We start from the raw sequence: 122,500 nt of genomic DNA, 5'->3' as shown, positions 1-122,500 counted from the left end.
CCACTGGCACATTCTCCTCATTGGTGTGTATCAGGCTGGCAGGCTGGTCTTGTCTGTCTCTGCGGCTGAAACGTGTGTGTGTGTGTGTGTGTGTGTGCAGTCAGAAACGCTCTTCAGAGATGTATGGAGGTATCCGTGTGTCTGCTGTCAGATGGATATGTCATATGACATTACGCCCGCCAGCGGCTTGCGCTCATAAAATGACAGATGCTGTTTTTTGCCTCACAGAGTTTTGCCTTCCCACCAATCTTTCCTCATCCGCTTCTTCAGCTCCGCGCTGACCTTCGCCAAATTCACCACATTCCACGTGCAAAGCAATGTGATCATGTGTGTCAGTGTGTTTGTGTAGATTTCAGTGTGTTTGTGTAGATTTCAGTGTGTTTGTGTAGTTGTTAGCGTGTCAGTGTGTTTGTGTAGATTTCAGTGTGTTTGTGTAGTTGTTAGTGTGTTTGTGTAGTTGTTAGCGTGTCAGTGTGTTTGTGTAATTGGAAAGTGTCCAGATATCAAATGGCTTCCCCCCTAAATAGTGCACTATTTAAGAGTATAGGGGGTGATTTCAGACACAGCTCTTATTCTCTCTCTCTGAACATGCAGGCACCTTTTTCATTCCCTCTTTTCTTTTTATCACTTTAATTTTTTAAAGTTTTCTCTGGCCATCTTTGTTTTGTGTCCTTTATGCTGCACTTGCCAAAACATTATGTCTAAAATTAATAATAATAATAATAATAATAATAATAATAATAATAATAATAATAATAATAATAATAATAATAATACATTCATTCATTTTCTTTTCGGCTTAGTCCCTTTATTGATCCGGGGTCGCCACAGCGGAATGAACCACCAACTTATCCAGCATATGCCCTTCCAGCTGCAACCCATCACTAGGAAACACCCATACACTCTCATTCACACTCATACACTACGGACAATTTAGCTTACCTACAGGGATGCTATAGGGAGAACATGTTCCACACAGAAATGCCAACTGACCGAGGCTCGAACCAGCGACCTTTTTGCAGTGAGGCGATCGTGCTACCCACTGCGCCCTTAATTTAATTTCATTTCATTTCATTTCATTTAATACAAATGTAACAATCATGCTGTCTGCAACATTTATTCATTGTTTTTAATTATATTTAAACCAAGATTTGTTGACTAATACAAAGTAAAAATAAATAAATAATTTTAATATACTTAATTTAAATATACTACTATTAGCCATATTCAAACAAAATTTTATTAAAATTAAAAATGTATTAAATTAAATTTTATAACACAGGGAGAACATGCAAACTCCACACAGAAACGCCAACTGACCCAGCCAAGGCTCGAACCAGTGACCTTCTTGCTGTGAGGCGAGAGCGCTAACCACTGCACCACCGTACAACCCTAATAATAATAATAATAATAATAATAATATACTATACACACACAAACACATACACATTTTTTTTCTTAAGCTCACTTAATTCTAGAACTTCTTTTTCAGAAAACAACACTTATCTAAAATACACTACTTGACAAAAGTCTTGTGGTGGATCCCAGCTGTAAGAGCAACTAATAGTAACTTCACTTCTAGAAGTTCTAGAAGGTGGATTTTCCTGCTGAATCATCTGTTGAACTGCATCCCAATCCTCACAAATACTGCAGAAGATCTACTGGAACCCGCATGGAGCCAAGATTCACATATAAATCAGTCAAGTTTGGTGAAGGAAAAATCATGGTTTGGGGTTACATTCAGTATGGGGGTGTGCGAGAGATCTGCAGAGTGGATGATCAACATCAACAGCCTGAGGTATCAAGACATTTGTGCTGCCCATTACATTACAAACCACAGGAGAGGGTAAATTCTCCAGCAGGATAGCGCTCCTCATACTTCAGCCTCCACATCAAAGCTCCTGAAAGCAAAGAAGGTCAAGGTGCTACAGGATTGGCCAGCCCAATCACCAGACATAAACGTTATTGAGCATGACTGGGGTAAAATGAAGGAGGAGGCATTGAAGGTGAATCCAAAGACTCTTGATGAACTCTGGGAGTCCTGCAAGAACGCTTTCTTTGCCATTCCAGATGACTTTATTAATCAGTGATTTGAGTCATTGCAGAGATGTATGGATGCAGTCCTCCAAGCTCATGATGGAGTCAGACACAATATTCATTCTGTTTCCACTGCAGCATGACCACATATTCTAGACTGGACATTATTTCTGTTCAAGACTTTTGTCTGAGCAAAGTCAGATCTTACTGTCCTAATGAAATCATTAATAATCAAGGCATGATCATATGTTATTGTGGTCAAATAAGTGTAATCTAGAGGCCTTTGCCTTTCATCTGAGCCACTTCTGATACCAAATGATCAACTAGAAGTCAAGTTATTATTTGCTGTTTGTAAAACTCAGATAGACCACAAGACTTTTGTCAGACTTTTATATCTTTTTAGATAATTATACTTGAAAACAAGACATGACCAGTCAGTCCTACAGAACTCAGATTTTCCAGTGTGTGTGATGTTGGGATGTGCAGAGCTGTCTGTAGTTCTCCTGACACACAATCAGGTTTATTCTCTCAGTCTCGCTGCACTTCCTGTTTTCCAGCATAAACTGAAGCAGAAGTCAAATAAACACACAGATTCTTACACAGCTGAGTCAGACCTCCATCTTTTATCAATAGCAGAGGAAAAATCTCCACCAAACACAAACAACCACGCCCGGGAACACACCAGGCCTATTATAGCTCAGCATTTATTTATTTATTTTTTACATTTGCTGCAAATTTCAGTTCAGTTTTAGTTTTATTAATGTTTTATTTAGTTTAACTTCTATTTAGGGGCAACACGGTGGCTCAGTGGTTAGCACTGTCACCTCACTGCAAGAAGATCACTGGTTCGAGTCCCAGCTGGGCCAGTTGGCATTTCTGTGTGGAGTTTGCATGTTCTCCCTGTGTTGGCGTGGGTTTCCTCCGGTTTCCCTCACTGTCCGAACACATGCGCTATAAGGGAATTGATGAACTAAATTGACCGTAGTGTTTTGAATGTGTAAATGAGTGTGTATGGGTGTTTCCCAGTACTTAAGCTGAAAGTGCATCCGCTGAGTAAAACATATGCTGGAATAGTTGGCAGTACATTCCGCTGTGGCAACCCCTGATAAATAAAGGACTAAGCTGAAGGAAAGTTAATGAATGAGTTTTGAGTTCAGTGCGCAATGACGTTAACTCTTGTAAGAAACTCATAGTGATAAAATAAAATAATAGTTTGAACAAACACTGAAGCCAAAACCACACAAATGCCACGAATAAAGAAAAGTAAAAATTATAAAGAATTAAAGGGCACCAATGGTGAAAAATCTACTTTTCAAACTGTTTGGACAGACATATGTGCAGGCAGGGGCGTTGCTAGACATAAAGCTCTACTGGGGCACGTACCCCCTTCCCCCATCTCCATTATTATATATATATATATACACTTTTATTCACTATTATTTTGAAGAATAATTATATAATAATAAGAATACTTTTATTTATAATAAATATAATATACATATGTATATTATATTTATTATAAATAAAAGTATTCTTATTATTATACAATTATTCTTCAAAATAATCTTAAATGTAACTGGAAAACAATGTTAAGACAACTGGAGTGATATGCTAAGATAATTTAAGAAATTACTTTTGCATAAATATTACTTTCATTTGAATGAAATTCTATAGACAATTCAATAAAATATATATATAAAAAAAAATGTGTTATAGGATTATCTTTTGTAGACTTGACACATGGCAGATAATTAAGTTTGTTGAGTCTTTACCTCCCTGACTCCTCATCCCTCCATTTTGCTTCATACAAAATAAATCTATCAGGAGGCATGCTTAGTAAGGTCACCATCATATTGTTTAAACTTTAGTTTTGCCCACTTGCAAAACAAAAAAGGCGGTTATGCTGATTTTACAACGCATGAGCGGCGCGTAACAAGCAGCGCGTGCAAGAGGCGCGCGTGTTCTCTGCGCACACGCGGGGACGCGTCAGTTTGCTTTTTTGATTACACTGCTTTCACCAGCGTTGGTTCGCACATAGAGAATAGCGTCTTTATTTCGGAATTACTCTTAATAAATACACTTGCATATGAAGTAAATCATCTTTATAATTGATGTAAATTATGTAAATCATTTACTGGGGCACTGGAGATTTTCACTGGGGCACGTGCCCCAGTGAATTGGGTCTAGCGACGCCCCTGTGTGCAGGTATGGTGTATAGACTGTCATATTGGGGTGATATAAACACACCCAGTCCTTTTTTTTCAATTTAGCAACATAAAAAAACGGTGGACCAATTGGAACGGTTTTCAGACCGACGGCAACTTTACGTAGGAGTGCGGTCCCCCTGCCCACCGAATTGATTGACAGCTGCGCGTATTAACATGTCCCAGTAGTCTCGTGTATAATCATATCAACAAGACCAGACGTGGTTTATTTTTACGTTAAGTTCTGTCTGTTGTCTGACGCAGCCGAGGGAGGAGATTAAGGCATGCAGAAAGCATGTAGAAACAGTGGGTGGGGAGGACTAGCCTTAAAGGCGCAGTACCACAAAACAGCCCCCTAGTGAAAAAATGTATAAATAGAATCTTGCAAAGGGTATAATGAAAATTCTGATGGGTGTTTTGAGCTGAAACTATACAGACACATTCTGGAGACGCAAAACACTTATAAAAAAGGGCTAACCTAGGTGCCCTTTAAGACAAACTTCTTTATATTAAAGCTCAAGGCTGTGCTTAAACCTGCCTAGTTTACATTGTTTGGCAAATTATGCAAATGTGTTTGTCTGTAAAAGCAGCCGATTCGAATATCACCGCTTGATTGAATGGGCATTATCAGTGGTTATCAGCTGATAGATATGGGCCAGTGGGGGCCTCCTGCACCTACTGGTATGCTCAGAAGGTATTATCATCCATCCACATGGTTAATCAGCTATAGATCACAGGTGGCTGTGGCCAGAAATTAACAAGAGTTATTTATATTATTTATTAAACTTCACGTTATTTTATTAATACCTACCCCATCCCTAAATCCAACCATCACTGTAATGTAAAAACAGATCTGGAGTCTTCTCTATTAGCATAGCTGATTAACCATGTGAATAATAACGGACTTCTGAGCCTACCAGTAGGCGCAGGAGGCCCCTACTGGCCCATATCTATCAGCTGAGAACCACTGATAATGCCCATTCAATCGACTGATAACATTTAAAGCGGGTAGTATAGCGTTTAAGATTTTCCACCACAGATTGTGTGCTTATTAATTCTGGAAACCATTATTATTTTTGCTAATTATTCTTTAATTTCAGTGTGTTTTTAGGGACTGTTGTTAGTTTCAGTTAGGGATTTTTTTTTAACATTTGATTTCAGTTAATGAAAATGTTTTTGACCAAAAGTTTGATGCTGCGTTCACAACAGACGTGGATGAAGCATCAAGCGCGAGTGATTAACATGTTAAGTGCTTTCAGTAGTATGGCAATAAGTGAAGTTTATTTATGAACTAATTTCGAGAAGATCACATGCTTATGATTCACCAATCAGACAATTCCTATAAATTTGAGTTCCTATAAATACCCTAAGTTTCATATAACAGCCATCTTTGTTTTGAAGAATCCCCGCTTCCACCTCTACTCCTCCTCTTTTCCTAGATGGGTGGCACAGTGACCAAGTGGTTAGCACTGTTGCCTCACAGCAAGAACATCACTGGTTTTAGTCCTTACTAAGCCAGCTGACGTTTCTGTGAGGAGTTTACATGTTCTCCCCGTGCTCACGTGGGTTTCCCCCGGATTCCCCGGTTTCCTCCCACCATCCAAAAACATTCAACTTAACTTAATTGACTAATCCAAATCAGCATCATAGACATGTTCCTAGTAAGTAGTTACCTATTAAGAGCAATCAATATCTGTTCATTAGCTCCTACAGCCGGAGAGTTCTCGAGACTTACCTGAGCTCAAACTCCCCTGCCCTGCAATGGGAGGGAGCCCCGGGCTCGAGGATCTTATGAGCTCAGGGCTCTCTCCCTGGACAGCATGCCAAAGTAGCTTATAATCAATCATCAGCTAAGTGTGAACTCTTGAAAATGGTGTTTAAACTCACATTGGCTGCATTTAAGAATGAATAACGCCCATAATCAGTACCTGAGGTGATCTTTGTCATAGTAGTTTATGCTGTTGTTCTGCTGCGACGTTGCGGAAATAGAAAATAGAGATTTCACACATTGCAGTAGCTGATTGTTAGGAGAAAAACTCCTTTTAACATGGAAAAGATACATTTATTGCATGTTGCGTTGCCACGTTTCATGTAGTTAGGACATGGTGTAAGTTTTAACTGTGGTTTACTAGCTGCAAGCAGCATTGAGGGGGCCAAGCCCTTGTGGAACCGCTCCCTCGGTGGCTTCAGGAACATTGCATCGTGGACATTCAACCCGCCAGTAATCTCTGTTTATAAGCAGCCAAAAGTGTTTGTTTTTATTTATTTTTTATTTGATAGACTTTTGTTGTCTATCAGAATACCATGAGTAAATATCTCACTATGGGTGAGACCATTCAAGATCCTGAATGTCTTTGCATCATGCTGACATAATTTGATGGGAATTACATATTTTTTAGTAAGTAGTAGTTGATCACATTTGTAAAAATCTTCAACATTTACATTAAATTAGCCCTCCTCCTGTATGTCAGAGCAAATAATTGTAAATAAGAAGGCAACTTACAGCTACTTTTCTGGTGACAGACGTGCCACCATCAGGCGGATCTTGTTGGTAAAGAGCACTGGAGTAATGGAAAGCATGAGCAGAAGTGTGTGAAGGGTGATTTCAGGACGCCGCTGCCTCCAGACCTCCACACTCATCAGACCAATCACAGCTGACCTCATGTGAAAGGCGGGCCTTCATGCCTTCTGTTATGTCAATTAATGCCAATCACAGCCTGGACCAATCAAACGCATCCATCTACCTGGACACAGTGACGGCCTGCGGCGGGTCTGAGCGCTGAAGACCACACGCATGCAGAAACATATTACAGAAAATATTGACATGCATGGAGCAGGAAAACAGTTCAGGAAAGAGACGAAAGAAAAGAGCTGCGTTACTCAAATATCATTTTGAAGTCTTTTCCTAATTTTCCTGTGAAGTGCGTTGTAACTATTTCAGTAAATGAAAACGATAAATGCAATTGGGTCACACCTCTACAGTTCTACAAGGTACAATTCTTGCTAATAATAAAAATGAACAAATACTTTAAGCTCAATAAACTACTAATTTGCTGCTTATTATTAGCTATTAAGATAGTAGTTGGGTTTAAAGGTTCAAGAGTATTTTTTCTTATATAACAGATGTGTGTGTGTTGAGCATCAGTTAAGACAATGTTAGCACACATTAGCTTTAATTGTGGGGAAAACTGGATCATTTTGAGCTTTTGTCAGCTAATTTCATCTTCTGGGTTTACATTATTATTTGAACGGGATCAAAATCAGTGATGAAGCGCGAGTCTGCTAGTGGAGTGATGACGCGTTGGTTTCTCATGTTTATTCATAGCTGAGTTTTCTTATCCTATGAGAAGACCCTGCTTCTTAATTATTCATGAGAGCACATGCTTTCCTAACCCTTTTCAAAGGCAAGCCAGACCTGTCAAGCTGTGAGAACCAATGACGGGGTGAGGACGCATACGCATACGGCAAGCAGTTTTAAGCTGTCCGTGAAGGGTCGTAACATTATGTGTTTGTTTCAACCCAGGCTCAATCTGAAAACTACCTCTACAGACGTTTCTGGAGGCCGCGAAATACATCCCCGCAGCGCGTTTTGCTGCAGTTTTTGTTTTCATGATTCCACGAAAGGCCGCTGTGTATGCTTTTTGAGATCTCAAATTTTCCATGCGAGTGCCATTCGCGCCTGCTGTTCTTGCGTTAACCCACCAGAGGCCGCTGTCGACTGACTTTTTGACAGACTTGTTGACTGACTTAGCGAATAGCTAACGCGAAAAGGAAAGGTGTCACAATGCCCGTAGCATTCGTTTAAAAATAAGATAAAATGCAGCAATACGTACCTCCGGCTACGTAATTTGCAGTCTCCAGAAATGTCTGTAGGGCTGCGTTTTCAGAATGAGCCTGTGTTGGTTTGTTTCCATGATCCACAGGGTTTGTTGCATGTTTTTCCCCGCGATGCTGTCAGGGCTGATACAGCAAACCTGTTGGTTTGCACCAAGCATTTTTGTCAAAAGACTTATGCGAGAATTGAGGAATGGTGGACTTTGTCTTTTATCAGTTAATTTCGTTACTATTCAGACACATCGCCTATATCTGTGCTACTGTGTTCGCCTATGTTTAAAATCCTCCAGATTACTGGCAGGGCTAATGGTTGGAATAGACAGGGCAAGAGACCTGCTGCACGGCTCTTTACTGTGTCTGCATTCAGACTTGGGATTATCTTTATAACAATATAACAAATTGTGGTTATGTGTATATGAAATTACGAATAACAAATGTAGCAGGGCGTTAAATTACTGTTTATTTCTTTGCATTTTAATTTTGTAAATTTGTGTCTCATTTTGTGAGCCGACTGACAACAGTTCTTCGCTCCCCTCTTTTTTCCCTGCTCTGCCGACCACGCCAACTCCTCCCTCTGCTCGCAGAGCTCCACACCCATCATGGAGCATTTTTTGAAAAAATTCTGAGGTAGACTTGAACCGAAAAACGGGGGGTTTCATGACCCTTTAAATATTAGATAAGATTAGGCATGTAGAATGAGATCATAGGGCAGTACGCTGGCTCAGTGGCTAGCACTGTGGCCTAACAGCAAGAAGGTCACTGGTTTGAGCCTCGGCTGGGTCAGTTAACGTTTCTGTGTGGAGTTTGCATGTTCTCCTCGTGTTGGAGTGAGTTTCCTCCGGGTGCTCCGGTTTCCCCCACAGTCCAATCACATGCGCTATAGGTGAACTGGATGAAGTAAATTGGCCGTAGTGTATATGAGTGTATGGGTGTTTCCTAGTGCTAGGTTGTAGCTGGGAGGGCTTATTATGTAAAACATATGCTGGAATAGTTGTCGGTTCATTCCGCTGTGGGGTCGCCTGATGAATAAAGGGACTAAGCCAAAGGAAAATGAATGAATGAATAAGATCAGGCGAAATATGTGCTTTATTAGTACTAATAAATTGGCTAATAATAATGATAGGCAGGTTATAAGCGAGAGAATTGTTACCTAATCGATATTTTACCATTAGTTTTACCAAAGAATATAACTGAAAACACTCATGATTTTTGAGGTCATTGCAACATTTAACCATAAGTCTTCCAAAATGTTTATGAATTGTGAGTTTTAATAATTTCAAGTGAGTTTAAAGTATTCAGGCCTAAAAAATTCCCTTTCTAACTAATTTAATTAGTTATTTACATTGCATTATTAAACTTGTGTATCTGAATGTTGCTTTAGAAAATCTGTGCAGGACAGTACAGTATCGTTACTATACTGCAGTGTTTCTCATTGGGCTGGACAATAATTTGATATCAATATATATCGTGGTAGATTTTTTTTTTTCAGTTTTAAACCCATTTCTAGTATTTGGTCGCATATGCATCCGAAATTTAATCTATGCGACCTCATAATATATTTGGGAGCATTTGTGCGACTGCTTATAATGGGTGTAGTGCGACCTGTTTTGATTTTTTCTAAAAGCGTGCTGAATCGCTCTTCCCTGCCACTACATTGGTTCATATTAGCTGTCAATCACTCAAGGCTTTCCGCTGTCAGATGCCAGGGAGCTTTTGTGACCGCTGAAAATGCAAACGGATGAAGAGTGAAAAGTGCACAGGTCAGCAAACCGCACCTAAAGTTACAAATAATGGCGCATATGAGAGCAATCATGACACATGGTGGATGTTGATCCACCACCTGAGATCAATCGAGAGTTTTCAAAGAAGGTGCCCGAATCTTGTTGCATTGCATTCGCTGCGTGTTCAGCGCAAATGTCCGTTAAATGTAAAGTCTAATACTGTACACATCATCGCCAAAGAAGCTCGACTTTACTAAGTTTACACTGAAAATGCGGCTCATAACAAAGAGCGGTATTGAACCGGTGGTCATCATGAGAATCCTGCTCTGTCTGCTCATAACTTGGTGCGGCTGACTCGCCTGCTTTATTCCACCAACACAGAGAAATGAAGATCAGCTCATAACGAGACTGAGCATTTAAAGAGTGGTAGAAGTGAGACTTTACTTCCTTTTGTCCGTTCTTTCTTAAGATGTATGTTATTTTTCTATTTTTATATTACTGATTACTCTTTTGCAGCTTTCGGCATTGAATTGAAGAATTTATTATAGACTTTTATTTTAGCTTTTATTTATTATAGCTTTTTGTTTTGTAGCAGAAATATTATTTATTAAATTGACATGCATATTAAAAACAACAGTGCAAAATAAATCTTACTGCAGTGCTTCATTTTTGTTTGATGCAAATCATAAATGTATTTTTCATAAAGTAACAGGCTTTTTATAGCAGATAACTTACATTCAAGCACAATTAAGGCAGCATCATAATGAGAACTGTAATTCATTGTTACTATTATTGTCATTTTCATCATCATTAATATTATATAGTTATTAGACATTCATTTTGGAATTATATATATATATATATATATATATATATATATATATATATATATATATATAAAAGCTGAGTTTGAGAGTTTGATTTATTTGATAGTTTATTTCACATTTCTTGTTTGTAATGGCTAAATACAAATAAAAGTAAAAATAAATTTTTGTTGTACTGTTTTTATTTAAAGTTAATAAAGTTATTTCCTGGCTTTTTAATATTGTCCTTATCGATATCAGAATTATATCATATCGGCCGAAATTAAGAAATATATCGTCCAGTCCTAGTTTCTCAACCACGTTTATGAAGGAGCACAGTCTCTGCACATTTTCCATGTCTCCTTAACCAAACACACCTGATTCAGATCATCAGCTCATTAGACCTGTAATGGGTGTGACAGACAAAGACATCCAAAACATGCAGTTCTGGTGGTCCTCCAGGAACGTGGTTGAGAAACAGTGATCTACTGTATTTCTCAATGTTTTAAGATTGGTTTATTATTATTATTATTATTTTGTAGATGGATTCCCTTACAAAATCATCCAAATCTGCCATTTTAAACAGTGAATATCTTATATCTTATCAGCGAAGAGAAAGCGACACAAATTTATACTTTCACCGCCTTCCGCGTGACCCGAAGGTCCGTTCTGAATGGATAGTGAAAATAAAAAGCGATATTGAAGCTCATTTTCAGCTACGTTAAGGTAAATGGCACTAGTTAGCTAACGTTTTCTTTCCTAAACACACGTTTTAGATGCCATTCATCAAACTCAAGCTAATTAACTGATTTTTTCACTATATTAGACTCGTCATGATACTGAATTTCGGTACTGAATTAAAAAAGAAACGTCCATTTCACATTAACATTTAAGGGACTGTTGATGGCGTTCTCAAACAGCACTGATTTGCCAAAGTATTCACCAGTGCTCAACAGAAATTACTGTGATTGGCCGTGAAGGTCATCAGTTCACCACACTTCACTGATGTTTACCGAGTGTAAACACAGATGAGTGATCCGCTGATGAATCGACTGATCTTCACAGATTTAAAATGCTCCAGTGTCTGTGTATCTGTGTTTGCAATCTGTGAAGTGCGGTGAACTGATGAGCTTCACAGCCAATCACAGTCATTTCTGTTGAGCTCTGGTGAATACCATGGCACTTTATATGTCACTTATATATGTCACTTTAAGCTGAATACTAGTATCTTGAAGAATATCTAGTCTAATATTATTTACTGTCATCATGGTAAAGATAAAATAAATCAGTAATTAAAAATGAGTTATTAAAACTATTATGATTAGAAATGTGTTGAGAAAATCTCTCCTTTGAACAGAAAAAATATACAGGGGGGCTAATAATTCTGACTTCAACTGAGTATCATAGAAAAATAATGGCATGCAGCCCTAGTCATAGCATTGAACTGTCTTTGTGTATCAATAGTTTTTGTTCCAGCTCTGATAAACACTCTGTTTTCTTTGTGTGTGTTTTGTTCAGGTGTTGGGCAGTTCAGCAGGTTCTCCAGCCGGCTCCTCGTCTTCATCCAGCTCGTCGCGTCAGTTTCCCCGTCAGAGAATCACGCGGGTGAACCTCAGGGACTTCATCTTCTTCATGGAGCAGGAGCGAGAGAGCAGCCGGTCCCTGCTTCTGTACCGCGCACTGCTCAAGTAGCAGAACACACTACAGACTCTCCTCCACGTGCCTTCAGCTCACACACACTCACCTGTCTGCTCATTTCACACACACACACACACACACACATGTTGGTATCGGTGGTTTACGAGGACTCTTTAATAATTATTCGCCCTCCTGTGAATTTTGTTCAAATATTTCCCCAAATGATGTTGAACAGATTCAGGAATTTTTCACAGTATTTCCTATAATATTTTTTCTTCTGGAGAAAGTCTTATTTGTTTTATTTTGGCCAGAATAAAAGCAGTTTTTAATTTTTAAAAAATCATTTTAGGGTCAATATTATTAACCCCCTTAAGCAATATTAATTTTGGATTGTCTACAGAACAAACCACTGTTATACAACTTGCCTAGTTACCATAATTTTACCCCAATTAAGCCTTTAAATGTTACTTTAAGCTGAATACTAGTGTCTTGAAGAATATCTAGTCTAATATTATTTACTGTCATCATGACAAAGAGAAAATAAATCAGTTATTAGAGATTAATTATTAAAACTATTATGTTTAGACTATTATGCTTAAATTGGGGGAAGATATAGAGGGAAGGCTAATAATTCAGACTTCATCTATATTTTATACAGTAAAAAACGCTTATTATACGACTTAACCACATCCCTAAACCTAATAATCTATTAAAAAAAAACCTATTATTTTTTATTGTTAGAATTCTGAGGACACAACACATGTCCTCATAAACCAGCTTAATAGAGTACAACTAGCTCATACCCATGTAATTATACTAAATATGCAAGAGAGTCCAGTCACAGCATAACAGCAGACCAATATCAGGCCTGGATTCATATCGACAGAGATTTATATCAAGATGTTTGACTAAAAACACCACTGTGATGTGGAGGAGAATCTGTGGCCAAATCCACAAGAGCGGACTGATGGAAACACAGATGCCAAAATAAGAAAAAGTCAGTTAAGTATTATTTTTAATTGGCTGAATTACGAGGACACTAGACATGTCCTCATAAACCAGCCTAATGAAGAACTGCTAGCTCAGCTCATACACATGTCATTATACAAATTTCAGTCCTTGTAAGCCACCACAACCTTTCCACACACACTTCTCTGTCTGCTCGTTTCACAAAACACACACACACCGCTGTGTCTCTTCACCTTTTCACAAAACACACAATCCTCTGTCTGATCACACATCTCTGGGTTATTAGTGAAGCTCTATTTATGATAGTTTTATCGCTTGTGTTTTCAGCTCTAGGCTGATGAGCAGCTTTTTTGTTTGTTTGTTTGTTTGTTTGTTTGTTTGTTTGTTTGTTTTATGTATGAATGGATCTGACACTGCACAAATCCCTTTCTTCATCAGGGTTTTTATTTAGCTTTTCAATTAAAAGGCACACAGTTATATATGTAAATATATAGATATGTTATTTATGAGTGATATATACTCAAATATTCTAGTCATGTGATCACACTACAAAAGTCATTAAAAAATCATTTGCAAACATGCAATACACACAAGTAAGGGTCAGCGATCGCAATAATAGAATTTAATCATTTATAATTATCTTATGGGCGGCACGGTGGCTTAGAATTGTCGCCTCACTGCAAAGAAGGTCGCTGGTTCGAGCCTCGGCTGGGTCAGTTGGCATTTCTGCATGGAGTTTGCATGTTCTCCCCGTGCTCGCGTGGGTTTCCTCCGGGTGCTCCGGTTTCCCTCACAGTCCAAACACCTGCGCTATAGATGAATTGAATAAGCTAAATTGGCATTAGCGCATTAGTGTGTGTGTGAATGTGAGAGTGTATAGGCATTTCCCAGTAATGGGTAGCATCCACTGTGTAAAACATATGCTGGAATAGTTGGTGGTTCATTTCTCTGTGGCGACTCCTGATAAATAAAGGACTAAGCTGAAGGAAAATGAAGGATTTCTCTTATCTTAATTATTTTCCTACGTCCCAACACCTAGTTTCTGCAAATCATTTTTATTATTTAGAATTGTTTCTGTGTGGAGTTTGCATGTTCTCCCCGTGTTGGTGTGGGTTTCCTCCGGGTGCTCCGGTTTCCCCCACAGTCCAAACAGTTGGTGCCACGCTTCCGTTTTAAAATCGTACAATTTCGTACGAATTAGCCACTAAACTGACAAAACGTAAAATACTTACGTTTTCTCGTGAGATCAGGCTGAAACAACACTAATCAAGCAGTTCCTTGCATCCAATATCTCGGTTGTCAAGGGGGCATGCATGAAATGTTACTGAATGAAAGTGAAAGTGCCAAACTGCAGTTAAAGACGAACAATTAAAAATGAAACACTCGAAAATAGAATAAACCGCAATTACGTTAATCGAATTATGTGCTATAACAGGTAAAACTGGACCATGAAAGGAACATTTAATAACCAACTCATGTAAACACTTTCATCATATTATTGTCTCATTCAGATTTAGGCAAATAGATCGATTACTGATGTCCATGTAAACGTAGTCACTGTCTGCATTTTTCCTGATGTTTTCTAGTATAAATGCAGCAAAGCTCTGCTGAAGTGAGTGTTTTGTGCAGGTCAGATATCATTCTGCTGTATATTTAACACACAGCGCTTACACTCAACGATCTTTGAGGCCAAACACCTTAAAGTGATCATTGTCTTATCTGTTGAAGAATCTCTGAATTTATGCAGATTTTCATCATCATCATCATCATCATCATCATCATCATCATCATCATCATCAGTGTCTGACCAATCAAAGTATTTCAAACCCACACACAAGCTGAATTTATGAACTAAACCTTTTTCGAAACCTTTATCAGCGCGACTCCAGTGTAAATAGACTTTTTGATAACCATGGTTTTTATCAGCATGTATAAATTATTTCCACATCATATTTTAGGAGGAAAATAACGCTTTAAATTCGGATGGAAACGCTCTTTGAAAGTGATCATGAAGCTTCTGTGCGTCATTGTGATTTGTGTATCTTTGATATTTGTCCACAAGGAGCACCAATCTGTGTTTTCCAGAATCAGGCCAGCAGAATCAAGCTATAGCAATACAAACACACCAACTACACACCAATTCACTATTAATTTACATATCAACTATACACGCCGACTACACAGCAACTACACACCGACTACACAGCAACTACACATTGATTGTATTCCAACTATGTTTCAGATACATGTCAACTACACCTCAATTACATGTCAACCAGACTGTCAACAATACATTACATGCCAACTGCACGTTAGCTACATGCCAAATATGTCAACTACATGCCAACTACACATCAGAGTTAACTACACATCAACTATGTCAACTACATGCTAATGTCAACTATACACCAACTATAGATTTATTACGCCAACTACACATCAACTACATGCCAGATGTTAACTACATGCCAACTACGTCAACTACATGTCAATTACTCACCAACTACAGAACAACTACATGTCAACTACACACCTAATGTCAACTACACGTCATTGACATGCCAACTACACATCAACTACATGCCAGATGTTAACTACATGCCAACTACGTCAACTACATGTCAATTACTCACCAACTACAGAACAACTACATGTCAACTACACACCAAATGTTAGCTACACGTCATTGACATGCCAACTTCACATCAATTACTTGCCAAATGTCAACTACATGCCAACTACGTCAACTACATGTCAATTACTCACCAACTACAGATCAACTATGTCAACTACACACCAAATGTCAACTACACATCATTGACATGCCAACTACACATCAATTACTTGCCAAATGTCAACTACATGCCAACTACGTCAACTACATGTCAATTACTCACTAACTACAGAACAACTACATGTCAACTACACACCAAATGTCAACTACACGTCATTGACATGCCAACTACACATCAATTACTTGCCAAGTGTCAACTACATGCCAACTACATCAACTACATGTCAATTACTAACCAATTACAGAACAACTACATGGCAACTACACACCAAATGTCAACTACACGTCATTGACATGCCAACTACACATCAATTACTTGCCAAATGTCAACTACATGCCAACTACGTCAACTACATGTCAATTACTCATCAACTACAGAACAACTACATGTCAACTACACACCAACTACACGTCAACTGTCAACTACAAGCTAAATGTCAACAACACACCAAATATAGATTTATTACGCCAACTACACGTCAACTACATGCCAAGTGACAACTACATGCCAACTACGTCAACTACATGTCAATTACTCACCAACTACAGATCAACTACATCAACTACACACCAAATGTCAACTACACGTTATTGACATGCCAACTACACATCAACTATGTCAACTACACACACTACTGATCAATTACATCAACTACACGTCATTTACATGCCAGCTACACATGAACTGTCAACTACATCTCAACTACATGCCAAATGTCAACTACATGTCAATTATGCACTAACTACAGATCAACTACACACCAAATGTCATCTACACATTACTGACATGCCAACTACACATCAAATAAGTCAACCACTTCAACTACATACCAAATGTCAACTACATGCCAATTATGTAAATTACACACCAACTACAAATCGACTACATGTAAACTACACGTCAATTACACATCAACTATGTCAACTACATGACAAATACATCAATTACATGCCAACTACATTTTTATTATGTTAACTACATGTTAACTACACACCAAATGTCAACTACATGCAAACTACATTATTCATAGGTCAACTGCATGCCCAAGAATTCAATTACATGCCAACTTCACTTCAACTACATCAACAACACACCCTGTATGTCAATCACATGCCAACTACACTTTAACTACACGCCAAATACATTAATTACACCCCAACTACAATTCAACTACATCAAATACATGCCTAATACATCAATTATGCACCCACTAGACTTTACCTACATCAACAACATGTCCAAAACGTCAATTACACGCCAACTACACTTCAACTACAGGGCAAATATGTCAATTACACGCCAACTACATTTCAACTACATCAACTACACACTAAATATGTCAATACACTTCAACTACATCAACTACATGCCCCATATGTCAATTATACACAACTACACTTCACCTACATCAACAACATGCCTAAAACGTCAATTACACGCCAACTACACTTTAACTACAGGGCAAATATGTCAATTACACGCCAACTACATTTCAACTACATCAACTACACGCCCAATACACCATCTACACTTCAACTACATCAACTACATGACCCATATGTCAATTATACACCAACTACACTTCACCTACATCAACTACATGCCCAAAACGTCAATTACACGCCAACTACACTTCACCTACATCAACTACACACTAAATATGTCAATTACACCCCAACTACACTTCAACCACATCCACTACATGCCCAATACATCAATTATGCATCAACTACACTTCACCTACATTAACAACATGCCTAAAATGTCAATTACACGCCAACTACACTTGAACTACAGGGCAAATTCTTCAATTACTCGCCAAGTACACTTTAACTACATCAACTACATGCTAAATATGTCAATTACACCCCAACTACACTTCAACTACATCAACAACATGCCCAAAACGTCAATTACACGCCAACTACATTTCAACTACAGGGCAAATATGTCAATTATGCACCAACTACACTTCAACTACACACCAAATATGTCAATTATACGCCAACTACACTTCCACTACATCAACTACACGCCCAATACACCATCTACACTTCAACTACATTAACTACATGAACCATACGTCAATTATACACCAACTACACCACCTGCATCAACAACATGCCCAAAATGTCAATTATACACCAACTACACTTCAACTACAGGGCAAATATGTCAATTATGCACCAACTACACTTCAACTACACACCAAATATGTCAATTATACGCCAACTACACTTCAACTACATCAACTACACACCCAATACACCATCTACACTTCAACTACATCAACTACATGACCCATATGTCAATTATACACCAACTACACTTCACCTACATCAACAACATGCCCAAAACGTCAATTACACGCCAACTACACTTCAACTACAGGGCAAATACTTCAATTACTCACCAACTACACTTTAACTACATCAACTACACACTAAACATGTCAATTACACCCCAACTACACTTCAACTACATCAACTACATGACCCATTTGTCAATTATACACCAACTACACTTCACCTACATCAACAACATGCCCAAAACGTCAATTACACGCCAACTACACTTTAACTACAGGTCAACTATGTCAATTATGCACCAACTACACTTCAACTACACACCAAATATGTCAATTACACCCCAACTACACTTCAACTACATCAACTACACGCCCAATACACCAACTACATCAACTACACGCCCAATACATCAATTATACACCAACTACACTTCAACTACACACCAAATACATCAATTATACTTCAACTACATCAACTACACGCCCAATACGTCAATTATACACTAACTACACTTCAACTACACACCAAATACGTCAATTACACGCCAACTAAACGTCAACTATATCAACTACACGCCCAATACGTCAATTGTACACCAACTACACTTCAACTACAGGACAAATATGTCAATTACACCCAACTACACTTTAACTACATCAACTACACGCCCAGTACATCAATTATACACCAACTACACTTCAATTACACACCAAATACATCAATTATACTTCAACTACATCAACTACACGCCCAATACGTCAATTATACACTAACTACACTTCAACTACACACCAAATACGTCAATTACACGCCAACTAAACTTCAACTACATCAACTACACGCCCAATACGTCAATTGTACACCAACTACACTTCAACTACAGGACAAATACGTCAATTACACCCATCTACACTTTAACTACATCAACTACATGCCCAGTACGTCAATTATACACCAACTACACTTCAACTACGCACCAAATACGTGAATTACACGCAGACTACACTTCAACTACATCAACACGCCCAATACGTTAGTTTTACACTAACTACACTTTAGCTACACACCAAATACATCAATTACACATCAACTACATGCCCAACACATCAATCATGCACCAACTACACTTCAGCTATGTCAAACACATCAATTACACGCCATTTACAATTCAACTGTCAACAACATGACAACCACATCAATTACAATACGTCAACACAATACAATACAATCAAATACGTCAACTACACACATCAACAAATACACACACTAACTACCGATTCATGTTGCTGCGTCTGAACACTAAACATCTGAGGTGTAGTTTTAAATAAGTCCAGTTTCTTATCTCGTAAATTCACTAACATTTAAAATATTGGAGTTATTGAAAAGTATTTTCTGCTCACCATCTCTTTAATAACACACTTCAAATTGTTACACCTACATGTTTCTAATCATAATTCATAAATCTTAGTCATTAATCATAACCGTTTTTAAAAGTCTTTGATCACGTTTTTTTAAATCACCCACAGCAATTAAAATTTTCCAGCTTGGTTTATTTCTGAGAACAAATTAGGTTGGAAAATGTCCTTTTTTTTTAGGTGTAACGAGTTAATTTTGATCAAATGATTAAGTTTTTAAGGCTATTTAAATACATAGTCTAATTCTACTTAAGCTTCTCTTAAACCTCCTGAATGCAGCTCTAGATTTTGAAGACAGAAGATTTCCATGCACTGATGAATCAAACACACAATAAAGCAGTATTATGTATTATGAAAGAATTAGACATTAATACTCATTTTGACCTGGGTTTTTGTCATAGTTTGGGTTGTAAAACTGCATTTCACTGCTGTTTCTATCCTTTTAGTGACATCTAATCTCACGCTCAGCATTTTTGTCTCGTTTTCTAGAACAAATATGTAGCAAGTCATAAATCAAGATGTATTTACTTGGGAAGCAAGTATTAGGTTTTGTTTTCTGAAATATTAAACATTTGAACAAATTATTCACGTCAAAAAATATTTTATATTATTATTATTATTATTATTATTTATTTTTTTATTTTTTTAGAAAGCAAAACTTCTTAAGAATTTACAGTTCACAATAATACATTATAGTTGAACACTAACCATAAAACAAACAGATAAAAAAAATGTAAAAGCCTGATAAAAACAGATAAAAAAAAATAATAAAGACAAAACTGCTAAAGTCACTCAGTATTATTTGTTTAATTCAGGCAGAATTTTTGTTTTCCTTCATGAACAAAAAAGTCTTGATGAATAACAATACATTTACTTGAAAAGCAAAATGACTCGAGATGTTAGCTTTGTTTTCTGAAAGAATAAACATATTTATACATTGAAGAATTTTCACCTCAAAAGCAGACAAAATACCTGCTAACTGATTCAGAGGAATAAGTGAAACTCTAAAGGAACATTTTCATTTCTGACAACATTTTTTAAATTCTTTTTGCCAATTTTTATCATAAAAATCTATATTTTTGTGTTTCTCAGAAAACAAAATGACAGTAAATTCAGACTCAGCTTTATTAGGTTTTGTTTTCTGGAGAAAAAAGATTTAAGCATTAAACTGTAAACATATTTGCTAATTCAGAGAAATAATGTAAATTCTAAAGAAAAACACCATTTCGGACAACAGAGATTTCTTTTATCATAAATATCAATGCGTTTTTTTTCAGAAACAAGACTTGATTTCTTAAGAAATTAGTTGAATTAGTTTGTCTACAAGATGCTGCTGTCGAGTTAAATTCAGACTCAGCATTATTGAGTTTTGTTTTCTGTAGAAAAAAAATATTAAAAATTAAACTTTTTTTTTCTTCTTAAAACTGTTAATTATTTGCAGATGAGTTCATAAACAGCATTTCTGACAGCAAAGATATTTTTCTTTTGTAGTTTTTTGGTTTATTATAAAAGTCAATATATTTTTCGAAAACTGACACAAATAATAAACATTAAATCAGAATAAAGCTTTAGTTCAACAAATGAAAATAAAAAAACACAGAAAAAAAAATTAATTCAGATGTTTTTTTAAAATAAAAATAAATAAATAAATAAATAAATAAATAAGCATTTTTTCTTAAAACTGGAAAGTTAATTCAGAAAAACATAAAATGTTAGTTTTTGTCATCAAATTCATTTTTTTTTTCAGAAACCAAGACTTGAAGGTTCACAGTAAAGCATTAGTTGAACTAAGAAAAAAAAGACAAAAAGACAAAATTCAGACTTTTTAAGAAAACAAAAGTAATTCAATTCATTCTTTTTTTAATTTTCAGTTTTCATTTACTTAAGTGAAGCTTTTTTTAACTGGAATAATAACTCAGAGACATAAAGTCAATTCTAAAGGGAGAAAAACACCATTTCAGATAAATAAAATGTTTAGTTTTTTCATCAGTCAATATATTATTTCAGAAATCAAGACATGATTTCTTAATCAGGCCCTCCAGGGTTTCACTAGACCTTTTGAGGTCTAAAATGAATGATTTTGCTGTGGCTTTTCTTAAAATTTGTGGCAACATTTGCAGCATTATTTCATGTTGATTTGCTGTAATATATATATATATATACCACAGCCAAAAGTCTTCATTATTTATATATTTTATTACTCCTAGACCCATACATTGGTTTCTGTAACTTATAAAACCACACTTAAATTGAAAGAATACTGCATGTTTAAAAAACAATCTTGTTTGCATATCTGTAGAAATTGTGTGCACAACAGCTCAAAGATCAAAATCCACTGAATCATTGCACAGGTAGTCTCTTATGAAGGCCATCCCAGTAAAAAGTTAAAACAAAGTAAAAAAAATAGCTGAAGTAAATCTTATTTGCTCTCCTGTTAATTATATTTGCTCAATATTTTTCACCTCATGGGGTGTGATCTGCCCCTAAAGGTATAAACTCCCACCTCGATCATGATGTGTATAAAATAATGACAGCGAGGGTTGTTTGCGTCCACTTGGCCTTTGTTTTGAGTGAATCTGTGTCGTGATGATGACATGGAAAGCGTCTAGCCCCTCAAATTTGCAGGAAATCGGTGGCATTTCAGAAAAAAAGGCAAAACTTTGCTGAGTTTGCTTGATTTTGAGATAAATTCAGTGATCGCAAATCCTGGAGGGACTACTTAAGATTTTTAAGTTCACAATAAAGCATTCGTTGAACCAAGGGAGAAAAATGACCCCAAAAAAAAAGTTCAATTCCGACTTTTCGGAGAGATTTTTTTAAAAGTTTTGTTTTTATTTTCAGGTTTTGTTTTCTGGAAAAACATTTTTAAAAAAAAAGCATTTTTGAGCATTTTTTCTTAAAACTGGGAAGTTCATTTAGAGAAATAATTGTCAATTCTTAAGGAAAAAGACATTTTTCACAACATATATTTTTTTTGTTTTAATCTTCAATGTCCGTATATTCTTTCAGAAACCAAGACTTGATTTCTTAACCAAGCATAAGATGAACAAATAAAAAAGACAAAATGTTCAGCTCTTTAAATTCAGCATTTTTAGGTTAAAAAAAATCAATATCAGCATAACTTTTAGAAACCAAGACTTGATTACAATTTAAGAATTTAGTTTTTAAAAAGATTTAAGATTCATTGTTTTATTTAAAACAGGAAAATTAATTCAAAGAAATAATGTCAATTATTTTAAAGGGGAAAACAAGACATTTTTGACAACATCATTTTTGATTTAATTATGAAGTCAATATAATATTTCAGAAACAAAGACTTGATTTCTTAAAAATGTAAAGTTAATAAAGCATCGAACAGTGAAAAAGACAAGACAAAATTGCAAATAATTGTTTTTTTCAGTGCATTCCTCTTCTTGTGTGCCTGATAAACCAGCCTGATCTCACGAGAAAACGTAAGTATTTAACGTTTTGACAGTTTAGTGGCTAATTCGTACGAGTTCAATCGTACGAAATGGTACGATTTTAAAAAGGAGGCGTGGCACCTAACCCCGCCCCTAAACCCAACCGTCATTGGAGGATGAGCAAATCGTACTAAATTGTACGAATTAGATCGTACGAATTAGCCACAAAAAAAAAAGTTACGAATTGCCGTGAGATTGTGTTGGATAAACCCCGATGGTTTTGCTCAGTTTTGAGTGTGTTTTCGTGTGGTGTTGGGTTTGCCGTGATGATGTCAGAGAGCTCAGATCTGTGTGATCTTTCAGTCTCTCGCTCTTCTATGCACATCAGTCTGTCTCTGTGTCTTCACAAACTCTCCGTCCAGCCACTAAAAAGGCAAATAAATACATTTTATACTAGATTTCTATCTGCTCACGTCTCGGTTTTCTCTTCATTTCATCACAAAACAAGCACAAGCGCGTCTGTCCAACCGTCTCAATCCTGCTCTTCTGCTGTTTTTCACTTTCTTCCTTGCGCTTTGTAGCCAAACCATGATTGGGACTCTCTTCATATTGTGTTCCTGATGTGCACAGCTGGAATTTCATGTTTGGATCTCTGGATCATTTTGTATATATTGTTTACAAGACCTTGTGTTTATTAGAACTATCTTATTTTTGGTAAATTCTGTACATATCTGGAAATATTTCTGTTTGTGTGAACATACTTCTGTATTTGTACCTATTTTGTAAAGGAATAAATAAGCTGTTTACTAAACTTCAAACATGTTTACATGTGTCTGTGTGTCGTTCACAAATTCAGCACTTTTTTGTTTTAAATTATCAACTTTTTTGTACATTTTATATATTATTCATTTCAAAAATACATAATTTATGTACAAAATAAAATAGCAAATCTATTGGATAAACCCAGAATATACATTCACCGGCCACTTTATTAGGTACACCTTACTAGTACCAAGTTGGACCCCCTTTAGCCTTCAGAACTGCTTTAATCCTTCATGTTATAGATTCAACAAGCTACTGGAAATATTCCTCAGGTGCTCTATTGGATTGAGTTCTGGTGACTGTGGAGGCTATTTGAGTACAGTGAACTCATTGTCATGTTCAAGAAACCAGTCTGAGATGATTCGTTATCCTGCTGAAAGTAGCCATCAGAAGATGGGGACAGTGTGGTCATAAAGGGATGGACATGGTCTGCAACAATACTCAGCTAGGCTGTGGCATTGACACGATGCTCAATTGGTACTAATGGACCCAAAGTGTGCCAAGAAAATATCTATTATATATTTATAATATATATAAAAATACATATACCCGGTGTGGTCTTCTGCTGCTGTAGCCCATCCGCCTTAAGGTTGGACGTGTTGTGTTCAGAGATGCTCTTCTGCAGACCTCGGTTGTAACGAGTGCTTATTTGAGTTACTGTTGCCTTTCTATCAGCTGGAACCAGTCTGGCCATTCTCCTCTGACCTCTGGCATCAACAAGGCATTTGCGCCCACAGAACTGCCGCTCACTGGATATTTTCTCTTCTTCAGACCATTCTCTGTAAACCCTAGAGATGGTTGTGCGTGAAAATCCCAGTACATGCTCGGTTTGAACTGCAGCAGATCGTCTTGACCATGTCTACATGCCTAAATGCATTGAGTTGCTGCCATGTGATTGGCTGATTAGAAATTAGCGTTAACGAGCAGTTGAACAGGTGTACCTAATAAAGTGGCCGGTGAGTGTATAGTAATATAATAGTAAAGTTATAATGTTTTTTATATGTATATACATTTAAATAAATCAAAATAAGTCTGTTTTCTGATTTCAAAATAATACAATCATAATAAAGTCATGATGACAATCACGTTTTATAAAGTGAAGTGTCAGAATTATGATATAAAATTATAATCTGAATAGACAAAAATTTTATGTAATTTTTGCAATTATAAATTGTGTATAATTTAAATGTCATAAAATTTATTTAAATTATATTTATTTTACATTTCTATTATTTTGTTTATTGTATATTTATAAATTATATTTTAATCATATAATAGTTTTCCATTTAAATATTTCCATGTAAATGTCAGCTTAAAGACGCCTCTCATATGGAGAACGAAGTCACATGCAGTGCTCAGGTGTGAGTTTCTTACAGACTTAAACAGAGTGTCAAAATCTTGATGCTTCTGTGGGTCTCGTCTGTCAAATCTGAGCTTTATTTTGTATTCTCTATTGGATTCGGATAAGATGATTGGCTGGGCCATTCTACAGCCTGATTTTCTTTTTCTGAGACCATCTGAGAGTCTCCTTGGCTGTGTTTTGGATCATTGTCTTGCTGAAATATCCACCCTGGTTTCATCTTCATCCTCCTGCTAATGTAGATGTTGGACTGAAGCAGCTGATACTCATTTACATTGAGGAAGGGCAGAGGGTTGCTGAAGAACTACTGAGAGATTTCAACTGCTGTCTGGGCTTTCACTGCCGCACTACATCTTCCTTTCTTCATGTGTTCTTTTCATTTTATTACACAGAACTTCATTTATAAACTAATTAGATTTGTTCTCATTTGCATATATGGATTTCTTTGGTTGTTACTAATATTTGGCGAAAATTTCAAGTCAGCGGCACCTTTACAAATATGTTTTCTGACAAAAATAGTGACGTGTTCAATGCTTTTTTTCTCCGCACAGTATATATATATATATACACGTTGTATGTTTTATGATTTAAAAGTAATGTCAATAATCACATTAAAATATTAAATATATATAAACATTGCCGATAAAACCATAATCAAGCATAAAATGCAGTTGTTGTTTTTCTTTAGGTGTTTTATAACCAGAACCCTGTGTGAATATTTCATAGTTTCACAGAAGAGGATTGAACAACACAGGTGATCAGGTGAATATTATGCCTTTTTTATTATAGCAAATATGCAAGTAAATAAAAAAGAAGACACTGTAAATAAACACATGCCCTTTAATACCACAGTCTAATTATTAACACATTAAATAATGACAATTTTCACCTTGGTAGACATTTTGAAATGCTGAGGATTTTTTTTTGTTAGTCATTTGTATGTACAGATCATATTGCTTTGCTTATTGTCAGTCTTGTATTAAAACAGTGTCGCGTTCTCTAGTTTTGGGGTCTGTTTATAAAGAGAAACTCAATTATTATACAAATAACTGTACATAGAACCAGCCTGATCAACAACATGGAGAGTAAGTTAACATATGAAGATGGTTCAGACTCACTAAAGCTGGGTTTCACCACAGAATGGAATTAATTATAATGGTAAATGCAACTCTGTCACAATTCTGACTTTCCACTCACATGTGCAGGGGTATATATTACAATCATGTAAAATAAGGGTGACAATTGCAAGATGTGGGCATCTAACTCAAAATCCTAAGAAAAAAATTGAGAAAATGTTGAAATATTTCTTAATTAAAGCCTATAAACAATTGCGAAACATAAAAATATTAACATTTTTCACAAATAAAACGTCAGAATTAGGACAAACCTTTTTGCAAATGTAAAATGTAAAATAAAAGTCAGCATTGCAAAACCTACATTTATATCTTGCTATTTAGATGTTGTTTAATCTCGCTATTTTAGAGAGAAATGTCAGAGTTATGAGTTTTTTTTTTTATAATTGAAAGTGTACAATTGTGAGACAGTCGATATACTCACAAATGCATAAAATTTAAATAAAATTGAGGGGAAAAAGATTTCATTCTTATACCAAATTTATATATCTCACAATTTGGAGAAATGTCACTATTGTGAGATATAGAAAGCCAACATTTGGAATACACTTTTCTTCAGAATTAGTTAGATTTGGGCTTAATATTATCTTGCAATTCTAACAATAAAGTCGAAAATCTGAATTCAATTCTCACACTTCTGACTTTCACACACAGTGTAGGTTATATTTTACAATAACCTAAATGTGTCAGATAAATCAGAGTTGGGGGTGTTTAATTAAAATTTGTCAGAAATAAAACTTTAATTTTGAAAAAAGTGAAAAATGTGAAATATTTCTTAAAGCAATCGCAGAACAAAACCTTTTCAGAAAAATGTCAGAGTTTGGACAAACCTTTACTTTTCAGCATTGCAAAATCTTCACTTATATCTCGCAATTTTAGAGCTAAATGTCAGAGTTATGATTGTACAAAACAATCAATTGTATGAAATGTGAGAGCCAATAAACTTACAAATGCAAGAAAATAAAATAAAAGTTGAGGTGGAAAAAAAAGACTAAATTCCACCACAGGCTCATTCTGAAAACATACCCCTGTATACATTTCTGGAGATCATGTATTATGTAGCCAGAAGTACGTTTGGCTGTATTTCAACTTTAAAATGAACGCTAGGGGGCGATATGACATTGTTTCTTTTCGCGATTACCAGCTGACCGCTTATCACCGTATGGACGTGAGGGATGGCTGACGTGAAACTGACATTTCGACATATTGTCGAGATGCCAAAGCACAAGTTTTTTGAAACACCCAGGTCCCTTGACTAAAGTGTTTCGAAACACCAGGTCACATGACTAAAGCAATTCAAAGCATCGGTCGATTTCAGAAACATTTCGAGACCTGGCGAATTTGCATTTGACTAACAGGGTTAGAAAATCTCATGCAGCCTAGTGGGCTGCGCGTGTGCACACAGTAACTGTGCTGCAAATGGCCAGAGTTTGAATCTCGACTTATACAAATATTCTGAACACGATGTATTTTAATAATGTTACTTTTTATGACCAAAACAAGACAGATTTATTCCCAAAGTGTTCATTTGATGGTCAAATGTTAAAACAAAAAACACATTACAGGAACAGAGCATTTAAAACTAACATCTCTAGCTGCATCACCCTGGATTCAAACCCATTATCGCCGCATGCTAGTCTGGAATTCCCACCGCTCCACTAAGTCACTTGAAACCTCAATGCTACAGCATGGGGTTTAATACCTCAATTTGCTAAACTGCTTGTTTGCTGAAGCTGTTCCAGAGCAATACATAAATAATGACCACTAGGTGTCACTGTAGAGACAGGTTTCGAAATGTTTCGACACATTCGCTTCGACTGTTTCAGTGTTTCGTGAAGCCTCGCTTCGCCCACCACTAATGGATGGCTTTTCCACTGTTACCAGCTCTTCCAGTAGCTCATCGTGTAAGTCTGTGAACTGGAGATGCAGAGCGGAGTTGATCATGGCGACGGAGTTGAGAACGGTTCCAGAAAACAGGTAAGCCAAAAAATAAAACAAACAAGTAAATAACAGTGTGAGAATGTGGTAAAAATCAGGTGAATTGTCTTTGTCTTGATGTCTTTTGAAAACACTATCGGTTAGGTTTAGGGAAGGGGGTGGTGAGTTGGATCAGTCGGTCAGTCGACAGCAGCTTCTGGTGGCAACAGCAGGCGCGAATGGCACTGGCGAGAGTAATTTGAGATCTGAAAAAGTGTACACAGCAGCCTCTTGTGGATTCACGAAAACAAAAACTGGAAGAAAAAGTAGCTCCTGGGACATATTTGGCGCTCTCAAGAAATGTATACAGGGGTAAGTAACCAGAATAAGCCTGGGTCCAAATTCTGAATAGACTTTTTTCCCTCAGAATTGTTAGAATTGGACAATATTATTTAGCAATTTTAACAACAAGTCAAAATTCTGAACCCAATTCTGATATTTATACCTTACAATCAGAGAAAAAACATCAAGAAACTGAAGTTGCAAGACAGAACTTCTGACCCTTGTAATCAAACTGAAATAAAAGAAATAAAAGTACTGTTGTGAACTCAATGTCTGTGTTTAAATCACAGTTCTGAGGAAAACATTTCTGCCATTTATAAGAGCGTATATAACATGATTATCAAAACAACGATCTAATCATTTCCACATTTTAAAGCAGAAAAAAGTCAGAATTGTGAGATAAAAATGACTTTTTTTGTTTAAAAACCTCAAAGTCTGTGTTAAACTCGCAGTTCTGAGACAAACATTTCTATAAATTATAAATAAAATAAAAAAGAAATCAACTTTGAGTGGGAAAAGTCAGAATTGTGAGCTTAAAATGCAATGTTTTTTGTTCATCCTGTGCTAATGATCAACTTGTGAACGGGTTTTGCTCAGAGCTGAACTGGACATGAGTGTGTGTTGTTCTCTCCTGTAAATGTGGATATTTGAGCTGTCAAGACTCTTGTGTGTGTGTGTGTGTGTATGAGAGAGATTTTGTAAAAGTGCTGCTGAAGATTTTCTGTATGTCTGAACAGATGAGGAAAAGCTGATGCATGCGCACGCACGCACGCACAGATAAAGTGGGCTAATGAATATCCATTATTCATCCTCAAAGTTGGTGCGTCTCCTCATTCTGTCAGTCTCATCCTGACTCTATTAAACACACACCGGATTCACACACACACTGTAAGTGCAAATCAATATAATTATCAACACTAAAGATCTCTCCAGTCGCTGCTCTAAACAGTTTGTTCGTTAAACATCAGACTTTCTCTATACAGCCCAAAAATTTGTTTTGTTCCAGCACAAATATTGAATCATTCTGAAATCTGACATGAAGCCTCGCTTTCTGGATGAAAAAGAAATCAAAGTTGACTTTATGCTTTAAAAAGAAGACACTTTTAATATTTGTAAAATATTTTCCAAGTGCTGTTTAACAGAGCAAGGACATTTTGCACAGTACAGGGTTCAACGCTAAGGATCTTTTCTACTGGCCCAATCAGATTTTTACTTACTCTGCCAGCTATTATGATTAGAAATGTATTGAATAAAATCATTTCAGCGCTAAACAGCACTTGGGAAACATTTCAATAATTTTGTCTTCAATATATACAGTTGAAGTCAGAGTTATTAGCCCCCCTGTTTATTTTTTTCCCCCAATTTCTGTTTAACAGAGAGATTTTTTCAGCACATGTCTAATCATAATAGTTTTAATAACTCATCTCTAATAACTGATTTATTTTCTCTTTGCCATGATGACAGTAAATATATTAGACTAGATATTCTTCAAGACACTTCTATACAGCTTAAAGTGACATTTAAAGGCTTAACTAGGTTAATTAGGTTAACTAGGCAGGTTAGGGTAATTAGGCAAGTTATTGTATAATGATGGTTTGTTCTGTAGACTATTGAAAACAAATATAGCTTAAAGGGGCTAATAATTTTGACCTTAAAATGGCTTTTAAAAAATTAAAAACTGCTTTTATTCTAGCCGAAATAAAACAAATAAGACTTTCTCCAGAAGAAAAAACATTATCAGACATACTGTGAAAATTTTCTTGCTCTGTTAAACATCATTAGGGAAATATTTAAAAAGGAAAAATTCGAAGGGGACTAATAATTCTGACTTCAGCTGTGTGTATATATATATATATATCTCAAGTCATTTTAAAGGAATGTTCAGATGTTTGTACTTGAAAATAAGATAAAACCCGCTTTTGATCAGAGCTCTGGGGATGTGAAATGTTTGCAGATCTGCCTGATTATGGTCCGTCTCTGTGCACAAACACACATTAATGAGCCGTTTATTTTCTTCTGACGGTTTTGTCCTGGCAGCTCCAGAGTTTCTCAAAGTTTCTCCTTCATTCTTCATGTAATAAAAGAAAAACACAAAGTTGTGCTGCACTCAGACATCACGGCTCTAGACGTGAAAAAGTCCAACTTTAGAAACAACAAGGTTGAAATGAGAAGAGAAAAAAAACACACACTGCACCTAGGGGGCGTGGCCTTATTCTGTATGCGTGAAGGCATCCTCTGATTGGTGGAGTGGGCGGAGCCGGAAGTTCTTTGGGCTGTTTTATTTTCTTTTTTCAGAGTACATTCCCCGTTTGAGTCTGTGTGTGTGTATGTGTAGCCGAGGTCTAGTCCAGCGGCTCCTGCTTTATCCTGATGGGTGTGTTTGTGTTGTGACTCCGCCGATCTTCACGACACAGAACATATTCACTGAACTGAGACGAGTCCACGCCACCACCGCATGACGCCGCCACGCTGAAACCCTTCTGGAAGAGACGCTCCAGCACCTGAAACACACACACATACCACATCACACATCAAAAAGACTAAATATAACTACTATTATACAGAATAATATGTTAATATATCATAAACTAATGTAATGTAATACAATATATTATACTAATTATAATAATAAAACAAAAGTCAGAATTATTCCCCCTCCTGTGATATTTTAAAATTATTTCCAAAATGATGTTTAACAGAATTTTTCACAGTATTTGTTATAATATTTTTTCTTCTGGAGAAAGTCGTATTTGCTTTATTTCAGCTACAATAAAAGCAGTTTTTAATTTTTTAAAGCCATTAAGGTCAATATTATTAGCCCCCTAAAACAATATTAGTTTTGGATTGTCTATAGCAGTGGTTCTCAAACTTTTTTCACCAGGAACCACCTTAAAAAAAAAAAAAATTGTCCCTCCAAGTAACACCATAATGACTGGCATTGAAATACAGTAGCGTAGTAGGCCTAATTAAGCAGCTACAGCAGGAAATCAGCTTCAAATGATAGAATGAATAACAAACATCAGAAAATTAACAGGTTTAGTCTACACTGTAAAAAAACTCCAGACTTTCACAACGTTACTGTATTTTATCACAGTAAATCACATTAGTATCACTTTACTGGATTTAACTGTAAACATTCACAGTAATGTGTTGTATTCAGAATTTTAATGTGAAGTTAATCAAAATAGCATGATTACAGCAAATTACTGTAAAAAGGCTTTAACTTCTGCATGTTAGTTACAGGAATTTAAACTCTTCTTATTTCATTCAACATAGACATTAATACAAATGAACGTTTATGCTAGTGTTGGCACTTTTTTGAGATTTAGAAATAACAGAATGTTATTGCAGCCCCAAAAACTATTTGGTAACATCTTCAAAAATAACTTGAAAGAAAATCATCCTGTTTTGAAACGACATGAATGTCTTGTAAGTTTTCATTTTTGGGTGCACTGCACCTTTCATTTATTTCATAACGTTAACATGGAAATATAAAATACTTTTTAATGAACATAACTGTGCTCAGCCAAAAATGTAATAAACTGGAACAAAAGTAATTGAAAAATTAAAAAATTATTTGATTCAAATTTTTTATTTTAAATAACAAAAACTAAAATCACCAGAAAACAAAAACGAATAAAGACTTGTTTATTTATATTCAGAAACCAGATAGGCAGACGCATTTACGAAAACGCAATTCTGTCACACACAGGCTGGCCTACTATAGGATATTATTTTTTTCCACTTAATAATGTTATAAAAGGTATTTTCTTGTGATAACAGGATTTTGTTTATACATATTCGTCTTTTCGTTTTTGTTTTCTGGTGATTTTAGTTTTTGTTATTCAAAATAAAAAATGAAAATCAAATCATTTTTTAATTTAGTTTTTCCTTTTTTCATCATGAAAATGAAAGAGTCGTTTTTTTTATTTTTTGTTTTAAAATTCAAAAAGAAAAATAAAAAAAATCCTTTGAATTTCAATTTTCGTTTTTTAATTTTAAAACGAAAATCAAAAAACGACTCGTTTTTCATTTTTCAATATCTGTTTCTAAAATGAAAATCCAATGACCAAAAGATGCACTGACCAAAAACCCACTCAAATCCAAAATTGTTAACTTTCGCTCGTCTTCAAATCGAGTGAATAGAACCTGATCTGGGAACAGTGTGTAAGAATGGGTTTTAACCACAGCGGTTCGAACTGTAGTTCTGCCAAATGACTAAAGAGTTATCAGTATGTTAATAAAAAACTGTACATTTCTAGTCAAACCATTCTTCTGCAATCTTATACTAAAAACAGAAATAAGGGCAGTATTAATATTGATAATATTGATAATGTTGATATTATGTGATTGTATTGTATTACTATATGGAGCAATTAAGTGTTGATGTTAAATCAAAAGTAATTCAAATACTTGATAATGAGATGTTTTAATGACAATAATTCTCTATGGTTACAACTGAATTAATTACAAAATAACTGTATAAAATAATAACATATGGAATGATAAAACATGATATAAATTGTACCCAGCTTAAATGTAAAATTAAGTTACCAGAGGTAGAAGGAGAGACACAGGGGGAGGGAGAGAGAGACAAAGAGAGCAGGCCCAGAAGTTAGCCTGATTGCAGTACAGTCAGAGAAGATAGACTCCAGAGGAGGAGAGGAGCAGAGCAGGAAAGCAGATTAGGAAAACACAGGACAGGAAAAGAGCCAGAGCAGCGTTTTACCACCTATTTTGTATCTTTCTTGACCATGTGACTTAAGCCCAAATACTGAGACATTCAAACTGACCAATCAACATGTGACCACATCGTAAAACCCCCAAAGTCCACACACCAGGCCCTGATCTGATCAGTATCTGCCTTTGGAGTCAGTATGGACCTTCTTGAGGTGATTTTGCCTTATAAACAAATGCATATGATCATTGTCATTCCTACAAGTGTCTTTATCACTACGCAGCGTGTCCATCAGTCAGCACCGATACATGAATGGACTAATTCAGGTTGCATAGGAAGGGCAATGGTCGACGCATAGCTTTAATGAAAAGGAAGTGAATGCGGCCGTTTTTATTTTAATTTTAATGTGCTTTCAAGCTAAAAGCGAAAGCATAATTCTACTAAACAGCTCTTGCAATTATATGACATTTGAGATCCGCTCTTTGATACTACCTTCACTATAGAAAGATTAGAAATATGGGAAAATAAACAGTATGATAGCGGATTTGTAAAACACAGGAAATTTGTAAAACACAGGAGATTTGTAAAACACAGGAAATCCCAGCAAAAAACGGGAGGGTTAAATATGGATTAAATGCATCAATACACTGCTTGACCAGTTCACACGTGATTTAATCATTCATACGTGTGGCAATAGCCTACCATGACTTGGTGCGACTGAGATCACATCTTAAGTGAACTGTGGAGTTTGAGTTAACTGCACACAGAGACTAACTTTTGGCTTGCTTCCACTGACTGGTACGGTACGGTTCGGTTCAGGTCACCTTTATCAGGCTTGCGTTTCCACTAACAAGGGTACCCTTTTGGTGGGCGTGGTGTATGACAGAAAGTTTCAGTCGACGTCATTCTCGCTCAAGGAAATGTCTACAGTAAAGCTGTATGGGTCACTTATACATCATATGAGAAGCACTTCTCATAAAACAGATGCTTTACACACATAAATACTTGTGTATAAATGTTTATTACTAACTTTTCTATGAACATGAGTTGATTATAACTGCAGATCAATGACAGTGCGAAACAGCCTACTGTAACGTCTGTAATTATATTAAATAACTAAATAAATGAACATATATAAACACATACAGCCCCTTACAGTCTCCAATATGTTACCAACTACAGAAGAACTACATATAGCAGACATTTCGCCCGTATTTAGGTTCAAAAACAACACAAAATATAGCCTACAGTCAGTGAAAACCTCTCATCTGTGTCTGTAATCATCAGCAGCACATGTAGCCTCTGTTAGACAGTAATTCCATCATTCCCAGTTCATATTAGTCCAAAAGGTGAAGATATTAAGTTAGTTAATCATGGCATTTTGTTCATGTTTGCTGAATAATAATGTGCTCCTTTTTTCCGGCTTCTCCTTTGTTTCTTCGCGCTTCACTCTCGTGTTTGTCAGTTTCTGACAGGATCGGGTTTCAAAAGCACGTCAATAATCAAGCGCAGGTTATTATCATCAGCTCAAGAAGTTTGTTATTTCAGATATAATGTTAGACGCGTGTGAGCGCTAGCAAGAAAGCGAACCCGCTCGCGCCTCAGACTGGCTCGTAAAAAACTACGGGGCACAGGGTAAATCTGCTCTTCTTCTTGGCTTTGTGGCTGTTCATCAAGACGATGACAAGGTTTGTTTGAGCCCGGGTCGACCATGGCTCGTTATTATATGTATAAATAATTCTGCTGTAATCTCTCGCTGTGTATTTTAAACATGGCAGGTTTTTTGTTTTCATTCTGGCTTGTTGCGTAAGCGAATGACGCCTCTCTGTAAACCAATAGAGTTCAGCTGCGCATGTGGCTCCGCCTTTTGGTACGGTACGGTTCGGTACGCTTTTTGACAGTGGAAAACGGCCATAAAAGCGTTCCAAACTGAACCGTACCGTACCACTTAGTGGAAACGGGCCATTTAATTCTAGCTCCAAACTTCAAGCATAGCTAAGCGCGTCAAAGGGTTAGCGATTCCTCTGCATACCACTACACGGAATCCTGCATACCACAAAAAGCTGCCTACTATACAGGGATTCAACACGCAGCTGTGATTCGCCAACGAGGCTGGGTCAGTTGGCATTTCTCTGTGGAGTTTGCATGTTCTCTCCGTGTTGGTGTGGGTTTCCTCTGCGTGCTCCAGTTTCCCCCACAGTCCAAACACATGCGCTATAGGGGAATTGGGTAAGCTAAATTGTCTGTATTGTATGTGTGTATGTCTTGGTCCTCCAGGTTGGGGGTTGAGCGTTGGGTTAATGACCCACCTTATAAAAATGAGATGTTACGAATCACCAATATGGTGCGGCTAAATATCAAGTTCGATATAAAACGGCCCTGGGAGTGAGCAAGTAAGGGAATATGGCTGCTGTTTAGAGCTTGACAGCAGCCTCTGTTAAATCTGAATCACACACACACACACACACACGCACGCACACACACACACACACATGATAATATTAATGATGTGATGTCACACGTGCAGCAGGGAAGAGTTTCTGACTCCTGGCAAAGACAATGAAGAGCAGACACATGCAGACGTGATCAGGACAGGTGAAACACACACACACACACATGCAAGCGTAAGAGAATGTGTGCATGTGCAAGTGAGTGTGTTTGTGTGTGTGAGAAAGAGTGCTTGCATGTGTGTTTTTGAGTGTGTGTGGCAAGTGTGTTCATTTGTGTGTGTTGGTGTTTGCACATGTATGTTTGAGAGTGAGCTTCTGTGCACATGTTGCTGTGTGTCTTTGTATGTGTGTGTCTTTGTTTGTTTGTGTGTGTGCGTATATGCTTGAGAGTGAGTGCGCATGCATGCGAGTGTTGTGTGCTTCTAAGTGTGTGCGTGTGCATGTGAGGGTTGTTTGTGTGTGTGTGTGTTTGTGCACTTGCTTGCATGCATGTTTGTGTGCTTGAGACTGAGTGTTTGTGTATTTGCGTGTGCGTTTTTGCATGCGTGTGTATGTGCATGTGTGTTTGTGTGAATGTGTAATTAAGAGCGAGTGTGTGTATGTGTTTGCATGCCTGTGTGTTTGAGAGTGAGCATGTGTGTGTGTGTGTGTGTGTGTGTGCGTGTGTGTTTTCATGGGTGTGCGTTTGCTTGCATGTGTGTTTGAGTGTACACTCGTGTAGTGTTGTTGTGTGTTTGTATCTGTTGTGAGCATGAATGTGTGCATGGGAACGCGTGTCTGTGTGTGTGTGTGTGTGTCTCTGTCAGTGTGATGGAGCGTCAGTGGTGTTAATGTTGATTCTGCTCCTCCATCACTGTGAGATATGGACAGATCTGGACAGCTCCAGCTTTGGGACAGTGCAAGTTTGTGTGTGTGTGTGTGTGTGTGTGTGTGTTTCCTCAATCTGTTCCTCTCTCCGTCTTCATTCCTCTGCTTTCTCTCTCTCGGTGTCTGCTGGTGTGTTTCTCTAAGAGCTGACAGTGGACTTTAATAGTTCTCACTGCAGAAACATCTTGATTTTAACATCTTTTATAGCTAGTTTTGCATTAGAAGCACATACACAAATCGGCCACTTTATTAGGTACACCTGTCCAACTGCTCGTTAACGCAAATTTGCAATCAGCCAATCGCATGGCACATGGTCAAGACGATCTGCTGCAGTTGAAAGCAAGCATCAGAATGGGGAAGAAAGGGGATTTAAGTGACTTTGAACGTGGCATGGTTGTCGGTGCCAGACGGGCTGCTCTGAGTTATTCAGAAACTGCTGATCTACTGGGATTTTCACGCACAACCATCTCTAGGGTTTACAGAGAATGGTCTGACAAAGAGGAAATATCCAGTGAGCGGCAGTTCTGTGGGCGCAAATGCCTTGTAGATGCCAGAGGTCAGAGGAGAATGGCCAGACTGGTTCCAGCTGATAGAAAGGCAACAGTAACTCAAATAAGCACTCGTTACAACCGAGGTCTGCAGAAGAGCATCTCTGAACACACAACACGTCCAACCTTGAGGCGGATGGGCAACAGCAGCAGAAGATCACACTGGGTGCCACTTCATTCACATTATGGATGTGCAGCTGACAAATCTGCAGCGACTGCGTGATGCTATCATGTCAATATGGAGGAAAATCTCAGTCTTACTACATTATTGAATCTATGCCACGAAGGATTAAGGCAGTTCTGAAGGCTAAAAGAGGTCTAACCTGGTACTAGTAAGGTGTACCTAATAAAGTGGCCGCTGAGTGTATATCTGACAGTGGAGTGAGAAAGTATTGTTCACAGTATTTACAGTTATATTTGTCTTCTTTGTTTGTTTTAGTTTGATTTGTAAATATATGTAAAAAAATATATATTAAAATTCCAAAGTGATGTTTAAGAGACCAAGAACATGTTCACAGTATTTCCTATAATATTTAATATCTTCTGAGAAATGAAAATTCTTAATTGGAAGAAAAGGTTTTATTACTTTTAATTTGTTTAGATTAAAATATTCTATGAATTCTACACTGTAAAAAACACAGCGCTCAGCATAACTGAGTAAACCTCCTTTTAAAAATGAATATGTTTCTCCATTTCTCAGTGAATATAGGCAATGCATTTCGGTGCAACAGATTTAATAAACACATATATTTATTAAAATAATATTTTAGTCACCAAACATGTTGAGAAATTGAAAGATAATACAATCAAACTCAAATCAATTACAACCTACAAAATTTCAACTCAATTTTTCCCTTTTTTTTTGCTTCTCTTGATTTTTCCTTTTTAAATTTGTATCTAATATTTTTCTATAACATATAAATTTGGCTGTACTCATTTTAGAGCGTTATCGTAAGTTATTTTGTTAGATGAGCTCCAGATTTGGCTTCAGTACTGACTAATCTAATGCATATGCACAGATATTGTAGAGCTTCCTATTGAAAATATGAATTTAGAAGAGAGAGTTGTGAGGGGTGTACTAATATATGCTGAGCACTGTAAAGTCATAACAACAAATGTTTTTATGTTACTTTAATTTATCTTAATAAGTTAATAAGTTTAACTTAATATTTTTTGTAAGTTGAGACAACTCAAATATTATTTGATTCAACTAAATTTAAAGCAGTAAGATTTTTTTTTACAGCGTAATAACTCATTTTTTTTAGTCTTTGCCTTGATGGCAGTATATAATATTTAAAGGGGTGGTCCAGAAAGTAATTTTAAGGCTTGGTTGTGTTTATAAGATGCAAAGCAATGTGTGCTCATGTTTGAACTTGAAGGAAATTTTTTATATAATATTTTTGATATTATTTTTATTATAAATCTCACTTTGGTTATACACAGCTTCTCAGCTAACATGAAAACGACTGATATATTTCCTAGTTCCTCTGAAAGGCCCGCCCTCAAGAGGTTCGTGGATCGGCTCCACTGTACTGCGTGCGTTGTCTCTCTGTGTGTGTTTGTAGTCCACTTAGAATCCAACATGGAAATCATTTGTGTTTGTTATTGACATTGATTGTTTTGAAACTCAAATGGCACTTAAATGCCTGTGTTTTAATTTCTGTAATAAATTTCAGCATTTCCTGATTAATCATGATTAATTACAAAAAAAAGTGTGATTAATTACGTACATTTTTAAAATCATTTGACAACCCTAATTTTAAACTGTATACGAGAATGCATGAGTGCATTAAAAAGCGTCTACTCTCTCGATCACTCCTATTTATAGTATTATATTACGTATTTACTGCAGTCTGCTGAACGGAGATGCACTTATTTAGTGAAGAACTAGAAACCCAGCTTCATCCATTCTCAGAAATAATGGCGCTTTATAAAAGAAAGTGAGTTTGAGCGAGCAAACACAGAGAGGGCAGACAGAGACACACACACTGCAAACACACTCAAAATGTTGTGTTAGTTGATGCAGCCAATTAATTATATTGCAAGCCATTTAGAAATCTATAAAAGAAGCATAAAGGGGTTGAGGCTGTTTGAGAAACTGTAAGTACGGTATTAAAAAATGCAATACGTGTATTTGAAGCGCTCTGGGCGCTGTTACGTTGGAGTCTTCTTTAAAAGGGGAAGAGCTGTGTCTTAAAAAGAAGAAACCTGTAAATTATGCATTTCATTTTCTAGCCGCTCTTTTCTTTTCTTCTCGCTTTTTGTTTTTCGGGGAGTGAAGAACTTATGGCTGCGCTTGAGAAGGCTTATAGTTTCGTTGTTTTTAAGGAAAAGGTGTGTATTAATGCGTGTTACGGATTGGTTATACACTGAAAAAATGATTCATTGGATTTACAAATAGGTTAACTATTTTTTGGGGGGGATAAATTTAAACACTGAGCCTCACAGCAAGAAGGTCACTGGTTCGAGCCTCGGCTGGGTCGGTTGGCATTTCTGTGTGGAGTGTTTCCTCCGGGTGCTCCGGTTTCCCCCACAGTCCAAACACATGCGCTATAGGGGAATTGATGAACTAAATTGGCTGTGGTGTATAAGTGTGTGTGAATGAGTATGTATGGGTGTTTCCCAGTATTGGGTTGCGGCTGGAAGGACATCCACTGTGTAAACCATATTGAGGAATAGTTCATTCCGCTGGTGACCCCTGATAAATAAGAGATTAAGCTGAAGGAAAATCAATGAATAAATGTAGTAATGTTCACTTTAATTTGTTTGTTTAATTTCAGCCTATATACATTTTTTTGCAATCATTTACCTTTAAAAATATTTTGTAAATCCAATTATAACTTATTTTCAGTGTATTTCAGTCGTTGGTTCGTTTAAAATAAATTCTGAGAATGCTTTTTAAAGGTGTACAATTTATTTATTTATTAAATCTGTTCTGGAAATGTTCAAAATGTCCCTTTTATTTATTTTATTTAAAATAAAACCTCTTGGATATGCAGATGTTAAAGGGACAGTTCCCCCCATAATCCTCATTTACTCACACTCGAGTATCATTTCAGCATCGATATCGCCATGTGTGAATCTGCAAGTCACATCGCAGGATCTGCAATGTTGAGTTATGATCATAATTGACCAGAAAACACAGTTTACAACATGTGATTCGTGGAGTCATCAAGTTGAACTCTAATCTAATAATATAAGTCTTTATTTGGATGTGAATTTAAACCATTTGGACCGAAGAAATGAAAATGTTTACTGCTTTAACCAAGATAAATTAGTTTAATTATTTAATCAAGACTATGCATTGTTTTGTTTTTTACATTTGATTATTGAATTTCAATACTTCAACACTGTAAAATAAAACTCAACATGGTTTATGTCAGTTTTATGTTTGTTCTATTGTTTTTACCTGTGGTTTATTTTATTTTCTATGCAGATGCACCCGCCTACAAATGATTCCAGTCAAAATGAGGAATTCATTCAATAATAGGGTCATCTGGTAAAATCATATACAGCTGAGGTCAGTATTATTAGCCTCCCCTGAATTATTAGCCCTCCTGTTTATATTTTTCCCCAATTTCTGTTTAACGGAGAGAATATTTTCTCAACACATTTCTAATCATAATAGTGTTAATAACTCATCTCTAATAACTAATTTATTTTATCTTTACCATGATGACAGTAAATAATATTTCACTAGATATTCTTCAAGACACTATAGCTTAATATAGCTTAAAGGGGCTAATAATATTTGACCTTAAAATGTTTTTTAAAATATTTAAAACTGCTTTTATTCTAGCCAAAATAAAACAAATAAGACTTTCTCCAGAAGAAAAAATATTATTAATAATAATAATAATAATACATTTTATTTATAATGCGCTTTTCTCAGTCCCAAAGCACTAACAGAGATACAAGGCAAACAAAGCAGAACAATAAAAACAGACAAAAAATAAAAAGACCACAATAAAATATGAACGATTCAAACCAATTTGATGATAAAATTAACAAAAATAATCAATCTAAATTAAAAGCAACGGTAAAAAAGGCGAGTCTTAAGAAGTTTCCTAAAACGTTCCAGAGAAACAGGATTCCTGATGCTGATGGGTTGGCCATTCCATAACTTAGGTGCACTGTAGAAGAAGCACGACCACCCATAGTCTTCAGTTTACAGTGTGGCTGTACAACAAGATTGCAGATGAAGAACGAAGACTGTGGGTGGGAGTGGCCAGAGTTACCAGGTCACAGATATAATCAGGTGCTCGCCCATGCACTGCTTTGCATGCTTTTAAAATGAGTCTTAAAATCAATACGTGATTTTACAGGAAGCCAGTGAAGTTGCTGAAGTACAGGACAAAATTTCCTTGCTCTGTTACACATCTTTTGTAAAATATAAAAAAATAAATAAATAAATAAATAAGAGGGGGGTGGGGGTGGGCTAATAATTCTGACTTCAACTGTTTATTGCAGAAAAACAAAATACCGCAATGTCATTTTTTCCTAATATCATGCAACCTTACACTCAAGTGATGAACACAAAAGAAGATATTCTGAAGAATGTTGGGGAAAGGCAGCCATTAACATTCATAATAGAGACAAAAAAAATACTATGGAGGTCAATGGCTGTTTTGTTTTGTTTTTTAACGAGTAAACGATGACAGAATTTTCATTTTTGGCTGAACTGTCCCTTTAAGCAAAAGAAAGTCAATTATTATTATGTTTTTATTTTCTCTTGTAGCAATAATGATCAGAATGTTACTTTAGCACATTCTGAAAGAAAGACTGACATTTTAAAAACTTAAGAACATTATGAGGATGATTTAATAACTAAACAAAAGCTAAGTAAAAGCTTTTTAGAAAGTCAGAGTTGGGACTGTTCGTTTGAGCTTCATCTAAAACTCCACATTTAGAATCCTCTCCATATCTATCTCTTTATCTCTATGCTGACATTATCTTCAGCAGCTCAAACACTCTAATGGCTAATGAACAGACGGCTGCTTCTCACTCAGGGCTGCTGTTTATGCTAATGAGGGAGAGTCACTAGTGGGCGGGGCTTTTCCCCCTCTGATGACACGTACAAAAGGGAAAGTCAATCAAAGTGTTTCTGCAGACTGTTTTGATCAAGTCTGATTTATAATAAATAGAATTAATTCATGTTTACCAATACAGGCTGGGGATATTCACACACTGCTGACACTCAACTGGGTTTAAACCAGAGATGTATAGTAACGAAGTAGAACTACTTCACTACTGTACTTAAGTACTAAAAGGCAGTATCTGTACTTGTAGTATCTGTATCTGTACTGGAGTATTGTTTTTTTCTCCTACTTCCACTTTTACTTAAGTACATATTTTCGATGAGTTTAATACTTTTACTCCGATAGATTTTTTATGAGCTGCATCGTTACTCGTTACTAGAGGTTTCAAAATGGTCGATATCGGTTCAGTAATAGATCATAACGGGTTATTACGTACTGACGTCATTTATCTCCTATGTGCGGTGTCGCAATACTATGGCGAAGGACGGAGGCGCGAGGGCGAGTGAAGGCGGCACAGCACACGAGCCGCTATTTCACTACTACAGAGAAATGTTGTGAGACTCAACTGTTCATCTCCTCTTGGCTGTTAAAGCGATACTTGTGGATCCAGACCTGGGCGTGTATGAGGTGCAAGTTTTCTCCACTGTGTCTATTATAGATTACCTGTGATAACCGCGTATTATACATACATAGACTGTAACCGCGGCTGTTCTTCCCGCCATCAGTGAACAACGCTTTCATTTCTAAAGCCGATAGCAGCCCTTTCTGTTGAGAAGGTGAAGACAATAACCAGTCAAAGGGGTGTAAGACCTCGCCTTTCAGCGTTTAAAAAGCAGGCGGGAGAATATTTACATTAGTTTATTTGCTATAAATGCTCATGCTGTCTTCTGTGCATGAGTTTTGTTTGATACATTCAGAAAGAGTGTTTTCTTTGAGCGGGTCAAATTAAGGGTACAGTTCATATATCTTACTGCTGTATTAAAGGACACAATTTTATTACAAGTAACCATTTAACTGTCACACCAAGAAAAAAACCAATAGAATTTTTTTATTTATTGCATTTCTTAACTCCTAATGTCGCTAGTTAACACAATCAATACATTTTCCCCCAACACATCTCATAATTTCTAAAATATCAGCCTCTACCAAATGGTTGAGATGTTGGTTTATGGTAAAAGTACCAGAATGAATAAATATACTAGAAAAGTATGAAGTTTAAGACCAATTTAATTAAAACATAATCAAAATGAAACATTTTTGAATACTAAATCATAGCCATAAGCCATAAAATATTTCAGATTTTCATTTAACACAGTAATATACACGTTTTCTTTTTTTTTACAATAAAATCAAAATCAAGTGAATTAGAACGTTCGTTTACAGCGTTTACAACCAGTAATTTGTGCTCCGAAAATGGGTTTCAATAGCGTTTTGAGTGGATTATGGACTGTTTTTGTGACACACAACTTTGAAAGGTGTGTGTTAAAGCTGTTATAATCTGTCAGATCTGTGGTTCAAGCGTGAGAGATAAACAGTATTGTAAGTCATGTTTCTTTTCGTTCTGCTTAATGACGTGCCCCCAAAAAAGAGATTTAAAATAAACAAAACAATATGATGTCTTTTGACTGATTTCTTTAATAACTACATTACACAATACTTGTACTTTTACTTTCAGTACTTGAGTAGTAAATTTTGAAATAAACTACTTGCAATACTTAAGTACAAAAAATGTTGACTACTTTAGTACTTCCACTTAAGTATGGTGCTTAAAGAGCACCTCAACTTCTACTCAAGTCACTTTTTGATAGAGCACTTGTACTTTTACTTAAGTCTGGGTCTCTAGTACTTTATACATCTCTGGTTTAAATCCCTTAAAAAGTGATTTCTGCATAATAGGTCTTCTTTAATACAGATCTGCGCATACCTGCACGGAGTTGAGTCTGCAGTATCCGTTCAGTGGGAAGCGGATGACGTGTGTGGGGTCCTGGTTCCAGCCAGCGTTGACCGAGTTGCACATGACGTCTCCGGTCTCGGGGAAGATCTCCTCGATGAGCACCTTCTCTCCACTCAGAGCGATGCGTTCGCCCAGATCGGGGGTCACCCGCACCACCAGGCAGTCGCAGGGCTGAGCCAGACGCCGCTGCTCACGCTCCTGCTTCCAGCGCTCCAGCTCCTTGATCATCGGACTCAGCTGGTAATAGCGCGCCTCCTCGTACAGCAGATTGAAGTCCTGAAGACACACACACACAGATGCTTTAGCAATCATACACAACAGCTTTCGGTACTCATTAAAGATGTACTAAATTGATGGGAAGTGCTACGATGTTGCAAATGATTCTGATTGAAATAAATCTTCGTTTAAAGTTTATATTGATCAAAAAATCCTATACTACACTAAGGCTGTATGGTTCAAGTGACCCAATTCCATTTTTCCATGTGGCACAGATCAGATATGGCCCATGTACATGTAAGCAGGAACACATCACATGGATTCCAATTTACCCAAATCAGATTCAGGCCTTGTTCATATGTGGAAATTTATCCAATATGAATCGGATCTGTGTCTATGTGTCTGTAGTGTAAGCAGGCAGATCGGATTTTCACCTGTCAATGCGAGTCGCGCGTCATTAAATACCATAGCAGACCATAACAGAGTTAAGCCAAGCCTTAAATTTCATACACAAGGACTAAAAAAGCTTTATATTGTCATGTAGCACAAGTATTTAAGCATGTTAACAAGAGAGAGAGAAAGATAAATCTAAATATAAGAACCAATATAAATATAAAACTGTTGCATCAACCTACATCACGTGCATAAATCACGCCATGGATATTACATTAAGATGCCTACTGGTTTAAAAAGGCCTAGATAATAAGAAGATGGCCACAATGAGAACTTTTCTGTCATAAACTTTAGTAATACAACTTGTCAAAACGGATCTTCGCTCACTCATTTTTTCCTGGTCATTGCGCCTTTGCTATGTGGAGTGTAAATGCAGACAATCAGATACGAGTCACTTTATAAAAGAGGATGTAAGCAGGTCAGCAAAACAAAAAAAACAAACTAATCGAATAGTCAATCGGAATTGACCATCAAGATCTGCAATGTAAATAATTAATCATTCAATATTAAAATATTGTAAAATATTTTAATATTTAAATAAATATAAATATTGTTCTTTTGAAGTGTGTATACGACAAAAAATCCTGGAAAAATACTAATGTTTTGTTCTATATAGATGAATTACCATGTTTGAAAACATTCAGGATGCGGTCGCAGAGAGGTGGCAGAAAAAACCGGGAGCACTAGCATTTACAGCGAGGGAATGACATCCGATGTGGTACAGAGTTTGTTGTTGTCTTAGAAATAAGTTATATTGATTAAATATTCTATATATCTTATTTACATAATGCTTTCAGCGTATTATAACAGCTCGTCACCCAGTGATGAGCACAGTTATTCTGCAAAATTGATGTTAAAGTGAGCGGCGTTAGTCTGACAGGTCCATTTGTGATAGCACCCTCCCAATGGATATTGGATAAGACGAAATGACCAAGCATCCAGTCCCAAATATACAACTATCTCATTAAAACTCCAAGTGATTTTACAAGAGAGAAGTTAAAGGTCTACAAGTCTTTGGATGCCAACAATGTTGTTCTGTGTGGTCATGTGCAAGAAATAATGCTCCATGATCACCAGATTCAACACTATGTAGAGCTAAAAACCGAGGTTCTGCTTAGCCAAAGACAAGGAAAAAAGACGGAGCTAACGTTATACAAGGCCTGAGTTATCACCAACAAGCAAAACTACAGCATTCTGACCCTCCGGGTGGTCCGGTTTCCACCACAGTCCAAACACATGCGGTACAGGAGAATTGGGTAGGCTAAATTGTCCATAGTGTATGAGTGTCAATGAGTGTGTATGGATGTTTCCCAGAGATGGGTTGCAGCTGGAAGGGCATCCGCTGCATAAAACATGTGCTGGATAAGTTGGTGGTTCATTCTGCTGTGGTGACCCCGGATTAATAAAGGGACTAAGCTCAAAAGAAAATGAATGGAATGAATGAATGAATAATAATAACAGAGCGTCACAGTGGCTCAGTGGGGAGGATGATCGCCTCACAGCAAGAACGATCACTGATTCGAGTCCCGGCTTTGTCAGTTGGTATTTCTGTGTGGAGTTTGCATGTTCTCCCCTTATTGGTGTGGGTTTCCTCTGGGTGCACTGCGCTCCCCACAGTCCAAACACATGCGCTATAGGTGAATTGACTAAGCTAAATTGGCAGTGTATGAGCGTGTGTGCGTGAGAATGAGAGTGTATGGGTGTTTCCCAGTACTGGGTTACAGCTTGAAGGGCATCCACTGCATAAAACATATGCTGAATAAGTTGGCGATTCATTCCGCTGTGGCGACCCCTGATGAATAAAGGGTCCGAAGGAAAATGAATGAATAAATCTGGGTCGCTTTTTACTATGTACTTACAGCACAAAATAAGTTCAATATACCTCATGTGTTCATATATGTAGCATTGCATAACACTTCTGGAGCTCTTGAAGTGGGATACAGCTAGGGTTAGGGACAGTGTAATTATAAATGTATAAAAATGACAGAAATTAATCATTAAGATGTAATTACAAGCTAATTAAATATATCTATTTTTAATTATGACTACATACGAGTATTGTACTAAATAATTCATAGTAATTAAGGCCACTTATTGTAAAGTGGGACCAAAGTCTGTTATTGTGCATTTTCTATTACACATCCTTGACCCTTATGCACGCTACATATTTATACTTTCTCAATAAAACATGAGCGTTGTATGCCAGGCCCACACTGAAGATTCTATGAGCAATAGTGATGAAAACCACACTAATAAAACACAACGACGAGCCCGTGAGTGTGTGCACGAGTGTGTGTGTGGTGTCAGGATGGCATGTTTCGCTCAGAGGGGCATCAGTGGAGCCCGCAGGCCGCAATGCACACGTTTGGCAGGATCTGGAGCTCCAGGCCTCGGCTTTTCTTCACACACACTGCCAAACGCCGCTCTTCCTCTCGGCAAACTCTTGCCAGGGGTTTTTTCGCCTCGTTTTTAGTTTCGCCTTAATTTCCCACACGTCCAGATGGCGCTGCTCGTGCTCGAATGTTTGCGCTTTTATTCATTAGTTTTTTTTTTCAAATAGCTTCTTCAAAAGTGATACGGTATTACAAATGATCGGTTTTAAATAAACGCTGTGTGTATTTATCAAAGATTCCTAAAAATTACTGTTCTGTCATGGTTTCATTAAAAGATGCACTAAATTAATGAGAGGCTTTACAGATGTTGCAAATGTTTCCACTTCAAACTACTGCGTCTTTGATAAAAACACACTGTAAAAGTACATTTATTTGAAGTATTGCAATATTACAAATGTTTCTGTTTCAAATTATGATGTTCTTATGAAGTGTGTGTTCATCAAAGACGCACTAAAGTGATGGGAAGGGTTACAATGTTACTAAGGATTCAGTTCCAAGCAAATGTTGTACTTTGAGTTTGTATTCAAGTGTGAATCCTAAAAAATACAGTTCTGTCATGGTTATTAAAGACGCACTACATTGATGGGAAGTGTTACTATGTTTACGTTTCTAATTTCGAATTCATTGAAGAGTCCTAAAAAAATACAATTGTTTTGTTCCATAAAGGACGCACTTAATTAGCAAATTTAATTAGCAGTTTTACAAATAATTCAGTTTTAAAAAGTCATTTTGAAGTGTGCATTCATCAAAGAATCCTAAAAAAATACAACTGTTTTTGTTCCATAAAGGACGCACTAAATTAATTTGTAAGTGTTACAATGTTGCAAATGATTCTGCTTCAGATACATGTTGTTCTTTTGAAGTGTGTATACAATCAAGAGTTCTAAAACAATACAGTTCTGTCATGGTTTCATCAAAGACGCACTAAATTGATGGGAAGTGTTCCAATGTTACTAATGTTTCCACTTCAAATAAATATACTGTTAAAGTGTGTTTTCATCAAAGATTTGTTTTTGTTCCATAAAGGACGCACTAAATTAATTGGAAGTGTTACAATGTTACAAATGATTCTGCTTCAGATACATGTTGCTCTTTTGAAGCTCTTTTGACAGTTCTGTCATGGTTTCATCAAAGATGCACTAAATTGATGGGAAGTGTTCCAATGTTACTAATGTTTCCACTTCAAATTCTGAAAATATGTATTCATCAAAAAACAAATCATAAAAAACAAACTTTGCCTTGGTTTCATCAAATATCGTCTTCAAAAGTTATGCAATATTACAAATGATTCAGTTCAAATAATTGTTGCTCTTTCAACATTTGTTTTCATCAGTAAATCTTAAAAAACACAATTGTTTTTGTTTCATAAAAGATGCACTTAATTAGACAATTTAATTAGCAGTTTTACAAATGATTCAGTTTTAAAAAGTCATTTTGAAGTGTGCATTCATCAAAGAATCCTGAAAAATACAATTGTTTTGTTCCATTAGGGATGCGCTAAATTGATTTAGAGTATGACAACGTTACTAATGTTTCTGTTTCAAATAGATGTTGTTTTCATAGTGTGCATTCATCAAAGAATCCTTAAAAAATACTGTTCTGTCGAAGATGCACTAAATTGGTGGGAAGTGTTAGAATTGGGATTGCTATTTTTGTAACCCTTACCACTTCCCTTTGGACCTTACAACCGAGGGTGAAGGGGAAGGGCTTCAAAATGTACCCCTAAGAATTGGAACAGCAGTACAGCACCTGCAAACGTCATCATATGTCATCGCGATCTCTTGCTTCATATGAGATCAGACGATGGCGACTGCTGTAGTTATTCCAGTTGTGATATTTTTTGGTTTTTATCTTCAGGAAATCACTGAAGGCGTAAATCATGTTATCATAATGATCTAATGTAGCAATAAGATCATAACTGTACTGTGTATTTACACAGTGGCCATCTTCATCTATGTAAACACAAGAAAACAACACTAACATTATAGCAGACACTGTAAACAGCTCATTCCCAGACACTAGAGTTTTCTGACAGGGGATTCCAGTGTCGTTGAGTGTCAGAATGTTGTGGGACTGCTGTACAGCAGTTATTATTAGGGGTTATAAATCGCCAAATTTAGTGGTTTTTATTTTAGCGTTTTTTTTTTAAGCATGACGGTAAAACATGAACGCGGTTATGAATGTATAAAAACATGTGCTTTTGTGTTGTCAAAATTTGTTTTAATGACAAAAAAAAACTAATTTGTGGATCTCCTTACTTCCGGGTGCAGTGATTCTGCCGTTGTGGCTGGTGTATTCTGGGAAATTTTCTTACCCCTTGTATTCCAGTGTGGTCCTGAAAAATCTTCATTCAAAGGGGTATTCACCCCTTCCCCTTAGCCCTACGCCTTCAAGCTAAAGAGAATTGGGACACCCCTACCCCTTGACATGAACGCACAAAACGAGGGGTAGGGGTAAGAGGAAGGGCTAAGGGGTAGAACTGGTATTGGGCCTTACAGTGACTATGTTTACATGGACATCAGTAATCAAACTATTTGCCTTAATCTGAATAAGACAATATTATGATGACAGTGTTTACATGAGTTGATTATTGAATGCTCCTTTCATGATCCAGTTTTACATGTTACAGCACATAAATCGATTAACGTCATCATGTCACTGTGTTATCCACATTTCCTCTGGAGTTTCATGTAATGTCGGCTGTTACACACTTAATTTGTCGACTTTATCTGCAGTTTTCATGCAGGAGCCTTTCATGCATGCCCCCTGTGACAAACGAGATACTGAATGCGAGTATGAACTGCTGGAAAGAGTGTTGTTTTAATGGAGTTTGATATCACACGCCGTATGAGAAACACAACATCTCTATTTCGCATTGCAGGTGTTTGTGATCTTTTACTGACTCGACAGTTGCAGAGAATAGTGTTATACAGCCGAGTGTGTACAGACTATCCTATCACAAAATGTGGCAAATCCTACACGACGGTAATAGTTTGATTGCGGTGTTTACATGTCTGTGCTGCACTTCAATAATGCCACTAAAAACAGTATACTCTACATGTGTTAATTCCATTTCTGTTTAATTAGATTATGACTGTATTCAGATTAAGGTCTTCAAAAATCAGTTTACATGGTCGACTCCTAATCAGAGTATTGTCTTAAAATCGGATTATTGGTGTCCATGTAAACGTACTCAATGTTACAAATGTTTGTGTTACTCTCTAGTCTCATAAACTTTATACATTAGCAAATATACAACCAGTATATACAAATAAGTCATTTTCTGTTCAATTATCACATACCGAGTAAAATCCATATTATTTACTGGGGAGTCAGTTATAACAAACATAACTCAAACCAACTGTCATTATACCAGTACTTTCTTCTGAATCACGCTACTCAATTAACAACTGTAATTAAGCTATTCACTTTAAAACACATAGGAAATGTGGACTCACATGTTTTTACATGAATTATAATAAACACATTGACTTTTTTATAAGACATACCTGAATTCACAGGAGAAACAAAATCACATTGAGACTTCAGTGTCTTTCCCCAGGCGCAGCATAGTAGCATCTGAAGTAAACAATACGAGTATCGCCATGGTAACCCAAAGCGCAAGCTTTCTCAACTGCTGATGTTATTTTGTTTCAAACACAGTCATAGTAGTAATAATAAATTACTTTTGACAGTATATAAATAAATAAATAAATAAATAAATAAATAAATACATACATTAATAACGAAACAAACATTAATATTGTGAATACACAATGGTGTATCACATTTGCGCTTCAAATAAATGTTGTTTTGAAGTGTGTTTTCCTTAAAGAATTCTAAAAAATACAATTGTTTTGTTCCATAAAGTACGAACTAATTTAATTAGCAGTTTTACAAACGTTACATATGATTCAGTTTCATATAAATGCTATTTTAAAGTGTGTATTCATCAACAAAATCCTGAAAAGAACTGAAAAAATTTGCTCCGTAAAGAACCAAATTGATTGGAAGTGTTACGATGCTACAAATGTGTCTGTATCAGATGAATGTTGTTACACACACACTACCAAACGCCGCTCTTCCTCTCGGGCGAAGTCTTTTAGTTTTAGTTTCTGCTTCATTTCCCACACGTCCAGATGGCGCTGCTTGTGCTCGACTCTGAGGTGCGAATGTTTGTGCTTCGTCTCAGGATCTGCTCTGTGTTCAGCGTTCGCAGAGTAAATCTGCATAAAGATTGATGCGAGCAGTCATGAACGGCACGCAGACTGAATGGTAAATAAAGCACAAGACTGATCATACACACGCTTTCAGAAAGCAGACAGAGACGGATCAACTGTACGCCAGGCGAATAACTAAATGTAAACCGCATTATTCCTGCATGAACTACAATTGGTTATATATAGTTGTAGGCAATATAATTAGATCTCCTGTGAAATTTAACACTTTTGACAAATATTTCACTTTGCCATGATGACAGCACATATTATTTGACTGGTTATTTTGTTAAGATACTAGTATTCAGCTTAAAGTGACATTTAAAGTCTTAACTAGGTTAATTATGTTGATTAGGCAAGTCATTGGACATTAGTGGTTTGTTCTGTAGCCAACTGGAAAATAATAATATATTGACCTTAAAGGGATACAAACCCCCTGTTTCAGCAGGGTGTTTTCACACCTCTAGTTTGGAAAAAGTCAGGAAAGTGGGTGTGTCCAGCTCTGTTTAGGTGGGAGTGTCGGAGGAGGGAAAGAGGGAAGGTGCATAAAATTTTGCATAAAAATGGGAGTTTCAGTTTGGGCACACGCTGATTTTCAGAGGCAAAACAAACACATAGACGCAGGGGAGAAAGACAGTTAACATCAGTAATCGAATTATTAGCCAAATTATTATTAAATTATGGACTTTAACAGCAGGTTAGCACTTTCATTCAGGAACATTTCATGCATGCCCCCCTGTGACAAACCAGATATTTGATTCGAGGAACTGCCCTCATCATTTCTCGGTAACTTAGATGCACTCGGTAGTTGGCATCAGAAAGCCGTGTGTGTATAACGTTAGACTATACAGTCACAAAATGCGGCGAAAATCCTACGCGACAGTATTAGTTTGATCTGATTTTTGAGCAGAGCTTAAAATTTGGATGATCTACAACGTAAACAGCATTAACAGAAATAAGTCTGGCAGTGTTAGTATGTTGGTCTGGAGCTCTAGGTGTGTGTGTGTGTGTGTGTGTGTGTGTGTGTGTGTGTGTGTGTGTGTGAACTCACTCGTCCCTCTAGGAATTCTACAATTATAAATTTTGGTTGTGCGATTATAATCTGAGGAATAACCACGGTTTCGATCACGGAATTATCACGATTATTATGCCTTCATTAATTTCAAAACACTACTAGTTTAGAAGTCACATGAAAATGCCTTATATTTTATAGTGTTATTTAGTGCTGCTCAGTAACTAAATAATACAGCACAAAACAATTGTTAAAAAAATACAAACAATAGTAAATTTCTCTCTTTGGACTTCAAAATAAGTGAAAAAGTTTTTGGCGTTTAAACAGTGTGCACTGTATCAATGCATTCTTCAGCTGTAGGCATAGGCGGAGCGTGTGTAAGGCTGGGGAAGGCTTAGCCTCCCCCTGGCCAGAGATCATGGAGAGCAGCAAAGAAAAAAAAACTGCATTGAAAACATTTAACGGGTGTAAGGCGGAGTATGAATGTAATTTAATGTTGATGATTAACACAACACTTTAGTTATTGTAAGTTTGTCAGTCAAATTTAAAGTGCACTGATGAGCGCTGTTTATTACTGGAGTTCGCAGCAGCTCTGAAAACGAAACCAGCGAACTATTGACCAGCTGGCCAGCGAACTATTCTGATTTGCTGGTCAAGGACATAAGTAATAAAATGACAAATGAGTATTACGAGAGATATTTAACAATATATTATTCTGGTTTAACTTGTTTTCTTGTTAACTTGTTATTATATACACTACCGGTCCAAAGTTTGGGGTAAGTAGGGTTTTTAAATGCTTTAAATTAAACTTCTCCTGCTCATTAAGACTGCAATTATTTCATCAACAATACAGTACACATTGTAGAATTGTGAAATGTTATTGCACTATACAGGGGCGTAGCAACCGGGGGGGACGGGGGGGACACGTCCCCCTCACTTTTTGGAAACAGGTTACTCTGTCCCCCGACTGGCCCACATGTTTTATTTGACCTAGCGGCAGCAAGTGTTCTCTGATTTGTTACTTGATTTGAGTGAACGATCACTCAGCCAATCACAGCGCGAATCTCTTGAGCGTCTGCCACGAGCTTCATTCATTCACTTTGTAGTCAAAGACAGAGATGATGCGGAACGGAGCAACAGCTACAGCTGGGTAAATCACGGTAAATCACTAACGTTACAGAATCCTACTTTTGTTTCATTTCGAAGTAAGAACCGTAAAGTCCCTGGTGCTGGTGTGTTGTCTGGCGCTGAGCCAGAGAAAGACAGCGGGGTTGAGTTGGTTTTGTTTTCGGTATTCCTGACACATTCAGTGAGAGACGGCATTAACTAAAAAACCTCTCACCCTAAAACCATCTAAACTGTATTCCCTACAGAAAAGACAAAGCAGGTTATGTTTCACAGCTGTCTTTCTTTTTTTGCTCGATATTACGAGCACTGCTTGAGCAGTCGCAATATGTGTTTAGCCAGAGAGAGCTCGCGCTGAGCTAAACTCTCAGTAAGGGACCGTCGGAAAAGTGCTTCTTTTTTTCGTTTTTTTTTCCGGAAACAAGACCAACTTAACCCCGCTGAGAAAGACGTGTTATATTATCACAATTATGCAGCCTTTTTTACGGCCTATTGCTTAATTTATGATTTAGACATGTAAATACACACAAGTACTAGTAAAACAAGAACTTTAGCGTTTGTAAAACACACAAGGAAGTCTAACAATCCATTAAAATATAATTTGCGGATGTTTTAATCATATCAGATACACATACTGAAAGTAGCTATAAAATTGAATCTACTCCTCTCTAAGTTCACCAACCACTTACTTGCATGTATTTGGGGAGTAACTGGTGAATTTACGTGTTGAATCCTGCGTATTCTGCTTTTATAAATGACGCATCGGCCACAAGTACACATGGCGATGTCCATCTCACGTTATATGTGTAGTATCAACTTGCAATTTTGCAATTGAATAGTAGTATTTAAAAATATTTTCACACAGAGTAATGCTTAATTTAAATGTGTGTGGTTCTGTTTATTTATTGTTATTATTAATATTTTGTCATTATTTTAGAATTTTGGTTAAAAGATTATTAAATAAACTTTATTGCTAATAAATCATTAATCACTTTTGGGTGACCATACAGCTGTCCCTCGCACTTTTAAAATGGCTGTTACGCCCCTGGCACTATAAAAGAACTGTTCAAAAGTATAAAATCACTGGAATAAATTATTCAATTAAATTATAAAGATGAATTTTCAGCTTCATTACTCCAATCTTCAGGGTCACATGATCCTTCAGAAATCACTCTAATATTAATTATTATTATTATTATTATTATTAATAAAAAAAAGAAATAAAAGCAAAAAGAAGTAATAATTTCATTTGAAACCTCATACAGCAAGTAATAAATAAATATTTAACAAATAAGTATTTAACAATTTAACTTTTTAATTTTTAATAAATGCCGCCTTGATGAATTCTGATGAACAGAATTTTTAATAAAATGAATAATTAAATAAACTGAAATAAACTGATCCCCAACTTTTGACCGGTGTGTAGATCAGTGGGTTAGTTTAATAAAATAATTTAATGTGCGTGTTGAATATAATAGACGTTTGTTGATGGGCAGCGCTTTTGTTAGAACATCTTTGTCGGTCGCAAATCTTGGTCTCAGATGAACGCATTAAAGGGCAGCGCATATATTAGCCTTACCCTGGAGTTTGTTCACCCTCCACCTATAACTGTAGGTGACTCTAATTTTAAGCATTTACCAGCTGCCATTTACCAGTTTCCTGTCTTTATTAATCCATCATCTAAATTTACATTACCTAAATATAAAGATTCACAAGTGAAGGCAGTCTCTACTTCAAAAATGGCGTCTAAATGGCCTCTTTCCAGTATGGGGTTAATTTCTGACAATCCCAAAAAACATGATGGTTAACACCATTAGGTCAATATTATTAGCCCCCTTAAGCAATATTTGTTTTGGATTGTCTACAGCAGTGTTTCCCAACCCTGTTCCTGGAGGCACACCAACAGTACATGTTTTGGATGTCTCCGTTATCTGACCCATTAACTTCAGGTGTTGGAGTCTCTTCTGATGTTATGATAAGATGATTCAGGTGTGTTTGATTAGGGAGAGGTTGAACATGTGGACTGTCGGTGTGCCTTCAGGAACAGGGTTGGGAAACACTGGGCTACAGAACAAACCACTGTTATAAAATGACTTGTCTAATTACCCTAATTAACCCAGTTAAGCCTTTAAATGTCGCTTTAAGCTGTATAGAAGTGTCTTGAAGAATATCTAGTCTAATATTATTTACTGTCATCATAGCAAAGACAAAATAAATCAGTTATTAGAGATGAGTTATTAAAACTATTATGATTAGAAATGTGTTAAACAAACGTCTTCTTTCCTTTAAACAGAAATTGGGGGAAAATATTCAGGAGTTAATTCAGACTTCAGCTGTATATTTGAGTGAAGGTGAGGGTGCTCTTTTATTTCTGTATGCTTTTTTTTTTTGCCCTTCACAGTGCAGATGACAAAACGCATGCGGCGCATCAGTGCTGGAGGGAGAGACGAGGTATTAAAAGAAGCTCCACAAACTTCTACAGTCCAGCCTCATGAATCCAACACCAAACAGCAGAAACAGGCCCAATTCCCATGCTCAGGCGCTCCGACAGGCCTGTTGTGATCCAAAATAATGATCTTACTCCAGTGCCCACCGGCGAGACAACATCTCACATCAGACCGAGACAAAGACACAGATATTCCCAGCTCTGCAGATCACCAGTTCTCTCCCAGAGTCTGTCAAACACACGCTGATGTAGAGGACGGAGCATTTCTAAACACCCTCTGATGCTAGAAACTAATCCGTAGCACTTTTAAATAATGCTCCAATAGTTAATGTTAGAGTCCCACTTTGAATTAAGTGGACTTAAAGAGGAGCTATTATGCAAAATTAACTTTTATAAATAGTTTAAACACATTTGTGTGGTGAGAGTGTGTGAATATAACCAGCTTCTAATGGTAAAAATGTATTAATTAATATTTTTAATAATCAGACTTGATCAAAACAGTCTGCAGAAACACTTTGATTGACATTCTCCCTTTGTACTTGTCATCAGAGGGGGAAAGCCCCGCCCACTGGTGACCATCTCTCCCTCATTAGCATATAGAACATTAGTCTTGCTTTTGAATCTGCTGCTATGCTGACACACAGGCATCTGTAGCTCCGCCCTCTTTTGAAAAGAGCACAATCTTCAATTTAAATTAGGATTTAAAGTGACAGTCACCAAAACAGCACAATTAGGATCAAAACCTAAAAGAGAGCTTGAGAGAGTTGGAAAACATTATTTGTGTGGTATTTTGAGCTGAAATTTCTCATCCTAAAGGGTTTTACTATACTAATAATTACTATTTCTATACTAATAATTTCTTTCTTCCTGATTTTTTTCTTAATTTTTTATTTCATCTACTTACATTTTTAAATTTTGTCAAACAGAAAATAAATGACAGAACAAACAAATAAATAAAACGTTATTTATAACTCAAAACATTTGCAAACAAAATTCATTTAAAATATTATTCAGTTAATAATAATAATATTATATATTTTCTTTAATTGAATACAAATATTTATTTTATTCCTGATTTTTTAGTATTTTATTTTCATTTAACTAATTTATTTTAATCTAGTTATTCCAGATCAAAAAACACACCTGGGTGGATTGTCTCAAGACATTTGTAAACAAAATCAATTAAAAAAAAAACTATTATTCAATTAATGATATTATTATAATTGTTTTCAAATAAACAATAATAAAATATTTTCTTCCAGATTTTTTCTATTTATAATTTTGAAAAATGTTAAACATAGAAAATAAAGGATTGAGTGAATAAATAAACAAAATGTTATTTTAACTTAACATTTGCAAACAAAATTTTAAAAATATTTTAATTAATTATATTATAAATTTTTTTTTCAAATGAATAGTAATTTTTTTACAGATGTTTTGCAATTTAATTAATTTTTTATATTTTATTAATTTTTATCTTTTTATTCCAGATCAAAACACACCAGGATAAATTGTCTCAAGACATTTGTAAACAAAATCAATAAAACAAACTATTATATAATTATTGATATTATATATATATATATATATATATATATATATATATATATATATATATATATATATATATATATATATATATATATATATATATATATATATATATATATATAAACATTTATTCCAGATTAAACCATATCTGGATGTCTTACGAGGGTTGTAAAAAAACGATTTAATAATCACAAAACTTTAAGTAAAACATGAAAAGTCAAACGCACTAAACATAAACCACATAAACAACAACAATCAGCATCAGTCGACCCACTTCACCACTAAAATGAGCAGAAAACGTGTTCAAATGCATGCACCCTATAGCAACTTAAGCCGAAAAACACCTTCAGTTCATTCATTCAATCATTTTCCTTTGACTTAGTCCCTTTATTCATCAACGGTCACCACAGCAGAATGAACCGCCAACTTATCCAGAATTTTTTTTTATGCAGCGTATGCCCTTCCAGCTACAGCCCAGTATTGGGAAAGACCCAAACACACTCATTCGCACACACACTCATACACTACGGTCAATTTAGTTAATCAATTTCCCTGTGGAGCATGTGTTTGGACTGTGGGGGAAACCGGAGCACCAGGAGGAAACCCACGCCAACACGGGGAGAACATGCAAACTCCACACAGAAATGCCAACTGACCCAGCTCGGACTCGAATCAGTGACTTTCTTGCTGTGAGGTGACAGTGCTAACCATTGAGCCACTGTGCCACCACCTTCAGTTGAGATATCATTAAAACTTCACCTTCAGACAACATAAAGCTGTTTTATTGACCAGAGCATCTCAGCAACACATAATCTCTGCCACAAATGATGCTTCTTTCACTGATAGATGCTTAACATATTCAGTTTTAGCTCCGTGTTCGCATTGATTTAGTGAAACGTTGTGCACAGTGCCTTACAGACACACACACACTAAACACCGCCGGCTGATTTCACACACGCTGATCATCAGATCAAATGAGTTCAACTGCAGGCTTTGTCCAACAGAGAGAAAAACACAGTCAATCCAGATCAAGATTACAAGATGTAACGTGTGTGTAAATCATGTTCGCATGTTTGGAAAGGAGTGTTTATTCATGAGCATAAATCAGCCGTATCTTGAGTCACATGAGGGAAATATTAAGGGATTTATGTGCTCTGGATACTTGTTTGAATATTAATTAAAAAAATAATAATAATAATTAAAAAAAAGAAAAAGAGTGTGAGAGAATACACTATAGCAAAAAATTATTTGGTCTTTTCTTCTAGTTGAAATTATTTTATTATTATTAGTATTATTATTATCATCATCATCATCATCATCATCAACATATATTAAAATAAAAACAAACTCTGGGAAACAATGAACCCCCCAAAAATATTAATTAATTAATTAATTAAATAATTTTACCAAAATGTTATTTTTAATATAATAAAAATAATACAAATTTAAATACACTTCAAATGTGTTGTATTTTTTCCAATGTAAAAACATTAAATAATAATAAATAAATAAAATCTGGATATTTATTTACTGAATAAGTAATTTCGTAAGTAATTTTTTGTTACTCTGAGAAAAAAAATTATTAAAAGAAAATAAATAAATAAAATAAAAATAATTAAACAAAAAATCTTTTTTTAATATAATAAAAAATTCAAACTAAAATAGACTGTACAACTGTTTCATCTTCTCTTTCAGTACAAATACTTCAACATTCCTAAATCAACATTTATTTACATAAAAAAGGTTGAAAATAAATTTAATTAATAGAATCTGTATATTTAGTTGCTGAACAAGTCATTTCATGAGTCATTGTTATTATAACATAAATACAACAAATAAATCCAAAAATTCTGTTTATTTATTTACTGAATAAGTAATTTTAGGAGTCATTTTGTTACTCTGGGAAAAAATAATTAACTAAAAATAAATAGGAAAAATAAATGAATAATTAAATATACCCCCCAAATCTTGTTTAATATAAAAATAACAAAACAAGCTAAAATGCACTATAGAATGGTTTTGTCTTATTTTTCAGTACAAATATTTAAGCCTTCTAAATTTAACATTTATTCAATAATAAATTAAATGAATAAAATCTGTATATTAATTTACTAAACAAGCAATTTCATGAGTTATTTTTGTTACTTTGGGAAAAATAATTCACAAAAAAAAAAAGATAAAAATAATTATTATAAATAAATAAACCCAAAAATGTATTATTTTCCAGAACAAATATTTAGATATTCTAAAAATCAGCATATATTCAAATAAAAAGGCTTAAAATAAATTAAATTAATAAAATATATGTATATTTGTTTACTGAACAAGTAATTTCCTTTTGCCAAAAACAAATAAATAAATAAATAAATAAATAAATAAATAAATAAATAAATCTTGTTTAATGTAATAAAAATAATACAAACTAAACGCACTAAAGTTATTGTCTCATTTTCCAGTACAAATATTTCAACATTCTTAAATCAACAAATATTCAAATAAAAAAAGGTCTCAAATAAATTAAATTAATAAAATATGTATATTTATTTACCGAATAAGAACTTTCACCTGTCATTTTGTTACTCTCTGTAAAAAAAATTATTAAAATAATAAATAAATATATAAATATATAAATAATTCCAAAAATCTTGTTTAATATAAAATAATATAAACTAAAATACACTGTGAAATGATTTTCTTATTCTTACAGAACAAATATTTAAACATTCTTAAATCAACATATTTTCAAATAAAATAAAATAAACGAGAAAATATATTTATTTACAAAACAATAAATTCATCAGTCATTTTTGCTACTTTGAAAATTTTTTTTTTTTTAATTAAATAAATGTACCCAAAATTTTGTTTAATACATCTTGTTTAATAAAAAGACTAAAAACTAAAAAACAATATAAACATATTTTGTCTGTATATTTATTTTGTTACTTGGGGGAAAAAATGATCTGTTAAAAAATAATTAAGTAATTATTAAATGAATAAATAATTTCATATATATATATGTATATACACACACACACACATGCTGTTTTTTTTATTCATTTTGTGAATAAAAACAAAAATTTTAAGAATCTCAAAATGGACGTGGCCTAATATAAATAGATAATTATTTCTTACCTTAAAGTCAATTATATAAGTATATTAATTGTATTTAATTATATATTAATACAATTCTTTATAAATATGATAAAGTAATTTATTTTCTTTAAAAATGTTTTGAAACTCTAAAAATAGACTTGATGTATATAAATCTTAATCATTTGATTTGATTATATAGAATTATAATTTATTTAATATTTAATTTAATAATAAAATAATTAGGTTAATACAATATTAAATTATACATTTTAATTAATACATCTCAAATCTTTTGAGAATCCCAAAATAGACTGATGTAAATAAACCGATGATAATTTCATTACCTTAAAGTCGTCGGGCAGCAGCAGTTTGCAGGTTCGCAGGAAACTCAGAATATAGCGGAAGATTTCTCCGTCTCTGTCGATGAAATAATGCTGCTTTAAACTGTCCAGAACGATGGGCTCCGTCCCGTTAAACAGCCTGCTGATCCTGACAATTAAAAAACACACACACACACTGTTAATGGAGCCAGGCCAGCCTCCTCTACATGCATCAAAACAATTAGCATTTATTTCTCCACGTTATTAGCAGCTAGCCAAAAAAATGCATCAAAGCTCAGAAACAAGAGGCTTTAGGCAGATTTGGGTGGAAAAGACGAATGTTTCAGCTCTCATTCACCGCGGATTAATAAACTCCCACATCATATCAGAAAATAAAGCAGCACTGACAGAAACATATAATGCCATAAATAATGAACCAATGTTTGTTTGTAATGTTTATAATGTGCATTTTGTATAATGTTCATAAAATATGATCATTTAAGCTTTAAAGGTGACATACAGTGCATAGATTCAATAAGTTACGTTCTCTGATATCTACACTGTAGGTTTTTGTGGATTTGGTAAGCTCAAAAATCTCCCAGAAATATATTCATATGGTTTTTTTTATCATGCTAGAAAGTTGCTCTAGAATCAGAAGCTCCTAATTGACCATATTTGGAATGGTCATGAATATTAATGATCTCTGAGCTGCAGCTATTCAATTCAATTCAATTCATGTTATTTATATAGCACTTTTTACAATGTAGATTGTGTCAAAGCAGCTTGACATAGTTCTAGTAAGGTCCAGATTTAAGTTAAAGTTCAGTTTAGTTTAAGCTAGTGAGTGTCTGCTTTCTCTAACATACACACGCACGCACACAGTGCTTGGAAATAAACGCATGCAAGATAATCATTCTCCCTTTTCCACGTATTATTTTTACAAATTTAGTAGATGCCTTTTCAACTAAAGTGATGGAGGTTTATTTTAGCTAGAATGAAATACCTAATATAAAGAATAACGTATTTTACTTGTCAAAAGAGTTGTGTTTGAGAATAAAACAAATAAATTAATTTTAAACAAACTTAATAAATCAATGTAAATCAATGAATAAATGAACAAATACATACATAAATTGCATTTTAGTCTTAAAACATTCGTAAACAATTTATTTAAAACAAAAATACAATTAAACAATTGAAAGAAATACAAATTAAATTCACACAAGCCAGTGCGTCACATTAAATTGTATTTTTAAAACCTATTGTGCTCCAGAGTTTTGTTGTGGATGGAATAAATGAACAAACAAACAAACAAATAAATAAATAAATCTCTTGTGAGGTTCCACTAAAGTTGGGATGTTCCCTATAGTATCTACACAACATCTACAAACATCTGTTAATGAACCGTTTCCGTATTCTGTGATTCACGAGTGTTTTTGGTTTATTTCCGGTTGTGAATTGGATTATGAGAGTTTTATTTCTTCAGTCAACTTTTGATGTTGAAAATTTAACTCTACAGTTTAACAAAGTGACTTTTATTGACATTTTAGCCGTTAAACTAACTAAATTAAAAACTAATATCATGTATAAGAAATAACAATATCTCGAGAAATAAGTGTAAAATAACAGAAAATGTGCAGCAGTTTATTACAAGGTGTTTGTAGCGTAATATACAGTACAGCTCCAACACAGACAAAATAGCACTGCAGACTATTACACACGTTCATAAAAGTCCCTTTTTTTAAACTTTTCAGGGTTAAAATTAGTTGGAAGAAAGATCAAACTCCCATAATGCAATTCACAAGCAGAAATAAAGATGAGAAAATAAAAACACGAATCACCAAATACGGAAAACAGCTAAATTATACGCCATACAGTTAACACACCTGAGTGGATACCTGAAAATAGCTTCATCTTTCAGCCTGTATTCAGTTTTCTCTTTCTGAACTGATATGACTTGATCAGCATTTCCTTCCCTTTGCAGACAGATGTGATCAGTATTATCACAGTAATCTACAGTTTCTGGATCAGGCCAGACTCTCAGAAACACACAGAACATCAACAGCAACATGTATTCACGCAAAAAAAAGTGCAAGAAAGAGATTTACGTCATATTTTAACTTCAAAGTTCTTCAATTTTAGAATGTAACCGCACTATTATTATGATTTTAGAGTTCATTTAAATGTAAAAATGGTCAGGATGGTCAGAAATTTAATTTCTGTGTGTAAATTTTCTGAAAAAACTACAACAACATATATTTATATATTTAATCATGAACATAATCATATTTATATCTGTGTTGTATTATAATTGTATTATATTATATAAACAATAATAATGTGATCCTTGTTTTTCTTTTTTAAAAATAAGTATTTTTGAATCATTTCAGACTGGAATAATTCCTGATTTAAAGTAAAAACATATTTAATATATATTTAATCATAAACAATCAGTTTATCTTTTGAAAATAACATAGATATGTTAAATATATACGTTTATATATTACATTTTTTTAAATTCTTTTACACAAATTCCGAAATAATAAAAATAAAACATTATATTTAATTTAAGTTTAATCATAAATATTCGTTATTGTAGAAACATCTTTGAATAATTTTAGCCTGAAATAAGAAAAATACTTAAATAACAGAAGAAACGTTGTCATTATTACTACTGTGATTTTTTAAATATATTTATGAAACTTTTGATTATTATATTATGATCATCTTTATGAAGACTCAGTTTACTTACTCTCAAAAATGGGAAAAAATTATTTAAAGAAATTATATATATATATATATATATATATATATAAAATATTAATATAAAAATTAACAAATATGAAAACTTAAGGCTAAAATATTTTCTTTTATAGAAAACACAGTCTTCCTTTGTTTAAAGACGTCTTAATGAGAGAAAACAACAGCCCTATTACTATAATTTCAGATTTACAAACACAGTTCAGCGAGCTCTACCAGATGCTGCTAAATTTAATGATCTTTTTTTCTTTATTTAAAAGTACTGATGTTATTCATGTGCTTTTCTCCATCCGCCTTCACCTTGTGCACTTATTTAATATATTGATATTTAATATGTATTTAATCAAAAATAATCACAACTGTATATTTTAAAACAAACATTTTTGAATACTTTTAGACTGAAATAATTTAGAAATAAGAAAAAACTGATTATATTTAATCATAAATGATCATTATTGTTTATTAAAAAAATATATGAAGAGTTCAGATGCAAAAACGCCGTCTGAAAGGTTCTCCTAAAGTGGACATTTTTCTCAATCTCCTGCGTGTATGTTCAGTAAATCCACTTTTATGGCAAATAATATGTTCTTTGCATTGCTTTTAAAGTGAAATAACTGAACACAATCATAGGATCCTGATAGAAATGTCCATTTTAGAATAAAAAACGGCACTTAGAGGTTTTTGTAATTATTTAAGTAAATTTCAGTAATTTACTGTCTGTTATTTTACGGTAAATGTCTGTGACTTAATGGCCATTATTTTACTTTTTTTTTTCCGGCACCCCAGCTGCCGGTAAAAAAAATGTAAAAATAACGGATTTATATATATATCAGAGTTAGCAGTTCATAAAAATATTTTCTTAAATTATGCGAAATAACATACTATTATTATGATTTTAGATTTTCTTTGAATAATGTCAAATATTGTAATTGTAAAAAATGTACAAATGATCTGGACTATCTTTGTTGAAAATTACTTTACGTGTAAATTTACTGAAAAAAAAACATATACAGTTGAAGTCAGAATTATTATTAATCTTTTTAAAATATTTCCTAAATGATGTTTAACAGAGCAAGGAAATTTTCACAGTATGTCTGATAATATTTTTTCTTCTGGAGAAAGTCTTATTTGTTTTATTTCGGCTAGAATAAAAGCAGTTTTTAATTTTTTAAAACCCATTAGGGACAATATTATTAGCCCCTTTAAGCTATTTTTTGATTTCAATAGTCTACAGAACAAACCATCGTTATACAATAACTTGCCTAATTAACCTAGTTAAGCCTTTAAATGTCACTTTAAGCTGTATAGAAGTGTCTTGAAGAATATCTAGTCTAATATTATAAACAAATCAGTTATTAGAAATGAGTTATTAAAACTATTATGATTAGAAATGTGTTGAAGAAATCTTCTCTCCGTTAAACAGAAATTGGGCAAAAAAATAAACAGAGGGGCATCAATAATATAGTCTTTTTTTTCATAAAAAAGACAATACACAGCATCTTCACCTTATGCACTTTCAAAAACATGAAGAAATTATTTAAACATAATAATAAAAAAATAATAAACAATAAAAAAAAATTATGCATTAATAACTTAAGGCTAAAATATTGTCTTTTTTGTGCAGAAAACACTAAAGTCTTCCTCTGTTTAAAAACATAATTTTTCTTCTTTACTTCTTTATGCACTTTCAAATATATAAAGAAAGTATTTAAAGATACAATAATAAACATATGCATCAATAACTTAAAGACTAAAACATCTTCCTCTGTTTGAAGATGTCTTAATGAGAGAAAAGCAACAGTATTATTACCATAATTTTAGATTTACAAACACACTTTAGCGAGCTCTACCAAATAATAATCAGTATTTTGTTTTCCTCATTTAAAGCACAATGTCATCCACCACAATAGCCTAGTGCAGGGGTGCTCAACCCTGTTCCTGGAGATCTACCTTCCTGCAGATTTAAGTTGCAATCCATATCAAACACACCTGCCTGTAATTATCAAGTGGTCTCCGGGTTCTAATTGATTGGTTGAGGTTTGTTTGATCAGCGTTGGAGCTGAACTCTGTACGAAGGTAGATTTCCAGGAAAAAGGTTGAGCACCCCTGGTCTAGTGGTTAAGTGCACCAACATATAACCCCATGGTGCTCACGGTGACCTGAGTTGGATTCCCGGCTCGAGGTCCTATGCCGATCCTTCCCCTCTCTCTGCTCCCAATACTTTCCTGCCTGTCCTCCCCTATCCTGTCTCAATAAAAGGTGAAAATCATAATAATAAAAATAATAATTATAAAGCACAATGTCATTCATGCGCTCTTCTCATCACCTTCAGCACTTTTAAAAACACTAAGAAGTTATTTAAAGATACAATAATAATAAACATGTGCATCCATAACTGAAAAAGCTCAAATATTTTATTTTTGTTGTTTGTAGAGAACACAAACCGGCGCCGTCTTCACCTTCTGCACTTTCTAAAGCTCTTGTTTTTCCTCTCGGTCGCTCCCTCTTTTTCCCCCCTTTGGAAATCGATGCAAAATGCTTTATAAAAAACCAATACTCATCTCCCTGTAGCGCCTGCGGTCGTCCTTTCTCATATGGTCTTGCAATTCTTCCAGCTAGAATTTCACCATGCGCCTGCAGGCAAACGCTGTTTTTCATCTGCACTTTTTTTAAAAAGCAATTAAAATGCTGCCTGTTTTTCTTTTCTTCCTCGTCTCCCCCACCCGTCTCTCTCTCTCCCTCACACACACACACACACTCTTGTCAGTCTCATTCAGAGCAGTGAACACACTACTGTTATTGTTATGATAGCGTTATAATAGAGACAAACCTTTCCTAAAAAGTGAGTCTTAAAAGTGAGACGTATTTCATAATAAATATTCACTATATTTTATTTGTTTTAAATAAATATTTTTAAATATTTTCTGACTGAAATAATTTCTGAAGAAAAAAAAAACTTTATATTTAATACATATTTAAATCATAAACAATCATTATTTTATATTTTTGATAGATATTTTTTAAATAATTTCAGACTGTTTTTTAATTTCAGGTTTTTTAATAACGTAAAATAACGGCTCCTAAATTATAGATATTTACTGTAAAATAACAAACTGTAAATTACATCAATTTACCGTGAATTTAAATTTAAGTACATTTCTGAATTTAATGGCCGTTTTAGCACCCCTGCTGCTAAAAAAAACGTAAAATAATAGATTTTTTAACAGTGTATATATAAAATATATATAAAATATATATAAAATATTTTCTTTAATTATACAAAATAACAGTACTATTATTATGATTTTATATTTACTTTAGATAGTCAAATATCGTAATTGTAAAATTGTAAATAATGTCCAAATGATCAGCACTTTGTCGAAAATTATTTTGTGTGAATTTACTGAAAAATAAATAAATAAATAAATAAAAACACATACAGTTGAAGTCAGAATTATTAACCCCCTTTGAATTTAATTTTTTTTTGCTTTTTTAAATATTTCCCAAATTATGTTTAACAGATTCAGGAAATGTTCACAGTATGTCTGATAATATTTTTTCTTCTGGAGAAAGTCTGATTCGTTTAATTTCGGCTAGAATAAAAGCAGTTTTTAATTTTTTTAAAACCCATTTTAGGGACAAAATTATTAGCCCCTTTAAGCTATATTTGTTTTCAATAGTCTACTGAACAAACCATTGTTATACATCGTTAACTTGCCTAATTACCCTAACCTGCCTAGTTAACCTAATTAACCTAGTTAAGCCTTTAAATTGTCACTTTAAGCTGTATAGAAGTGTCTTGAAGAATATCTAGCCTAATATTATTTACTGTCATCATGGTGAATATAAAATAAATCAGTTATTAGAAATGAGTTATTAAAACTATTATGATTAGAAAAGTGTAGAAAAAAAATCTCAGTTAAACAGAAATTGGGAAAAAAAATAAACAGGGGGGCTAATAATTCTGACCAACTGTATACATAAAATATATAGATTTTAATCATAATAAAATTTAATCAAACAAAAATATTTTAAATTACATAAATATTTCAGTAAACTGAAATGAAATATAAAAATCTTAAACTGTAGAAGAAATTATCTAATAATTGTTGGTATTTATGAAAGGTTTGATTATTCTATTATGATATATTTTAAGTCGAACACAAAGTACCATTACACTCAAAAAGTTATTTAAAAGATACAATAAGAGACAAGAAAACATTTTAAGCATTAATAATCTTAACATTAGTGGGTAGCACTGTTGCCTCACAGCAAAGTCGCAGGTTCGAGCCTCGGCTGGACCAGTTGGCATTTCCGTGTTGAGTTTGCATGTTCTCCCCGTGTTGGTGTGGGTTTCCTCCGGGTGCTCTGGTTTCACCCAAACTAAACTGTCCATAGTGTATGTGTGTGAATGAGAGTGTATGGGTGTTTGCCAGTGATGAGTTGGAAGGGCATCTGCTGCGCAAAACCTATGCTGGATAAGTTGGAGGTTCATTCCACGGTGGTAACCTCTGATTAATAAAGGGACTAAGCCCAAAAGAAGATGAATGAATAAATGAATAAATAACCTCAACTTTCAACTTAAATGGAAAATATTTCTGTTTGGAAACTGAAAAGTTCCTCTGTTTGAAGAATAATGGGATATCAATGATTATCATCTGTGAATCTCCTTCGCCAGCAGACAGAAACAGATTTAATATCGTCTTGTATTTTAGTACTGAATACAAACCCCAGCCTGAAAACCCTATATCAGATCTGCACTGAGGGAAAAAATCAGTTTGTATGCTTCACCACACCACAACCTCAAAACATTATGCAATTCTGAGTGTGCCTCACACAGGTGAGTGGGCTTGACAAACCACCTGTAGAATACACACTCATCTCTCTGACACTTAAACAGATACATGCACCAGTTTTGCACATTTGCACCAGACACTTTCTTACAAATCACTCCATATCTCTAAAAAACAAAACAAAAGCAAAAAGGCAGTACATTTATGACGTTTGCTTCACACAGGTGAGTGGGCCTGACAAACCACCCGTAGAAACACTCTTACAAAAAATTCATGCATTAATTTTCTTTTCAGCTTAGTCCCTTTATTAATCAGAGGTCGCTACAGCGGAATGAACCTCCAACTTATCCAGCATATGTTTTACGCTGTGGATGCCCTTCCAGCCGCAACCCCTCCCTTGAAAACATCCACACACACTCACTCACACTCATACACAACGGACAATTGAGCCTACTCAATTCACCTGTACCACATGTCTTTAGACTGTGGGGGAAACCGGAGCACCCGGAGGAAACCCACTTGAACGCAGGGAGAACATGCAAACTCCACACAGAAACACCAATTGACCCAGCTGAGGCTCGAACCAGCGACCTTCTTGCTGTAAGGTGACAGCACTACCTACTGCGCCACTGTGTCGCCCCAATATTACAAAATACAAACAAATAAAAACTCTAGCACTTAATTCTCTGAGCACTAACAGTTCCTCTGTGTAATCAGCACTTGTTGTGTGTATTGCCTCTTCTTGTGTTGAATCGCTGAATGCCTCAATTGTAAGTCACTTTGGACAAATGCACTGTTCAAACTGACTCCCCTTTGGTTATGTTTGGGGCTGTTTTTGCCCCATTGACTTCCATTATAATCACATTTTTGATTGCAAAGCCATGACCACATATGCATTCTTGATTGTTGCTGGTTTTCCCTGTTGGGAGGATGGAAAACTCTTTATTTTTAATGTTAATCATCCGTCGTCAGCATTAACCCTTTAGACAGGCCTGAGCAAATAAGGTTTCTGGCTTTCATATGGAGCAAAACTGATGATCAATAGTAAAAATGACTAATTGTAGCCCTTCCCAACAGAAACAAACAGAAACAATCCAGAATGCATGATCATATGTGGTCATGGCTTTGCAATCAAAAATGTGATTATAATGGAAGTCAATGGGGCAAAAACAGCCCCAAACATAACCAAAGGGGAGTCAATTTACCCAGAGTGCTTTGAGTTTTTGACCATTTTCAAAGCATTTCACCAAAAATTATTTCATTTGCTGAAACAGAGAAAGTTGTGGCCAAATTAAGACTTAAAATCAGCCCAGAGTGGATGAAAATGACCCAACAGCACACATGGGTTAAATGACAATGTAAAATGTCTAAAACAGTATAAAGCATACTACTTCATCAAAATACTACTTTTAATTTGATGATAACAAAATACAACCCCCCACCCCCACCCCACACACACACCTGACCTGCTAGTTCAGACAGACACTTCCTGTCAGGCTGTCTTCCCTTCCTGTGCTCTGAGATCAGATGAAGAAACAGTCCTGAAGTTCACATCACACACATTGATCCAAAAACAGATCACTGCATGCAGACGCCACACACACTGACACACACACACGCATGCACGCACGCACGCACGCACAAATAATCTAATCCTGCAAATGCATGCAAGAGGTTCATCAAATATGCATGACTGAATGCATGATTGACAGATCAGTGGGCGGGTCCAGGATGCATCAGAATGAATGAATTTTTATGTTGAATAAAGAAATAATATATTGAGATATATCCTTTGAGATTTTAACCTCTTTTTCTTCAACACATTTTTTAATACAGATTTTAAATGACTAATTTACTAATAACTAGTTTATTTTGTCTTTGCCATGATGACAGCACATAATATTTGACTCGATATCTGGGAAAAATTTTGAAAGGAAATACAATTAATCATTCGGTCACAATTAATCGTTTGGTCTTCTGCTGTACATTTATATGCATATTATTATTATTACTATGATTATGATTATTATTATTATTATTAATAATAATAATAAATATTTCAATAAAAGTTATATTAGTTACATAATAGTATTCAAATTATTGCAGAATGTGTGACACAACAGAATACAAAAAATAATACTAATAATTAATACAATATATTATTATTATTATTATTATTATTAAATGATGTATTAAAAACAAGTGAAAAAAATGTTAAAACTAATTTATTTTTGTCTTTGCCATGATGACAGTACACACATGTTACTAGTTATTTGGGAAATATTTGAAAAATAATTAAAATTTTCACAAAAGGGTCAATAATTGCTATCAGCTTTATATTTATATGCATATTATTATTATTATTATTATTATTATATAAAAGTATTAATGTTAAATGATATAATATTTCAATAAAAGTTATATTAAAGTTACTTAATAGTATCCAAATTATTGCAGAATGCACGACACATCAGAATATATTCATTTAATACAGAATTTAAAATAATATCACTAAAAAAAAGTTAATAAAATTAAGCCAATATGGGAGCAAATCTTCAGTTATAGATCAAATGAAAAGACATCATCTTCTTTGAAATCCTGAAATTCATTTTTACATAAAAATCATGAAAATATATTTTTGTAAAATATTTAAATAAGATGCAAATGATTGCATTTATGCATGCATGATTGACAGGTCAGTGGGTGGGGTGCAGGATGCATTAGAATACATTAATATCACAAATCTCACAAGAAAAAATGTATTCTGAGTGACTGATTTGGTGTCCTAAAATTAGCACTGAAGTAATCTGTAATGTCTGAACAGAAATTCATAAACAGATGCTAACAAGTTCTGAATCAAGACCTCTGCTTTACTGATCAAGCAGTATTTTACTCTTCTTTCTTTTTAAAAATATAACAGCATTGAAAAACAGTCTGCTGTTTGCTCCAGCCATCCCCACAAGTGATGCAGCTCAACTCCGCTGTCTGAAGCAAAACATATTTACACAAGAATGACCCATAATTCCTGTTTATGAACCATCATGACCACCTTTAGTTCTTTATGTCTTGCTAGTTACGTCAAGTCACTCTCCATTGAGATAATCCCCCTTTTCCTTCATGATGCGTTCAAAATAATAAACGCATTCTCTCATTGAGGAGTCCTGTCACAATAATCAATATATGGACTTATCGCACAACACATAGACAAGACCTCAATCATTTTGGTGATGCAATATATATCACTCATACATAAAAACCAATTCCAGCATCATTATAGCTGACTGTGCAACATCTCTATCTCTATTAGAGGAGTCAGTGAGGTTAAAAAACACTGTAGTATTTACTATAAATGACTATAGTATGCTTTCATGTAAATATATTTTCACAATGACTGTAATTAAATGAAATATACTTAAGAATAAAATATTATGCTTTGTTTAGAAGAGTGGACCTGCATTATGATGACATTATATAAGCATCTATAAACAGATAAATTCAATAATGAAAACGATACATATTAAACATTGTTTTCGGAGGAGTTGATCTGTATTCAGGTATACAGTAATTGAATAATTCAATAAAATGAATCATTATTAAAGTTATAAAATGGTGCAATTTCTTATGCCTGATTGCTTTTAAACCCCTCACACAGTCACAGGCCTCAAAAACACTTTGGAAATGATCAATTATAATCTAGACTCAACTTTGCGTATCGTTGAAATGTGTCCATTGCGAATGATTACATCGAGATATCAATGCTGAACCCATATATTGTGCAGCCCTAATCGTATATATGCAGATTATTGAGCGATTAAAGCAACATGTTTGCTACTTTTTGTACTTTGTCTTGCTATTAACGTAAAGTCACTCTCCATTGAGATAATCCCTTTTTTCCTTCTTCGATGCGTAAGGATAAGGATAAAGATAAGTCCTGTCACAATAATCAATATATGGATATATCGCACAACACATGGACATGACCTCAATCATTTTTGGTGATGCAATATATATATATCGCCAGGGCCGTGCACAGGGGGGTGGCCCGGTGGCTAGAGCCACTGCCCCTTTGCCCTCATTAGCCGCATTTCCACTATCGGGCCAGTGCGAGCCAGGGCTTTAATCGGGCCAGGCCGGGCCAATAGCCCGGGAGGTTGAGAAATGAGGCCGAAATCATGTCGCGTTTCCACTGTCGGGCTAGTTGCTCGCAGCACGTCACGCAAACACCGCCCCTAGAACGTCCCCCGAATCAAACGTCACACAACCCGTCACACAACCCGCCCACTTCAGCGGGAACAATAAACTCAAATTATAACCACAAACACAACCTGGCATCACTACGAGAGCTGGAAGATGGAGAACACCGAAGCGATTGCTTTTTTACTGTTTGTGGTCTGTTGGTGTAAGGCCAGACAGCGATCCCTGGATAAGGACATTCGAGTTCGGCGGCATTTACTTCAAACACAGATTTTGGCTGCAAGGCGAGTGAGTTGATCAAGCGCGATAGCAAAACAAATGTAAGGGAAGAAAGCATCTTGTCTCCTCTTTACCTGACAGGAAAACTCCGCCTTTGTACGTAACCCCGCCCCGAAGCCCCAGTTGGCCCTCCTGGGCCCAAGGTATTTGGCGGGCCGAAAAAGGCCGGACGCTGGCCCCAAGGAAGCCCCGCTTTGGCCCGATTACACCCCGGAAGTGATAGTGGAAACGCGACTGGCCTTGGCTCGCCCTGGCTCGCTCGCTTTAGGCGCGATAGTGGAAACGCGGCTATTGGCTGAGGTGCCCCTCTTGCTCAATCGCACCCCCCTCATACCGACCCCTGGGTCCGTCATAAAGAGCTTGTTTTCGGCGTTCGTCAGACCTCCCCCCCCAAACTGAGCGTGCTTTCAGCAAACATCCTACCTTACTTTGCGATCACCGCACACCCAATATTACCCCCCCCCCCCCCCTCCGTCCTTCACTTTGCGATCACGTCGAGCACCTGCCCGTTTAAGGGTCTGTGCACGGCCCTGTATATTGCTCATACATACAAACCAATTCCAGCAACATTTTAGCTGATTGTGCAACATCTCTATCTCTATTGAAGGTGTCAGTGTCAGTATGGTTAATAAAACACTATAGTATTTACTATAAATTACTATAGTATATTCTCATGTGGGTGTCTGACAGCTGAAAATATATCTGGCAGCAGATATCAAAGCCTCTGTTACTCTTTACCTTGCGCCTTTTTGTTAATATTTATTATTATTTGTCAGCGCCAATAGCCTAGTGGTTATTGCGTCGACATATAGCACCCAGGTGCTCGCGGTGACCCGAGTTCAATTCCCGGCTCGAGGTCCTCTGCCGATCCTTCCCCTCTCTCTGCTCCCCACACTTTCCTGTCTGTTAATCTCCACTGTCCTGTCATTAAAGGTGAAAACCCCTAAAAAATAATTATAAAAAAATAAAAATAAATAAATAATAATATACATATATATATTTATTTTTATTTATTTAGGATCGGCGTCTTCACATTCTGATATACTTCAATACTTCAACATTAAACTGTTAAAATGACTATAATTAAATGAAATATTAAGAATTAAATATGATGTGCTTTTTGAAAGAGTGCACCTGCCTTGTGACCATATTATATTCAGTGTTGCCAGATATAGCTTACTTTTCCAGCCCAAAAGCTGTCCAAAACCCACCAAAATGCAAAAAAAAAAAAAAAAACACGCTGAAAATATTAGATTAATATTTTATTTAATTTTCATTAATTTCAATCGAAATTAACATTTAACCGTCACAATTGTTTAACCATACAGCAACCAACACCAGCAGTCCCAGAACCACAACACATAACACTGCACTCAAAGTTTCAGTATGTTTTACTATGGAAATGGGGTATAAATTCGTCCTATTTGGCGTTTTAAATTCTTTTAAACATAATTAGGTGAACAACGCTTTTATGTTTGTTCTTGCTGTCAATTATAAAAAAAAAAAAGATTGATAAAAGTGTCATGATAAACCGCTGTGAGTTTAACTGCAGGCGCTGTGTGCATGCGGAAGGGAATCAGATTTGTCGGGGAGTCAGATTCTGATCTTTCCTTCACCCCCTCTTGCCGGTGGGCCCACGCAGTTTGCGCTATGCACTGGTCACAACTAACTGAATGATGTTGAATAAGTTGCATATAAAAGTTAAGTTTCAAAACCGCCCAAACTATTATTTTTTTACCCGCACAATCAAATTCAAAACCGCCCAATCTGGCAACACTGATTATATTGTCATTCTTGGCATTATATAATGAGTGATTTAAAATGCTCTTAAAAATGACAATACTATAATTTATCGCAATATATTTTAGTGCAATATATCACACAACAAGATAGATATCATGACAGACCTATCACTGAGAGCATGATTCAGTGTGACCACATTCATTTTAATTCAGCAATTTATTTTTAAAAGCTAATTAATCAAACTAAAAGTAACTCGCATTACATTTCTCAACTCAAATATTATTACTTCATGCTTTAAAGTGATACATTACTTTACTCGTTACTTAAAAAAGTCACATTATTAGGTCACTTGCGTTATTTGTAATGCATCACCCCTAAAAAACACTCCTCAGGATCATTAGCTCCTGTTCACAAGTGCTGATCTCTGTCAGAAAAGCGCACAGAATGAGCATGAAACTTTCATATGTCCTGTCAGTTGAGCAGACTGAGCTGCGGGGAGATGAATGTTCACACATTAGTTATAGAGCGAGTTTCTCTTCCCGCTCTGCATTATTAAGGGATCAATCTATTAAAAGACACCATCAACTTAAGCTTCTTTAACTGGACTCTCTTAGCTGTCAGCTGGAAGCGCTGGGAGAGTGTGTGTGTGTGAGTGTGTGTGTTTGCTTTCCCACTTGTCAGAGTGATTAGTGAAAGTAGGTGTTAATGTGTGCGGATGGTCAGTCTTTTGTTGACTAATAAAAGCATGCATTTAATGCTGGAAGTCACTCTGAATGACATCTCTTAACGCTTAAGATGTGATATTATTGCATTGGGGCGGCACAGTGGTTAGCACTGTCGCCTCACTGCAAGAAGGTTGCTGGTTCGAGTCCCAGGAGTTTGCATGTTCTCTCCGTGTTGGTGTGGGTTTCCTCCGGGTGCTCCGGTTTCCCCCACAATCCAAACACATGCGCTATAGGGGAATTGATGAACTAAATTGACCGTAGAGTATGAGTGTGTATAATTGTGAGTGTGTATGGGTCTTTCCCAGTATTGGGTTGCAGCTGGAAGGGCATCCACTGTAAAAAAAAAAAACATGCTGGAATATTTGGCTTTTCATTCTACTGTGGCCATCTCAGAAATAGAGATTAAGCGGAAGGAAATTGAAGGACTGAATTATTGTATTAGATATAAACTACAAGTGTTGAATGTATTGAATTAAAAATATAGTAAATTGTGAAATAATATTACCTATCAAAACTGCTCTTTTTGAAGTAAATATATTGTAAATTGTAATTTATTCCACTGATTAAAATGCTAATTATTTTAGCATAATTACTACAGATTTGAAGTTGCAAATTCATTCAGAAATCATTCTAACATGCTGATTTGATGATCAAGAAACATTTCTGATCATTAATAATATTGAAATCAGTTTTTGGTGAACACAACTTATATAAAAAAAAAGTGTATTTCATGCACAATGTTTCAAGTTTGCATGGTTTGAAATGATAAAACAACAGTGCTAAATGCAGGGGAAAACAAAATAATCACCAAAAACACATTTGTTTAACTGTGCAATGTAATTTAATTCAATTTTTAACCCTGTTTTAATAATATGGTTTATTAATTCTGATTACATTTATTTGTTATACTTAGTTTGCGGTTATTTTATCTTATTGATTCTCATTTTAAAAAAAAAATAAATAAATAAATAATAATTAAAAAAAATAAAATAAAAATAAAAAAAATCACCAAAAACACAATTGTTTAACTGTGCTATTAATTAAATTAAATTAAATGTAAAGTTAATTTAATTTTTAAACCTGTTTTATTAGTCTTAATAATTTTAATAACTTTTATTGTTATACTTAATTTGTGATTATTCCATCTTATTGATTTTCATTTAAAAACAAAATAACAAAAATAAAAAATGATTTGTTTAGCCGTGCTTTTTGCTTCATTTAATTTAATTTATCACTTAATTTATTTGTTTTGCAATAACAATAGGTAATTGCATTACTATAGAAATACAAACAGAGAGTCTGTGCCATAGACCTGAGTTCAAATAGACCTGAGGTCCTTGCCGACCCTTCCCCTCTCTCTACTCCCAATACTTTCCTGTCTTTAATCTTCACTGTCCTATGCAAATTAAAAGTGGAAAAACCCCTAAAAATAATTATATAAAAAAAGAAATACAAACAGACAGAAGTATAATACAAGCAATACAAATATTACTTTTGTGCAACAAGAGAAATGTGACAAATTTAAATAAATATAATATAGGTAAAGCAGAAGAAAGACAATGAGAAAGAAAAAGAAACAAACAAATAAATAAATAAACTAGGGTACATGAAAAAAAACATACAAATTAATACTGAATATTAAATAAAGCACATTTTATAAAGTTTTAACTGCTTTCTTGTTATGAGACTCTGTGATGGTTTAAGAACAGTTCCAATTATCCAATTCAACATACCAAATTTGGCTTACATTGAGTATATTTACATTTATGTATATATATTAAAAAAACATTCAAATAAATTAAATGAAGTTTATACAAAAACTTGAATTAAGGAATTGTTTTTCTTTAATATAAAACCCCAAAATAATATGACTTATTTATTATAGCTTATCTATATCTATCTATCTATCTATCTATCTATCTATCTATCTATCTATCTATCTATCTATCTATCTATCTATCTATCTATAGCAAAATAATATAGCTTAAAGAAAAATCACCACAAACCTTCTGGACAATTAGAGAATTCACATCAGACCAGAAAGATTTAACAAAGGGACATTTTAAAAACAAGTGATTAACACACTCAGAAGAAGTCTCAGAGAAAGAGCAAGAGACATCAATGTCATTTTTGTAAAATTGTTTAACTGGATAAGATTTAAGGGGTATTTAAGATATTTCTTCAATTGTATTTGTTAAAAAACAAAATTCTGGGGAAGTGACCAACATACGACCATTTAAATCTTTTAAACCTGCTTTAATAATATTTTTAATAACTTTAATTACATTTATTTGTCATACTTAGTTTGTGATTATTGTATCCTATTAATTCTCATTTAGCGAAGTACACTGAATTCCCATGGTGCATGTGAATGTGCAATATAAATAAACATGCCTAAAATCATCACACAATACTAACTAATTAAAAGACACTCAAGATGCATGGTTCTAAGTGCTAAAAACATCAAGTGTTTCTAATGCCATCATTTGGTGAACAAACAAATCGAAGAAGTGAACACTTCATAGCAACACAAAAATCCAAAACAGAAACTGTACCACTCAGCAAACTGAACATAAACTTTCGGTTCGGCCTCAGTAATAATACTTAAAAAGCTTTTTATTATCAGAGCAAATGCAATACTAATCTCTCTCTCTCTGATCAGAAATCAGAATAAATCATACTGATAAATCAATGATTGCATTTCTCTCCTAATAAAGTCACAATCGCGGGTCCCCGTGAATGGTTATCATATTCAGACGTCATCAGAACACATAATTAGCCTCTAATTGAGTAACCTACATCAAAAACACTGAGATCACACATGCAGGCTGAAAAAGCATGTCAAATTGCATATATGTCTAATCTAATATCAGTTTTTAATTACAACTGATCAAACAGCAAACCAAATGGTCTTCACTAAGAAATAGATTAATACCGTCACACCACTTAATCGAGTTCAGACTTCGTAAATGACATTGTAAAAAAAAAAAAAGTCTGGGTTCCACACAATTGATTTGTGTTGGGACAACATGAAGGAATTAAGTTAGCTTGGTTAGTTTAAGTGGATTGAACATAAAACAATGAAGCTGTCCCCCATAAAAACTCAAGAAATGTGTAGTTTCAGCTCATTTAAAATAAGTAGCTTAATTAAATAATCTTTGGAGTGAAGTTTGTCAAGATTCATTTGAGTCACTTTATGACTTTTAGCTCAATAAACTATTTATTTGCTATAAGGTATAAGGTATGTGATGTAGAATGAAATCATGTAGAATACACTCAAAAACAAGATAAAAGTTTTACTACTTTTAAAATGAGCGGAAACAATTCTTGAGGGTTTATTTTTTTCTTGGCAACTTAATTGTTTTATGTTCAATCCACTTAAATTTGCAAAAAACTAATAAGGTAACTTAATTCCTTCATGCTGTCCCAACACAATTCAATTGAACCCAGACTTTTTTTTTTTTTTTTACAGTGTATGTACTTTATAAGTACTAATAAATTGCCAATATCTTTCTATTTTTAGCCACTAGTATAGTAAGCATGCCACTAGTTAATACACTGTGATAAATGCTGGGTTCCACAAAATTTTTACATGTTGTCCCAACACAAATCAATTAATGTACATACATACATACATACATACATACATACATACATACATACATACATACATACATACATACATACATACATACATACATACATACATACATACATACATACATATATATATATATATGCATTTTTTTTTACAAATTTTAGTTCACTGAACATAAAACAATTAAGTTGTCTCCTCAAATAACCCAAGAATTATGTCAATTCAGCTTATTTTAAATAAGTAGGTTTGAAAAAGCAGCAAAAACCAAAGTGATTAGTTGATTCAAGTGAGTAAGCCCATTGCCTTAAAAGTACCATGATGACTTTACTTAAAAATAAAGAAAACCTATTGTAATTTGGAACTGTTAAGTTGATTTAATTTTCATAATTCTGCTGGAGGCTTGCTTAATAATAATCAAGCCACTAGTTAATAGTAGTTAATAGAATTAGTACTTAAACTAAAGAGTTATCTGAATATATACTGAAAAGAAAAATCACAACAGCATTTAAGAGTTTAAGCTTAAAACATAATCAATGCACACCATTCACGTTTTTCCACATTTGTGTTGAAACAACATGAAGCAATTAAATTAACGCAAGTTTACAAATCTAAGTGGATTGAACATAAAACAATTAAGTTGTTTAAAAAAATTAAGAATTGTGTTGTGGGTAAATAAATAAATAATACACTAAAAACATAATCAATGCTCATCATTCATGCCTTCTACACGCAAAAATAAATGCTGTTTGCTCAAACTACTTCTTTAAATTGAGCTGAAACAACACAATGCTTGAGTTTTTGGAGGGACAACTTAATTGTTTTGTGTTCAATCCAGTTAAATTTGTCAAAACGAATAAGTTAATTAACTCCTCAACACAAATCAACCAAGCATTTTTATAGTGTAGTACTTAGCTTAAGGTATTAGGTAGGATTATTGATGTAGAATAAAATCTAAGTACTAATAAACACCTGACATCTTAATAATAATCAAGCCACTAGTTAATAGTGAGAATTAGTACTGAAACTAAAGAATTACCTGAATATATACTGAAAAAAACCCAATCATAATACTATTTAAGGGTTTAAGCTTTAAATATAATCAATGCACACCATTCACATTTTTCTACATTTGTGTTGGGACAACATGATTAAATTAAGTTACTTTGTAGTTTTTACCAATTTAAGTGGATTGAACATAAAACAATTAAGTTGTTCCAAAAAAATTAAGAATTGTGTTGTGGGTAAATAAATAAATAATACACTAAAAACATAATCAATGCACATCATTCATGCCTTCTACATGCAAAATAAATGCTGTTTGCTCAAACTACTTAATTAAATTGAGCTGAAACAACACAATGAGTTTTTGGGGGGGACAACTAAATTGTTTTGTGTTCAATCCACTTAAATTTGTCAAAACGAATAAGTTAATTACCTCGTCAACACAGATCAACCAAGCATTTTTACAGTGTAGTACTTAGCTTAAGGTATTAGGTAGGATTATTGTTGTAGAATAAAATCTAAGTAATAAACACCTGATATCTTAATAATAATCAAGCCACTAGTTAATAGTGAGAATTATTACTGAAACTAAAGAATTACCTGAATATATACTGAAAAAAACACCATCATAATACTATTTAAGGGTTTAAGCTTTAAATACTGTATAATCAATGCACACCATTCACATTTTTCTACATTTGTGTTGGGACAACATGAATAAATTAAGTTACTTTGTAGTTTTTACCAATTTAAGTGGATTGAACATAAAACAATTAAGTTGTCTCAAAAAATTAAGAATTGTGTTGTGGGTAAATAAATAAATAATACACTAAAAACATTATCAATGCACATCATTCATGCCTTCTACACGCAAAATAAAATGCGGTTTGCTCAAACTACTTATCTAAATTGAGCTGAAACAACACAATATTTAAGTTTTTTGGGGGACAACTTAATTGTTTTGTGTTCAATCAACTTAAATTTGTCAAAACGAATAAGTTAATTAACTCCTCAACATAGATCAACCCAGCATTTTTACAGTGTAGTATTTGGCTTAAGGTATTAGGTAGGATTATTGATGTAGAATAAAATCTAAGTACTAATAAACACCTGATATCTTAATAATAATCAAGCCACTAGTTAATAGTGAGAATTATTACTGAAACTAAAGAATTACCTGAATATATACTGAAAAAAACACCATCATAATACTATTTAAGGGTTTAAGCTTTAAATATAATCAATGCACACCATTCACATTTTTCTACATTTGTGTTGGGACAACATGAATAAATTAAGTTACTTTGTAGTTTTTACTAATTTAAGTGGATTGAACATAAAACAATTAAGTTGTTCCAAAAAAATTAAGAATTGTGTTGTGGGTAAATAAATAAATAATAGACTAAAAACATAATCAATGCTCATCATTCATGCCTTCTACACACAAAATAAATGCTGTTTGCTCAAACTACTTATTTAAATTGAGCTGAAACAACACAATGAGTTTTTGGGGGGGGACAAATAAATTGTTTTGTGTTCAAGTTGTCGCAAAAAAAACCCTCAAGAAATTTGTTGTTTCAGCTCATTTTAAATAAGTAGCTTATACAAACAGCACTTGAGTGTAGTGAGAATTAGTACTTAAACCAAAGAGTTACCCCAATAAATACTGAAATAAAAACCTCCAAGTATTTAAGAGTTTAAGCTTAAAACATAATCAAATGCGCACTTTTTCTAGAATGCAAATAAATGCACAACACACACACACACAAAAGCCAAAATGCACATAAAAACACACAACTTTCTGACTGCATTGCTGAGTGCACACTTTTACGTAACAGCACACACACACACACAGAGAGAGAGAGAGAGAGGTCAGAGGTCTTACCGTGAGTCTGGGTATTTGGTGAGCGTGGCCAGGCTGCTGGTGTACATGTGTCCGCCCACATCGATGTGCACGGGCGCGTTGGCTTTGGTGAGCTGCGCCGGCAGAGGAATCCCCTGCGCGGCCAGAGGAGAGACCGGAGACCGGGTCAGAGACAGGCGCGACATGCTTCTCCCTTCCTGGAAGCAGACAAACGGGAAAGCCATGGAGAAAAATGATGCTGCCGCTGCCTTCACGCTGCGCTTAGCGTCTCTCCCACCTTGAGCGTCTGCGCGACTCTTTATCAGATCCTTTTCTCATCTGCCCCATCGCGTATTTAGCTTACAAATTATTGCCACGGCTCTAATGAAGTATGTTTGCATCTTTTTACTGGTGCAGCCCGAGGGTAGGATACAAGGATGTTTATTAACGCTGCAGAGAGAGCGAGCGAGAGAGAGAGAGAGAGAGATATATGCGAGGTGTTCGCCTGCGGGGATGGGGAAGGAGAGGGGGGGATAAAAAAAACGGCAAGTTTCTAATTAAAGGTCGTGTTATGTGCTAGACGTGATATCCTCCGACACTTCAGCAACCAATCTGAACATTTGGGAAACGAGGGCATTGTGCGCGTTCACGTGAAACACCAGGCATCACTTCTGAACTACGGTGTTAGTGAGGTTCACCATCACTCCATTTACACTCATACTTCATGTTAAAATTCCTTCTCATGCTGGTCCGAGAGATAGTTTGCATGTTAATCTAATTACATGCATGCTGATTTAAAGGTTTGGTCTGCAGTTTTGGCATGGATTTTACACTTGCTAGTGCACATGCTCAGATTAAATGTATAGACTTTAAGGAAATCAATGCCCTTAATCTTAAATTACTCTCATCTCTTTTTACATTCTTGCTCTTATGGTGGTCCTGGAGAAGGTTTGCATGATATTCTAATTAAATGCATGCCAGTATAAAGGTTTGGTGTGCCGTTTTGCCATGCATTTTACACTTACTAGTGCAAATGCTCAGATTAAATTAACAGACTTTAAGAAAAGCACTGCACAAATCTCCCAATTTGAGTGAGGTTCATAATCACTCCACACTTCAACACTGTCAGACTTACAATCATTAATGCGCCTCATCTTAAAATTGCTCTTAAGGTGGTCCTGCAAGTTTGCATGATATTCTAATTAAATGCATGCTCATGTTAAGGTTTGGTGTGCCGTTTTGGCATGGATTTTACACTTACTAGTGCACATGCTCAGATTAAATTTATAGACTTTAAGGAAATCAATGCACTTAATCTTAAACTACTCTCATCTCTTTTTACATTCTTGCTCTTATCGTGGTCCTGGAGAACGTTTGCATGATATTCTAATTAAATGCATGTCGGTATAAAGGTTTGGCGTGCCGTTTTGCCATGCATTTTACACTTACTAGTGCATATGCTCAGATTAAATTCACAGACTTTAAAAAAAAAAAGCAATGAATAAATCTACAAATTTTAGTAAGGTTCAACATCACTCGACTTAATGCACTTAATATTAAACTACTCTCATCTCTTTTTTCATTCTTGTACTTATGGTGGTCCTGAAGAAAGTTTGCATGATATTCTAATTGAATGCATGTCTGTGTAAAGGTTTGGTGTGCCGTTTTGCCATGCATTTTACACTTACTAGTGCAAATACTTAGATTAAATTCATAGACTTTAAGTAAAGCAATGCACAAATCTCCCAATTTGAGTGAGGTTCATAATCACTCCACACTTCAACACGGTCAGACAATTAATCTTAACATTTCTCGCATCTCTTTTTTGATTCTTCTCATGGTGATCCTGGAGAAAGTTTGCATGATATTCTAATTAAACGGATGCCAGTGTAAAGATTTGGTGTGCAGTTGTGTCATGCATTTTACACTTACACTTCAAAAAAAAAGATTTTCTTACTTCGATCTACTGTTGTTTCTAGTTGTCATATCTAAAAATTCTTAAATCAAAAAGCATTTTGTAGACAAGCAAACATATGGTCTTGTTTTAAGAAATAATGAGTCAAAATTAGGTGAGGTTTTCCTTAAAAAAACAGCTAAATACTCTGCCAATGGGGTAAGCAAAATAATCTTGTTTTTCCTTTTGACAGAAGATCATTTTACTTCCACCACTGACTGATAATTTTGCTAGTTTTAAGGAAAAACTCAATTCATTTTCACATCTTATTTCTTAAAACAAGACAGTATGTTTTGCTTGTCTTGAAAACGCTTCTTGATTTAAGAATTTTTAGATATTTGGCCTGGAAACAAGACAAACAATCCAAGTAAGTACTTCTCATCATGGTCCTGAAGAAAGTTTGCATGATGTACTAAATAAATGCATGTTAATGTAAAGGTTTTTGCAAGGATTTTACACTTAATAGTGCAAATTCTCAGATTAAATTCAAATAGACTTTAAGAAAAGCAATGCATAAATCTCCAAATTTGAGTGAGATTTGTTAGTAATGTCCACGATCACTCTGTACACACTGTCAGTCTCATTATCATTAATGCACTTTTTTGGTTGTTGATTGAAGGTAGTTCTGGAGAACATTTGCATGATATGATAAATAAATGTAAATGTTTGGTGTACAGTCTTGGCATGCATTTATAACAGTTACAAGTGCAATTGGACAGATTTCAGGAGCACTGCACAAATCTCTGAAGTTGAATCAAAAGGCATTCACACAGAGACATGACATCTGCTCTACTCTACTTTTCTTCTTATTTTTATTTTTAAGATTGTCTTTTTTACTTACTAGTGCAAATGCTTAAAATAAATCCATAAATAAGAAACAATACACAAATCTCGGAATTTTAGTGAGGTTTGTTTTGCACTTTTTGGAGCAATATGAATTCTTGAACTTCTCAGGGTAGTTCTGGACAATGTTTGCATGATATTCTAAATAAATGCATGCCAATGGAAAGGTTTGGTGAGCAGTTTTGGCATGCATTTTATAACTTTCTATGCAATTGCGCTGATTATATTCATAGACTCTATAAGATGCCATGCACAAATCTCTGAATTTGAATCCAAAAGCATTCACACACACTGAAAAAATGATGACTGCAAACAACTGATATGGGCTGAATTTAAATACACAAATTAAACTTAGTAATGTTCAACTTAATTTGTTTAATTTCAACCCAAATAAATTGTTTACAACCACTTAACTTAAAATTAATACATCCTTAATCATTTTTGAATCGTTTTTTTTTTCAGTGCAGAAAGCTGAAATCTGCTCTACTTTGCTTTCAATTTAAGATTGTCTTTTCATACAGAAACCTGAAATCTGCTCTACTATTCAGCTTATTTTTTATTTTAAGATTGTCTTTTTTTTAATAGTGAAATGGTTAAAATAAATCCATATTTCACATGCAACGCACAAATCTCTGAATTTTAGTGAAGTTTGTTAGTGAAGTTTATGATCGCTCGACTTACACTGAGACTCACAATCATTAATGCAGTTTTGGAGCAATTTGGATTCTTGAACTTCTCAGGGTAGTTCTGGACAATGTCTGCATGATATTCTAAATAAATGCATGCCAATGTAAAGATTTGGTGTGCAATTTTGGCATGCATTTTATAACTTTCTATGCAATTGCACTGATTATATTAACAGACTATAAGAAGCCATGCACAGATCTCTGAATTTGAATCAAGAAGCATTCACACCGAAACCTGAACTCTGCTCTACTTTACTTTTGAGCTTATTTTTAATTTTTAAGATAGTTTTTTTTTTGTTTACATACAAGTGCAAATAGATAAAATAAACCAACAGACTGTATGCAAAGCAATGCACAAATCTCTGAATTTCAATCAAAAAGCATTCACACTGAAAACTGAACTCTGCTCTACTTTCAATTTAAGATTGTCTTTTCACACAGAAACCTGAAATCTGCTCTACTTTTCTGCATTTTTTTAATTTTAAGATTTTTTTTTTTTACTTACTAGTGCAAATGCTCGAAATAAACCCACAGACTGTATGTGAAGCAATGCACAAAGCTCCGAATCTGAATCAAAACACGTTCACACGCAAACAAAATACCCACTCTACTTTATAAACGCTCCATTTTAAGGTGTTAATTATCCTTATTTATATATTGGTCACTCAGAATAAATCTACAGCAATGCAAAAATATCCTACATCGAATCAAACAGTGTTCACACACACTGTCCTAAAATTCTTCCTGAATTTTGCTTTAAGACAGAGATTAAGCATATTAATCAGGTCTTTGTCATTAGTAAAATATCCCACAAGCTCACTTTCATATCTAAACATGTAAAAATAAATCATCACAAAGGCATGCATTCATATTAGGTTATTATGCAAACTTCAGAACGATAATTATCCATATGCATGGATGCATTAACAAACGCATGTCAGTCTATTCTCACATGCATTTCACACGCAAGACCAACTCCCAAAAGCAGCAATGCACAAATCTCAGAATCCGAATTAAAAAGCGTTCACACATAAATCTACCATCTGCTCGATTCACTGATTCTTTTATTACTCTGCCCAATCCCAAAGGCTTGTTTATGCAAGTCAAAACTTTACCTCACAACGCACGGAGATCACGCAGGGCCACATATGCTTCATGGAAATACGACTAAACATATTCCAGTTGTCATAAGAAAGAAACGGCTCCATTGTGAACCTGGAGTTCAAAGGGATTTCAACGACAAGTTCCTCCATGCAGCGGCTCATTTGTGCGCCGGTTATTTTAACCATACATGGTAAACAGAAGGCGGTTGTTAAAGGCTTCGCTCTGTTTCAGCGCTGGAGGCGATGGGCTCCAGGCGGGCGGCAGAATTTTCCAGGGTGTTGCCACCAAGCCCTGAGCACTAATGTTCATTTAATACACAAGCAGGATGATACATTACAGATTCCATTGAAAGAAAAAAAAAAAAAGACTTAAGACGTTTGGCATATGAAGCTATCCCTCATCTCCATATAGCTACAGGCGTTGTAACCAAAAGCCCAGATATTAATGCTGAGGGAATACAGTGGATTGGATCTAGCCTTTCTCTCTCTCTCTTTGTTAATAGGAGGGACGAGGTGGAAGAGTAATGTACTTTGTTAAAGTCACAGGAAAAGATGCTCAAAATTAGTGCAATTATATTCAAAATAACGCTCGAATTATGATATATATATATATATATATATATATATATATATATATATATATATATATATATATATATATATATATATATGAATAACATTTGAGAACATTCTGTAAGCATTAGTATTAGGTTGTCATAAAAGCTTCCAGGCTATAAAAACCCACTATTAACTTACCCTGAGTGAGGTTTCAGAGATTTATTAGCTCTTTTATTTGTTGTTGAACACAAAAGAAGACATTTTGAATAGTTGAAAACCTGTAACCATTGACTTCTATAGAAGGATGATTTCATTTTTGGGTTCAAATTAGCAAAAAAGAAAAGAAAAAATAATAAATTATGAATTTTGTTGTAGGAAAAGGCAAAACGGCAGTTTACATAACAAGAAAAGAAATGATAGAGGGTGAAGGTTGTCGAGATGTGGTGCAAGTTTTTAAGAGTTTAATTAAAGTGAGAATCAAGTTTGATTTAGTTTTTTAGAAGAATGTCAAAAATATTGAAGAGTTCGGAAATGGGTGGATTTATGATATTTAAGAGATGTTGTGCTCTGTTAAAGATGGAGACCTAATATTTACAAAATGGCTTGAGTAAAATGTACATTTGTAATATTGATATTTAAAAAAAATATTATGAAATAAGGTTTCCAAGAAAATCTAAAATCATAGTAGGATGAAGAAATACTATGAAAGCTAATGGTTCCTCAAAATATCTTCCTTTTGTGTTCAACAAAAACACTGGATTTGAACTTGAGTAAATGTCAGAACTTTTATTTTTGGGTGAACTATCACTTTAAATGGGGGCTTACATCCATGCAAATTTAGCTGGAAAATCCATATTAAACCTGTAGCTTCATTGAGTGCAGCCTAAGCTCAGTTTAATACAGTTATCAGTTCAGATACTAAACTTTGGGACGGTTTAATTTTCATTCAACATTCATTCAAGTGTTAAATAAACACTCGTTTTCAACATTTATACTTTAGAAAAGCGTTCTTTAGCTTAATATCTTCAGGGGGTTTAGTCTACAGATATAAATAGCCTCAACACGGAACTGGTTCCCAAAATAAATCACCAGATGGGAACATAGTGTATACTAATACTCGGAAAACACGAACTTTTAGCTGTATTTGGCGAGATATCCTAGCATATATCGTTAGCAGTCAAACTTTGCGATTCTCCCTTCCATTCAATCCCCAAACAAACACGTTTGTGTTCAACTCTTAATGGCGGACTGTCTGTGAAACCGACGATGGAGGAGAGATCGGCGAAACTAGGATATACAATGAAATCTTTTCTTGTTTTCTTTCTCTTTCTCCCGTTTCAGGTCGGTGCCCTACGGGTTAAAACTTCAATTCGGATCGTTTCACAACATGGCGTCTCGCTCACAGCGATAAAGCTTCAGGTATGAGGCATATATATGCATGCATGCATGTATCCCGCGAATAATAATAGCTAGCAGACTCTCAGTGCCTGAAGGCTGTTTAAATAAGGCTAGAAATGCGAAAATCGCACGCGATTTAGTACGCGTTGTCACGGCGCAGCGCACACACAACATAAATAAGCATCACATCAATGATCTAGTCTACATGGAGGTGAGATTTGACAGGAAACGGTACCGTTTCAAACATCGTAGGTGTCCGGAGTCCGGTTCAATCGGCTCCCAGATGAATGTTCGCGTCTCTCGCTCAAGTTTCTATCCGAAAAAGCTATATTCCCTTCCTGTCCGGAGTGAAAAACCCCGTCAAACTGCATTAAAGCGCAGCGCTGCTGTTGTGTGGACGCGTTCAGAGCGCAAACGCGCGCAGGACTGTCTTACCTTCTCCAGGAGACCAAGCTCTCCTTCCCCCTCTTGATCTTCTTATTTCTCAACACAAGCTTGTGTGTGTGTATCAGGCTTTTTTGGCCACGGCGAATCTGCTGCTTTGCTTATGGGCAGAAGGAAGCCAATAATCCGTCTCTGAATCAGAGCAGAGCCGAAAGAAGAATTCTGGCTCCGGGCTGCGCAAACGCCTCTGGGGCCACACAGGATTAGAGGACAATTAACTTAAACCCGAGCACACTCATTGGAACAGATGCAAACCTGATATTTCCCCCCTCCTTGATTGTTTCAGCTGGAAAAAAATAGCTCTAAAGTTGGGCGCATAACGGTTTACGCATCAGGCAAGTGTCACCGCGCCGTTCCTGAGACTTTGGAGAGGCAGAAAGGCTGATTTTAATCATTGTCATTTCGTCTGATGTAATATTCCCCCAGGCTCTTTCACAAAGGCAACACATTTTCCTTCCCCTGAACGAGTCGGAGTGAGTGTGTGTCTCTCCGCGCGCGCGCTACGGCGGAGAACTTGTTGATAAAGTGGCGATAAAAAGACGCGTGTTGTTTTTTACGACGCCGAAATCTGGACGCGGCGCTCAGGCAACTCCTCTCCGCGCTCTAATGTCTGCGAGAATAGTAATGGCAAATTTCCTGGAGGCCATTAAAAGCGAATGACGTCTGGACATCATTCACTGTGCGCCCGCGGCCAAATGCGCCATTTCAATTATTGCGCACGGCTAGATGGAGGCGTCTGCTCCAGGATCTCCCCTACACACACACACACACACACACACACGCACTTACACACTTCTCGAGCTGGATTTTAATTTATTTAACGGCAGGCAAACAAATAAAGACAGTTGTGTCGGGCTTCAGCTGCGCGCAGCGGCCCCGCGCAGGTACTCGATTATTTATTTATCTGAATGTTTGTTTATTTGCGTGTAAATAAGTGTGAATAATTGATGTCGCGCTGAGACCCGTAATTACTGGAGCTCTCACATGCAGGACTGACTGGTGATGCAGGAGGAGGCTTTTCCTGATATTTGGCGCCCGCCAGTGTCGGTTTGGAGGAACTACAGGTGCACACTTTAAGGGTATAAAACAAAAGGGTATAAAACAAAATAGATACACTTGAAGACCAAATGAATAGCCCTCATTTGAAACTGATTCTTCAAATATTTCCTAAGTGATGTATTACATGTATTTTTACATTATTTATATATAATTTTTGCGTCTGGAGAAAGACCAGAATAAAAACTATTTGTTCAAAAAGCGTAAAAGCTGATAAAGTCAATATTAACCCACTTTAATTATTATAATTTTTTAAGTTTCTCTGGATTTCAGAATGATGTGTTTGAGTAAAACATTTTTTGTAAAAAAAAAAAAAATCAGAGTACATCACACCTGTCCTCAGGTCTTTACACTGGCTCCCAGTTACATTCAGAATAGATTTTAAAGTATTATTACTTGTCTATAAATCACTAAATGGCCTCGAACCTCAATACATTACAGATATGCTCACTGAATACAAACAGATCACTCAGATCATTAGGATCAAATAAACTATAAATTCCAAGAGTTCAGTCAAAGCAGTGTGAATCAGCCTTCAGCTACTAACAGCGCCCCCTGCTGCTGGAATCAGCATCCAGAAATGATCAGATGTGCTCCAACATTAGGCACATTCACATCAAGACTGAAATACATCTGTTTAGCTGTGCCTTTACTCAATAAGCACTGTACTACGGCCCACAGATCACACTATTATGTCTTTCTTTTCTTTTTCATTCTTTCATAACCTTTTAAAGAGCCCCTATTTTGCATTAAAAAAGCTCATATTTTGGTTTTAGGGGTCTCCAACAACATGCTGATATGCGTGAAAGGTCAAAAAACACTTTCATTGTCATATAATGTGCATTTATTTTTTACCTAATTATCCCAGCGACTCCCGTATGAATTGCTCAGCGATTCATTTGTTCACAAACCCCTCTTTAGCACGATGCTAATCTGCACTGATTGGACCAATGACCCAGTCTATTAGTCTATCTAGCACGAGACAGAGAGAAATGCCCACCACTGCTACAGTATAAAGTAGCACAAAGTATGTGAGAGCCCAATGCAGGAGTGCAATAAAGCAGTGCAGTTAAACACCAGCATATAACTCTACTCTTTACCCTGACCCCAAGTAATAACAGCGACACACATTCAGTATTAATCCACACAGTGGCAAAAGTTGAACTATTTTGAAAATTGACCGCACCGCTTGTGAGGAACAGCTGATGTTGGCCATAGTAAAGACAAACAGCAGAGGATCGCCAGTTCAGAAACGCATTTAAATCAGTAAAGGAAGAAGCACGCGTCACGTTTTTAACGTGGTTTTGGACGCGAAATGTGAACAGCCTCATACAGATTTAACCTGAGAGATACAGCACAAGATACGTAATGGATACGTGATTACAAGCCGTGCGGGGTGATTACAACTTATAACACACAATTAAACATATTTTGCAAACTACAGAAAAGGAGGCAACAATTTTAATGACACTTACATGTTATGATCTGGAGGAAGAAGAAACTGGTCCATTTGAACTGTAAAAGTTACTGACAAAGTCCCATAGTCTCTGCTGCTCCTTCAATAGCAAACGGCCGGCGAATCCCACGCTTTAGCGTAGGTTATTGCATTAATAATCAGAAAAGTGACAGGAACACACAGCTCTAGGTTGGCTATACTGTGGTGTTGTTGTGAAAATGAACTTTAACCTTTTATTCCCCGAATCTCCATCTGTCAGTGATCCTCATCTTCGCATCATGATCAGTCCCGTGATCCCCCACTAGTGTGTGGAGAGAAAGCGCATTTTACCAGAACTGGAAGTACATATTTAGTGATGTACCGATTCGACATCGATGCGATCAAACTAAAAGATCCGAACCCAACTCGATTCGCTTATTCGACTCTGAGTCAACTATTTCGCTAAAGAATCAATAGTTTTAAACAAGGTGCACTTTCAGATTTAACCCTCAGCTAGATGTTTTCATTCACTTAGAGCTGTGTTACACACTACATGAAGGTCATTCTCAATAACCCATAATAAGGGCTCTTTAACACATTTAAATCTGTTTTTAATTCTTTGTTTTTATTTTCTTACACTTGTCTCTTTTATTCCTGTTTATGTAAAGCACTTTGAGTTGCCACTGTGTATGAAAAGTGCTATATAAATAAACTTGCCTTGCCTATTCTGTAAAGCAGTGGTTCTCAAACTTTTAGGCCAGAGACCCCAATGTAAGATTGTCAAGAACTCGCGACCCCCCATTACCAAAGCATATACAAACAATAAAAATAACTTTTTTAAGCTGTTCACAATATTTTACTTATATTTACTCTACATTACAGGGCTCGAAATTACCATTTTTGCTTGGTAGCACTGGTGCTCCTAGGCGCACGTACCAGCCAAAATTTAGTGGCTCCCACCAATTATCGCACTGCTGCTACAAGTTTTATAAACAGATTTATTGCATTTGAAATCAACACTGATCAAAACTAACAAGCAAAATATATATATATATATATATATATATATATATATATATATATATATATATATATATATATATATATGCATGCGTGAAGAAAATGTCTCAATTAAATCCCGATATCACAAGAAAATACATTTTTATAACATAACTGAGTGACCAAAAGATACACAGACGGACTGCTCACCGGCCCTGCACGCACTGCTTGACTTGAATGAATCTGTTAACGTCAACTGTGCTGTGTTCTCACGGGTGGTGTCTGATATTGCACAGATGCTTTTGACATATACCTTATTATTTGCATACGTCATTTAAATAGCAATACCGGTCTTTTCATCAGCTGCAAAATTTTAATCTTAGTCAGTGCAAGCCCTTTTGCGATGCTGTACGTGGTGTTAAATTTTACATGTAGCTTGCACGGCTGACATTATCTGGCGATTAAATGAAGAATTAAACAGAACTTCTCGTGCTTAAAATGTGTAGATGTGGCAAAGACGCATTCTGCCTGAATGTGTCCTAAATACTTTATGAATTCATTCTGATATTTCTGACGTTTCCCACTTTTGTCTGATGGGGACCATAGATATATACACTAGATATCACATACAGACCCCGAGCATGCGTCAGTAGCGCCGCCACATTTGTACAGTGCTCCCAGGACAAATGTCATTCCACCGCACTAGTCAAGCCAACGTGAAGATGCTGGACTTTGGCGCTGTGTAGTAACGAGCAAACAAAGAAAACAAAGCATAAAGGCAGTACATTTCATAGGTAAGATTTTGTTTCTTACGTTTTGTATGTTATGAACTTTTGTGCTAAACAAGTAGCGTTATTGATGATGATACAATCACTCCATTCACCATAAGGCAAAGTAGCACCAACTTGCACTAAATACTAAGCTTATGGTGGTTTTGTTGAATAAAATAAGCAAACAATGTTATGAAATATGACAACAAGACGCTGCGGTGCCAGAAACTTGTATTATTGTTGGCTCAGTGAACGAGTCGCTCATAACAGAGATTCACTCACAAACGAATCGCTCCCTCCGTCAGTATGAGAAGTGAAAGCAGGAGAGAGGGTGTGTTTCAGGACACAGATTAGATCGAATTTAACAGGGAGGGTGTAAAGTACATTTCCATACACACAAACGCTTGTTCTTTGTCATAATGTCCGTGCGATCACTTGTCCATCAATGTAGAAAAGTGATGTAAAATTAAAATTTTCGTAATTTAAAAAAATATTTGCATAATGACCACCGGGAAAACTCCCGATCATAGATATATACATATTTGTGTATTTCTCTGGCTCCTCCACTGCACCTTAGTCTCACATTCATTTCAATGGAGCTCAACCCTGTACGAAAATGGCGGCTCTATTGACACATTCCTTCCAATAGACAATAACAGGGTAGGCGACATCTAATGTAAATATCTATGGATGGGGACTTGCTCTTATGCTTCGTCAAAGTAGACAATATAATCAGTAATATCTTTTAAAAAATCTGAAAATATTAGCTTTCACTTGTAATACTGAAAAATATATATTATAAATCACTAAAAAAATTGTTTTTTAAAATCATCCTCGCGACCCCTTGAAATTATTCTGCGACCCCCGCAGTTGAAAGTTGGAATTATTACATAAAAGGCAAACACTGTGATATTAAAAATCATTTATGAGATAAAAAGTCAAAAGTGTTGTCTATAATGAGGTGAAAAATGCATAATTTTGACTTAAAAAGCCAATACTATGACAATAAAAGTCATTTATAAGATGAAAATCCATAATTATGACACAATAACTCATATATGAGATGAAAAGTTGGAATTATTACATAAAACACTGGGACATTAAAAGTCAATTATGAGATAAGTCAAATGTATTGTCAATAATGAGGTGAAAAATACATAATTATGAAAAAGAAAAAGGCAATATTATGACATTTAATGTCATTCATGTGATAAAAAGTTGGAATTATAACAAAAAAGCAAACATTGTGATATTAAAAGTCATTTATGAGATAAAAAGTCAAAAGTGTTGTCAATAATTAGACGAAAAATGCCTAATTATGACTCAAAAGGTTGGAATTATGACAGAAAATGCCAACATTATAACATTTAATATCATATATGAGATGAAAAGTTGGAATTATTTCTTAAAAAGCTAACATTGTGATATTAAAAGTCATTTATGAGAAGAAAAGTCAAAACTATTATATCAATAATCAGATAAAACGCATAATTATTACTCAAAAAGTTGGAATTATGACAGACAAAGCCAACATTATGACATTAAGTAATTTATTAGCTGAAAAATGCATAATTATGACTTAATAAATCGTCTATGAGATGAAAAGTTGGAATTATTGCATAAAAAGCTAACATTGTGACATTAATTTTTAATATGAAGAGTCAAAAGTATTGTCAACAATGAGAATTCCAACTCAAATTTGGAATTATGACAGAAAAGTCAACATTATGACATTAGAAGTCATTTTTGAGATATAAATGCATCATTATCACACAATAACTCATATATGAAATGGAAAGTTGAAATTATTAAAAAGCCTTGTGGACTTTACAAGTCATTTATGAGATGAAGTAAAAAGCATTGTCAATAATTAGATAAAAAATGCATAATTATTACACAAAAAGCTAACATTGTGACATTAAAAGTTATTTATGAGACGAAAATTTAAAAATTATGTCAATAATGAGTTGAAATATGCATAATTATGACTCAAAATGTTAAAATTGTGACACACTAACTCATATATGAATTGAAAAGTTGGAATTATTACATAAAAAGCCAACATTGTGACATTAAAAGTCATTTATGAGATGAAAAGTCAACAATATTGCCAATAATGCATAATTATGACTCAAAATGTTGGAATTGTGGGAGTCATGACCCCCAGTTTGAGAACCACTGTTGTAGAGCAGTAATCACAATACTGTAAAACTGGGATATTTTTATCCAAGGTTATCATACCGTCAGAAACGTATTCTGGCTCATGCCTAATCGGTGCATCCCTAGTTTCTCTTTCTTATAAAAAAAAAACAAGATATTCAATTGTTACCAAAACTGCAGTTCCTCTATTGTGATTCTTTAATTGTTTTGCATTTAATTGCAATTAAATAAATTCCTTTTCATGCATTAATTCAAATTGCATTCTTTTGTATACAATTTAGCTCAAACACACACTCATGAACAGCAAGCGCATCAGTAGTTAAACGTCGATTTTTCTCATCGTGTCTGATATATTTGTTGAGTTTGTGTCAGGAGAGCATCAGAAAGTCTTCTTGTGCTGCTGTTGTTCATCTGTCTTTGATGCATCCATCGCTTTGGGCGACTGCAGCGCCTATAAAAGCAATAAAAACCAATGATGGCTTTTCAAAAATTAACACGGCGTCTCCATACTGATGAGGAAACGTGTCCAATCCTTGCTTTGTCTTTCTGTAAATGTCACGGTGATGAATGCCATATTTCCAGCATGCCATAATCAACTGTATTTTGATATTCTGAATAATGCTGCTTTTGAATTATAGCCAGCGAAAGGAATAATCAGTCAAATATGGGAATTGGCGTGGCGAGGGGAGGGCGTGTATGTAAATGAGCGCATATGCATTAATGCATGACCCTATAAGAATAACAATCAGGCCTGGCGGCACTAAAGCAGGTGTCGTTTATAGTGACGCCGGCGGACACACACACGTCTCTATTCTCATCTCCTGTTAGTATTTCATGCTTATCTGAGCCCATTCTCTGGCCTTCATGTGCTGGATTTTTATATCACTGTCAGAGAAAAACATGCATGTGTTGGTATAGCTGTGTGGACTTGAGGTTATTCACGAGAGATTTCTTATTGAGACATGTGTCTTCATGTTTTAAAGGGGATCTATTATGCAAAAATCACTTTAATAAGGGGTTTACACACAGTTGTGTGTCAGCAGTGTGTGAATATCTCCAGCATCTAATGTTAAACATGAATTAATTCAATCTTTAATAAACAGACTTGATATAAACAGTCTGCAGAAACACTTTGATTGACATTCTCCCTTTGTACGTGTCATCAGAAGGGGAAAGCCCCGCCCACTAGTGACCATCTCTCCCTCATTAGCATAAACAGCCCTGAGAAGATCAGAAATAAAATCATATACTAGAGTAAAGGTTTGAATTATGACATAAGTCACCATTATGACATTAAAAGCCATTTATGAGATGGATATGCATAATTATGACACAATAAGTCATAAATGAGATGAAAAGTTAGGATTATTACATTAAAAGCTAACATTGTGACAATAAAAGTCATTTATGAGATAAAAAGTCAAAAGTGTTGTCAATAATGAGGTGAAAAATGCATAATTATGACTTAAAAAGCCAATATTATGACAATAAAAGTCATTTATAAGATGAAAATTCATAATTATGACACAATAACTCATATATGAGATGAAAAGTTGGAATTATTACATAAAACACTGGGACATTAAAAATCATTTATGAGATAAGTCAAAAGTATTGTCAATAATGAGGTGAAAAATACATAATTTTCTTTTAAATTTTTTTTAATTATGACAGAAAAAGCCAATATTATAACATTTAATGTCATTCATGTGATAAAAAGTTGGAATTATAACAAAAAAAAGCAACATTATGATATTAAAAGTCGTTTATGAAATAAAAAAAGTCAAAACTATTATATCAATAATCAGATAAAATGCATAATTGACATCATCATTTATTAGCTGAAAAATGCATAATTATGACTTAATAAATCATATACGAGATGAAAAGTTAGAATTATTACATAAAAAGCCTACATTGTGACATTAAAAGTTATTTATGAGACGAAAAGTCTAAAATATTGTCAACAATGAAGTGAAATATGCATAATTATGAATCAAAATGTTGGAATTGTGACAGAAAAAGCCAACATTATGACAATAAAAGTAATTTATGACATGAAAATCCATAATTCCGAAACAAAAAGTCATATACGAGATGAAAAATTGGGTTTATTACATAAAAAGCTAACATTGTAACATTAAAAGTCATTTATGAGGTGAAAAGTCAAAAGTATTACATCAATAAGATTAAAATGCATAATTATGACTCAAAAAGTCATATATGAGATGAAATGTTAAGGTTACGATATAAAAACTGATTCTGTTTTCAGAAATATGATATAATAAAGCACATCTTGTGTATACAGTGCTGCCATCTTGTGGCTGCTATTCAACATTACAGTTACCTTGCTGAATAAAAACATTGATTTATTATTTTTTTTTATTTAAATATGTACTGACCCCAAGCTTTTAGTGGTAATGTTTATATAATATGCTTACTGTATATAATGCTTAGCTCCTGCTGCTGCACCCTTAAATGGATTGTTCACCCCCCTAAAAGCAACAGATATTCACTATTTACTGGTTCCAAGGTTTTATGGAGTTTTGTTTTTTGTTGATGAAAATATAAGGTATTTTGAAGAATGTTAGAAACCATTGACAATGGTTACAGGTTTACAACATTTTTCAAATGATCTTCTATTATGTTCAAAGAGCACAATGAAAGAAACTCAAACAGGTTTAAGCGGAGGAAGAATAAACTATGACAAAATTGTTATTTTTAAAATATATTCACATAAAATGACAAGTTTTATTTAGTTTAAGTTTCAGTTTTTGTTTACAGCATCTTTGATTGAGCCTTCTTTTGATTAAAATATAAAATCTCATCAACTCCAACATTTCGAATGGCAGCAAAAGTGGTGGACTTTGATTTTTATTTATTTTGTAGGTGAACTGTCCCTTTAATGTTGTTGCCTGTCAATAAGTGCATTACATTCCAACTGTTACATAGCCTACTGCGAGCTCAAAAGCTCTTGTGTGACTTTATTGAGGTGAAGTTGGGTTTACATTCGCACATTTGTTCATTTTTGAACAGTGACAACTTGTGACAAAGTCCCTGTATTGTGTTTACCACGTTACCTTGAATATTCACTCTGAAATCACATAGAAATATGACTTGAAAACAACATCAGCACCATTTAATTGACTGTGAACAATGTTGTAGTCATTGGATGCTAATTTGATTTCGCTATTTAGGATTTGCAAACACTAGTTTTCTGATATTAGGCTATATTAAGGAGCCGAACGTCCAAATATAAAAGCAAAACTTCTTCTTTAAAAATTCTCTATGAAATCCCATGCAAGTATGATTTCAAAACAGCATTAGCACCATTTAATTGACTGTGAACAATGTTGTAGTCATTGGATGCTAATTTGATTTCGCTATTAAGGATTTGCAAACACTAGTTTTCTGATATTAGGCTATATTAAGGAGCTGAATATCCAAATATAAAAGCAAAACTTCGTCTTTAAAAATTCCCTATGAAATCCCATGCAAGTATGATTTCAAAATAACATTAGCTCTATTTAATTGACTGTGAACAATGTTGTAGTCATTGGAAGCTAATTTGATTTCTCTATTCAGAATTTGCAAATAACACTTCTCTGAAATTAAGGAGAATGTACAAACATAACCAACTCTACTCCAATACTGACCATACATAAACAATAATGGTCCTAACACATTTCCTACTTTACATTTTTAATTTACATCGCTTTCAAGAATATAAAAAGCTCCACATGACAAATAATGTAATGATTGCCGTTTTAACATTGGGTTATGATTGCCTTCTTTTATGGATATTAGTTTGATAACCACATTGAAATGGTCTTAGACTTTCCTATTTAGAACTTGCAAAGAACACTTCTGAAATTAAGGAGAAACTCTGAATGTGCGAATATAGCAAACTCTACCCCAATATTGACCATTTTGCGGGACACAAACAAAAACAATGGTCTTAAATACAATTCCTGCTTTAATTGACATAGCTTCAAGAATCTAAAAAGCTCCACATATTGATAATGTAATGACTTCTTCTTTAACATTAGGTTGTTTTTGAATGACCTTTTGTTACAGAGATAGGTTAAATAGTTTGATCACCACATTGTGTCTTTATGACAAATGGTCTTTATGACTTTCCTATATAGAATTTGCAAGGAAAACTTTACTGAAAGTATATCATTAAGGAGAGTCCCAGTGTGTGACTATAATACTAGCTGTACACCAATATATGATTTCCCTATTTAGAATGCAAATAACACTTAACGTTATATTATTAAGGAGAAAGTCCGAATATAAAACCAACTTTACCCCAATTGTGATTTTCCGCCACAGATTCAGCACATGGAGCAGTTTTGAAGCCAGTTGATTCCTCAAACTGTGACCGGAAGATTGAGTGTCGGACCGCGGGGTTCTAGGACTCTCCAGCCGGGCGTCTTGTCACCCGCGGCGGAGTCTCTCCTTCAGCGCTCCCGCTCCTCTCATTATTGGCGGACAGACGAGAAGTTTCCGTTTTTTTTCTGAATAATTTGATCTGAAATTGATCTGTCACCTGCCTCATAACTTAAATCGTTTATGTAAGTCTGAAATGAATGGTTAAAACTCGTTGTTATCAACATATCCAACTTATGTTTATGCTAAGAGAGGTGATGCGGCCATTTGCAAATTGAACCTGCGAGACATCCGGTGCAAAGTTAGCATTAGTTACTGTAGCAAGACAAAAAAACTGTTGGAATGGATGACAATGTTCACCGTAGTATTTAAAATAAATAAATAAATGAATAAATAAATAAATAAATCTGACTTTTTCCAGTTTAGCCTAGAGTAGCCTACATTCTAGACAATTTTATTTCTTGATTCGCCTATCTTGTAATTTTGTATGTAAAGCCTATACTGTCTTAATTCTAAGTTTATAACTTCTGTGTTTATATCGTAAATTTTGAGTTTACATCTTACAATATCACACAGTCCTGACTTTATAGCTTAAAGTGTAGGCCTATATTTCAATTCCAAGTTTTATCTCACAGTTCAGAGTTTTTAATCTCCCAATTTAAAGTTTATATCAAACAATTCTGACTTTATAGCATCCTATACAGTTCATATTCCAAGTTTATATCTCACAATTCCCAGTTAATATCTAGCAGTACACAACTGAATTTATATTAAAGTTTATATAGCAATTTTCAACTCACAATTCAAAATTACGTCAAAACTTTGACTTTTTATTCATATTCCCTGCTAAAAAAAATCCATTTAAACCAGCCCAGGATGGTTAGCTAGTTTAAGCTGGTTGACCAGCCTGTTTTTAGAGGGGTTTTGGCCATTTCCATGGTTGTTTCCAGCCATTTACAGTCTGGTCTAGCTGGTCAGGCCAACACAAACTCATGGCAATTCGTAACTTTTTGATTTAGTGGCTAATTCGTACGATCTAATTCGTACAATTTAGTAAGATTTGCTCATCCCCAAATGACGGTTGGGTTTAGGGGTGGGGTTAGGTGCCACGCCCCCTTTTTAAAATCGTACAATTTCGTACAACTGAACTCGTACGAATTAGCCACTAAATTGACAAAACGTAAAATACTTACGTTTTCTCGTGAGATCAGTCTGGTCAGGCAGGGAGATGACCAGCTAAAACCAGCTTGGCCAGCCAGGCTGGGTTGTTGCTAGATCGGATATGATTGCGGCCAGAAGTTAACGATAATTATTTATATTATTTATTACATTTACCATTTATTGTATTTTATTAACACCTACCCCCACCCCAACCCTAAACCCAACCGTCACGGTAATGTAAAAACAGTAGCTGTACAGAGTATTATTTATGCTATCTATTAAATTACCCAATAAATTGTATTTCATTAACGCCTACCCCCACCCCAACCCTAAACTCAACGGTCACAGTACTGTAAAAATATTAATTATTGTTATACAGTGTCATAAAAAATGCTACTATATTTGATGTACATATCGCACTTCCGGCCGGCTGCGTATCCGATCTAGACTTTACCAGCCAAAACCAGCTGTCCAGCTCGAACCAGGCTGGTCAGGCTGATTTTAGTTGTTTTTAGCTGGTCATTTAGCTTACTTCAGACTCGGTGCAGATGCAATTTGAGCTGCATGCAATGCTTTTTAATGGGCTCACCTAACACCACCCCTAACCCTACCCCTCACAGTGACGTCACTAGCTCCATTGAGTGCATTGTGTCTGACATTGCATCTCTGAGCGATGCTATCTCAGCTTGCATCATAAAGGCTGCATCCAGATACTATTGAAAACCCCTTTAAAACCAGGCTAGTGGACCAGCTAAAATTAGCCAATGAGCTTATGCTGGTTTAAGTAGTTTTTTCAGCAGGGTTATGAGGTAGTTTATATCTTAAACACTGTAAAAAAACTCCAGACTTTCACAACGTTACTGTAATTTTTCACAGTAAATCACATTAGTATCACGTTACTGGATTTAACTGTAAACATTCACAGTAATGTGTTTTATTCAGAATTTTAATGTGAAGTTAATCAAAATAGCATGATTACAGCAAATTACTGTAAAAAGGCTTTATCTTTTGCATGTTAGTTACAGGAATTAAGCCTCTTTTTATTTTATTCAACATAGACATTAATACAAATGAACGTTTATGCTAGTGTTGGCACTTTTTTATTATTTAGAAATAACAGACTGTTATTGCAGCCCCAAAAACTATTTGGTAACATCTTAAAAAATAACTTGAAAGAAAATCATCCTGTTTTGAAGCGACATGAATGTCATGTCAATGTTCATTTTTGGGTGGACTGCACCTTTCATTTATTTCATAACGTTAACATGGAAATATAAAATACTTTTTAATGAACATAACTTTGTGCTCAGCCAAAAACTTAATAAACTGGAACAAAAGTAATGGATTCATAAAACCGAACACTGTTAAACGCCCAAAATGATTTCAAAGTCAGGGTAAATGTCAGAATGACTAGCCGAGGAAAGCCTGCTTCACAGTAAAATATAGTTAATTCTACAACATACCACTGTAAAATCATAGCAATGGATCTACTTTAAACTACACTATATGGCTGTAATGTGACAGTAATTTAATGTAACAAAATCACAGTAAATTACTGTGAAGTATCTTACGGTAATTTGCTGTGAATTTACATACAGTCTTTTACTGTAAAAGTAATGCAATTATTAGCCAGTAATTTACTGTGAATTTAAAGTCATTTTTTAACAGCGTACTTTACAATTACAAGTTTCCATGCACCATTGTATACACTCTAAAGTGTATAATAAAGTGTGTATATGCTAGGTAATTTAAGCTCAAATGTGAGTAAAATATGGACAAAACCTACACTGTAAAAAAAACCCTGGTTGCCTTCAATTTTCAAGCTGAATCAAATTAATAATATGAATCCATTGAACTTACATTAGTTAAACTGATCTAAAACATAACTTATAAAATAAAGTTAGAACATAATTAACTTAGTTTAATAAGTTACACTGAACTAAAAGCATATGCTGACAGGACTAATTGATCATATAATTTTTACAGTGTAGGCTATAAAATTACTAATGCTTTTGCTTCTTAGACTTTACACACCTGAAACTTGTTCACTGCTGCTCTTATAGTTGTGTAAATTGCTTCCTTGTACTCATTTGTAAGTCGTTTTGGATAAAGGCGTCTGCTAAATGACCAAATGTAAATGTAAAATACTTTAAATTAATTTATAGCCTAGATGTAACTCAATTTTTTGGGTTTATCCACATTTTACCCAATTTTACATTTGAAATAACTTGCTATTTTTAGCTTTCAATTCTGTTTATATATTTAGTTTCAAAGTTTATACCCCAGATTGCTGACTTTTCTATCTTGTAAATTAGACTACCTCACACATCTTATTAACAATGTCTGTAATTGTGAGCAAAAATGTTGAAATTGTGCATTAACAATTAGCATTATTTTTTTGTTCACACAGTGGCAGTAACTGGCTTCCATCATGATTATATTAGATATTACTGGTAGTGTCATATTATATTATAAACCTGAACACGCACTGTTTACTACACATTGTTATTCGTCTAAAGTCTTTTGAAACGTATTGACAGAAAACGGCTTCAGCATGTCAAATACAGTGGATGTATTTATAAAGGATGTTTTTCTTTCAGCAGGTCATTTGTCAAAGCTCTGAAATTCAGTCAGATGAAACAGCGGGTTGCTGAATGCAGCTTTGGCATCATAAAATATCTCATAAATGGTTTGAAGACGCAGAGTAAATAATCCAATTAGGCGTTTTGTGAGCTGACGGTGTGTTTACCATGAAGACGGGTTCATTTGTGTGTGTGTGTGTGTGTGTGTGTGTCCTCAGGATCTGATGTGATTTACTCGCTGATTCATGTTAGCAGACAGCAGATCATCTGAAGCAGCTGCTGTAAAATCAGTCAATGCTTTTGTTTTTATTTTATAAGTCAGTAAAACAAGATTTAGTGTCTCCTCTGCATGATAGACAACCAGAAACGATATTCATATCTGAGTGACACCAAATAGTCAATAAATAAAGGAAATAAATATAAACATAATAAAAAATAGATGAGAGTTGATTGTGGTTAGTGTGTTGTATTGTTCTGAGTAAATATTTATTAGGATTTGTTGAAATTTGTTGAAGATTATTTAATGAATGAATTAATAAAAATATAAATCATTATTAGAACATTTCGGTGAATTAACCAATAAACTCTGTAAATATATTTTCAAAGACATCAAAACATTGATAATTTATATATATATATATATATATATATATATATATATATATATATATATATATATATATATACAGTTGAAGTCAAATTTATTAGCCCCCCTGTTTAATTTTTTCCCTAATTTCTGTTTAACGGAGAGCAGATTTCTTCAACACATTTCTAATGATAATAGTTTTAATAACTCATCTCTAATAACTGATTTATTTTATCTTTGTCTTGATGACAGTAAATAATATGAGACTAGATATTCTTCAAGACACTTCTATACAGCTTAAAGTGACATTTAAAGGCTTAACTAGGTTAATTAGGGTAACTAGGCAGGTTAGGGTAATTAGGCAAGTTATTGTATAATGATGGTTTGTTCTGTAGACTATCAAAAACAAATATAGCTTAAAGGAGCTAATAATATTGACCTCAAAATGGATTTAAAAAAATAAAAACTGCTTTTATTCTAGCCAAAATAAAACAAATAAGACTTTCTCCAGAAGAAAAAAATATTATCAGACATACTGTGAAAATTTTCTTGCTCTGATAAACATCATTTGGGAAATATATATAAAAAAAGAAACAAAATCAATGGGGGGCTAATAATTCTGACTTCAAGTGTATGTGTGTGTGTATATATATATATATATATATATATATATATATAAAATCATGCATTTTTTCATAGTATTTAAGATACTTTAAGATGCACACATATAAACTCAAGCATACAAAGTATTATACATTTAATTATATTGTCTACTTCCTAATTTTAAATAACGTCAAAATGAATACATTTGTGATGTTTATATATATATGCACTCAACTTTAAGACTCCAAAAACTCAGAGAAATATGTTTTTTTTGTAAATTATTTATATAAAAATTTGATATAAAGTATTAGAATGCCTTTTTGTCTAATACTTAAAAGTCAAAATCTAATAAAATTTGTTTAATTAACACACTCTAATACTGTAAGTGCTGTGTTACCAGTGTTGTGGTATTTTATTCAATATAAATACATTTTTTTAAACCAAACTGTTGGGTTTGATTTGACCTAGCATTGGGTTAACACAACCCAGCATTTTCAGGGTGCACAATTATAATAAAATATATATTTTCTAATATTTTTTTCTAGATTTTCTAGAAAATCACAGGATATAAAGTACTTATTAAAAGATAGAGACATTAAGACGACAAGAAAATGAATGAATGAATAAATAAAAAAAAAATATATATATAATATTGTATAATTACATTCATTCATTCATTTTCTTTTCAGCTTAGTCCCTTTATTAATCCGGGGTTGCCACAGCGGAATGAACCGCCAACTTATCCAGCACATGTTTTACGCAGAGGATGCCCTTCCAGCTGCAACCCAGTATTGGGAAACACCCATACACGCTCACTTACACTCATACCCTATGGACAATTTAGCCTATCCAATTTACCTGTACCGCATGTCTTTGGACTGTGGGGGAAACCGGAGCACCAGGAGGAAACCCACGCGAACGCAGGGAGAACATGCAAACTCCACACAGAAACGCCAACTGACCCAGCCGAGGCTCAAACTAGCGACCTTCTTGCTGTGAGGTGACAGCACTACCTACTGCGCCACTGCAGCGCCATATTGTATAATTTAAAATCTTAATTCATGCAATTGGCCCATACCGTTGAAACACCTTTGAAAAAAAACAACAACTAATCAATATAAGTGAAGTTTCACAAACTGAAGCTGCGGTCACACTTGACTTTTTTTCCCATAGACATCCATTCATACGCACGCAAATGCGTCAGACCAGAAACGCAAGGTAATGCATCAAGTTTTGCAGGTTGCTGCGATGCAAAGTTCAAGCTTGGTGAACTCTGACCTGCGAAATCGCATCACTTGACTGCGTGAGACCAATCGAGGATCAAAACAGCACCTCTCTGGTTTAAAACATGGAGCAATCGCTCGCTTTTTTTTAATGTCTAATCATCTTGTTTAATCCCGCCCCTTTCTCAGCGACGTACGACAGAATTTCGCAAGCTCAAACTCTAGTGTGACCGCAGAACACTGGGCTTTTCCTCCCATAGACTTCCATTCATACGCACGCGAATGCGTCAGACCGGAAACGCAGGGTCATGCGTCAAGTTTCGCATGTCGCTGCTGGTGCAAAGTTCAAGCTTGGTGAACTCTGACCTGCGAAATCGCATTACTTGACTGTGTGAGACCAATCGAGGATTAAAACATGACCTCTCTGCACAGAAATTTAAAACATGGAGCAATCGCTGGCTTTTTTAAATGTCTAATCATCTTGTTTAATCCCACCCCTTTTCGTAGCGACATATGACAGAATTTCGCACACACAAACTCTAGTGTGACCGCAGCTTAATTTCGAGAGGAACACATTATATGATTGATCACAACTGGTCTCTCATCTGTAATCAGCAATAATCCAATCAGATTGATCCAAGCCTGCAATAAATAGACCGATTTCACCCTACTGCCTTATCTTCGTTTTGGAAAAATCCCTCCTTCCACCCCATCTCCTCCTTTTCCTCTTTTCACCAGGGGTGCTCTTGAGAATACCTGATCTCGGACCCCCTTACGTGCTAAATGACCAGACAGGAGCTCAGGGTTCTCTCCCAGGACAGCATGCCAAACCAGTGTGGAGTGTCAAGCAATATCTAAGTGTGAACACTTGAAATGTTATTATTTCTGAAAGAATATGGATTTATTTAAACTTAGATGATGCTCCACTTGACATACTGTACATCTCCTGACACACACACACACGCACGCACGCACGCACGCACACACACACACACACACACACACAATTTAGACATGAAAAAGAAGACGAAGACAGCCATAGACAAAATGTTTATTGACTGCGACTGCAGCTCTTCCTGAAACACTGGCAGTGTCAAATAAGGCAAAGGGCTTATAGATCATATGGATGTGTACAGTTCTGCACCAACAACAGTTATACATTCACCAGTTACTGTATGTGTGATATATCATAGAGATCTCTAGATATAGATATATTTATAAAGTATTCTTAAAGAAGTGTGAGGGATGACAGAAGAAACACTCACGGTTATAAAGCTGATTCAGTCAAACACTGACCATCATCTGTCGTCTCCATAAATCTACTCTCTCTAATAAAATAAAGGAAAATATATTCTGCTCATCATCATCATCATCATCATCATCATCTACAGCTCTTAGACTGTGCAGCTTTGCAGTGGATAAATAAAATCTGTTCGCTTCTATAGTCATTTAATAATAAGCTATGCTGGAAACACACACAAACACACACACACTAATACACTCATATACACATACACACACACACATGAATTCATGCACTCTCTCACATATTTATAAACTCATCAACACACACACACACATGCAGGCACGCACGCACACACAAACATAATTACATAAACACACACTCATAAATACTCTCTCTGTGTCTTACACACACACACTAATACACACACACACACACTCACACTCATGGACTCATATAAACTCTTAAACATAAACACACTCACAAACTAGCACACGCACGCGCAGGCGCACACGCACACACACACACTCATGAACTCATATACACTCTTAAACATAAACACACTCACAAACGCACACACACACTCACACATGAACTCATATACACTCTTAAACATAAACACACTCACAAACTGGCGCACGCACATGCACACGCACACACACACACACACACGAACTCATATACACTCTTAAACATAAACACACTCACAAACGCACACACACACTCACACATGAACTCATATACACTCTTAAACATAAACACACTCACAAACGCACACACACACTCACACATGAACTCATATACACTCTTAAACATAAACACACTCACAAACTAGCGCACGCACAGGCACACGCACACACACACGCACACGCACACACACACATGCACACGCACACACACACACACACACACACACATGAACTCATATACAATCTTAAATATAAACACGCACACACACGCACACACACACACACACACACGCACACACACACACTCATGAACTCATATACACTCTTAAACATACACACTCACAAACGCACACACACACTCACACATGAACTCATATACACTCTTAAACATAAACACACTCACAAACTAGCGCACGCACATGCACACACACACGCACACACACACACGCACACGCACACACACACATGCACACGCACAAACACACACACACACACATGAACTCATATACAATCTTAAATATAAACACACTCACACACGCACACACACGCACACACACACGCACACACACACACACACACGCACACACACTCACACATGAACTCATATACACTCTTAAACATAAACACACTCACAAACTAGCGCACGCACATGCACACGCACACACGCACACACACGCACACACACACACACACACATGAACTCATATACAATCTTAAATATAAACACACTCACACACACGCACACACACACACACACATACACACACACACACTCATGAACTCGTATTACACTCTTACACATAAACACACTCACAAACAAATGCGTGCACACACACACACACACACACTGATGAACTCGTATTACACTCTTACACAAACACACTTACAAACAAATGCCCGCACACGCGCACACACACACACACACACACTCATGAACCCATATACACTCTTGCACATAAACACACTCACAAACGCATGCACACACACACACACGCACACACTCACACAAACTCATTCATACTTTCTATCTCTCTGTCTCTCTTACACACACACACATGAACTCATCTGCACTCTCTATCTCACGCACACACTTTTAAACTCATAAACACAAACACACACATTCTCTCACTCACACACAAACAGACTTACACACATAAACACAAACTCATTCTCTCACACACACCTCAGTCTATAAACATCAGTCTCCATTAGTGTGGTCATTTGACACTCACAGACGGTCAGTGACTTCAGAGATGAGTTTGCACAAAAGCATCGATCACATTTAAAGCAGTTTTACAAATACATATAAAAATAGAGTCCTCTGAATGCCCTTTTTACAATTAGAGATAGATTATAGAGTCATCCGAAAATATCAGCCGAGTTACTCTAGTAGCGCAGGAGTGATGGAGTGTGCTTCTTTACTAAAGGGAAGTGACTGCTTTACCTAATATACTAATATCAACAGTGCATCCGGAAAATATTCGTAGCGCTCAACTGTTCCACAACTTTTTATGTGACAGCCTTATTTCAAAATGGATTAAATACATTTATTTCCTCAACATTCTACACACAACCCCCCATAATGACAATCTGAAAAAAGAATTTATGAGTTTGTTGCAAATTTATTAAAAATAAAAATCTGTAAAATCACATGTACATCAGTATTCAGCCTTTGGCGTGAAGCTCTAAATTGAGCTCAGGTCCATTCTGTTCCCACTGATCACTCTTGAGATGTTTCAGCAGCTTCATTAAAGTTCACCTGTGATCAATTCAGTTGATTGGACATGATCTGAATAGGCATACACCTGTCTATATAAGGGCCCAGGGTTGATGTGCATGCCAAAGCACAAACCAAGCATGAAGACAAAGGAATTGTCTGTAGACCTCAGAGACAGGATTGTCTCGAGACACAAGGCTGGGGAAGGTTACAGAAACATTTCTGCTGCTCTGAAAGTTCCAATGAGCACAGCGGCCTCCATCATCCGTAAGTGGAAGATGTTTGAAACCACCAGGACTCTTCCTAGAGCTGGCCGGGCATCTAAGCTGAGTGATCAGGGGAGAAGGGCATTAGTCAGGGAGGTGATCAATAACCCGATGGTCACTCTGTCTGAGCTCCAGCGTTCTTCTGTGGAGAGAGGAGAACCTTACAGAAGGACAACCATCTGTGCAGCAATCCACCAATCAGGCCTGTATGGTAGAGAGGCCAGACTGAAGACTCTCCCCGCCTGGAGTTTGCCAAAAGGCATCTGAAGGACTCTCAGACCATCAGAAACTAAACTCTCTGCTCTGATGAGACTCAAATTGAACTCTTTGGAGTGAACATTACATTTGGAGAAAAGCAGGCAGCGCTCATCACCAGGCTAATAGCATCCCTACAGTGAAGCATGGTGGTGGCAGCATCATGCTGTGGGGATGTTTTTCAGCAGCAGGAACTGGAAGACTAGTCAGGATAGAGGGAAAGATGAATGCAGCGATGTACAGAGACTCCTGAATGAAGACCTGCTTCAGAGAGCTCTTGACCTCAGACTGGGGCGATGGTTCATCTTCCAGCAGGACAATGACCCAAAGCACACTGCCAAAATATCAATGGAATGGCTTCACAATAACTCAGTGAATGTCCTTGAGTGGCCCAGCCAGAGCCCAGACCTAAATCCTATTGAACATCTCTGGAGAGATCTGAAAATGGCTGTACACCGTTGCTTCCCATCCAACCTGATAGAGCTTGAGAGGTACTGCAAAGAGGAATGGGCACAAACTCCCAAAGACAGGTGTGCCAAGCTTGTGGCATCATATTCAAAAAGACTCGAGGCTGTAATTGCTGCCAAAGGTGCATCAACAAAGTATTGAGCAAAGGCTGAATACTGATGTACATCTGATTTAGCAGCTTTTTTAATTTTAATAAATTTTCAACAGTTTCAAAAACTGTTTTTTCACATTGTCATTATGGGGGATTGTGTGTAGAATGTTGAGGAAATAAATGAATTTAATCCATGTTGGAATAAAACTGTAACATAACAAATGTGGAAAAAGTGAAGCGCTATCAATACTTTCAGGATACACTGTATGTGTGCATGTATGACAGGAGGAAACCCTTTATAAAATACCATGGTATATGATGATATACTGGATGATTTCTATATTCATGTACTATGGTATTTATAGAGTATACTTCTGAATGTGTGTTCAAACAAATGTGGTATTATGTAAAGAGTGGTAACCTCCAAAATAAGCTATTTCTATCTGATTTACTCATGATTTTATATATATAATATACCATGTTGTATATATGTATTATATACAAAAGTCTTGTGGTGGATCCCAGCTGTAAGAGCAACTAATAGTAACTTGACTTCTAGTTGATCATTTGGAGTGTCAGAAGGTGGATTTTCCTGCTGAATCATCTGTTGATCTGCATCCCAATCATCACAAATACTGCAGAAGACCTACTGGAACCAGTATGGACCAAGATTCACACAGAAATCAGTCAAGTTTGGTAAAGAAAAAATCATGGTTTGGGGTTACATTCAGTATGGGGGCGTGCGAGAGATCTGCAGAGTGGATGGCAACATCAACAGCCTGAGGTATCAAGACATTTGTGCTGCCCATTACATTACAAACCACAGGAGAGGGCAAATTCTCCAGCAGGATAGCGCTCCTTCTCATACTTCAGCCTCCACATCAAAGCTCCTGAAACCAAAGAAAGTCAAGGTGCTCCAAGATTGGCCAGCCCAGTCACCAGCTATGAACATTATTGAGCATGTCTGGGGTAAGATGAAGGAGGAGGCATTGAAGATGAACACAAAGAATCTTGATGAACTCTGGGAGTCCTGCAAGAAGGCTTTCTTTGCCATTCCAGATGACTTTATTAATCAGTGATTTGAGTCATTGCAGAGATGTATGGATGCAGTCCTCCAAGCTCATGATGGAGTCAGACACAATATTCATTCTGTTTCCACTGCAGCATGACCACATATTCTAGACTGGACATTATTTCTGTTCAAGACTTTTGGCTAAGCAAAGTCAGACCTTACTGTCCTAATAAAATCATTCAATAATCAAGCCATGATCATATTTTATTGTGGTCAAATAAGCGTCATCTAGAGGCCTTTACCTTTCATATGAGCCACTTCTGATACCAAATGATCAACTAGAAGTCAAGTTATTATTTGCTGTTTATAAAACTTGGATAGGTGACGAGACTTTTGTCAGGTAGTGTGTATATATATATATATATATATATTATATATATATATATATATATATATATATATATATATATATATATATATAAATGGATGTATAGGTACACATGTATTGATGTTGTATATACTATATTCTTAAAAATACCTGTGAGTAGCATGTAAATAGTCAATTAATATCAGAATAATACACTTAAAGTACCATGTTTTGTTTATACATGTGCTGTACTATTCCAGGATTCATGGAAGTATCCTAAAATACCATAGTATATGAACTTTACTTCCACGGTGCACTCAAAATACCGTAGTATTACCTACTTTGCAAAGAATACCTTGCTAACATGGTTTGTAAGAGCTATAACACAACAAGATAATTTGACTCTCACAAATGTCTATGTTTACCATGTAAATACAGTCCTCTGATCTTAACAGGTGTGACACAACAAATCAGTGAGCTCCTGTCAATCACTTGATGTCATATTGGATAGCACCGCCCACCCTGACAGCTCATTGGTCGAAAATACACCCTATTCGTTCCCATTCAAAAGTTTGGGGTTGATGAGTTTAAAAAATAACAATTAAAAAAGGTTGTATTTGATCAAATAATTAAGTAAAATGTTTTAAAAACTTATTATAATTCAAAACTGATGTTGTTTATGTTAATAAACATAAAAAGTTATTCATTCCTGTGACTCAAAGCTCAAGGTTTAAGAGATTTTTACAAATTTGGAATTAAAGGCGGCTGTATTTGACCAATAGATCCAGTAAAGTGTTTAAAAATGTGATTAGAATTTAGAATTGATGTCGTTAATGTGAAAATATCTTAAAAAGTAATTTATTCCTGCACGTAGGTTTTACTGCAGCCTGGAGACCTCCAAGTGGACGGGACCTACACCAGAAGTAGGTTGATTGTAGGTGGTGTAGGTAGAGTCAGCCTGATCTCACGAGAAAACGTAAGTATTTTACGTTTTGTCAGTTTAGTGGCTAATTCGTACAAGTTCAGTCATACGAAATTGTATGATTTTAAAAAGGAGGCGTGGCACTTAACCCCACCCCTAAACCCAACAGTCATTGGGGGATGAGAAAATCGTACTAAATTGTATGAATTAGATCGTACGAATTCGTACGAATTAGCCACTAAATCAAAAAGTTACGAATTGCCGTGAGATTGTGTTTATAGAGAAGACATTACTAAAACACATCAGGTTACTGTAAGATTGGATTTAGGCTTGGGGTAGGTGTAGACATTAATAAAGCACAATATTGAACTCTGTGTCATGTACAACACATTAAATAAATAGAAACTTCAGGATTGTACAGCCCACTTGGAGCTCAAGTCCCACCCACTTGGAGCTGGCTCCAACTTTCCGGTTTCCCGGTCCAAATACATGCGCTATAGGGGAATTGGGTAAACAAAATTGTTTGTAGTGTATGTGTGTGAATGTGAATGTATGGGTGTTTCCTAGTACCTAGAAGGGCATCTGCTGCATAAAACATATGCTGGAATAGTTGGTGGTTCATTCCTCTGGGGTGACCTCTGATGAATAAGGGACTAACCCGAAGGAAAATTAATAAATGAACGAATGATTTATCTGAAAAACAATCACATTTGATCAAAATCCCCAAACTTTTAAACAAGAGTGCATCTGTTTAGTTTCCACACATTCACTTGTTGAGTCACACCATTTTTAGTGGCAAATAATAGTGCTGAATCTCCCAAGAAGACGAGATTAGTAAATGTGGATTAGTCTACACTGCAAAACAATGCTTTTCTTAATTAGATTTTTTGGGTTTTTAGTCCAAATATCTAAAAAAAACTCTTAAATCAAGAAGCTTTTTCCAGACAAGCAAAACATATTGTTGAGTTTTCAGAAATAATATGGCTAATTCAGTGAGTTTTAAGCAGGGGTGTAGTGGACATTTTAAAAGTGAGGGGGACGGCTGTATGAGATCATATGTATATAATTATTAATCACCTGTTTCTAAATGGTCTGTCTCTAAAAGTGAGGGGGACGGATCCCCCCGTCCCCCCTGGTTGCTACGCCCCTGGTTTTAAGGGATGAGTTGGTTATAGAAATGAGATTCTATTATAGCATTTATTGGTGTTTTGTATTTTTATATTCATATTTTATTGTAATTACAGTCCAAAATAGTTCACTACTCACTGATCTACTCACTGATTTTAGTTTGTTTTTCAGTACCATGAAAGTCAACGACCAGCAACTGTTTTGTTTAATTGAATAAGGAAAGAGACGGATTCAGGTTCGAGGCAGCGTGAAGGCTGGTTCATACTTCTGCATCGAGTGATCGGCATGACCCACGGCCATACCTGTCAACATTGGGATGTGAAAATAAGGGATATGCCCACCATAATAAGGGATTCCCTGACCCCAACCCCCCTTACTAAATATGGATTTCTAAATATGTTCATCTGGAGCTGTTGTCATTGTAAATAAACAGTTAAATGGTCAGTAACATGTTTTATTATTATTATTTACAAAAGAAAAATTAAATAGTGTACATTAGCAGCAAATACATAAGCAAACAGTTCAGCTTATTAAAATTAATAGCTATTATAATGAAGTAGAATCAAGTATTAAATCCCTTTAGCCGTTTCTTCACTGTATAATCTACACATTCTGACTAAAGAGCAACGAATGAATCTCTTATTTATTTAGATTTTAGATTATTTATTTGGAAAATACTTTTATGGGATGATAGTGGGATAGCACTGCAAAAAACGGGACAATCCCGGGAAAAACAGGAGGGTTGACAGGTATGCCCACGCGCCTGCCTTGCAAGTAGTTGTGCATTTATACTTCTGCGCGCTGTTTGTGTTGCTCTGCAATAACACTTCTGAAATGCTAGCTGGCAGTAGGTTTTTACATTCCTCTGTGTCGAGTATCTTGGTGGGTGTTTTGTTTTTTCTGAATGCTAGACGTAGCTCAGACTCGCTCATTTAGAGGTGGGAACCGGCGGACGTGCAACAACTTTAATCATAGGGTAAGCGCAAAACATCTGGAGCTCCTTCACAGGACTGGACACTAGTAAATACTCGCTCCATCGGCCTTGTGGGTCTCAGCACCGGCCACACTCGACACACCAATTTTACTTCGCATTTTTTGAGAGGCAAGTGTCGGCGTCAGCCACGGCGAGGGCTATGTGACTGCGCAAAGGTATAAATCAGCCTTGAGGGCAAGAAATGAGAGATGAGAGAATGTCAGTTTTTGTTTCATCAAAGATTTGACACTTTAGGAAATGCTGGGTCATTTAAACCCAAGTTAAAGCAAAATATGGACTGACCAAAACACTGGATTAAATTTAGTCCTATTAATTTAATTTTAAAAATGAACCTAGTGACTGGTTTGGTCCTTATTACACCCAGAATTGGGTTAAAATAACCAAACAGTTTTAGCAACATACTGTAGGCTCATTGTGGATATGTACCCCTGTATACATTTCTGGAGAGCGTGAAATATGTACCCAGAGGTACGTCTGGCTCCATTTCATAGTGGTGGGCAAAGCGAGGCTTCTTGAAACATTGAAACAGACGAAACAAATGTGTCGAAGCTTTGAAACGTTTCAAAACCTGTCTCTAGTGACACCTAGTGGTCACTTTTTATGTATTGCACTGAAACAGCTCCAGCAAAGAAACAGTTTAGCAAATCGAGGTTTTAAAACCCTCGTTTTAGAGTTGAAGCTTCAAGTGATTTAGTGAATTGGTGAGAGTTCCAGACTAGCATGCAGAGATAATGGGTTCGAATCCAGGGTGATGCAGCTGTAGATGTTAGTTTTTAAATGCTCTGTTCTTGTAACGTGTTTTGTTTTAACGTTGATCTGACAATCAAATTAACACTTTGTGAATAAATCTGTCTTGTTTTGGTCATAAAAAAATTTACATTACTAAAATACATCAAGTCATAATTTCAGAGTATTTGTTTAAGTCAGGATTCAAACTCAGGCCATTTGCAGCACAGTTACTGTGTGTACACGCACGGTCTACTAGGATACATGAGGTTTTTTTTTTCGACACTGTCAGTCAAATGCAAATTCGCCAGGTCTCAAAACGCTTATGAAATGATTGATGTTTTGAATAGCTTTAGTCACGTGACCAGGGGCCTCATGTACGAAGACTTGTGTTGAATTCATACTAAAACATTGCGTACGCACAAAGCTGTAAATGTGCGTACACAGTAAAAAATTCAGATGTATGAAACAGTGTGTATGCAGAATCCCACGCATATTCTTATTGTACATCCGAATTAACGTGAAACTGAGCGCACGTGCGCAAAACCCCTCCCTGTCTCCTCCCCCTTATAAATATGCTAATGACTCTACTTTGGCAAAACCAAATGAAAAAGCAACGGCAAAAGCAAGCAAAAAGAGAAACTTTGAACAGAATGTGAATTGGAGGTGCTGCTTTTGGAAGTAGACCGGAGAAAAATGGTGTTATTTGCAAGTTTGTCCTTAATAACAAAAGAAAAAAAATATAGAGTGGGAGAGTTTAGCTGACATGGTTAACGCAGTGGGGTCTGAACATCGCACTGTGAAGGAATTAAGGAAATAGTGCGATGTAAAGGTGTAAATTTTTGCCGTTTTCCCGTTTGATTGACAGAGATAAAATAACTAAAGAGTGTTTTTCAGCAGTGTGATTGGCGTAGCCCGTAAAGCGCATGGTACCATGTTTTGACACTATCAATCATGAACTCGGTTCGAATCCAGCATCTGATGAACTCAATCTTATTTTTTCCTCGCCACATATCAGATTTTGCCTACTCTTTATCACGAGGAAGACAAGTAGGAATCATTAATAAGTGTGTGTATTGTGTTAAGCGCATTTGTGCATCGCATATTATTTGCACATTTATTGAATGGAAAGGTTTCCGATTCACGTTTGCAAATTCGTCTTCAGATGGCGCCTTTATAGCACTGTGTGCAGTCGATCGCTCCGATTACATTGGGAAAACCGGCGATCGCTGCAAATTGCGCTTTAATGTTTGGCTTGTCAACTGCATGGTATGGAAACCTTATTTAACTGCTAGACATGCGAATGATCCCCTTTCATACAGCTGGCATTGCACGGCTCAAAGATACTTTGTAGTGTGCAATTTAACATAACTGCCTCTAGGAGTCGCCAAAGGAAATAAAACAAACACACACAAGAAATGCACGTACGCCTGACATGAAGTTGGCGTGAACCAACGCACATTTTCACGTTCTTTATATCGTTAGTAAATCCAAACGTGAGCGTGACATTTGGCATGAAATCAGCGTTGATACATGAGGCCCCTGGTGTTTCAGATCACCTTAGTCACGTTTTTCGGATCATGCTTCGGTGCAGTGTTTCGAAATACTTGCACTTCAGGGTCTCAACATCACTATTTTGCCTGTAAAATGAACGCTATTGGGTGGTATGATGCCAGTTCTGTTCTTTTCGCGCTACTGCTGACTGCTTACCTCCATATGGACGGCTTTTCTAGTGTTACAGTTCACCCAGTATCTCTTCTCTTACGCTGATGGACTTGGGTCGCGGAGCAAAATTGACCGTGTCGACAGGGGTTTGAGTGCGGCAAAGAACAGTTCCAGAAACTAAGTAAAACAAAAGCAAAGAAAAACTGTGTATATTGCGCCCTCTGGTGTCCCCAGAAATGTAGACCTGGGTACAAATCCGCAATAAGCCTGGGTTGTTTTTGAGAGTCTAGCTTTTTTTCAATTAAAAAAAATATATATTTATATATTTGTTTTATATTATTAAACTTTTATCAGTTATTTTATTTGCACAATTTAAAACATATTTAATCTTTAACAACATAAAAAGCAAGATTATTTTGCCCTCCCAGATTTACTTAGCTTGATTTCTGGAAAAACTCAATTCATTTTGACTCACTATTTATTAAAACAAGAAAGTACTTGTCTAATGCTTCTTGATGTAAGAATTTTTAGATATTTGGACTAGAATCGAGACTAAACCTCAACGTAAAAAGCATTTTTTTTTTTTTGCAGTGTAATTACTCATATCCTAGCAGACAGCGCACATGTAATGCTGTAGCACAGGCTCCAGCACAGGCTTCAATACAGGTCTTTATAGGGTTTGGAGTAATTAAACATCAAATAATCCATATAGTAGAAGTCATACGCCCGCTGGCGCTCGGACGCGTTCAGCTGCGAGAAATAATGCTGCGTGATCTGCGTGGAAGTTCTGGCCGCTTTTGGGTTCCCGTCCTTAAACGATGGATACATCAGGTTCTCCGGCGCCTTGATTTTTCGCAAAAGAAAATTGGCGTCTTCTTCTAACGTTTCGACTTTCCCAATGAAGTCATAGCGGAGGTGACAAGGGCTACAAAGCTGATTGGTAGCTTCCCAATGGATGTCCATTCCAACAGGCCGGTGGACGTCCAACAGATAGTGAATAAACTCTCGAAAAGTGACACCGCTTCCTGTTTTCAGTGCCGTCTGCGATGCATTCACTCTGTATTTTGATATGATTGGTTTTCCGAAAACAGGATGGTAGTAGGAGTTAGGACTTTCGAATTTATCCCGAAACGCAGACACTAGTCGCTCCATAGGCTCGCGGACGAATAGGACTTTAGTATACGTTTCCAAACGCTTCGTTATACCCTGCCGATCAAAGCTATCCAGCCGTTTCAGATGATTATCGTAATGTACAGCGACGTGATTGATGTCCTGCGTTGAGTTGGCGACTCCAGCGAGCACCATCAGGACCCGCTTCCAGTTGGAGCATCCCGCTTTCGGGACTTCGCAATACAGAAGCTTATGCCTGTCCTCAACATAAATGCGCGATACATGATGTGGCGTTATCGTTCGGGAAATATTGCTGCGGTATTTCCCGCAGACTTCGCGTACATTTCGTTTGCGGGCCTCCTGAACGTCTGACAGCCGCCGTGTGTTCTTCTCTGATGATAATAATAATGCCGATGATGATGATGATGAAGTGTTTGTGTGCGGCCGCAGTATGGCGCTGGTTTTTAAGAGTTTTCGGTGGCGTTTGGTGACTTGTTGAGAGTCTTGTTCTCGGGATCCCGGCGTGGCTGACAGCTGTTTTTTCTGGGAGTTTGGCAACTGCATTGGCGAGATCGGCTCCACATCGCCCTCTTCTCGCCGCTGCTGATGGAGTCGAGCGGAAACGCTGCCCAGGATCTCACTGAACTGAGCGCACTGCTCCTTCACACAAACACAACACAAAGACAAAACATATGACATTTACTCATTTAGAATACACTTTTATCCAAAGTGACTTACAAGTGAATATAGAAGAAGCACTTCAAATCAAGTTGCACTGTATCAATGCTCTGATAAGTCAGAACACTCTTGAAAATGAGATTACAAATCCCCAAACCAGGTTTTCCTGGTAAAAAATTTATTTATTGAATTATTAATTTGCTTTTTCAGTCGTTCATTTGCTTGCTTATTTATTTATTTACTTGTTTGTATACAGAATACTGACATGACCAGGAGGAATATATGAATTCTTTTACAAAGTTTCATTACAAAGATGTACATGCACTCAAACATGATAATAAAACAACCTGCATCACTATATAAGAGTTATTTTAGTATAATTGACCGCTGTATTTTTGTACCCATTACAAACTTATTTTTATAATATTTTTTAGATTTTTTTATTTTAATTTTAGTACATATTTGACTTTTTTTTATATATAATTAATTTTTAATCATGTTTGTACAATAGGGTTAAATGAAACTTTGAAACTATAAGCTGAAATAATTTAATTAAAAGTGAAAATTCATCTAACCTAAAATACTAAATCGATTAGATTCCCTCAAGTCAAATAATAAACATTATAATGTTGAGTTGAGGTTTCAAGTGATTTAGTGTAGCGTGAGAGTTCTAGCATGTCAAGATAATGGGTTCGAATCCAGGGTGATGCAGCTGTAGATGTTAGTTTTTGAATGCTCTGTTTTTGTAACGTGTTTTGTTTTAACATTGGTCTGACAATCAAACTAACAATTTGGGAATAAATATGTCTTGTTTTGGTTATAAAAACCTAACATTATTAAAATACATCAAGTCATAATTTCAGAGTATTTGTATAAGTCAGGATTCAAACTCATGCCACGTGCACTTGTGCAGCACATTTACTCTGTGCACACACACGGTCCACTGGGCTATATAAGACTTTTTCTAAATGGTAGTTTTTGAAACTATAAAATATTTTCTAGTCAAAAAGCTGAAATAAATTAATTGAAAGGTAAAAATATAGCTAACCTAAACATATTAAATCAATTAGATTCGTTCAAGTCAAATAATATATATATATATATATATATATATATATATATATATATATATATATATATATATATATATATATATATTCACTTATTATAAATAACCTAAATGCATTAACTTGACAATAAAGCATTTTTATGGGTTAAATCTGCCTGTTTCTTTTAGAAATTATTTAAGATGCATGTAGATGCGTATATTTGGTCGTTGGTTCTGACGCGTTTGTTGCTTGAACGGGTCAATAATACAGTGAAATGTCCATACCTTTGCAAATAAAGTTGGATATTCCAATCCATTTATTGTCCATTTTGTCAAAATTAAAAAAGTAAACATCAAAACAAATATAAACCCGTTCTCACAGCCATGACAGTCAAAAGTTTGTTTGACCTTCTTCTACCCCCTCAGCTCCACGCGAGGAGAGCATAAATACCATTTACAGCCTCTAGTGGCGTGAAAGAAAATTGCAACCCATAAATGGCTCCAACAATGTAAACATTTTTTATATATCTAAAAGTAGTTTTATTACAATATAATTTTTTAAACCTAAAAATATTAGATATAATATATACAAAATATTAACAATCTTATTTATTTATTACACTTTTAGAGAAAAAGGTAGACGGTGGTACAAATAATGGTTCTTAAGGAACAGTTTTGTACCTTTGTATAAGTTGTACCTTACATGGTACAGAAAAGAACCCTAACACTGACCTCTTATGATACTATTCGGTACCTTTTATGGTACAATTGAAATGAAGGTACACAATTGTTCTCATAAAAAAGGTACAAAAGTGTTGGACAGCTCCTTCTATATTACAGTATCTCTGAAAATAAATATTACTGGAAAGGGAAAGTGATTTGATTAATAATTTCCATATTAAAACATTAATCATTCTTCATGTTTAAAGAAACTCAGAAACATTAATTATTAAGTTCTATAATACAAAACAACGGGTAAAACAAAACTATAGGTATTGTAAACAAGACATTTAAGGCATTTTTAATAAACATTTGGTAAGCATTTTCTTATACATACAGTTTCATTATTGATTATGCAGACATTTTAGTATTGTAAAACTGATCAAACGTTGTGCATATCTCCTACAATACTTTTACATAACTCTATTTCTATTTTAAAATTAAGTAAATTAAATTACAAAGGTATTGTGTGAAAATTGGAGAAAAAAATGTGTCATATTGTAGATGAGAGAATGTATTTCTGTAGTATTTTTGTGAAAAGTGTTGTGAAATGTTTAGCAAAAAATTAATCTTTTGATTGATGTTAAAGTATTTTATTGTAAAATGAAAAGGTGCATTTACACACAAAAAACCTTTTTAAAAGTCACTGTATAAAAATGTCTTTGATGTTTTATATTTACTGAAAATTAATTGACCCATTTTGGATGAAGCATTATGCCTTTAAATAGTTCTTAAAGGAACAGATTTGACACTGTGGAGGTCAGGGGCATTGCTAGACATAAAGCTCTACTGGAGCTATATATACTATATATAAAAATAGCAGTATTGTTGTTATTATACAATTATTATTCTAAATAAATAACAGAATTAATCCTAAATGTTACTGGAAAACAATCTAAAGACACAACAGGAGTGATGCAGAGATAATTTAAGAAATCTTTTGCATGAACATTAATTTCATTAGAATTAAATTTTATAGACAATTCAATAGAATACAATTTTTTAAAATAAAATTATCTGTTGTGTTGTCTTAGACCCGACCCATGGCCGAGAATTAGGTTTATCAAGTCTTACCTCCCTTACTCATCTCTCGTTTTTGCTTCATACAAAAAATTGATCAGGAGTCCAGCTTAAGATCACCCTCACATTATTTAAACTTTGTTTCGTCGATCTGCAAAACTCACTGGGTGCCGACACCTCCACATAAAAGACTTACGCCGGTTTCACAACGCATGAGCGGCACGGCTATTTTTTGGTGTGCATGTTACAACCGGGACTTTCACCGGGAGCAGAGCAGCGCGTCAATGTCAAGCAGGAGTGGTGTGTGCGGCACGTGGGTATGTTTTTTTCCTGCACACATGCTCAGTTTGCTTTTTGATTAAACTACATTGCTTTCATCAGCGTTGGTTCGGTAGCACATAGAGAATAACGTCTTTACTCTGGGAGTAA

General features: G+C 35.3%; 3 protein-coding genes across 6 annotated transcripts in view; 1 reads left to right on the top strand and 2 right to left on the bottom strand.

Annotated features, from left to right (window-relative positions):
- LOC130245889 (transcription initiation factor TFIID subunit 4) overlaps window positions 1-12,421 on the top strand; it is a 235,191-nt gene extending 222,770 nt beyond the window's left edge. The window contains exon 15 of the mRNA XM_056478679.1: window positions 12,118-12,421. Coding sequence (XP_056334654.1) covers window positions 12,118-12,291 — 174 coding nt within the window. The 3' untranslated portion in view covers window positions 12,292-12,421. The remainder of the gene's footprint in view (window positions 1-12,117) is intronic.
- Window positions 12,422-26,066: 13,645 nt separating this feature from the next.
- On the bottom strand, window positions 26,067-89,652 carry LOC130245501 (BTB/POZ domain-containing protein kctd15). 3 transcript variants are annotated; one of them, XM_056478203.1, is made up of 5 exons: window positions 88,977-89,652; window positions 82,042-82,217; window positions 61,087-61,231; window positions 44,207-44,512; window positions 26,067-31,201 (listed from the first exon to the last, which is right to left on the bottom strand). In XM_056478203.1, the coding sequence occupies exons 2-5, from the start codon at window positions 82,203-82,205 to the stop codon at window positions 31,043-31,045; spliced, it is 774 nt and encodes a 257-aa protein (XP_056334178.1). In that variant the 5' UTR covers window positions 82,206-82,217; window positions 88,977-89,652; the 3' UTR covers window positions 26,067-31,042. The 3 variants fall into 3 exon arrangements, with proteins under 3 accessions (XP_056334178.1, XP_056334177.1, XP_056334175.1); XM_056478202.1 differs by lacking the exon at window positions 88,977-89,652 and adding an exon at window positions 88,777-88,968; XM_056478200.1 differs by lacking the exon at window positions 88,977-89,652 and adding an exon at window positions 86,598-86,907.
- Window positions 89,653-113,651: 23,999 nt separating this feature from the next.
- Window positions 113,652-120,741, bottom strand: chst8 (carbohydrate (N-acetylgalactosamine 4-0) sulfotransferase 8). Of its 2 annotated transcripts, none has more exons than XM_056478215.1 (2): window positions 120,617-120,741; window positions 113,652-119,265 (listed from the first exon to the last, which is right to left on the bottom strand). In XM_056478215.1, the coding sequence occupies exons 1-2, from the start codon at window positions 120,683-120,685 to the stop codon at window positions 118,153-118,155; spliced, it is 1,182 nt and encodes a 393-aa protein (XP_056334190.1). In that variant the 5' UTR covers window positions 120,686-120,741; the 3' UTR covers window positions 113,652-118,152. The 2 variants fall into 2 exon arrangements, with proteins under 2 accessions (XP_056334190.1, XP_056334191.1); XM_056478216.1 differs by having other exon boundaries at window positions 113,652-119,259.
- Between the last annotated feature and the right edge of the window lie 1,759 nt (window positions 120,742-122,500).

This window comes from Danio aesculapii, chromosome 18 (assembly GCF_903798145.1).
Source record: "Danio aesculapii chromosome 18, fDanAes4.1, whole genome shotgun sequence".
NCBI lineage: Eukaryota > Metazoa > Chordata > Actinopteri > Cypriniformes > Danionidae > Danio > Danio aesculapii.
The sequence above is the reverse complement of the archived record's forward strand: the minus strand, read 5'-3'. Positions and strand labels throughout refer to the sequence as shown.

What these genes read in the sequence shown, in the direction of transcription:
- chst8 (XM_056478215.1), bottom strand. Translation starts at nt 120,685, where the DNA reads ATGTTTACTTTTTTAATTTTGACAAAATGGACAATAAATGGATTGGAA. An exon ending in ATCCAACTTTATTTGCAAAG is followed by an intron (nt 119,266 to 120,616) that starts GTATGGACATTT and finishes GTTTGTGTGAAG; the next exon opens with GAGCAGTGCGCTCAGTTCAG.
- LOC130245501 (XM_056478200.1), bottom strand. Translation starts at nt 86,771, where the DNA reads ATGGTTAAAATAACCGGCGCACAAATGAGCCGCTGCATGGAGGAACTT. An exon ending in TGCTGCCCGACGACTTTAAG is followed by an intron (nt 44,513 to 61,086) that starts GTAATGAAATTA and finishes GTGTGTCTTCAG; the next exon opens with GACTTCAATCTGCTGTACGA. An exon ending in GCAGACTCAACTCCGTGCAG is followed by an intron (nt 31,202 to 44,206) that starts GTATGCGCAGAT and finishes TGTGTGTTTCAG; the next exon opens with GTGCTGGAGCGTCTCTTCCA.